The sequence below is a fragment of the Dipodomys spectabilis genome, unplaced genomic scaffold (assembly GCF_019054845.1).
Source record: "Dipodomys spectabilis isolate Male_0828 unplaced genomic scaffold, ASM1905484v1 ptg000018l, whole genome shotgun sequence".
In the NCBI taxonomy this organism is placed as follows: Eukaryota; Metazoa; Chordata; class Mammalia; order Rodentia; family Heteromyidae; genus Dipodomys; species Dipodomys spectabilis.
The window spans coordinates 7,789,791-7,929,674 of NW_024870695.1; the positions used below are offsets into that span (position 1 = coordinate 7,789,791).

Consider the following 139,884-nt stretch of genomic DNA (forward strand, 5'->3'; position numbering starts at 1 on the left):
GGCTTCGAACTGAGATTCTCAGATCTCAGCCACCTGAGTAGCTAAGATTATAGGCGTGAGCCACCAGTGCCCAGAGTGGTGAACGGTGAGGTGAGATTTTTAAGTAAGGCTCAGGCTCGCCTTAAGAAAGCCCTGGTACTTTATACTTCATAGAAAATGCTTTTAGGTGGAAGAGATTTGTGTGATGTGAGACTTCCTTCCCTGTAATTGAGGGTTTTTTTTTTCCTTCAGTCATTGCAGCACTTAATTTTTCAAAAATTCAGTACCATTTTAAGGAGTTCACTGTCCTATTTCAAGATTCTAGCAAAATGCCTCAGCTATGATACAGTGAGATGCACTTTGGTATGGTGTCGGCTCCTTCTATGATGCAGAGCCAAGCTTCTTAACGCTGATGATTAAAACCAGAAATTCCCATTGAAAATGCAGCTTATGTTTAATAGCTGGGGGTAGGATCCAAAATATGTCACAAGTTGTTTCTAAGGCATGCCGTGAGTAGACCACACCTGAATAGCCAGGATAAGAGCTTTTGTTTTGTTTTTCCACCATAAAGATCCTCTGTTTTATGTTTTGATCCCCGGCCAAGTATTTATCTCCTTACTTGAACATGGCAACATGGATCCTACTTGTAGTGCAGTCCTCCAACCATTTTTATTTTTCACCTGTTCCTCTTTGTATCTTTAGTGATAAACCTTGCTGTTAATAACTAATAAAATAGGGGCTGGGAAGGTGGCTCAGTGGTAAAGTGCTTGCCTCACATGCCTGAGTCCCTGGGTTCGATTCCTCAGCACCACACAAACAGAAAAAGCCAGAAGTGGCGCTGTGGCTCAAGTGGTAGAGCGCTAGCCTTGAGATGAAGAGCTGAAGGACAACACCCAGGCCCAGAGTTCAAGCCCCACGGCCAACCAAAAAAAAAATGCATAAAAGATCATTTTCTCATTTTTAGTTTAGATTTTTTATTTTTTTCAGAAGGGCAGTGTTTTTACCATTGGAGCTATATCCTAACCCCTTTTGCTTTAGTTATTTTCCTGATAGGACTTCACATTTTTGCTCAAGACTAGCTTTGGGTAGTAATCTATCTACGTATTTAAGGCATCTGAATAACTGGCATCACAGGTACTGACCACCATGCCTGCCTTATTGGTTGAGATGAGATCTTGGTAACTGTTGCTCAGGCCTGTCTCAAATTACAGTCGTTCCAATCTCCACTTCTTGAATAGTTAGGATTACAAGTGTTCACATCATGCCCCTATAGTTTGGATTTTAAAAGTTCCTGTGTTAAAGGCTTAGTCTCAGGGTGTTACTGTTAGGAAATGGTGGAGTTTTTAAGAGTTGAGGCCTTAGCTGGGTGCCAGTGCCTCTTGCCTGTAATCCTAGCTACTCAGGAGGCTGAGATCTGAGGAATATGGTTCAAAGCCAGCCCAGGCAGGAAAAGCTGTGAAACTCTTATCTCCAGTAAAACACCAGAAAACCGGAAGTGGCGCTGTGGCTCAAATGGTAGAGCGCTAGCCTTGAGCTGAAGAGCTGAGGGACAGTGGCCAGGTCCAGAGTTCAAGCCCCATGACCAGGAAAAAAAAAAAAAGTTGAGGACTAGTAGGAAGGGAGATCCTTAGGTCATTGAGAACATGTCCTCAAAGGGCATTGTGGGACCTCCTAACCCCCACTTATTCTTTCATCCCTTGATTCTTATGTAAGTGCTTTACTCTGTTATATACTCCCACCATGATGTCCTGCCTTATCACAGATTCAAAACAATAAGGCCAATTCACCATGGACTAAACCTATAAAACTGTGATCCAAAATAGACCTTTTCTTGTTATAAACTGACTGAAGTATTTTGTTGTAGTGGTAGAAATCTGACTGATACATTATGTTCTATCTGTTCAGGTAATGGTATTTGCAAGGAACCACAGGAAAGTAGAGAAGCCCTTTAATTGGAAAAGGAGATTAATGATGACTTCTTAGAGGAGATTCTGAGTTAGGCAAAGAGAACAGTTTAAGCAGTTCAAGGTGAGGAGAGTTAGAATCAGTGATGCTGGATCACCAAGTAGAAGTTCTTTGCATTTATAAGTATATAATATTTTTTTCATAGTCAACAGTCTAGCAGGTAAAACATGAAGCATAGAGACTTCTGGGGGTTAAAGCAGATGCTGGTGTACAAAAAGTAAGCTTCAGCCCTGGGAGCCCAACCTCTTAACCAAGAACAAACACCCCAAGAAACTGGAATGGTTTTATTTGCTTCTGCTGCTGCTATGACAAGAAGTTGGCAAAGAGAACCCTACAAAATTTGGGAAGGCTCCTTTGGAAGGAAAAATTGACACATGATGTTTACAGCTTTGCTTTGGTTCTTCAGTCTGAGTGAATGCCAGATGTTTTCTTCTGGTTTCTAAGCTAGCAGATCAAACTTAAAAAGCTTCCTTCACCCAGAGAAAAATGAAAGGTAGGTTACATAACCAAGAATGAGCACACGGGCAAGTGAATCCTGTACCAGGTCAGCAGTTTGGCTTATTGTATAAAGCCAAGGGTTGGTGTTACCATTCTAGTCTTTTCAAGTCATATAACAGCATCAGATAATGCAGATGAGTCAGTGTTACACAGCTATCAGAACAATGCTATACAGAGCAAAATTAAGCTGGGAATAATGGTTCATGCTCATGATCCCAGCAACTTCGGAGGTAGAGATGGGGAGATTCATTGTTCAAGGCCAGCCAAGGGAAAAAAGTAACCAAGACTCTATCCATATCTGACCAACAAGCCAGGTATGGTGGTGGGTGTTTGTGATTCCAGCTAGGCAGGATGCTGTAGATGAGAGCACTGGTCCAAGGCCAAAGCTACTGATAAAATGAATAAACAGACTACTACTCTAGGGAACAACAAAAGAAGGACCTCCACTTGAACCTCTGATGTATCTTTACCCTATTCTTGTTCCTAAATATCTTTGTCCTCTGGGCTTCTATCTTTAGCCATTTTCTCTGTGCCTCATCTATGCAGACTTACTCATCTCCCATCCCTTCAATTCCTGTCTATTTTCTGATGGCCCTAAATCTTTTTATCTCCATCCCCCCACCTCTCTCCTGAGCTTCAGATCCATATTTCCAGCTCTCTGCTGGATGCTCTGCAAGTCATTTAAACCCATCTGCTCAAAATCAATGCCTGTTGTCCTTCCAGTCCGTCACTCTGCAGGATCTAGCTTGGTGAAGGGCACAAAGACATGGCAAGGGGCCAAGCATGCTTTGCTGAGACATTCACATTGGTCTTTTGGGCATCCGAAAGTCAAGGAACATGGAGTAACACAGCCAGATGGCCCCAAAGCAAAGAAAACTGAGAACTTTCTGCTCTCATTTGAAATCATCTTTCACTCCTCTCTCTTCCTCTAAGTTACCCTTTTTTCTTGGATACATTCTTGGATACATGTCAGGTCTTCAGCATGTCTTTCCAATCCACCCAGCTGGCTTCCTTGTTAGCTGGACTATTCTGTTCTATCTTCCCCAGCAATTCTGTCCCAAGACAGCCAATCAGAACACTTTTCTCCTTCTCTATTATCCATCCTCATGTACCCTCCATTGTGTTCAATGGTGGGCTTTGAACCATGATCCTTTTATTTTCTTAGAAGTTCCTCAGAAGATTGGTGGAGAATTAACAATTGAGCTTGAAAAGAGCAACTCCTCACCAGCCTACCCCCCATCCTTCCTTCAGACAGCTCAGCTTTGTTTTTTATGTATTGAGTAACTGTAGTTCTTGTGAAGAAAGAGTTCTACAGCTCTAACATGTTATAAACCACTGGCTCACAGAAGAGTGTATGTCTAAACATCTTAGCAAGGCACACTCTGATGGTACCAAGTGTTTCAATTCAGGGTCTACTGCTTGCTCCACTTTCTTGCTTGCTCTGTTGGTTCTTTGCCACTTGAGTCATGTCCCAGCCTGGCTTTTTGCTGGTTAATTTAGAAATGGAGTCTCACTTTGCTGCTTGGGATGGGCTTCAGCTGATCCTCTCAATCTCAAGCTGCCTGAGTAGTTAGGATAACAGATGTAAGCTATGGGTACTTGGCTCCATATTGGCTCTTTACTATCTTTCCTCACCTTATTTGCTAGCTTTAATCTTCCACCAACTACCCATATGTCTACCATCAAGACTTATGGAGCTTATCTTCCCCAAACATGCCAGGTACTTTAATAGCTGTAGTCTCCTTCACCGATCGTGTAGGTAGGAAGGCAACTCCTCAGAGGCAGGGGCTTTGCCTTAGGACTCAATGCACTTTTTTTTTTTTTTGGCCTGTCTTGGGGCTTAAACTCAGGGCCTGTGCACTGTCTCTGAGCTTCTTCTCCTTTTTTTTTTTTGCTCAAGGCTAGCATTCTACCACTTGAGTCACAGTGCCACTTTCAGCTTTTTCTGCTTATGTGGTACTGAGGGATCAAACCTAGGGCTTCGTGTATGCTAGGCAAGCACTCTGCCACTAAGCTACATTCCTAGCCAGCATATTTCTTAAACAAATACTTGTTCTTCCATTTCTCTGCCAGGCTACCATCAGGAGCATTCTGATCCAGTGAATGCTCACCATACTGTGTTGTGGGTTTTATTAGGGGCCCTAGCTCCATCCACAACCCCCCCCACCCCTGCCCCACTCCCAAACATGAATTCCAGAGGGCCTTTCTGAATCCTGTCTGCTTAGGAAGTAACTGATAGGAGATAACTCCACTTCCAGCCCAAAACTGCATTCAAAGCCATTCCTAATGACAGTTAAAGCAAGCTTACCACCAGCACTTAGCTTGGGCTTCCAAATCCTTCCTCATTAAGCTCACTCTCTTGGACTGATTGATGTGTGACTTTCCACCTGGATGTCTAGTGTTTTCTGTTTATTCCCTTAGCTCAGACTTGATGTCTACCTCGACAATAAGGGCTGGCCAACATTGGTTCTTTTAGCAGTAGCACCTGATTTTAACCCTTAATCTGTCTGTTTTTCTAATGCTGGTTAAGACTGTCTATACAAACAAGTGGCCACTGAATCAGGTGCTAACAACACTAAGTATAGAGAAGAGTAAGAAAAGAACAGAGTCTCTCTAGACAACAAGCAAACAGGTAAAGAAAAGATGCAACTTCAGGAAAGAAGAGATTTCTAGCTCAGTTTTTGTTACTTTCAACAGGTTTATACCAGATGCTTCTATGACCAGTGACTAATAACTTTACCAGAACAATTCTCTGTCAGAAGAAATGACTGCTCCACTTCCTTAGGAAAGTACCTGGCACTAAAGAAATGGATAAGCCAAAGCAATCCCATTTCCCAAAATGCACTCAACTAACTGACCAATTTATAAAATTACCAGAACCTTTCTCCCTTTTGGAGAGGGTGGGATGGGGAGAGGAGAGTCTTGGTTTCCCTATGTAGACCAAACCAGACAGAAATTCATAATCCTCTTGCATCAGTTCCTACGTGCTAGGATTATAAGTATGTACCACCATGCCTGGCCCAGAACTTCACAAAAAAAACCCACCAAAACACAAAAACCAACTACTACTGCCAGGCACCCATGGCTCACGCATATAATCCTAGCTAGTCAGGAAGCTGAGATCTGAGGATTGTGGTTCAAAGCCAGCCTGGGCAGGACAGCTCGTGAGACTCTTATCTCCAATTAACCCCCCAAAACTGGAAGTGGATCAGATGGTAGAGCACTAGCCTTGAGCTGAAGAGCTGAGAGACGTGCCCAGGCCCAGAGGTCAAGCCACATGACTGACCTCCCCCCCACCGAAAAAAAAAAACCCATAAAAACAACCAACTACCTTTACATGACATGGTTATATAATTATTTTTATGAGAGCAATTTTTATAGTCTTAAAGGTCTTGACATTTAATTTTTTTCATATAAAAATGGAAGTTGGTATACTATCAAGGAAGTCCAAGAAAGATGATAACATAAGCATATGACAAAATTTTAAAAATGACATCAAAAGTAGCTGAAAACTTCTGCCAAAGGTAGAGGTAAATATAGAAATTTGTTTAAGTTTCTAACAAGGTGTAGTTAGTATGTCTTGCCGCAGAACCATAAGGTGTACAGCACAGAGGAGGACAACCTCTTGTTTTTGTGTTTTGTAGATTGGCTGCAACTGTTACTTCCCTTTGGTTTTCTTTTTGTTTTACACAGTGGTAATTATCTAAAATCAAATCTGTCCTATCCTTTCCTTATCTTCCTTGAGCACCCCTTCTGTCATTTAAGCTTCTGCTCACCTCACTTGTCTCAGCCATGTGGGGACAGGGACATTACCAGTTTTCTTGGAAGATCATGAAAATCCTCCCACTCAGCAGAGTGCCAAAGTGTGCCCCATCAGACCTGTATGACCCCCAAGTGTGGAGGCTTACATGGACTTTGACCACCTAAGTGGATATGTATATCTTCCATTCGGGCATGGTTGTACACACCTTTTATCCCAACACTTGGGAGGCTGAGGCAGGAGGATCGAAAGTACAAGGTCTGCCTGGGCTGTGGAGTTAGAAGAGGAGGAAAAAAAGAAAAAGAAGAGAGTAGTTCTTTTCACTGAGGTCTTAAGGAGGTGAGGGGAAGAGGAGGAGGGAGGAAGAGAAGGAGGAAAAAGAATGAAAAAATAAAGAGATGGATTGTTCTAGAGAGATTTTGCTGTGCTCCTAAGAGATAGGCCTGTTATAACATTTCTTCCTTACATCAGGAACAAGACTCTAGTGACCATGTTCTCTAGATTCTGGGTCACCTTGTGACCCAGTGCTGAACAGTGCCAGATAAATACTGCCAAATTTCATCTCTTTAAACTCTGTTTTCGATGTTTACGTGGAGACATCCTTCTGTGGACTTCATCTAATAAGTGGAAGCAAACTAGTAAGAGGGTAAGTACCATATAAGCATATGCAGGAATCTTCTCAATCACCAGTCACATCATTCTTTCTTATATTTTCCTGATGGGCATGAGCCTAACTGAAATCAATAGATTCAAAAAGTTGTTTTTTAAAAAAGTAAATCCATACAGCTAATTGTTCTTGCTGAAATTTTTCTAGATCTCATTAGGTTACAAAAAAGGGGTTGGCTTAACTATATCAAAGAAAGAATTACAGTTTTTTTTTAATTTCTTTGTTCCTCTCTCTATCCTTATGGTCTCCTCTTTCCACCTTTTTTTATTTTTTGTTGGTTGCGGGGGCCTGGGTACTGCCCCTTAGTTTTTCACTCAAGGCTAGTACTCCTCTACTATATGAACCACAGCTCTACTCCTGGTTTTTTGTGGTTAATTGGAGATAAGATCCTTACAGAAGCCGGGCATCAGTGGCTCACGCCTGAAATCCTAGCTACTCAGGAGGCTGAGATCTGAGGATTGAAGTTCAAAGCCAGCCCAGGCAGAAAAGTCTGTGAGACTCTTTTTTTTTTTTTTGGGGGGGGGGGGGCCGGTCGTGGGGCCTGAACTGTGAGCCTGGGTGCTGTCCCTCAGCTCTTCAGCTCAAGGCTAGTGCTCTACCACTTGAGCCACAGTGCCACTTCCGTCTTTTTTCTTTTTGCTTATGTGGTGCTGAGGAATCGAACTCAGGGCTTCAGGCGTGCAAGGCAAGCGCTCTACCACTGAACCACCTTCCCAGCCCCTCTGCGAGACTCTTATCTCCAATAAACCACCAGAAAACTGGAAGTGGCACTGTGGCTCAAGTGGTAGAGTGCTTGCCTTGAGCTGAAGAGTGCAGGGACAGTGCCCAAGCCCAGAGTTCAAGCCCCACGACTGGAAAAAAAAAGAAAAAAAAGATCCTTACAGATCCTGCCTCAGCTGGCTTCCAACCACAATCCTCAGATCTTAGCCTCCTGTATAACTAGGATTAAAGGCGTGAGCCCCCAGCACCCAACTCTCTCCACCTTCTGACATTTAGTCCAAGGATGAAAATACTTGTTTGATGGAAATACTCCTGCTGTCCTGGGTCCTTTGCCCAGGTAAAGCTACTCTGAGAAAGTTTCTTTATCTAGGATGCCAGGACACAGAGGTTGGTCGGTAGGGCAGGGGATATGAAGTCCTAAGTATAGTAATACTTCAATATTTGTTCATCTGGACCCTTGAGAGAGATTCCTGATTCTTGGGTCAAGAGGACACAGTATCGTTAGGTGTCTCTGGCTGGTAATTGGAACATCCCAAACAAACAGACCATCAGAAAGAATGTTCCTTAGGAATTATTATTCTCTGCTTGATTCTCTGGTGTCCCATGGCTGCCCTTTTTCTTCTCAAAAATACCTTCCATTACTTTGTTACCACTCTTTGGGACATGACAAGCTACAATAGGACCTGTATAGGATGTCGTAGAATCTCAAGCTTAAAAAGGAGTGAGTTATTTCAATGGCAAGAAAGAAATTCTGGAGCTTTAGCAGATAACTTTGCTACAAAAGTTATGTGCTCCCCAAAGGGAGTGGTATTTGGTCGATACAGTAGGTGGTGGATATGAGTCATTTCAGGCAATGTAGAGTTATACCCCTATATGCACCAAATAAAATCTACCTAATTCTTCCCTCTCACTGAGATTTCCCTAAGTGGGTTAGCCTTTGTCACTGGAACAAACTACACAAGAAAACCAACTTAAAGGCTTCATTTGATTCATGATTTCAGAGATTTCAATCCAGCATTGTTTTTAGGCCTGTGGTAAGGCAGAACATCATGGTGGGAAACTGAGATTCTCATTTCATGGTGTCTAGGAAGAAGGAAAAATCCTTTTAAGGCTATGCCCCCAGTCACCTAACTTCCCTCTACCGTCTCCCACCAATATCACATACTGGCAACCAGAGTTTTAGTATTTTGGACCTTTGAGTATCACTTAAGATCAAAACCATGGAGCTGGGAATGTGGCTTAGTGGTAGAGTGCTTGTCTATCACACATGAAGCCCTGGGTTCGATTCCTCGGTACCACATAAACAGAAAAAGCCAGATGTGGAGCTGTGGCTCAAATAGTAGAGTGCTAGCTTTGAGCAAAAGAAGTTCAGGGACAGTATCCAGGCCCTGAGTTCAAGCCCTAGAACTGAAAAAAAAATCAAAACCAAAGTAGACCAAATGCGTGTACTCACAAATATCCTTTGCCTTAACATGCATCAAAACAAAATGAACAGTCTCACTCTGAGAAGGAGGTAGAAAGTTCCATGGGAAATATGTGACCATGAGAGCCTCCTTTAGGCCCATGGCTGTCACGGTTTGATGTGTACATAAGTTCCTAGGACATTCATTCTGTTCCCTGGCGTACTTCCAGATCTTCCCCAAGTTAATATCACTCAATCTGAAGGGGAGTTGACATCTGCAGGTTTTTTTCTATTTTCATGCATGCAAACAAACTATTTCAACCATATTCTTACTCATTCATCCTCCTTCTAGTACTTTCCCCCCAACAGAGCCTATTTACATTCCTATCATTGATGCATTCATTTTTTAGTGTGTATTAGTTGCACCAAGGGGTCTCACTGTGGTATTTCAGATGGGTATGCATTATATGCACTTTCCCCATCCCCCAACCTCTTATTGATCAACAGCTTTCATTGTGCTATCTTCATACATAGTTACAATGTATTTCAAAATGATTAACCTCCATCTTTTTTTGCCTTTCACCTTCCTCTCATTCCCCTAAATAGTTCCATAGTTAGAATCATATTCTCTCTCTATAGCTATATATATATGTATATTCATGAATATGAATATATGTCTTTTTTTGTCGGTTATGGGGTCTGAACTCTGGACCTGGGTGCTGTCCCTCAGCTCTTCAGCTCAAGGCTAGCACTCTACCACTTGAGCCATAGTGCCACTTCCAGCTTTTTCCGCTTATGTGGTACTGAGGAATCAAACCCAGGGCTCGTGCATGCAAGGCAAGCACTCTACCACTGAGCCACCATCCCAGCCCTATATATGTCTTTTAGATCTAGTTTTCCACAGAGTGAAAATAATATTTAGCTTTTTCCCCCCAGATCCTAGGGTTTGAGCTTAAAGCCTTGTGCTTGCTTGACTTGCTTGCTCAGCTAGTATCTACCACTTCAGCCATGCCTCCAGCCCAACTTTTTGCTGGTTATTTTGGAGATAGTCAAAAAGATTTTCTGCCCTGGCTGGATCTGTATTTTGGTATTCCAGATTTTAGCCTCTTGAATAGCTAGGATTATAGACATGAGTCACCCACACCCACCTCAGTATTGGGCTTTTTGAGCTTGATTTATTTCACTCAAAATGATGTTCTTCAATTACATCAATTTTCCTGAAAGTGACATAATTTCCTTTTTTTTCTTTATAGATGAGTAATATTAATGGTATATATGTACCATAACTTCTTTATCTGTTCATGTGTTATTGGTTACCTTGGCTGATTCCATCATTTAGTTATTGTGATGAACAGAACTGCAATAAGCCTGAGGATGCAGGTATCTTTCTTGTATATTTTGCAGTGCTGGTTTAGTAGTAATGAATTCTTTTAGTATTTGTTTATCATGGAAGATTTTTGTTTCTCCTTTAACCACAAATGATAGCTTTGTTGGGTGCACTAATCCAGGTTGACAACTGCTATCTTTTAGGGTTTCTGTTAGGTCCTTCCATGTGCTCCTTCATTTTGTTGTTGCTGGTGGGGTAGTTGTGGGGCTTGAACTCAGGGCCTGGGCTCTGTCCCTGAGCTCTTTTAATCAAGGTAAGTGCTCTACCCCTTGAGCCACAATGTCATTTCCAGTTTTTGAGTGATTAATTGGAGATAAGAGTCTCAAGGGGACTTTTCTGCCCAGTCTGGCTTTGAAGTCTGATCCTCAGATCTTAGCCTCCTGAGTAGCTAGGATTACAGACATAAGCTACTGGCACCTGGTACACTCCTTGCATTTTTAGAGTTGAGAAAACTGCTGTCATTGAATAAACTTGCCACAATAACTAGTCTCTTCTTTGCAACTTTCAGTATTTTTTATTTTTTGTCAGTTTTGGGACTTGAACCTAAGGATTGGGTGTTGTCTCTGAGCTTATTTTGCTCATGGCTAGCACGCTATCATTTTGAGCCACAGCTCTACTTCCAGTTTTCTGGTAGTTAATTGGAAATAAGATTTCATAGACTTTACTGCTGGGCTGCCTTTGAACGGTGATCCTTAGAGCTCAGCCTCCTGAGTAGCTAGGATTACAGGCATGAGCCACTAGCTCCTGGCTCCGTATTCTTTTTTATTCTGTGGATTTAGTGTTTTAATTATAATGTGTCTATTAGTATTTCCTCTCTGATCTTGCTTGTGTGGTGTTCTCATGGATAATCCCACTAGGTACTACTACCTATTTGAAGGTTTCACCACCTCTCACAGCACCACAGGCTAGAAGGCCCTTTAGGTACATTGGCCTTTAGCTGGCCTTTAGAGGGCTCATGCCTGTAATCCTAATTACTCAGGAATCTGAAATCTGAGGATTTCAGCCTGGGAAGGAAAATAAGTGAGACTCTTTTTTTTTTTTGGTCGTGGGGCTTGAATTCTGGGCCTGGGCACTGTCCCTCAGCTCTTCAGCTCAAGGTAAGCACTCTACCATTTGAGCCACAGCACCACTTCTGGTTTTCTGATGGTTCATTGGAGATAAGTCTTACGGACTTTCCTGCCTGGGCTGGCTTTGAACTGCGATCTCAGATCTTAACCTCCTGAGTTGCTAGGATTACAGGCCTGAGCCACCTGTGCCCGGCTCCATGAGACTCTTTATCTCCAATTAATCACCAAAAAGCTGGAAGTAAAACTTTGTCTCTAGTGGTAAAGTGCTAGCCTTGAGCAAAAAAGCTCATGAACAATGCCTGGCCCCCCTGAGTTCAAGCTTCAGGAACAGCACATAATCACATAGAGACATGGATACAAACACAGACGCACGTGTGTGCGCACACATGCACACACACACATACCCATACAAGTACAAGCTAGAAGTGGAGCTATAGCCCAAGTGGTAGAGTTGAAAATGCGCTCAGGCCCTAAGTTCAAGCCCCAGTACCAGCAAAAAAGAAAAAGAAAACCAACAACAAAAGAAAACATAGGCCTTTGAAGGACCTTTATCCAACTGTAGCAGAGCAATTGGGGCAAACAAAGAGATTATATTTTCACATTAAGTCCTATGGTAAGAAAAGTATAGATTGCTAAAAGAAAGACTAACTCAAGATCAAGAAAGGATTCCTGGAAAGAGCTGGAAATATTTCAAGTTTACAAAAGAGGAAATTTTTTTTTCTCAAAATTACCTTCTAAATTTCAATTTTCCTGCTAAATTTAGTGTGTTACTCATCTGAATTTAATCTAAATTTGTCATCTTCTCAAGTTCAGCGCTTGGAGAAATAGGAAGCAGATTCAAGGAAGTTATGTAGAACAGCTTAATCCAATGATTTATTTATTTATTTTTGTCGGTTGTGGGGCCTGAACTCTGGGCCTGGGCGCTGTCCCTCAGCTCTTCAGCTCAAGGCTAGTGCTCTACCACTTGAGCCATAGCGCCACTTCCAGCTTTTTCTGCTTATGTGGTGCTGAGGAATTGAACCCAGGGCCTCATGCATGCAAGGCAAGCACTTTACCACTGAGCCACCTTCCCCCAATGATTCATTTAAATGTCTGGATCACTGCATTAGCCTCATAGCTGTCCCATATCTATCCCATATCTATAAATGCTACCTTGTGACTCCAGAGTCCTGAAACACAGTGATTCCATGAAGGAGGAAAGAATGATCATTAGGACTTCCTAGTTCCAGTAGGGAGAGCCTGAGACCTAGCCTACTCTGTCTTTGCTTCTCATTGCCACAAGGTGTCACTGTTGATGGATGATTCTCTACAGTCCTGTGAAACCAAATGGTTCTGAAGATTCCCGTCTCTGAGTTGACTATCAGGCTTCTCTGAAAGAGGGAAGTCTGCTTCCAAGGGGCTTGGTCTAGCTGCAGGTGGTTCCTTGGTTGGGTGTCCAGGCATCCATGTCTCAGAGATCAACCTACTGGGTCAAATCCAGGGCCTTGTACGTGCTAGGCAAATTGTCCCCCACATAGCTACACCCCTACAGCCAGTGCTTTGGATTAGCCATTCCCAAAGTCTCTTTGAAGTTGGCCTAGTTTCCCTTGTAGGCTTGGATCTTCCTTTCCCCTTCATTATTCCCACTGTGGGTCAACACATCCAATGTCTAGATAGTTCTTCCTTAGTAATTCTTGAAGTGAAAAAACTGTTATTGAGTCTTTAATATATAGTGTCCTGTTTACCACCCAGGCGTGCCCTGAGTTGTAATCTACCTAGTTTTAGGTTTCTCATAGTTGCTGGGGTGACAGCTGTGCACTACCACATCCAGATTCCTTCCCTAGACACAGAGTCTTGTGGACATTTTCATGCCTGGGCTGGCCTGGAACTATGATCTCCAATCCAGCATCCCACCTAGCTTGGGACGATGAGTACATGATACTGTGCACAGCTATGGGTTGAGAAAGGGTCTCACAGCTTTTCTGCCTGGGCTGGCCTTCAATCCTTAGCCTTCCTAGTAGCTAGGTTTATAGGCCTGAGACACCAGTATCCAACTTTACATCTTTTTTTTTTTTTTCCAGCACAGTAGAGCTTCTAGGGGCTGCTGCCTTCACTGTCTCCAGGAGGCTCCATATGCTAAAGATTTCAATCATTTTCTTTCTCTAAACAGTAGAACAACATGCTTATACTATTTTTTTTCTCCCCATCCTGAGACTTGAATTTAGGACCTGGGTGCTATCTCTGAGCAATTCTTGCTCATGGCTAGTGCTCTACCACTTGTGCCAAAACATCACTTCTGGCTTTTTCTGAGATAAGAGTCTTATGGACTTTTCTGCCTAGGCTGGTTTCAAACTATGATCCTCAGATCTTAGCCTCCAAAGTAGCTAGGATTAGAGGCATGGGCCATGGGCACCTGGTAGCCAGCTCAAACTTAATCCACAGCTACCCTGACTATCTACAGAAGGACAGTGACTGTTTGTACTCTAAATGTTTATCCTCTTAGGGATATTGAAGGTGACCTTTTGTCGTCCTTATGATCTGAGGAAACAAGTTAAATCTAAAGTGGGGCGTCTTACTAAAGGGGTAATAATAGTATTTATTTTTTTTAACTTTTTAAAAGCATTTAATTTACTGAAACACTCCTGTTTACATAGTTCTGCTTGTATTGTTTTGCTCTGTACTGACACATAAATAAAGTTTTCTACATTATTTTCAGGCAGGGGTTGTGGTAAGATTTTCTTTTGTGTTTGTAGTCATATTATCATTTAGCGTTTGTCTCCTCACCATGGAAAAGAGATTTTGGGTATTGTCAGTGGTTATTTTAAGAGTGAGCACATTTAGGAGCTACTAGGCCTAGAGCAGGATATAAATAAGGTCCATTTACTTTAGGTTCAAGGAGCTTCTTTCTCAAGTTCACAAAACGAGTCCTCCACCACTGAACTCCATTCTCTCTGGAGGCTCGATGAAGGCTAACCAATCTGACGCGTGTGTAGGTAACAGCCCCATGGACTGGCACTTGTAAACAGCCAGTGCCAAGCCCATCAGGTTCCCAATGAGATAAACCAGACCCTGAAGAAGCTTCTGACTTGAACTCTCTAGCATCTTGAAAGTGGCTGAAATGGCCACGAGGGCCTGGACCGGCCGCCAGGCCATCATGCACACCATCATGGTAGGGAAGATGGAGATGGTGTTGCTGGCCATGTACATGATGAAGAGGTTCATGGGGATCTGTTTGAGGGGGCCCAGGGCGATGTCCCAGCAGCGCTTCTCCACCAGGATCCGGTCCGTCTCCTGCACACTGGTGTCCGGCACCTGCTTGTCCAAGTACCTACCCGACGGGGTACAGTGAGTCTCCCTGGCCGCTGCCCCGGTCACTTCGGCCCCTGCTGCCTCCGCTGGGCCCGCTCAGCTCAATGGCCCACTTGAACCGCTGGCCGCAGGTGGCGACCAGGCCGCCCGGAGCCATCATGATGGCCTCCGCTTCCAGAGCCCGCGCGCCCCCGGGGACCCCCGGCGCGCCGCACTTCCGGCGCGCGGACATAGACGTCACCGTCGCCCCGGAAGTGCGGTCGGATCAATAATAGTATTTAGATGATAGGATTATAGTTAGAAAAAGATGGCATAGTACTCAAAAAGCACTAGCACACATGTGTTCACAGGTGCTGAGTTTTGCTGTTACTTACACTAACTCTCCCAGTGGTAACCATATCCTTCATTACAATCCCAAACTAAAGAGTTGAAATTATGACAACCACTGAGGTTCATCAAAAATCATACACCCAATACAAACCTCTCTCTTTCCAATATGCTCTCTCTCTATGTGTCTTTCTTTTTCTCTCTCCCTCCCCCTCTCTCTCTTTGCATTGGTACTGGGGCTTGAACTGAAGCCTTCATGATCTTGCTCAAGTTCCGTGCTCCACCACTTGAGTCACACCTCAACTTCTGGCTTTTTGTTGGTTAATTGGAAATAAGAATCTCTTGTATTTGTCTGCCTGGGCTAGCTTTGAACCATAATCCTCAGATCTCAGCCCCCTGAGTAGCTACCCAACTACTTTCCTAGTATTGATGTCAAAATACCAACTCTGCTTTAAGGAAATTAAAAAAAAAAAATAGGTTATTCTGTATTGCAGACTGCCACAAGAACCTTAACCTATCGTGGCTGGGAGCAAGGCAGTGATGGAAACTGGACCATAAAACTGGTTTTGGGATACCAGGGGGCCTGTGCCTCTTTCCAGCAACAGACACCCCAGGTCCTGTTAGCAGGGTCTTTATTGATTATCAGACAGGGGAGTACAGTGCAGAAAGTAAGGCAGCAATCTCTTTGAAGTTACAGACACCGGCATGTGAAACAATCCTAAGATGAGTAACTTTCTTTTTATTTGGGGGGGGGGGTCCGGTCATGGGGCCTGAACTCTGGGCCTGGACGCTGTCCCTCAGCTCTTCAGCTCAAGGCTAGCACTCTACCACTTGAGCCACAGCGCCACTTCTGGCTTTTTTCTTTTTTCTTATGTGGTACTGAGGAATCAAACCCAGAGCCTCATGCATGCAAGGCAAGCGCTCTACCACTGAGCCACCTTCCCAGCCCCAGATGAGTAACTTTCTTACCTTAGAAGTGGAGGCAAGTAGCAAACAACCACAATTTGTATAAACCTTTATCTAAGTCCAGGGTCTAAGGAAGTTAACTCACATTTAGGGTAGAATCCTGACTCTCTGTAATGCTAGGAGCGATTGATCTTTCTTGGGCCACTCACAGCTTGCTGAGAGTCAGAGGATGGCATTCCAGTTCTCTTTATTAGATCTCATGGCTCAGCATTCACAGATTCCCACAATTCTGAGTCAAATCTGAGTGATCACAGTCTGGAAACATGAGCTATCCTGAATGACATGCCTTCAACAAGGAATGAGTCCCCCAAATTTAATTGTTCATCCTACCTGTTTCTGAGGAGGGAGATAGTTAATCCCTTCTCATCAATCAATATCAGTTCTGTTCCTGCTCTGTCTTTGTATGAAGTGGCAAAATTGAGTCATTGTGCTTCCACTTGTACATTGATGCTCACTCTTGGGCTTCCATTCCTTCATTACCAAGTATTTGACAATTGGATAGTCCCAAAAGAGCACCCTCCCTCCCTCCAGTCCCTGATCTGAATCCCTGATAAGGCAGTAGTGTGACTCCCTGCCCATTGATGTATAAGCACTGATCCTTGGCACTGAGCATGCCTGGACACCAAAGTAACCAGCCCTTGGAAAGGGATGTCACATCCCAGGAGAAGATTGTAAAGTGTCCTTTGGAGCACCTGTTTCTTTCTCTTCTTCTCCTCTAGGTTGCTGAGATGTTTGATTCTGTCCTCAAAACTGGACTCTTAAGCCAGGTCATTCACAAACTAACATCTTTTTTCTATAATGTAGATTGGACAAGTTAGCAGATAGAGGAAAATGTCCAGAAAACAGGACTGTAAAACTACCATACTGTTTACTACCTGGGTTTCATTTGTAAAAATCAACATAAGTGGCACTAGATGAAAGTGCTTCTGTCCTTCTATCAGAACCCAGATCTTCACATCTAAGTATTGATTTATAGGTCACTAGTTAGTTAGTGAGCCAAAATGTTTGAGGAGCTAAAACCAATAGGCATTAACCACCACTCTTCAAGCTCATTGGAAATAAAAAAACATATGAAAACATTGTGATTATTGACAAGTGTTAGACACTCCATCAGAAAACACGAGGCACCCCCAAATTTGATGCAAGCATAACACAATAAGTTGACTTCAGTAATACGTCAATCATTTCAGAAACATCATTTCACTTAATCCTCACATAAGCCTTATAAAAAGCATATTGTTATCTTTTTGTTCAAGAGCATAAATTATATGCAGCACATGTCTTTCTGACTCTCTTCTTTATTCACTGCTCTTAGGTTTCCAAATGTGTTTGGGTTAATTTTTTCCCTTAAACTATTTTCCATACCTATTAGTTGCCAGTGTTTAAATTTTAGATTCATGTAAAAGTCTGAATGTCTTAAAGAATCAGAAGGCATGCAGACCTGCTCCTCCAGTCGTGAAGGGCGTAGGCTGGATGAGCCCTATGTTAGTTGACCCTACTCCTCAACACTGTAGCTCCCACAGAAGCCAGCGTATCAGCACTTCTGTAGTTATCTCAACACTTCTATAGTTATCTACCTGCCCCATGTTGGCATTGCGTTAGCACTCCCTAATTCAGATTCCAGATGCTGGTTCTGTTTGTCCCCAACCAATCATTGGACTGGTTTTATCTCCCAAGCTGTAATGGGAACAAATGGATATTCGTCTTAAAATTTAGGTGCATCTGATATTAATTACATGCTTCTTACATAGATAAAAGGCCGGGCAAAGAAAACAACTTATGAGTTCATCTGTGCTATCTCACTTCCAGGTACTTTTCTTCTGTATTTGATAGCTTGTGTTGTTTTCATTTCTTCCCAAGTTTGGAATTGCTGATGTTGGCAGGGGAGAAAGTGTCTTCAAGTACTTTATGGGAGTAACCTATGACCTTACTGACCTATGAGACTCTTCAGAAAGCTAGGACACCCACCTGGAGGAAATAGACTTAGCGTGTTATGGAGAGGGTGATGTGCCCAGTTCATTCTGATTCAGGAAAACCAAGTATGAGATCAGGATCCCTGCAGGTTGGCTTCCCCATTCTACCCTTTCCCCATACTGTCTCCCTCCCCAGTAGAGAGACACATAGTCAGAGAATATGATGCAACTTAATTTTATTAGGTCAAGGATGATGGGCACTGGAGAGGCCCTTTCCAGGGAAAGGGGAGGGTAATAGAGACACTGTGTGATTAGAAGCCACAGCCATTCTCCACAAAGCGACGACACCTCATGAGTCGCAGGTAGGTCTCCGTCTTGTGCAGGTCCTTCTTGAAGCAAGAGAGCAGCCCATAGTTCTTGATGAGTGCATCATCACTGCGCAGATTGGCTTCAAATTTTTCATAGGTTTGTTTGAGGATCTGTCCAGTCCGGGGGCTTCCATCTTCCAGTTCCTTAAAGAGGAAAGAAAGGTAAGAGAGGCAGAGGAATCCTGAGAACTTTGTCCTCCTTCCCTGTTTATGTCATTCACTCTCCCCCTCGCACCCCTCCCCCTCCCCCCAGGGCCAGAGATAGGCTGAGATGATTTAGAAGAGGAAATAGGGACTAAGCTACATTCTTTTAAATTAAGACCTAACTGGAAAAAAGAGAGTAGCAGCTCTAGCTCCCAGGTAGACCAGTATGACTTCCAAACCTAATCAGAGTGGTATGACCCCCACTGCTGGAGACCCTGGCACCATCCTCACCCGCATCAGAGCCTGGATGCCTTCCTCTAGGTCCTTCAGTTTCTCATAGACACGGTCGGAGCTGCCAAACACCAGGCTGTTGGTTAAGACTCTGCTAAGGAACTGTGCAGGCACCAGCCAGGACTGAATGAGCAGCAGTGAGAAGTTGAGCAGCTCCAAGTCCTGTGGGCAAAGGCTAGGTGGTGGTATGTGGCCCTGTGGCTTCTGCCTGGGCCTCCTACCCTTCCCCATCCTTAAGAGAGAAAACGTCCCCCAGCCTGGGGTGTGGGCAAGGCTGCCTGGAGAGAAGGGAGAACAGCAGGCAACGAGAGCCTGGTACCACTCACGGATTTCTGCTGGGCCTCGTTTTTGCCTAAGGGAGCTGGGATGGTCTCTGAGAAGCAGAAGAACGCCTGGACATTCTGGATGGAATATCGTTGTCCCTCGGAGATGTAGGTACGTTCCTGGGAAAGCATTGCTACTTTATTGGAAACCCCCTCCGCTGATAGCACTGTTTGCACAAGACAACCCTGAGACCTTAGATTTCTCCCATGACTTCCCAAAGGGGAAATTGCCCCATCCTGCCACCCCAGCTGGGTGCCCATCCCTGGAGAGCTTACAAACTCTTTGTAGGAGTTGGCAGCCAGCTGATGCAGGTGCTGGGCTCGGAGCACAGCATTGGCAAACAGGCTGGACAGAGACATGGCTGGGAAGGCACCAGCCTCCTGAGACCAGGGCAGGTTGAGTAGGGTAAAGGCCAGGAGCCAGGTACTACGAAAGCCTGGAGGGAAGGACAGGAGGAATAGACAAGGCTGAAGAGCAATGACCAGTTTCTCCCTGCCCCCAGACTACTTCCCCACCTTCTGAGAGTCTTCCTCTCAGGATGGCCACTGTTGGGCTTAGATGGCTCCCATCCCATTTGCAGGGCCCCCATACATGGGTCCACATTGTGCCCTCCCACATGAATTTTACAAGTGCTTACCTGCAGCCATTGCAGTGTGGTGAGCTGACCACAGGACCCTAAGCAGTTTGGGAAGCTGGGTCCTGGGATCCTGGAGTTGTTCCCTTACGGGCCCTTTTTATATACTGGCCCTCTTTCCCCCACCTCAGGGCCCTCACTTGTTGTCCCTATAAATTTATGAATGGACCCACAGATGCCTTATGCTGATGGATAATTCAGAAGCTCCTCCCACTCATCCTGTTCCCAATCCTATCCTCTTCCCTTCAAGGGGACTACTGGGACCCTGGGGGCTGCTCTGTAGCCAGATGGGGGAAGGGGGGAGCAGTCAGAGAGAAAATTGCCAAAGGGACAGTCTCGGGAGCCACAGAGACAGCAAGGACATCTTTCCAGTTCCACCAAAGAAAGGGGGAACCAGGTGGGAAGAAGAGGAGAGTCCCTGAACCCATGTCTCCTTCTACCTCCCCTGACATCTTCCTCCTGTATCCCCTGGGGCACCGACATGGTGTTTCCATAACAGAGGGAGAAACTTCTGACCCTTTTACTCCCTCCTGAGGAGTGAGGACAGCAGAAGTGAGAGTTGGGGACTGTCTCATAGCCAAATAAGATGGGCACAAAGTAGGTGTGGCTTGGCTCCCCATCAGACAGGTTACTTACAGAACAAGTAGAAACAGCCTGGGGAGGAGAGCATTTTTTTCTCACTTCTCAGAACTAAGGTGATTCCTCTGGTTGACCCAGAGGACTTTGGAGACTCCCAGGAATGCATTTTATGGAAGGTTCCTATAGGAACCACTGGACCCAGGGAGACAAACTGCAGAAATATATATGGTAGTAGAAGTTGGTGACCTGTCCTCTATTCTGGGCCTTCTCAGGAGCAAAGACTACATCTATGATTCATTGGGAGTACAGACCACATCTATGATTCATTGGGAATAAAAACTAAACTTTGAACTAGTCTTAGGATTTTTTTTCTCTAATTACAGAAAATAGTCCAGTCTTGGGTCATTGCTGAGATATCGGACTTTTCTAATTTGGAGACTGCCCAAGAGCTGTCTTTGTGGCACATGGTTCCTCCGGTGTTAGCCTCCATAGGCTCAGGATGAATCTTTCAACCATCTTTATGAAATAGTTTTTTTCTAATTTGAAATCCATGGATTTCTATCAGTGGATTTGGATGTCCAGTGGATTTGGCCATCTTTTGGATTCTCTGTACTTACCATGAAAGGTTACAGATATGCTCTTGATTCTAAAGTGCTTCTTTAAGGCTTAAAGAGCCCCTCTTAGGTTCAAGTTCATGGGCTGGTGATCCATATTTCTCATCCAAGTTGTGGCCTCAGGATTGGCAGAAGCTCTTTCTATTCCTCGTTGGTTGTGTGTATGTGTGGGTGTGGTATGGTGTGTGTGTGTGTGTGTGTGTGTATTGTGTGTACTGATCCTGGGGCTTGAACCCAGGGCCTGAGCACTATTCTTGAGCTTTTTGTTCAAAGCTAGGGCTCTTATCACCTGAAGGACAGTCGCACTTTCAGCTTTTTGGTGTTTAATTAAGAGTCTCATGGACTTTCCTGTCTAGGTTGATTTTGAACCATGATCCTTTCAGATCTCAGCCTCCTGAGTAGTAGGATTACAGGCGTGAACCACTTGGCTGGTTCTTTAGAGCCTACTTTTAACTCTGCTCTTCTTCCCTGGAGATCAGAGGCTGGTTATTGCACTCAAGTAATGATCATCTGCCTTCTTTTAGCTTCTAGCATCCTAAGTATTTTGATTTTTTAATTTTTTAGCCAGGATCTTTCCTTGTAGTGTAGGCTGGCCTCCAACTTACAGTCCTTCTGCTCAGCCTCCCAAGTGTTGGGATTGCAAGTGTATTCCTGGCTAGTATATGTGTCTTAGCATTGATAGTCATTTAGCCAACTGGGCAAAAGTCCTTGGAGAGTGTTTTGTGGGTATTTCCACAAGCTTTCACAGGATAGGTATATTTCTGAAGGCCCAACATGTGCCAGGTAATGTACTGGGTGATTAAGTATGTGAATATCTGTCTCAACCAATTGCTGGGCAAGGTGGCACATGCCTGTCATCCCCTAATTCCAGGAGCATAAAGCAAAATAACGCAGAAAGGAACTGGCAGAGTGGGTCAAGCAGTAAAGCATCTTTCTGATAGGCACAAGGCTTCAAGTTCCAACCTCAGTAAACTCCCTCTCCCACCCCCCAAGCCAGATCTGTGGTGCTCTCTGGTGTAAACAGAACTTTTCTTAGTGAACAGCTTAGGAGGACAAGATAAAGCCCCTGCACAGATGTTTATTGAAGGCAGGGGAATTGAGTACAAAAACATCAGCCCCAGAATGAGGTGTCCATACGCACTAAGAAAAGTGGTAGGAGGGATGGGAAGGTGGCTCAGTGGTAGAGTGCTTGCCTTGCATGCATGAGGCCCTGGGTTCAATTCCTCAGCACCACATAAATAGATAAAGCCGGAAGTGGCGCTGTGCCTCAAGAGGTAGAGAGCTACTAGCCTTGAACTGAAGAGCACAGGGAGAGCTCACCCAGGCCCAGAGTTCAAGACCCACAATCAAAAAAAAAAAAGAAAGAAAAGAAAAGTGGTAGGGGGAAAAAAACCCCAAACAACCTAATGTAGCCTGATTCAGTGAACCAAATCGCATCGTCCTTTATATTTGTATTGCACGTTTCAGTGTACATTGTTTTCACTTCCTGTATCTCGCTGGACCCTTGAATTCACCCCCCTGTGCAGCAGAGGATTCAAGCATGGAGGAACAACCTTGGAGGACAGCAAGGAAGGCAGGTACTCCTGTGTATTGGTAGGACTGTTGTTTATACTAAGAGTACATCTCTGAGTGATCTAGCAGTCTAAATAAATAGATTTGCTAAGTGATCTCTACTTGGGGCCTCATTCCCCAGAGAAAAAGTTACATTGACAAAGAAGTATTCCGTTCTGAAATATATCCCAGTAGCTGTAGCAAGTCTAGGTGCTTTTCCTAATGGGTGCCCACAGCTGGAAATAACCACTTCCTTCCTCTAGCTTGTCCTGTGACTGTTTGTAGTCATCATATTCCCATTACTGCACTGGAAGCTGTTATCCATCCATCCATCCATCCATCCATCCATCCATCCGTCCATGCATTCATTCATGCATTTCCATACATACACACCTGATTTAGAGACAGAGTCCCAGTATTTAGTCATACATGGACCTTGAACTTGAGGTCCTCTTGTCTCAGCCTCCTGGTCACTAGGATTCCACAGGTACACTACCACACTTGACTTGTTTATTCTCTTATTCAGATATTAACAAGTAATTGTGGTCCATACTTTGTACCAAATATTAGACCAGAGAAATGAGCATAATCCTCTTCTGGAGCTTATAGTCTACTAGGAAGAGAGAAAATAGCAGACAAGTAAATATGTAATAGCAAACGATAGACATTTCAAGTTGGGACAACTACCATAAAGGAAATAACTGAGAGAGAGGTGAGCGAGTAAGCCAGGGGATGGAAGCAGCGAGCAAGATAACACAACCCCAGGCCTGAGAATTTAGGTGAATGTGCTGAGGAAAGCAAAAGTATGGAAGGAAGAATACAGAGGTCTGGCTGGGATGACAAGGTTAGACATATTGTCTCTTGATGTCCTCCTATTAGCATATTTGTTTAAAAATAACAAGGACAAGAACTTGAATGATAGCTGTATATTTGTGAAAACATTAAATGAAGGAGTAGACAACAAGGCCATGAGCATTTGTGTCAATATTCTAAACATACTGAACTTGGGGGACCTGGGTCTTAGTGTTGTCTCCTTTCCCCATCTTACCATGTGGAGAAAACAAGCTTAGTTCCCTAGGAAAGGTGTATTTTATTTTTAACTTGTATTAGGATCAGTCAAATGCATCTTAACAAACTCTGAATGAATTTAGGATTTAATATGTTTGTTTATTAATAGTTATTTTTAGTTCAAACCAGGGTTTGAATTCAGGGACTCATGCTTGCTAGGCAGTCATTCCATCATTTAATCCACGTCCCTAGTCTTTTCTTCTTCTTTTTTTTTTTTTAATTTTTTCTGTCTTTTTTTTTTCCCCCAGATAGGGTCTCATGCTTTTGACGGATCCAGTGTGCACCATAATCTTATTGCCTCTTTCATAGCTGGAATAACAGGTGTGATTTACCACATCCAACTTATTGGTTGAGATAGTCTCTTGCTAACTTTTTGCCTGGCTTGGCCTTGATGCATGATTCTGTCAATCTCAATTTCCCAAGTAGCTGGGATTATAGGTATGAAAGACCATGCTCTACACTTGATGACAAGTGTTCAATCAAGCTAGACACCTACGAGGCATGCACACTGCCTGCTGCTGCCATTCAAACAGTGGTGGGTTTTTTTTTTTTCTGCGTTGTTTTTATTTTATTTCTGATTCTGCTGGAAAAACACCCAAAATCTTGGGCCAGATTACCCTACCCCAGGCAGCACCTGCAATGAGAAGGCCGGAAGTCAAGCTAGAGCAGAGGAGGAACCTTAAACCAGAGTCCCAAGGGACCCAGGTGGATTCCCCCAGTGAGCGGTGGTGCATGTGTCTACCAAGGCTCTCAGTGCTTCTTTCTGGAGAGGGGGAGGCTCAGAGGAGCTGGGCTTCTACAAGGATGGTTCAGCAGCATCTCTGGAGGGTTCTGGGAGACTGATTGAGGCCTTGCTCACAAGGGTGGAGTCTGTAGGACGTTGGGCCTTGTGATACACATGGAGAAAACTTCTTCAAAGCAGACTTTTTTTTTTTGCCAGTCCTGGGGTTTGAACTCAGAGTCTGAGCACTGACCCTGAGCTTCTTTTTGTTCAAGGCTAATGCTCTACCACTTGAGCCACAGTGCCACTTCTGGTTTTTTCTGTGTATGTGGTACTGAGGAATCGAATCCAGGGCTTCATGCATGCTAGGCAAGCATAGACTTTTAGAAGACGGTTAAAGTTGTCCCAGTGTTCCTTGCCCCTAATCTTCTTCCCATGGCTCAGACTTAAAGCTGTAAAGCCATTCAAGGAAGGCTGCTGGTTTGGGAAGAATTTTGCATTTGCATTGGAAAAGTCTTTCTTGACAGAAAATCATTTGGGTGGGAGGTTTCATCCTCCAGCAGTCACCCTGAAAGGGCTCTAGTCTTTCTGGGTCATAATGGACCGTCTTGCTGTTTTAGGAGCTTGCATTTTGAGTATTGTTGTTATTGATGAGCATTAAAAAGTGATCAATTTATGTTTGTTGGGACCCCCAACAAACTCTGTTTTCCTGATTGTGGGGGAGATTTAAGAGTCTATACATGTTTTAGAATCCATAAAGCTGTACAAACTTCTTGTGTACATAGAAAAGTAATCAAACTTAATTTTATACAGTAAATTTTTTAAAACCATCATCTAGAGCCAGGGGTGGTGCCACCTATCTGCCATTTTAGCACTGAGGAAGCTGAGGCAGGAGGATGAGTTTCAGAATGGCATAAAAGTCCAGATACTCCTGCCTCAGACTCCTGAGTCACTGAAATTACATTCTATCATACCTGGCTCCAGATAGATTTACAGATAACGCAACCAAGACCTGGGATGCTCATCATCCCTATCCTTATGCCCCAGCTAGGTTTCTACTGCCTCAGTGAGTTCTAGGGACCAAAGCCCCACAAAACAGACACAGCATTACTCAAAATGCAAGCTCTTATAACACCTAGACAGTCTATTATGACCCAGAAAGACTTCTTAGAGCCCTGTTAGGGTGACTGCTAAGGATGAAATCTCCCACCCAAATGAGTATCTGTCAACAAGTATTTCAAAGCCTCAGGGAATCCCAGCTATTGAAAGATGTTCGTCTTTCAGTAAATCCAAGGCTCCCCCCCTCCTCCCTGCCCCAACTCAGGGAAGCCCCAATCAGGGGGAGACCCTGCTTGGGGGAGAAGTGAAGAGTCTCTCCTCACCCTCCACTGGCTGCCTAGGTCCCTGGTGAAGGCAGAGGACAAAATTAGTGCCATTATGCAAAATAACAGGAAAGCGAGGGCTCAGCTCAGTGGAGAAAAATGCCAAAACAAGCCAGTTTCCCCTAGGAGCCCAGACCAGGGAGGGAACAAACAGCTCCCCTCACTCAGCCCTCCTGGCCCAGAGCAGTCCTGTTCAGTAACAAACCGGCCTGACACTCTAGGTGTGTGTGCCTTACCCATCTTGCCCATCCAGAACTCCAGGGGATATCTGCTACAAATTGGGTTTTTCTCTCTAGCTCTCACACACTGTCTATGGTTCTCCAGGTAAACTAGTGGTTTCCTCTAAGTAGAGATTCCCCTGCCTGAATCTGGAGCATGAACAGCAGAGGAATGTTTCTGAATCCCCTCCAGGTAAACAGGAAGTGGGGCACAATCTGGCTTGGGAGGGAGGCCTTGCACATACAGGTTAGCTGCACTTGACCCCACCCCTACCCCCTAGCTATGAGTTGACTCAAGTTATGCTCACAGCTGATAGCTTGAGGCCTAATTTGTAGAGAGACCAAGGGAGCATATAATGAGGACAGTGGGGGTGGGATGGAGGAGGGGGTGGGGATATGACACTGAGAAAGTTTACCACACAAAGCCTCCTCTCTCTCTCTCTCTCTTTCTCTCTCTCTCTCCCTCTCTCCTTCTTTCTCTCTCCCTTTCTCTCTGGTGATATTGGGGCTTGCTAGGTAGATGCCCTACCACTTGAGCTACATCCCCAGTTCAAGAATCTTTTCATGGCTCTGGGTCAGATTTAAAAGTCACAGGTAGGCTGGGCACTGGGTGGTTCATGCCTGCATTCCTAATTTCTCAGGAGGCTGAGATCTGAGGGATGCAGTTTGAAGCCAATTCAGGCAGGAAAATCCATGAGACTCTTTATCTCCAATTAACTACCAAAAGTGGAGCCTCGGCTCATGCTGGCCTTAAGCAAAAATGCTCAGGGACAGCACCAAGGCCCTGAGCTCAAGCCCCAAGACACCCCCAACCCACCCCCCACCACACACACAAAGTCATAGGTAGGCAGTGAGAGGTGCTGCAAAGGTAGGAAATCCCTGCGCTCTGGAGAGAAAGCCATCTAAGGGGCCTAGACCCAGGGCCACAGCTGCACAGGCTGGTCTGAGCAGGTTGAGACCTGCAGCGCTTTGGAAGAGCTTTGTTGAAACAGGTGAAATGAGCATTGGGATAGGTGGAGGAGAGCAAAGCCCCCTAAGGCTGAGCCCCTGGCTCTGTGAAGCAGCTAGGACTCAATTGCTGCTGGTTGGCTCAGTGGATCCCAGGGCATCCCTGTCTATCACCTCTTAGGTTCCTTTTCTCCAGCTGCTCTAGGCCTAGTCAGAACTAAGGGCAGAAAACTGGGCAATGTGACCACAGGCCCCATCTGAGCCTTCATAGAGAAAGGGAGGGCGATCAGGACAGTTATCTCCTCCCACAACCCAGAGGCCCACAAGTACCACATTTAGATGCCACACCTGCATACAGGGCCACTATGTCCACCTGCCCTGTGAACCATAATTCTGTGGGGTAGTTGTCAGACATGTTTATTCCATGGGAGAATGGGTTCCAGGCTAAGTGCCCTCAGTGATGGGAGGGGATGGACATGAGGAGCAAAGTCTCACTAACCACTTGGCTTGTGGCCCTTCCCAGCATTGTAGGTAGCCCATCAGCTCTGAGTTCATCTGCAGGTTCTGACAAGTCTCTCTTGCTTTTCCTGTCCCAAACATGGGGATAGATCCCACACCGTACTCCCAGAAGGCTGGGTCCAGTCTATCACCAGAGAATTTCTTGTTCCAGGTCACTTCCCTGTTGTCCTGCTACCCCAGGCCCTTTGGCAAGAGCTGGGAACTAGGAATTTAGCCGGGAGGCAGCTCCAGCAGGTCAGCTTCAGAGGCCAACTGGAGGTTCCATAGGAGGGGATGGGCATGAGCCGGGCAGTTCTGAAGCAGTCAGTGAGGCCCGGGAGCTGTGCGGGGTGTGGGGCCTGATTCCTCACTCCTGACCTGGATGCTCTCCAACAGACCACTTCACCTCCCCTGTCCGCAGAGTCACTATGTCCTCATAGGTGGCGGTTTGGTCAACATTCAGGCCCTGAAGACAGGAAATGGAGTTCAGGCTTGGGCCACACCCTGATCACAGCAACAGTGGGGCTTACTGATGATTCACTTCCAGGTTACCCTAGTCCTTACCTCATAGGTGTGATCTTCCTCCATCCCAGACTTGCTGTCATCCTGTGGGACAGGTGGGGGAGAGATCCATATTAATATCCCTCCCCCCACATCTCTGTCCCCTAATGGGTTAGAATGGGAAGACCAGGAACAAAGGGATAGGTACAAAGTATCTCCAAAAACAACTAAATAAATTACTAAATGAATGAATGTTTGAAGGGTAAGTCAATGGACAGGCTCTGAGGCCAAGAAAGCAACTTCAAGGACCAGGGAGATGGAAGGCTTGCCCATGTCTGATCTGAGGCCACCTCCCACCCCTACCCTCTGCCCCAGTTCCACCAAAGCTCCCTCACCTTGTCCAGCAACAGGAAGATGGGCACAATGATGAAGAGGATGATGAGCAGAGTCTGGATCATGATGATTCCATCCTTCAGTGTGTTGCGCCGCTTCAACTGTGCCAAGGTGCTGAACCCTGGGGAAGATAAAGTGGAGAATGAGGCTAGGGTGGGGGAGATGGCTGGATCAGAGCCCATCTATAAGCTTCTAGTGGTAACTTTCTGTGTGCCCCTCAGGGATTGCTGCCCAGCAGCTCTGTTGGGAGTTGCAGGGCTGTGGCTACCTCCCTTGGAATCTGGAATGGGGGGATGGCAGGCCTGCACACACCCATGACTCGCAGCTCTGTGCCACAGCTCTGGACATTTGGAGAGCTCCTCCCTGTGCACTCCAGCTGGCAGAAGTAGATGCCGTTGTCTTCAAACTGGACCTCTTTAATGGTGAGAGTGTAGATGGAGCCGTTCTGGGATGGCAAGATTCGGCTCTGATCTGGGAGCACCATCTGGAGGTCCGCATTCATCTCCGGCTTCCGGAACCACGTCACCATGCCAGAGCTGTCTGCATAGCAGTGTATGTTCACCTTGGAGCCCCGTTTCCTGGCCACAAACCGTGGATTCTGCCAGATTCCGGAACAAGCACTTCCTGTGGGCACCAAGGCCAAACCCCAAATCCCTCTTGGCATCTTCCTGCCAGCTAGCCTCACCCAAAGGCTCCAGCTCTGGGTGGGGCCTCAGGCTGCCTTTTTGTCTTTGTGTGGGTTGGTCAGGAGACAGGGGTATGGAGGAGCTGCTTTTTGCTGACCTTCCCCTGAGCTGCCCTGCACCTGCCTGAAATCCCCTAGGGCTCCCCACAGTCCCCAGGGGAGAAAGACAAATTCTAAGGCTTCCAATGAAGGCCCTCCCCATCTCCCCTTCTACCTACTCCTTTTTGTACTCTTGCTCAGAGACTCAAGTACTCATTCATCACTAGACAGCCAGGCCTGAGGCCTCTGTGGAATCCCCATGACTCCCCTGCTTGAGACCTGGGTTAGCCTATCTCCCAGTGTCCAGGAGCACAAAAAAAAAAAAAAGACAGCTAGCTGGAAGTGGGGCTTCAGTGGAAGACCCTAAGGAGGCCTGGGGATGAAGGCCTGGGAAGGGAGACCCATGGCAGGACAGGACACAGGTGTTCTGGGACAAAGACCAATGTTCCAGTGTTGAGCAGACATACTTGCCCTCAGGTAGGGTTGACAAGTGACTGACCTGGAGGATTCTGTGCTGGGTCCTTTGTTGACATTGTTGGCACTGGCCCATCTGTGGGGTGGGAGGAAGTGGGTGGGGCCAGTCAGGCTTCTCCACCCTCTGCTGGCCACCTTAGCCCTGCACACTTTACATTCCCAAGGCCACTTCCTCCTTCCAGGACTTAAGCTCAATGACCCCTCAACCCTCCATGTTCTGGAGAGGCAGGAAGCCCTCCCTCCAGCTCCCCTTCTCCCCTTGACCCTTTGGGTGGCCTTGAACAGGCATTTAAATGAGACAGGAAGGAAGTCACAGCTGGGAAGGCTATACTGCCTTCCAGATGAGGAGGGGTCTCTTTATGGAATATCTTCCTTCCAGGGACTGGCTGGCGCCACCTTTCCCCAGTCCACTCCCATGTGGTATCCTGAAGGGCCTTAGGGACAAGCCACATGTAGCTAGTTCCTCCTCCAACATTAATGGCTGCCCACCAGGCATGCCCCTGTGCCCAGCAAAACCCCACATACTCTAGTCAATGCAGACCCTGAGCCCAACACTAAGGCTGTGACCCAGGGCAGGCAGAGAGACATGGGACATGAGAGGCAGAAAGAGATGCAGAAGGAGGTGGAGAGAGCAGGAGTCCTAAGCACAGAGTCAAGCCCGCAGGCCCATCACAGCCATACCGGAGAAGAGCAGCACCGCCATCAGCCAGCAGTGGAGCATGGGAGATGGACCCAGCTTTGCCATGGTCGCCAATCTGTCTGTCTCTGATATCTCCAACGTCCAAGCCTGTCACCAGGTCCTCAGTCTGAGCTTTTTGGGGGAAAATAACATATAACTGCCTGGTGTGTAGCCTGTCCCTCCCTGCTTCTCCCCCACCCTCCAGGCCCCTTCCTGCCATGCAAATTGGAACCCAGGGGAGGTACCAACTCTCTAAGCACCCTGGGGACTCTGGGAGAGGGCGGGCTCTTGTCCACCAGGCCTCTAAGGCTGGCAGGTTGCTGGTCTAGACAACAAAGCCGGAGTCCTCAGTAGAAGTCCTGGGAGAGAGGCTTCGGACTCTTCATCTTCAGGAACAGCATGTGTTTTACAGCCTGCGTCCTCATCCTGCTGGTGATGGACTGCTAGCTTTCCATCTGAGCCTGCTAGCTCCTTTCCTTCTAGGCACTTAGCAAGACATATACCAGTCCTATGACTAAATCTAACTTGGCCTAACCCACTGAGGAAGGGACACTAAGGAGGAAGGCCAGTTCAGAGTCAAGGGTCAGCCACGAGCCAAGCCAGACATCTGGAAGGGTCCCCAGCAGAGTTTCTTGTCTAGGGCATAGACAGCTATGTCAGAAGTTGGCCTAGTGGAGGAAGGGAGCCACAGTGGTTCTTGAGCAAGAGCAAGCATAGGCCAAAAGTGGCCACCACTTAAGAAAAGTGTTCTAGGTCTTAGGGCAACCCAAGAGGCTAAACTTAGGTAGAGATGGCTTAGCAAAAACAAAGCAAAGAACCAATCAGAGGGTTCTAGGGAGATCTGTTGAACTGTGAGGGCACTGAAGTGTGGTTCAAAGCCTTAGGAGTCCAAGGGCTAGTGTTGGGGAGCCTTCAGGTACTGAAACTAAAAGGCTCTCTGCCCCGTGCCTACAATCCTAACTACTTAAGAGACTGAGATCTGCAGACTGAAGGTCAAAGCAGCCTGGGCAGACAAATCCCTTGAGACTCTTTATCTCCAATGAACCAGCAAAAAGCCAGAATTAGAGGTGCTGCAAGACAGGGAAGAATGCAAGGGCCTGAGTTCAAGCCCCAGTACTGGCACTCCCACCCTCCACAAAAAATCCCAACTTTTCAGTCAGCAGATGGAATTGTAACACTTGAGTTCATCTAATATCAAGTTGTGCCCCTGTCCACCCCCACCTCAGTTCTATACAACCTTTTCCCTTGGGGTTGCAGGATGCAACCTGCACAGCTGGGCAGAGTAAAGCTTGCACACCACAGCCTATAACAGGACTCTGAGCCATATCTTCAGGCAGTTCCTTTTTCTTTGTTGTCCTCTGACCTACCCCCAGGAGAAGAAGATAAAGTTTAAATCTTCAGTGTCTCTATCCTCATCTCAATCTTTATGACCCTGAGTCACAGCCTGTGTGACTGGTAGAGTTGCCTGGGTTTAGGGAAGTGAGAACTCTCCTCCCATGGGGAAGGGTCTGGGCCCCTCACCTTACCCCATCTCAGGTCCATACTTCACCTGACAGAGTGCGGGGGTGGGGGGGGGGGTGGGGGGGGGGTGGGGGGGGTGGGGGGCGCGGTGGCAGCTCCTGAGAATTGCAGGCCAGGACCTGAACTGTGGAAACTGGGGCCAAGGGGGTTTTCATCCATAGAACAGCTTGTTCTGGGCCTTCCCAGATGTTTTCCATCATTTCCAGATGTTCAGATGAAAAAAACATTTCTCTGAAAAGGTGTCAGATGTTCAGCTCATGGAACAAACAGCCTAGGAATAAGAACATCACCTGAGGTCATCATGGGGATCCTGGGCCCCATTTCTGATATTGGGGTAGCTGCAGAGAGACAAGCCAAGGGAGCGGGACAAAGTCCAGATGTCTCCTGTGCCCCTCCTGAGTCAGTTAGCTTTGGGGCTCGTGTCCCCAAGAATGGGGGATACCAAGGAAGGCTTAGTGCACACATGTGTGGGAGTATACACTTCCGTGTGTTGTCTGGGCTATGTGGAGCTGGTTCTGGGGTTCAGATGATGGTGGGCAGCGGCAAGGACATTGGCAGGGGGCAGTTGGCATCCTTCACACTCACTGCATTAGCATGCCCTGTGGGAGGGATGCAGATGTGCCCTTTGGACTTCATTCCCATTCATGGCAGGCCAAAGCTTTCAAGAGAGGTGAGCAGTGGGGCCCCATGACTTTGGGATTATTTGTCACAGTTGGGGCCAGGCTGTTCTCTTACTGGTGACAACAGTGCTGACCCCTGTCCTTGGTTTGTGATGCCCTTTTCCTTTCCAACACAGAAGGACTTATCACCACTCCTGCCCTGTCCCCAGCTGTCCTGGGCTACATCTGGTGGCTTCACCACCTTTTCAGGAAGATAACACCAAAATAAGGGTGGGAGGGCAGGGAAGGAATGAAGGGCTCAGAGTTAGGGAAGCAAGAAGGCAGGGATTCCAGGAAGGATGAGAATAGAAGGAAAAGAGTCTCAAACCTCTCCCTTCCTCTGTCTAGGTCTTCTGGGCCTCCAGGTACCTTTACCAGGAGGAGCCATTGGCTAAGAAGGACCAGGTTTCAATCCTAACCCATGTGTACCAGCTAGAGCCTGGGATAGTTCAGGTGTCCTTTGCTTGGGAGCATATGGTAATGTGCTAGGGCAAGGGAGAGGGTCATACTCTATAACTCTGGCATTCAAGGGCCAAGGGCTAATGACCCTGGTGGGACAGCAGCCCACAAAGCAGAGTTTCTCTGCCTTTGTTCCAGTAGTAGCCAGGAAGACAGCTCTCATGTCCCTGAGCTCTTCAGCTCAAGGCGAGTGCTCTACCATTTGAGCCACAGCACCACTTCCAGTTTTCTGTTGGTTTGTTGGAAATAATAGTCTCTCAGACTTTCCTGCCCAGGCTGGCTTTGAACTGTGATCCTCAGATCTCAGCCTCCTGAGTAGCTAGGATTACAGGCATGAGCCATTGGCACCCAGCAAATAAAAGTAATTTCAATAATATGTTCATGTGTGTGCATTCACATGTTTTTGTTTCTTGGTAGGGGGCGGTGTGCACTGGTAGTGGGGCTTGAACTCAGGGCCTGGGGCTCCCCTTTAGCCTTAGTTGTCAAGTCTGGTACTTTAACATTTGAACAATGCTTCCACTTATAGCTTTTTGCTGGTTAATTGGTGATATTCAATTACCATGATCCTCAGATCTCAGCTTCCTGAGTAGCTAGGGTTATAGGTGTGAGCCACCAGCACCCAGACCAATAACTTGTTCTTCATAGGGCTCTATGACCCAAGGCCATCTTGGGTCCTTGGAGAAGTGGAAGGGGAGCTCTGTGTGTGTGTGTGTGTGTGTGTGTGTGTGTGTGTGTGTGTGTGTGTGTGTGTGTGTGTGTGTGATTTTGAGATAGGATCTTATGATACTTGTGTCCTACCCAGTGTTTTGTCTTTTTCCTCTGCCATTCAGGGATGCAGCAGCACTAGGCCAGAGAAGAAAAGCCCAGATAAGGTCAGGAGAAACAAAGTGAGAAGAATTGATTTCCAGATGGAGGTTGGAACCTTAGCCGGCTCAGAAAATCCTAGAGCTACGGAACACCCTCCTCAACAGGCAGAGAACTTGGGAGTAGAACAATCAAGCAGGGACAATTGAAGGACATCTTGGGGGTAGTCTGTCTCATGAGTGCCCCTCATCTCTGTGTCTTGGAACCTTAGGCAAAGGGGTACAGAAACCCTGGAAAGGAGGAAGCCTTCACAAGCTTAGCGGAAGTCAGCCAATCTTGGGAGTCAGAAGTTGTTAAGCCACATGTCATCCGGTGGACCTGTGACCATGTTTGCTATATGAGAATGTTCTCTTACACTCAGTTCTCTGTGGCTCTGAGCTCTCTGGGGTCAGGGCAACCCTCTGAGCCTCACAGGTGCCTTAAGGTCTCTGAAGAGGCCTAGGGGAAGAGAGCTTCTGAGGGCAGGGTTTGGGACCAGTGTATTTCCTGGACACAGCCTGTTGGTGAAAGGAGGAGTATGATAATGGGCAGGCCTTCTCCTCTTCCTTTTGCATCACCCTGTGGGCACAGCCTGTTTGCCAAGGCCCATGGGCCAACGCTTGTGGCCCTTTCTTCTTGCTGCTCTCAGCCCTTACCCAAAAGCACACAGGGAGTCCCAGAAAGGAGAAATCCACACATCAGAAGGACCTAGGGAAGGTTTATTGTAAGAACTGTACAAAGAAGCTTGTCTGCCAGCCTGGTGTGGGGCTGGTTCCCCCTGGGACCAATTGGGAACAGGTGTCAGTCTACATGGGAGGGGACCAAACCCTGCTCATTACTTCTCTGCAGTTGGTTCCCAGTGTGTGAACACCCACCCGGTAGATTCCTGAGGCTGTGGGGTGTTGTGGGTTGGGGCCTAAGCAGGGAAGGCAGAGAAGCAAGGTAGTGAGCAGGGGGAGCCTGGCCCTCGCTGGAGGAACTTCTGAAAGAGTCCACAAGGAAGGACCTGACATCTTCCACAGAAAAGGCTCATCAGGGAAAAAGAGATGGGACTGAAGCCATGGGTGTGAGGACAAGAAGCAGGATCGAAGGATGCATGAGAAGGGAGGGAGATGGAAGGGAGGGGACAGCAGGGCAGACAGTAAGGGAGATGCCTATAGGCACACACAGATGTGAACACACACACACACACACACACACACACACACACGTACACATTCATCTCAATTTCAAGGTTTTGCTGCTTCCTGAGTTTTAATCAAACTGCTTATGTAGAACAAGAAGAAAAAGAAGAGGAACTTAGTCCAATGGGGGACTCTGTGCAAACCTTACCACGTGTTTACATTCACTCCAACTCTCATAGCACACTCTTCCCTATTCAGGCACATTTACACGAACAGAGTTATACAGAAGACCAAGGACAACACTCCAGGGCACACTTGACACACACAGAAACAAAGATACTCAGACATAGCATGTATCTTTAGGCACCTCTACACAGTGGCTCACTCCCAGCTATCCACTAGACACACAGTTGCACAGGTATGCATACAGTGACTGAATCCAGAGACCCCTGAGCAGAACTTTCACATCCTCCTTTAAACCTAACCTCCATCCTCTGGGAGCCAACAAAGCCTACTGTAGCCATGTCCAGATGAGCAGAGCCAACAGAACTAGCTTTCCAGGCAGTAGGAAGTTGGAAGGCTGAGCCCAAGCCAGCGGAGCCTCCTCTACTACCTGCCCCAGTGTCAACACATGAGTCCACGTGAGTTCAACTCTAACATTCTTCGGTCATATTTTGAGGAGGTGGAGAAGGATGACGAGGGAGGAAGAGTTGGGCAAGGGGTGAGATAAGAAGGGAGACATCTCTGCAGCTTGCTGGGGCTACAAGAAACCCTGGTGGTCTAATGAAGGTGTGAGGAGGGAAGAGTGGAAATGAACAGAATCTTCTGCACCCCTGACCCCACTGGCATCTTGCTGCCAAGTGTTTCAGCAGAGCTGGCAGGACGCAGCCTGTTCTACCCATCCATGATTCCTAAAAAAGGGCAGTTCCTGGAATCCCGTCTTCTGCTCTTCCCCTGAAGGCCAGCCAGGGGAGTTCTCCATGGCCTGGATATGGCCACAGGCAAAAGGTTTCAGAAGTCACAATCCAGCCAGATGCCTCAGGAGCCTGTGGCCAATCAGGTTCCTGTAGTAATTTCTGGACCAGTAATATTTCCAGGGTAAAACCAGGGAATTCCTGAACTGGCAGGGGAAATGTGCGCCCCAGAATCAGGAAGGGAGAGCTGGCCGAGCCCTGGGGAAGGGCATCTCCACTCCTGAGGTTAAGACTTGTTTCTATCCAGGCTGGAGCTGAGGGACCGCTTCCTGGGAAGAAGCCAGTAGTCCTTATGACACTGGGGCAGGCGAGACAGCCATTTCCTCCGTCGTAGGCTGTTTCCTCCCAACTCATGGGTATTCATTTTGCCATCCCTCAGGCAAGAGAAGTGGCAACAGAGCCCCACGGAGGTAAGATGAGGTCCTCAAAGATGGAATCAAGGCGGACCCCATCTGCAGTTCCGTTGGCCTAGGTATCAGCCCCAGCCTGACCAACTCCTGACCCCCACAAAGAAGCTGGACGCATCCCCAAACTCAAAACCCCACTCCCTTGTTCTGCACACAGGCCCCTCTGGGGGGAGCTCTGGGCCCCGTGCTTAGGCTCAGCTGGCGGCTTTCATGCTGCCTGCTAGACAAGAGACTCTTTGACCCCTGGGCGCACTGTCTGTCCTGGTGGAGGGGCAGGGGGTGGGGCAGGATCTGAGGGGCTGACAGGTGTGAGCCCCGCGGGGGGTCCCTCAGCCCCTGTAGAGCCTTCCTCCTCCCCCTGACTGTGGACGCTGCAGTGGCCTCCGTTCTCACGGCCATACATCTTGTTCATGGCACTGGCGATGAGTCCTTCCTTCTCTGGGGCCTCATCCGCGCTGCCATCCTGGCTGTGGCGGTACAGGTAGGATGCCTGCTTCACAGAGCGCTGCAGCAGATGCCGGCGGTAAGCCCTCTGGATCTTGATGGCACACACCTCCTCCTGCTTCCTCTTGAGGGTGGTGGTGATGGGCTCGTAGGAGACCTTGGAAGGATTGGCTGCCATGAATTTCTCCTCCATTGTCTGCTTGAGGGCATCCATTTCCCCAGAGTCGCCCAGCACCTCTTTGGTGAGGGCAAAGAGGATGTCCAGGCAGTGGATCTTGTCCCCTGGCACCATGGGCAGGTCCAGTGTGATGAGCTTGATCTTGTTGGGCTTGGCAATCTTCAGCGGCTCCTGCAGGGTGTCCACGAAGTCGGAGAGTCGGTTGTAATCAATGAACTGTGTGGCATCCGGGTCAAACTTCTCCCACGTCTCATAAAACATCTCAAAGTCATCCTCACACAGGGGCTCGCTGCTCTCCTCCGTGGCCACATTGAAGTTCTCCAGGATGATGGCAATGTACATGTTGACCACGATGAGGAAGGAGATGATGATGTAGCTGCAGAAGAAGCAGATGCCGATGGATGGATTGCCACAGTCACCCTTGATATGGGTGCCTGGGTTCTCCAGGGTGGGGTCACAGTCTGGGGGCCCACTGTTGAGGATGGGGTTCAGAAGCCCATCCCAGCCAGCCGACGTGGTGATCTCAAAAAGACAGATGATGCTGTTGCCGAAGGTCTCGAAGTTGAACATGTCGTCGATGCCCGACTCTTTCTTGACATAGGCGAAGTTGGACATGCCAAAGATAGAGTAGATGAACATGACAAGGAAGAGGAGGAGGCCAATGTTGAAGAGGGCAGGCAGAGACATCATGAGGGCGAAGAGCAGCGTCCGGATGCCCTTAGCCCCACGGATCAGTCGCAGGACTCGTCCAATACGAGCCAGACGGATCACACGGAACAGCGTGGGAGACACGAAGTATTTCTGTATCAGATCGGAGAGCGCGAGGCCTACAGGGAGGAGGGGTAGAGTCAAGGGGTGGGGCACATGTTGCTCTGGGAGCCCAGCCTGTTGTGTTCTGCCTCACAGTGGGGCAGGTAGAGCCCAATCACACTGGGTTCTCCTGGAGGTCTTAAGGGGTCCCCAACGGTGACTTTGTCTTGTCAGCTGGAAGTGGGATATACTCAGGGCCTGGGTTCTTGTCCTATAGCTTTTGTGCTCAAAGCAAGTGCTCTACCAATTGAGCCACAGCGACACATCTGGTTAACTAGAGATAAAGTCTCACAGACTTCCCTGCCCTGGCTAGCTTTGAACTGCGATCCTCAGATCTCAGCCTCTTGAGTTGCTAGGCGGTAGCTCACAGGCTTAAACTACCAGCACTGGGCTCTGAGGAGGGGTGGTTGTTAAGGCTGTTTACAGATGACATTAGTGAGAGGAGATGAGGTACAGAATAGCCATGTGACTCCAGGCATGCCATTTGTCACTCAGTTTCCTCATCTGAAAAATGGGGGTAATACAGTAGCCATGTCATCACATTATTCTGCATAACAAGTAGGACTACAGAGTATGTAGTACAGTGCCAGGCATGTGGAAAATGCTCAATATATGATGCTCAGTTACATCATGGCCCCTGCTCTTCTTGGGGGGTACAGATCCTGTGATATAGATCCTGGATATGGGCACTAACATGCATCTATTGGTCAGGCCAATACATTTCTTGACATGTACTCACGTGTACACAGGTGACAGGTTGCCTGTGAGTATCGTGTACTTTCGTGTATAAAGAATGAAGGAAGCCAGGTGCCAGTGGCTCACACCTGTAATCCTAGCTACTTAGGAGGCTGAGATCTGAGGACAGTGGTTCAAAGCCAGCCCAGGCAGGAAAGTCCATGAGACTCTTATCTCCAAATAGCCACCAGAAAACTGGAAGCGGTGTGGTGGCTCAAAGTGGTAGAGTGCTAGCCTTGAGCATAAAAGCTCAGGGACAGCACCCAAGTCCTGAGTTCAAGCCCCACAACTAACAAAAAAAAATGAAGCATGTTATCTGTGATCCTAGTTACTTGGGAAGCTAAGAATAGAAGGATTGCCATTCAAAGTCAGCCAAGCTTTTTTTAAAAAAAGGCCACAAGACTCTTCAATGGAGGTAAACTGGAACATGGTGGATATGTCTGTGATCCCAGCAATTATTTTAGGGAAACCTAAAATAGTCAGATCCAGGCTTAGATACATGTCTAGATAGGAAGTGAATCCCTGTCCTAAAAATAACTGGTGAAGAACAGGGCTAGGGGCATGGCTCAGCAGTCCAGAGTACCTGCCTAGTAAGAAAGAGGGAGGTAGAAGTAGGAGGATCAAGAGTTCAAGGCTAACTTGGGCCAAGTGAAACCCTATCTCAAAAACAAAAGATAAAACAAAAGGCATAGCTCAAGCCAGTAATCCTAGCTACTCAGGGGTGGAGATTGAGGGATCACAGTTGAACATAACGGGACTCCACCTCAACCAGTGGCAGACAGAATGGCAAGCCCTTGCTCTCCCACATTACTGGGGAAACACAATAGCTGAGCACAGTGTGTGCACCTGTCATCCCAGCAACAAAGGGAAATGTGAACAGGGGGACTGCAGTCCAGGACATCCTGGGCATCAAGCCAGACCCTATCTTGAAAACCATCAGTGCAGAAAGAGAAAGTGTGGCAGGGACACCCATGAGAGTCTGTGTAGCTGAGTGTGCCAGGTGCATGCATAATGTGTGCTTGCACAGGGCCAACCTTCCTAGGGGATGAAGGGTTCATCCCAGGGCTGCCTTTCCAGCTCACCCACGATGGACAGGATGACCACCACAAAGTCGAAGATGTTCCAGCCGACAGTGAAGTAGTAGTGGCGCAGCGCGAACATCTTGAGCACGCACTCCCCGGTGAAGATGATGATGAAGACCATGTTGATATTGTACAGGATGTCCACCTTGAGCTGGCTCTGGTCGTCTGTCTCGACCATCATGGTGACCATGTTGAGGCAGATGAGGATCATGATGGTGATGTCGAATACCTGCTTCGTCACAAAGTCGTACACCATGCCCTGGATTTTGTTCTGCACACGCGTCAGAGTGCCGGCACACACATGAGTGAACATGAGGGTGGAGAGGAGAGGAGAGGGGAGGGGAGAGGGGAGGTGGGGAGGGGAGGGGAGGGGAAAGGATGTGGGAGGAGAGGGGAAAGGAGGTGGGAGAGGAGGGGAGGAGGAAGAAGAGAAATGAAAGAGGGAGGGAGGGAGAGAGAGAAAGAGAGAGAGAGAGAGAGAGGCATCAGGGCTAGTGGTGGGATCGGCCATGCAAGGGAAGGAGCATTTCATTCTGTGGGTCTGTGGGCATTCCTTCCTCATTCTAGAACCTTCCTTCAAGGTCCTCTAGTCCCCCTTCTCTCGAAGTCACTGCTCACTGGACATCCTCCTCCACCCCCTGTCAGGGGCCCTGCCCTAGGAACCACCAAAAATCACACATGAAGATGTGGATGGCCACCAGGGGCTGTGCAGGGCCAGTGAGGGGACTCTAGCAGCAGGTGCTATGTGTGCCAGCAGCGCTGAGGGGCCTCACCACAGGCCACGTTCCACTCCCATCAGCCTCTTAAGGCAGAAGCCTACCAGGCATAGAGCAGAAGGGAACCATAGAGCTGGTACCTGGGGCCGGGGGATTGGCTTCTGGGGCTTCTTGGAGCCAAGCTTCTTCATGGCATTATAGTATTTCTTCTGTTCTTCTGTCATGAAGATGTCTTTTCCTCCAAAGTATAGTGGGAGAGGGTCTGTAAGGCTGGGGAGAGGGTCCCATTCTCTATCTCCAGGACCCTTTTCCTCTGGCACCATAAACCAGCCCCCACCCCCAAAGGAACTTGGTGAGAAATGGTTCCTAGAGAGAGGCAAGAGATGGAGGGATGAGGAAGGAAAGAGAAAATAGCTGAGAGGGGTGAAGAGTCCTGAGAAGGGAAAGGGGAATGGCAGGAGGAAGGGGACCTATTTCCCATTTCAGGTCCATTTCCATCAGTGTCTCATTGGATCCTTAGAATAATTTAGTTTGTTGTTATTTTTGAGACAGAGTCTCATTGTATAGCCAGGACTGGCTCCTCGGCCTCCCAAGTGCTGGGATTATAGATGTATACCACCACACCTGGCTCATATCCATTTCACTTTATAGACCAGCAAACCAAGTTTCAGGAAGATCAAGTCATATGTAATGTCCCTGGGTGGATTTGCATCCAGGCTCACCGTCTCAGTGACCCTTGACACAGGGCTGCTAAGAGCTGGGGGCTACAGGAAGGAATGAGGGGACAAGGGGGGAGCAAGGCAGCGGGATGGGGGGAGGCTGGAGGCGCAGGGAGGGTGGGCCAGATACTCATCTTCTTCTTCTGCTGGTTAAAGTTGTCGATGATGACACCGATGAAGAGGTTGAGCGTGAAGAAGGACCCGAAGATGATGAAGATGACGAAGTAGAGGTACATGTAGAGGTTCACCTCATACTGCGGCTGCTCTTCCTTCTGCAGGGGCCGGACGATGGGTCAGAGTGGGGGAGAGTCACACAGCTTTCTCCCTGTTCCCCAAAGTACTGTAAAGCCAGAGCCCCCTGCCTGACCCCAGGCTGTTGGGGCTCCTGAGATGACATGGTGTGGTGGAGACAGTAGAAGGTGTGGCGGGCCTCTCCTGCCCCTCCCCAGCAGGGGCTCAGTGAGCCGGACTCACCTCTCGAGAGTCCACAGCTGCATACATGATGTCCATCCAGCCCTTGAAGGTGGCCTGAGAGTGCAGTGGGGGGGGGGTGAGAAGAGAGCAGAGGGCTGCCCCTCCCCATGCACATGTCCCTCCCCTCCCCAGCCCTCCCTCCTCAGAGGCGAACTGCTCCAGCCCCATGAGGCAGGTGTCAAATGGGGACCAGAGAGATCGAGACACCATCTCAGGGTCCCACAGCCATTGCAAGCAGGATGGGACACTTCACAAAGCCGCAGCGGTAGAATGAGGCACAATGAGGCACTCACCACCTGCAGGAGCGAGAGGTAGCCCAGACCCACGTTGTCGTAGTTGACCTTGACGTTGAGCCAGCGGACCTGGCCTGTGTGCATGAGGCTTTCACACTGCGACTTGTTGTTGACCTCCGAGATGTCAAACCTCTCTGAGGTGGTGGTGTTGATGCAGTAGTAGAACTTTCCAGCAAACAGGTTGACGCCCATGATGCTGAAGATAAGCCAGAAGATGAGGCACACCAGCAGCACGTTCATGATGGAGGGGATGGCTCCCAAGAGGGCGTTCACGACCACCTGGGGGCCAAGGTGGGATGTCAGAGTCCTTCCCATGCCCCTGAGCCCATCCCCCCTTGGGGGAGGGGTGGATTAGAAGAGCCTTCAGGAAGGAGGGCCCCTCTGAGCCCAGGGGGAGAAGCCATCTGCTGGAGTGTATGTGTGTGGGGTCAGGGGCAGGGCTGGGGTGCTGCTGGTCTGGGGGTGGGGGAGGGCTCTCTGCTTGGCTGGAGCTACCAGGTAAAGTGGGGGACTCCAGGCTTCTTTGGAAATAGCCGTGTCATGGGCCACTAAGCATGACACAAACACTTCCCTCCATAGGAAACTCTGCTCACATGAGCTGTCCCCTGATGATGGGCTCATGCCCTTAGCGACAGAGAAACAGAAACGATAGAGCAAAAAAGGCCATCACAGTGCGCCAAGCATCATGACCCCAAGCGCTGGAGCTTTGTTCTCTATGATCCCCAGCCACGTGACTCGCCAAACTGTTCTAGCCAATTGTCCTTTTTTCTTTTAAGGAGGAGTCAGATCATGACCTTCAGACAGAGCTAGTTGCTGGGGTTAGTCTCAGGTACCCAGGGGAGCTCCACTCCTGCAAGTACGTGGTTGTGAACAGGTTTTTGTTTCCCCCCTCAGTGGGGATGGGTCCCCCACTTCAGGCCTGGGCCTGGTCTTGGCGGGCTTCTTGCATGAACAGGAGGTCCCTGTGGAGGAGGTCTTGCTCCTGACAGACCTCCCTTGGCTGGGGACATCCAGTTGTTGGTCTTATCCCCGACCCTGTGTTCACCTGTCACTTCTGCCTCCAAGAACTTCAAGGGATCTTCTCTAAATTGACACCCCCAAGCTCAAGGGGAGTCTCTCATCACAAACCTGAACTTGAGGAGGGGGGCGGGGCAGGATTCTTCATGCCTGCTAATGTTTCAGGACCCTGGGGGACCCCAGTCTGAGGTGAAACCCATAACCCACAGGTCTGCGGGCCTTCTCTCAGCCTTGAAGCCTTCTGGCCTCTCAGGCAGCCTCTGCTGCCTCCCAGTGGTAGAAGAGACAAACTACTCTGCTTCCCCGCTGTGGTACCAGAATGTGCACCTCTCCTCCACTCTGTCCTAGGGACCCTTGCTCCCCAATCCAAAGCCCTTCTCAGGAGCCCTTCAGTACACACCCTCATGCCTTCAAATCGAGACAGCGCTCTCAGGGGACGCAGGGCCCTCAGTGTGCGCAGAGATTTGATGGGTCCCAGCTCCGAATAGCCCAGCCAGTTGGCTACCAGGCTGATGATGGAGACCTGTAAAAGAAGGGATGCATGATCAGAGAGTTTGGAGTCCTGGCCTCTCTACCCACGCTCAGGACACAGGTAGACAGCCCCATTCAGGAGGGGGCCCTCATGAGTTCACAACTCCTGGTTATCTCCTTTGGACCCTCCCTCCTTTATTTTTCTTTTTAGCAGTGGCCCTGGATAGTGGGAAGAGCAGCCCTGTGCCCAATCTTAGCACCCCCTAGAGCATGGGCCCACCTCAGTGAGGTCACCAGTTAATTGGAGATGATGGTAAACAAGAGGGACAGTGCCCACCTCCTTCACTAACGTGTGTGCCCATCTAGGAGAATGTGAGCCGGTACCAACTGCCCACACCTATAATCCTCTCTACTCAGGGGGCTGAGACCTGCAGCTCCTGGTTTGGAGCTGGTCTGGACAAGAAAATCCATGAGACTCTTATCTCCAATTGACCACCAAAAAGTCAGAAGTGGAGTTGTGTTTCAAGTGGTAGAGCAAAAAAGCAAAGGGACAGTGTCCAGGCCGAGTTCAATCCTAGTACCAGTACAAAAAGAAAAAAATGGGTTGGAGGCATGGTTCACTTGATAGAACTAGCCAATGAGCAAAAGTATCAAGTGCTGAGTTTGAGTCCTGATCTCAGACCAAAAAAAAAATTTTTTTTAAAGATGTGAAAAATCCTCCCCACATCTTGGCAAGGTCATAAGGACCCCAGGCCGGCCGGCATACCCCACAGGAAAAAGGCAGGCCTCCCCCTGCCCCCCTCTGCTGTATCTGATATATGTAAGAGGCTGTTTTTTTTTGTGAAGGGCAGCACTGATTGGAGGTAGCGGTAGGGTTGTCTTTCTCTCCATGTGTTCTTGGACAGGTCCTACCTCTCAGGGCCTGGGCTCTTTAAGGTTCTTAGCCATAACCAGCCTGGAGGTCTGGAGGTGGCCAGGCAGACTCACATCCACGATGAGGAAGTCAAGCCAGCACCAGGCGTTGGTGAAGTACACCTTGAAGCCGTACGCCACCCACTTGAGCAGCATCTCCACAATGAAGATGTAGGTGAAGACCTTGTCCGCATATTCCAGGATGGTGCGGATGACACGCCGCTGCTCGATATAGATGTCCTCGAAGGCCTGGGGGGTACCAGCATGACTCTGCAGGTAGCCCTGGACCCAGGTGCTGGGGCAGCAGTTGCATCCCCTTTTCCCGCCTACAGCTGCTGGTTCCCAGGGCTCTGAGGTGGGAGCCAGATGGGGGGCCTAGGAGATGGCTGCGTATCTCTCCCAGCCCCAGCCCCATCATAGAAGCTATTAGCTTCACAGTGGAGCCTTGATTCTTGAGTATCTGCTTGGGTTGCACAATGATACCCTTCTGTCCCAACCTAAACCCCAAATTTCCAGGGGTCACCCACCTCCCCACTGACCAGGGGTGCATACAATGGCAGTCTAGAGAATAAGGGGTGGGGACATCTGTACTTCTAGGATCCGGTGGGTTCAGGGTTGTCCAGGAAGCATCCATGGCTGGCGTGGGAGGCAGAGATCCTTAGGGGGAGCTTGGCCTTTGCCCTTCCCACCCTCCCCGCCCCCCCCCCCCCGGGTGTCACTTACTAGAGCCCCACTGCTGAGCAGAATCATGAAGACAATGAAGGTCTCAAACCAGTTGTGCTCAACAATCTTGAAGCAGGCCCTGCGAAGGGTCCACCACATCTTCCCACGGCCCTGGGAGATGTCCACATAGAGGCAGGGACATCGCTGCACACAAGCTGCAGGGCAGGGCATGCACCATGGTCACGGGCCTGGGGCTGCTTCAGGATGCCCTCAGACCCGGGCCTTGCCTCTTCCCCACCCCTGGCTACACCTGGCTCACGTTGGAGGCTCAAGTCCACAGTCTACCCTACCCATGTGTCAGCTGTGACCAGGGATGGACACTCAGAAGAAAGGCAACTCTGAGCCAGGCACTGGTGACTTATGCCTGTCATCCTAGCTATGCAGGGAGCTGAGATACGAAGATTGAAGTTTGAAGCCAGCCTGGACAGATACACTGGAGAGACTCTTATCTCCAATTCACCTCCAAAAGGCCAGAAGTGGAGCTATGGCTCAAGTGGTAGAGCACCAGCCTTGAGTGAAAAAGCTAACGGATGGTGCTCAGGCTTTGAGTTCAAGCCCCAGTACCAGAACAAAGAGAAAAAAAAGGGGGGAATACCTGCAAGTAGGGACTCAGGACACCAGCTGCCCCCATCCTCTCCCACCTCCCTAAGCCAGCCTTACTCTGGGCCAGCGAGGCACCAGGCCCCGGTGGAGGCTCCAGCCTGGCAGTGCGCTCACCTTCGGTGAAGCACTCCTCAGGCTGCTCTCCCTCGGGGTTCTCCTCGGCCTGCTCCTCAGGGTCTTCCTCGGGGGGCTTGTAGTCAGCTGTGCTGCAGACGGAGGAGTTCCCATCATAGAGGGGTGGAGGCGGCTTCTGCAGGGGCCACAGAGGCATGTAAAATCCCAAGACCCAAGACTCCCTCATCTTCCTGCCAGGTGGGGCGGATGTGAGACCAGAGAGAAAGCATTCATTCACTCATTCATTCATTCATTCGCTTAGTCCTGTGCAGAACCCACTGTGCCCTGGCCGATACACCAATGACAAAGATGGCCTCGGTCCTGCCCTCCTGGCACTTGTAGCCCGGAAAAGGGCAGTGAGGGCCTGAGGAGACAGACAAGGACTTCCGGTAGAGGAGGAGGCTGGGACAGGAGCTGGGGTAGGGAGGACTCATGGGGGGCTCAGCCAGCTGAGGTCCTAGGAGTCAAGGGGACAAACAGGAAAAGCTACCAGAAGGTTCTAAGGCAGGGGCAGGGGCAAGTAGAGGGTCAGGATGGAGCTGGGCTACTGTAGCCCACAGGAAACAGGTATGTGGCACCCTCCGCATCTGCACCTTCCACCCCCAGGGTCCGTTTGGCTGAGGGATCCAAAAAGGATGGAAAAATTTCCCCAGCCAAGGCCCTAGCTGGGCGCCAAGGGAACTTGATCAGGGTGGGGGTGGGGTGGGCACTGCCGCTCCAGGCTGACCAGGCCTCCTCCCACTGACCAGTGCTGTCCCAGGACAGCTTTCCTATGCTGACCTCCACTCCCCAAGGCGTGTGTGTGTGTGTGTGTGTGTGTGTGTGTGTGTGTCTTTCATGGCTGGGGATGGGGGCCCTGAAGAGGAAGAGGAAGCAGGCAGCCTAGAGAGGTAGGAAATGGGGGTGCAGCTCTGCCTCCAGTACCACTGACCAGAAAATAGGGTGGGCGACTCTTGTTCCCAGTTGATAGAAATGGAAACTGAGGCACTCCGACTAGGTCAGCTAGGGCATCTGCTGAACTGTTTGTCCCACTGTGTACTGGTCACCCATGATCACCCTTGGAGCTGTGTTCATCCCCCAGGGGCTCCCCTGCACTTCCTTCTGGGGCCTGGTCCTCTAGCTGAACCCCTCCCCCACCAAGTTCTTCATACCGAGGTGCAGACTGGTGCCATATTTCCAGGGGGTATTTATAGCACGGCAGGCACTTGGCCCCCTGGTAAGCCAGCTTGCTACATATTTGGGGAGAATAAGGAGTCAAGAGATTTCAGGACAAAGGTCATTAGGCTCCAGTCCTCAGCAAGGGCCACAGTTGGCATGGTGGAATGGGCAGGGCCCTGTCCTGGCTCATGCCAGGGCTGCAAGCTGGGGAAGGGGGCTCCATATCAGCTCCCCCAGGAGCCCCAGGAAGTGTCCCAGTCTCAGTTCTAGTCTCTGGGGGTGACCACTATCTGCATCTCAGTCCCCACTTACCCTGAAAAGGAAGGGGGACAAGGACAGGACATCAGCCCAGCAGCAAGGGCCCTGTGTGGGCTGGGCAGGTGAGGGCTCCTGCCTGAGTTCGCTAAGCCTCTCATCCCCAGTGTCAAAGGTCCTCTAGCTCCTGTCCCAAGTTCCTGGCTGATCCTGGGAGGTTGAGATCAGCCTTGGGTGGGGTGCAAATGTAGCTGACTATAACAGCTTGACAGGGGCTTCAAGCCCAGAGCCGGCATTTAAGAGAAAACCTCTGGGGTTCCAATCCTAGAGTGAGGAGCCACAGGTCAGGGCATCTTGTTCACAAGTGCCCCCTGCTGGTGAGAGCAGGCCAGGTGGAGTTTTGGTATGGCACATCCCTGAGATCATGTTAATTACAGAACACTTCTTATGTACTTTGCACGTAGTATGTCATAGAATGCTCACTACACCCTGGGGCAGATATCATGAGTCCCATTTTATAGATGGAAGAGGGGAGTGTTGGATAGCATTTGTGCTGGTCCTAGATCCCAACTGGAAGCCAGGTCTCTCTGGCCGCTGTCCCTCTAGGCTGGGTTCTAAGGAGAGACTCACCTTGATGTCCTCAGGCTCTGAGAATGTGTCAGTCTCCTCCTCAGTGGGCATCTCCAGATCTGACTCCTCGGAGGCAATGGGCACCTGGATAGTCAGATAAGGGTTATTGATGAAGTTGAGGTGGTCCAGCTCGATGCTGGTAGGTGTGCCGTTAGCCAGGCCCACGTGGTTGAGGATGTGATTGTTCTTCTTCAGGTCCTTGTCCCCCTCATCAGGTGGCAGCTCCTTCTTCTCATCCTCAGGGGCACTGTCCCCAGCTTCTCCAGCCTCTCCAGTGCCCCCAGGCTCCCCAAGGCTCAGCATTATGTCCTTGGGGCTCAGGACCTTGCCATGTAGCAGCCCCAGGAGGAAGGCCTTGGCGAAGCCAATACCCCACTTGATGCGCCCGATGGCGATCTGTAGGTTGTTCATCTCGCCATCTTCATCCGAGGCTGCTAGGCTATCAGCGCTGAAGGAGCTCAGCAGGAGAGCCAGGAAGAGGTTCAGGACCTGGGAAGCAAGAGTTGGGAGACCCTTAGGCCAACCTCTGGCCCCTTCTGCCAGTGCAAGGGGCCTCACGTATATACATCAGACCTGCTGTGTGTTGGGCATTTAAGATGCTACCTAGCCCAATGTTTATAACTGTGTCAAGAGGGCAGGACTATTGTTATACCCACCTGGCAGATAGGGACACTGAGGCTTGAGCCTCAGGGAGAGGGCTCTACAGGGGCAGGGTTTAGAGAGTTGCCCTGGGAAAATGAGACTCTTGGCTCTGTCTTCTACTTCCTCTGAAAGGAAATAGAAAATGGGACTCAAGTCTCTACATTTCTTGAATTCATTGGGAAGCTTCATCTTTTTTTTTTTTTTTTTTGGTCATTTGCGGGGCTTGAACTGTGGGCCTGGGCACTGTCCCTCAGCTCTTCAGCTCAAGGCTAGTGCTCTACCACTTGAGCCACAGTGCTACTTCTGTTTTTTTGGTGGTTAATTGGAGATAAAAGTCTCACTGACTTTCCTGCCTGGGCTGACTTTGAACCACAATCCTCAGATCTCAGCTTCCTGAATAGCTAGGATTACAGGAGTGAGCCACCAGTAGCCGTCAAGGGAATCTTCCAGTCTTCCCTTCCTCATTTGTTAGGAGGAGCCAGGGGTCCCCTGTGCTCAGCCGCCTGTCCCCTGTGGCTCTGGGGTTTCCTACCCTACCTATTCCGAGTTCCCTGCTGCCATCCCCACTCCAGGCATTTAAGAGGCTACTGGTCACCCCCCGTGTCCTGCTTCATTCTCCAGGGGGAAGTTACTAAGCCCTGGCCATTGTTGGTGAGAAAGTTGTTGTCTCTAGGCCTAGAGGCAGACTCTGTATCAAATATCATACTATGGATTTAGTTGGCAATAGAGACGGAAGTGCACAATTTTGAAAATATTTTTGTGGTATTGGGGTTTTGAACTTGGGTCTTGGTGCCTGTTAGGCAAGTGCTCTTACCACTGAGCCATGCCTCCAACCTTGATTTTTTTGGTCAATCATGGAGCTTGAACTCAAGGGCCTGGGCGCTGTCCTTGAGCTTTAGCACTCAAGGCTAGTACTCTAGCACTTTGAGCCACAGTGCCACTTCTGGGTTTTCTGGTGGCTAGTTGGAGATAAGAGTCTCACAGACTTTCCTGCTCAGGCTGGCTTTGAACCACAATTCTCAGATCTCAGCCTCCTAAGTAACTAGGATTGCAGGCATGAGCCACTGGCACCTAGCCTTTTTTTTAATTTTCAAATTTAAAAAATTATCCTCCTCCTCCTCCTCCTCCTCTCCCTCTTCCTCCTCCTCCTTCTTTTTCTTTTGTCAGTGGCAGGGCTTGAACTCTGGGCCTGGGCTCTGTCCCTCAGCTCTTCAGCTCAAGGCTAGCACTCTACCATTGAGCCACAGTACCACTTCCAGTTTTCTGGTAGTTTCTTGGAGATAAGAGTCTCACGGGCTTTCCTGTCCAGGCTGACATTGAGCCATGATCCTCAGATCTGAGAGTAGCTAGGATTACAGGTGTGAGCCACTAGCGCCTGGCTAAAAAATTATCTTTAAGTAGTTGTATGAAGGGGTTTTAATTTAACATGTCAGCTTGTGAGTACAGTACACCTTGATTAATTTCACCCCTTCCATCATTCTCCCCTATCTCTCCCAATACCACACACTCTCAAGTTTATGTTAGGCTTTTGTGGTAGCTAGGATAATAGGTATGTACCACCATTTCATTGAGAAGGTCTTACAAACTTTTTCTGCCCCTCAAATCATGATCTCAACAATCTCAGCTCCCCAGTCCCCCACCCCCAGGCCCAAGTAGCTAAGATTACAGGCAGGAGCCACTGGGCACCCAGCTTTATCTCAGCTTATCTGATATATATCCCAGGGCAAGTTACTTCCCTGTGCTATGCCTCGTGTTCTCACTTGTAAAGTGGGGATGGTTATATTATTCACGCTGTCACGACTTAAAAAGATCAATGTAAAAAAAGAAAGAAAAAAAGATCAATGTATTAGGTGCTTAAAAGATATTGGCTGCTGGGCGCCGGTGGCTCACTCTTATAATCCTAGTTACTCAGGAAGCTGAAATCTGAGGATCACAGTTCAAAGCCAGCCCTGGCAAGAAAGTCTGTGAGACTCTTATCTCTTATCTTCCAGAAAACCAGAAGTGGCACTGTGGCTCAAGTGGTAGTGCACTTGCCTTGAGCTGAAGAGCTGAGGGATGGCGCCCAGGCCCAGAGTTCAAGCCCCATGACCACAACAAAGTCAACAAAAAGATATTGCCTGTTCTTACATTAGCAAGACTAGAAAATTGCACAGAGTACATGAAAGAGCCTGATTAGCAATGAGACCACCTCGGTATTTAATAGATAAAGAAACAGTAGGAAGCATTGTTCCCCTTAGGACAAGACAACATAGTCAGAACTAGAAGCCAGATTCTCCCAATTTTAGAGACTACCATTTACTTAAACTACAATGTGAATGATCATCCCAGAGATATGCCGTGGCTCTTCCATCCAGACCCACATATCGCTGGCTGGTGGTGGGACGCAGGTGAGGCTGGCTGAGGTGAGAGGTCCTGTCTCCTGTCAGCCAGAAGAATAGCCAGGTTTGTACTTGGAGTCCTGACAGGCATACCTGTGCGAGGAGCTTATAGCTGTGACTGTATCGCCCTTGACTGTCCTCAGCCTCTGGCTTAACCAGTGCCTCCAAGGTCTTCTTGTCATGACCTTCGCAACCGTGTTATCTCAGTACTTTTAAAGAAATATTAAACTCCTCTTGGGGAGGATTTCCACCCACCCTGCTGAGTGTGTTCTCTAGCTCCCTCTCTGTCTCGGCCCCCCATCCACATTTACTGGTCTTTCTTCTCCCTGTCTGGGAGGGGGAGGGGGAGGCATCCAGTTGCCAGAAGCACATCTGAGATGGGAATTAGCTGCTCTCTGGGTCAGCAGGGTTTGCACACGGCTCCTGCTGAGGACAGAAATAGCCTTTCAGGCAAAGGAGGGGGTGGGGGTGGGGGGGAAGAAGAGGTCATGTTCCTCCACAAGGTGGGGTACCTATGCCCTAGTCACTTCCTCTTCTTTGCAGTAACCCAGAGGAAGTGACCAAGTGCATGGCTGCAGAGGGCCCGGGTCCTTAGCCCCCTGGCAGCGTGCCCTGTGCCCTCGGGCAGACACCTGCTTCTCCAAGGCCTTGTGGGGGTGACTGTAATCAGGGCACTTCCTGGTCTCTTCCTAGCTTCCTCAGATGTTCCCTCTCAGGACCCACAGGCCAGGGTAGGCCTATGGAGCGGTCCCACTGAGTGCTCCTGGGGGGGGGGGGGGACAGTGCTGAGATGATACCCCTCCCCCACTTGTCCCATCCCCCAGCCGGAGCTCAGCGATATCTGAGAAGCACTGACCCAGCCGCCCAAAGATCCCTCAGGCCTTTGAAGAACGTGGAGACGTGCATGCGTCTTCCACCCTGTTGACCAGGGTAGTGCCGGCCACCACAGGGGACAGCTGGGCACAGTACCATGGAGCCCTGACAAGAGTGAGTCTACTCCCCTCCTCAAGAAGGGGAGGAGCTTGTGGGCAAGGGAGGAGAGCCACTTGTACAGAAATGCTCAGCTGGACTGTAGCCCCACCCCCTCCTCCTGAGTCTTACACCCTGCACTGTCTCACATGCTCAGCCCTGGGCCACAGAAAAAGGCCAGAGGGGTGCAGTTTATGTCATTGCTGGATTCTCTCAGTGCCAAGTCTCCTGCATTTTTCCAGAGGTTGGGTTTACAGGCGGGAGAGGGTATGTGCAAAACAGTTTTGGTTGTCCACCCATAGAGACAGAAAACTCCTACACTCTTTCAGTCACTTGCCAGTTCTTACACTTACACTTAGAAACTTGACCTTGACCCTAAGGCCAAAAAGCTAAGGCCCCTGGCACCAGCTCACACTGAGCCTTTCTGTACACTGGCCAAACAATTTTCCCATGACCCGGGGAAGTTCCTATTCTTTTTCTCCCACATGACAGAGAACTAGCCTGACTAGTCATCTGTTCAAAATAACACAGACAATAATGAGGGAGCTGGTACTGAAATGTAGGATTGTCTGAATCCTTATCACTTTGTTCAAAATGCCAGCCTGGAGCAGAAGCAGCAGTGTCACTTTGCAGGTGTCTGAAATACAGATTCCCAGGGTTTGACTCAGCACCAACCTCAGATTCTCTAGAGGTGGAATTAAGAATCTGTTTTTAAGAAACTCTTAGTGGGGCTGGGAATGTGGCTTAGTGGTAGAGTGATAGCCTAGCATTCATGAAGCCCTGGGTTTGATTCTTCAGTACCACATATACAGAAAAAGCCAGAAGTAGCACTGTGGCTCAAGTGGTAGAGTGCTAGCGTTGAGCAAAAGAAGCTCAGGGACAGTGCCCAACCCCTGAGTTGAAGCCTCAGGGCTGCCCCCACCTCCAAATAAACTCAATAATTCTTTTTTTTTAAATGGAGGTTTGAACTCAGGTCCTTGTCCTTGTTAGGAAAGAGTTCTACTATTTGAACTATGATTCCCATACCTTTTTAATTTAGTTGCTTTGCAAACAGGGTCTCATTTTTTGCTAAACTGGCCTGATATACTTAAGCTCTTCACTGTGGCTGGATTCACAGGTATCATACCCAGCTTTTTTTTTTTTTTTTGCTTTGTTTTTTTTTTATTAGTTAGAGATAACAGCCTCATAGACTTTCCTGGCTTTGAACCTCAACCCTAAAATCTCAGCTTCCTGAATAGCTAGGATTACAGGTATGAGTCACTGAACCCAGCTCTCTGATTCTTAACAGGGTTAAGATTTGAGAATCACTAGGTAAAGTCCTATAAAATTCCATATTAGGGGGTGGCAGGTTAGAAGACAGAAAACTTCAAAATACCAACAATTCCGTACAGTTTGCCCTCCTAGGAACAAGGCCCTCCGATGACAAGACTGACATCAAGAGAAACAGAAAGAGACATGGGAAGCCACCCAGCCAGTGTCACTCACCACCAGGTTGCCGATGACCATGACCATGAGGAAGACTGTGAGACACATGGCCTGGCCGGCCACCTCCATGCAGTCCCACATGGTCTCGATCCATTCCCCACACAGGATGCGGAAGACAATGAGGAAGGAGTGGAAAAAGTCATGCATATGCCAGCGGGGCAGGTTGCAGTCTGAGGCGATCTTGCACACACACTCCTTGTAGCTCTTGCCAAACAGCTGCATGCCCACCACAGCAAAGATGAACACGATGATGGCCAGCACCAATGTCAGGTTGCCCAGCGCCCCCACCGAGTTGCCGATGATCTTGATGAGCATGTTGAGCGTTGGCCATGACTTGGCCAGCTTGAAGACCCGCAGCTGCCAGACAGAGAAAGGGCAAGGGGGAATGAAGCTGGAGAATCACCCCTCCCCCCCCCCCCCCCCCCCCCGCCCCAGGGAGACCTAGAATCAGGAGACAGAATGATTTTGCGTAGCCTGAAGCCACCATTTGTCTCCCTATTAAATGGAATTCATGTGTGTTAAAAAGGGGGGGGGGGGGAGGAACTATTGAAATGAACTCCAGGAAATGGAAACAAGAGGTGTTTTTTTTTCCTCTCTTTTTTTATTTTTTATTTTTTTGGCTGTGTTTTTCTTCTCTTTTTTGTTATGTTTGTTCATTTATTTGTCTTTGGGATTGTAAAGGGAAGCACAGAAATGGTGGGACAAAAGTGGAAAAAATACAGCAGTTGCATTCACTGGACACTATGTTGAAAATGAACTATACAACTTGTGGGTGGGGGTCGGGAGGGAAAAACTTGGAGAGAGAGTGGGAAGGGGTGATATTGTCCAAAAGGAATGTAGTCATTACCTGACTTATGTAACTGTAATCCCTCTGTAAATCACCTTTACAATAACAATTAAAACATTAATAAAGGGGTGGGAAGGTAGCTCAGTGGTAGAGTGCTTGCCTTGCATGCATGAGGCACTGGGTTCTATTCCTAGAAAAAGCCTGAAGTGGCGCTGTGGCTCAAATGGTAGAGCACTAGCCTTGAGCTGAAGAGCTGAGGGACAGTGCCCAGGCCCAGAGTTCGGGCTTTATGACCACCACCACCACCAACAACAACAACAATAATAATAAAGAAAAAGAGAAAAAAAATGTTGGGCTCGTGCCTATAATCCTTGCTACTCAGGAGGCAAAGATCTGAAGATCATGGTTCAAAAACAGCCTGGGCAGAAAAGTCTGTGAGACTTTTAGCATCAATTAACCAGCAAAAAGCTAGAAATGGAGCCGTAGCTCAAGTAGTAGAGTGCCAGTCTTGAGCAGAAAAAAACTAAAGGAAAGCACAAGGCCATGAGTTCAAGCTTCAGTACTGGCGCAGGGCAGGGAGGAGGGGTGGGGGAGAGAGACTCTTAAGTATTCACATGTGAAAAAATAATTTAACAGCCCCTACACCCCCTGATATCAGATTGGTCTTCCCAGCCCTGTGGGCTGAGGAAGGAGGGTTCTTTCTCTCTTTCTCCTGGTTTATGGGCAAGGGAAGTTCTGTTAGGCCCAGTGGCATGCACAGGGCAGTGGCACTTCTGGAGGCATTTCCTCCTACCCCTTGCTCAGCCTCTGGCTTTGTGGGTATGGCGTACCAGACGGAAGGAGCGAAGCACCGACAGCCCCTGCACATTGGCCAGGCCCAGCTCCACCAGGCTGAGGGTGACAATGATGCTGTCAAAGATGTTCCAGCCCTGCTGGAAATACTCATAGGGATCCATGGCGATCAGCTTCAGCACCATCTCTGCAGTGAAGATGCCAGTGAAGACCTGCAGAGTGGACAGGTCTGGTCACAGAGCCTCCAAGGACACAGGGCCTTGGGAGCCTCCCAGACTACTCCCAACCAAGAGAGAGCTCTGAGAGAGACAAAGAACTCACATGTGAGTGGCAGGTGCAAAGACCCTGTCATAGGCAGGGATGGGTACAGCTCAGAACCATTCCCATCCATTGCTGGCCTTGTGGTGCTGGGCAAGTTACTTAGCTTCTTAGGTCCAGCCTTCACCAAGTGCTGTGTTCACTGTGACCTCATTGATGCCCCTCACCCCCGATTTAGCTGGGAGGTACAATCACACTCATTTCACAGATGGGAAATTGAAGCTCAGAGGTGAGTACCGAGGCCTCAGTTATGCCACCCAGTTTCACGTGCTCAATTCAGGCTTTCTGCAAATGTGCCCAAAACCTCTCTTCTCAGTCCGCCTCCAGGACCTAGCAAATTCTGTCAGACTCAATGTGTAGAGGAGGCGAGGAAGGGGCTAGTTTAATGAGCAGAAGACTGATGCTGCCTTCCCATTCCTGAACAGGATTCCAAGGGCTGCAGTGCCTCTGACAGCTCCCTGGGCCTGGCCCCTCTCCTGCCTGGCACCAGCTGCCCTGGATCCCCAGCCTGCCTGGGCACATACTGAGCCCCTCCCAGGAGCTGTCTCTGGCCATAGCAGGTGCCCAGACAGCAGCTCAGAGTGGGCAGGCATCGGGCAGACAGGCAAACCCTTCCCATGGTGCATACCATGGCAGCTGTGTCATGAATCTAGAGCACGCTCTTGCCCATCCAGACAGCCTAGCCATAGCTGCTGTGGGCACCTCCATGGACAGAAGTTCCTGTTTGATGACCAGGGAGTCCAGGGCCTGATTCTCATTCTATCTACCTAGTCTTGGTCCTGCTTCAGGCCTTTCATCTCAGTTTCCCTGCGCTTGCTTCCCCTGGGGTGGGGAGTTTCTTGCTCATTTGCCATCCAGAAAAAAATTGAGAAGGGGATTGGCCAGGGTGGGGCTGAGCTGGAGGAGGAGGGGGAAGAGGAGAAGGCGGCTTTTCCTTTTGTTAGGCTCCACTGGGGCTGGCAACGAGGTGATAATGCTTCTAATGGGCAGGGATAAGCGGGAGGATCAGAGTATGTCAACAATAGCAGAGCAGCAAAAGCTGCAAAAGGGAGTGGCCTGGCCAGGCTGGAGGAATGGGGGGACACACTCTTCATCCAGGGCATCCAAGGTGAAGGGAGACCTCTTGCGCCGCCCCCCCCCCCCATATCTATAGCCATATACTCTCAGTCCCAGCTTCCTTGGTCAGTTTCAGACCCATGACAACCTATGGAAGCAGAGAAACTTCTCACCTGTAGGGTGTGGCCCCAGACCCCTTAGAATTCTGATCTGAAGAAGTCCAGGGCCTCACTCTGCCTGCATTATCCCCAAACACCCTGAACTCCCCAACTCCATATACTATGGATCACCCCATGTTCCTTCCTAGTATAATTCAGACCCCTATATTCTGGGAAAATTCTGGTGTCCCCAAATGCTCTCCAATAGTGCCCCAGATTTCCAGATAGCCCCATTGAGCTCTGCTGACCCTCTCCTATCCTGCTTTCTAGGGACCACCCTTCCCTCTGGTCCCGTTCCTACCAGGTTGCCAACAGAGAGCACGTTGTCAAAGTGCTCTGTCATGGGATAATGCTCCATGGCCATGAAGAGGGTGTTGAGCACGATGCAGATGGTGATGCCCAGGTCCACGAAGGGGTCCATGACAATCAGGTGGATTATGTGCTTGAACTTTACCCACGGGGCACAGCAGTTCCATATGAGCACTTTGTGTGAGCACTTGTACCACCAAGGTGGGCACTTCTGGTGGGCCTCTTCCAGCTCTGAGGGTGGAGTTATAACAAATGTCTGATGAGGTCATCCCCTTTCCTTCATCTAGAGTACTCCAACACCCGCCCCCTAGCATTCTACATCTCAACAATCCAACCACTGGCAAGCCCTACTCCAAGCTTCACTGCCTCTTAGAGTGAGATTACTTCTTACTGTAATCTCCCCTTCACCCCTCAAGGTTCCACCACTTAAAGTATCATTCCTAAAAGCTCGTACTCTCAAAATCCCATCTGTCAACGATGCTTTTTTCCCAGCCCCGCCACATTGCCCTACCCTTGAATCTCCACCCCCTCAGAATTCCACATCCTACAAAGCCCCTCCCTGAGAATTTGGGCTAACTCAGGCTCTGCAGCCTCACAGGGCTAGATCCTGGCAGAGAGAGATGCCCTGGTCTCTGGCTGGGTCCCAGAGTCTTCAAGGAGAGGCAGGAGTCCACTACAAGAAGTTGTGTCCCAGTTTCACATGCTGCTGGCTAGAGTCTGGGGAGAAGATTGAGTTGTCCCCTGAAGGATCTTCTGGGATCACTGTCAGTAGTGTCAGCACCTCCAAACTGTCCCCAGCCAGATTCTCCTTTCCCTCCAGGCAGGTTTTCTGGAAACACCTCCTGTTCCTACTACACTAGAGCTCTGTAAGCACCATGAGATGAAGCTGCTCCTCCATTTGGCCTCTGTGGTTTATGGGCGTGGCCTTGGCCTAGGCAAATACTATTAGTGCCACCTGTTTTGCAGATGAAGGACAGGGACTAGAGTGGTGGCAGCTCCATGGTGACCCTGGGTAGGATCTTAGCCCTGCCTATGAATTAGAAAAACGAAATCTCTTGTAGGATGCCACTGCTGTTAGTCTGTGAGCACCTTTCATCTCTACCCTAGGCTATTGTGGATGCGCCAGTTTCTGAGGCCCCAAACTTCTCAGCAAGGCAGGGGTGAGAAGCTCCCTGAGCTAACCCTGCCCAGCATTCCCTAAACCATTCTCTGTGAGAGCAGTCACCAGGGTGCATCTAACGAGGTCACGTGGGACAGTGCACTCCCGGGATTTGCAAAGTCCCGTAGAAGCCCAGACTTCTTGCTTTCAGCATTAGGCAAACTGGCCTGGGAGGCACAGATCTCTTCTTTGGATCAGAGTTCCTTTTCTTATATCCTCTCTCTCCCCAGATTTGTTTCTTCCTTTTCCCTGCTTTCCATCTATTCTTCCCTCTATCTCCTTTCTTTCCTTTTCTTCCTCTGTCTTTCCTTCTCTCTTTCTCATCCATCCATACATGTATCTCTCCCCGTTCACAGTAATCTTTCAAACCATCTATCCACCTTCCATCCATCCATCATCCACCTACCTTTCTCTCAGTATCTTTAGTCTCCTCCTGAGACTTGGAGATAGCCCAGGGCTGGGAGTCTGTGACTCTTCCTGTGTAGTTCAACCTTTAACCTTTGAACCTTTACCCAAAGAATGCTGGAGAAGCAGGCTACCCTGTTTCTGGAACATTTGGCCTTCCTGCTTAGTATTATTAGCCTGTCCTTCCCCGATTGCCTTGGCAACTCTCAAGGCCCTCCCGGAAGCATCTCCTTCCCAAATTGACCTGGCCTTGCAGCTAGAACTGGGCCAGGTGGAGACAGGACTATATTTATCACAACCCTTGGCCCTCCCAAAGCTGGATCTAGCCAGGCCTGCCTGTCAAAAGGTTGAACAGTCTGGTGGTTAGACTAGGCAGAGTGGGAGGAAGGGGATGGGGTGTAGGGTACTTACCTTCCATAGCATCAGAGATGGCACTGTCTGCACTGCAGCTAGGCCTCGGGGGCCCCTTCTCCCCTGCTGATGTGTCCAGGCTGCCATTGCAGTCTTTGCTGTGGGCCTGGTCCCCATTTCCCTCTCCACTTTCCAGAGCCTGGGCAGCCTTGGCCTGTAGAACAGCAAAGAGGATGAGCAATTAGCCCAGCTCTGAAACAGGCGGATTGCTTCACTGACTCTCAGAGCTTCTTACTGAGTCCTTAGGATAACAGCCCTTCCTAGCTGTGCCAAAGCTAGGTGTGGAAAGGCTAATCTCGATGAGAGTGGGGATGATAGGCAGGACCATCTGATGTTCTTCAACTCTAAAATCCACATGGAAGCTGGGTGCTGGTGGCTCACACCTATAATCTGTACTACTAAGGAGGCTGAGATCTGAGGTTTACAATTGGAAGCCAACCTGGGCAGGAAAGTTCATGAAACTCTTATCCCCAATTAAGCAGTAAAAAGCTGGAAGTGGAGCTGTGGCTCAAGTGGTAGAATACAAGCCTTGAGCAATTAAGCTAAAGGAGAACATGAGGAGCTGAGCTACCAGCACACACACAAAATATCTAGATGGATTCCATTCTTTATGAAATGAGGCAGTGGCTCACACTTGTAATCTTAGCTACTCAGGAGGCTGAGATCTGAGGATCATAGTTAGAAACCAGCTTGGGTAGGAAAGTTTGTGAGACTCTTTTTTCTTTTTTTTTGGGTCCGGTCATGGGGCCTGAACTCTGGGCCTAGGCACTGTCCCTCAGCTCTTCAGCTCAAGGCTAGCACTCTACTCCTTGAGCCACAGAGCCACTTCCGGCTTTTTTTTTTTTAATGTGGTGTTGAGGAATCGAACCCAGGGCCTCAGGCATGCAAGGCAAGCGCTCTACCACTGAGCCACCTTCCCAGCCCTGTGAGACTCTTATCTCCAATAAATTACTCAGAAAAGGCCAGAAGTGGTGCTGTGGCACAAGTGGTTGAGTACTAGCTTTGAGCACAAAGAGGCTCAGGGACAGCACTCAGGTCCTGAGTTCAAGCCTCAGTACCAGCAAGAAGAAGAAGAATAGGAGGGGGAGATGAAGGGGAGGGGAGAGGGAGGGAAAAATGGGTAACTGTTCCTTGTTTCAAATGGAATTTTTTTTTTTTTTTTTTTTTTTTTTGCCAGTCTTAGAGCTTGAACTCAAGGCCTGGGCTGTGTCCCTGAGCTTCTTTTGCTCAAGGCTAGCACTCTACCACTTGAGCCACAGTGCAACTTCAGGCTTTTTCTGTTTATGTGGTACTGAGAAATCAAACCCAAAGCTTCATGCATGCTAGGCTAGCATTCTACCACTAAGCCAAATTCCCAGCTCTCAAATGGGAATCTTTCTGTACCTCAGCACAGACTCCAAAAGGAGCTTTCTGCTCTATCTTTCAGTTGGAGGAAGCTTCGGATTTTATTACTCCAGATTCCTTGTCGTAAGTGGAGAAACTGAGGCAAGGAACAGAAAAATATGCATGCTATTGTCTGGCTGGCACCCATTCCACTAAAGCTCCCAGACTGGTTCTGCTCCTCTTGTTTTGGAACCCTTCCCTCTTGCCCCATCTTTGAGTCAAAAGCCAAGTTGCTTTTGCTGAGGACAGGGGGACCTCTGGATCCTTATGACTGCATGCACACCTTCTCCAGCTCTTCCTGGTGCTTTTTGAATTTCTCAAGCATCTGCTGAAACTCTTCCTCTTTCTCCTGGTCCTCCGCCAGGGTGGCCTCATTCTGCTCTGCATAGGCCATGGCCACCACTGCCAGGATCAGATTGATGAGGTAGAAGGAGCCGAGAAAGATGATAACCACAAAGAAGATCATGTAGGTCTTGCCAGCTGCTCGAAGGGTCTGAAGGTGGGAGAGAAAGAGAGATGGGGGTCTTCTCCCCACACCCATTGCCCAGCCAGGTAAGCCAAACAGGTCCCTCATAGAACCTAGGAATTTGAGGGCCTTTGAGACAGGAAACGGCCATCCTCAGACACATTCTGAGGAACTTCAAAATATACTGGGGGATCCAGGCATCCCTGATTTGATTGAGAACTTGGAGGTCCCCAGGCAGGCATCCAGGACAGACAAATGGTAAACATTGGGCTTTGGGGCCACTTAAATCCTAGGTTTGTTTTGTCCCACTCTGCAGCCCGGGCTGGTCTTAAACTTTGATTCTTCTCTGTCAAACTCCCAAGTGCTGAGAATTTTAAGCATACCCTTGAATCCTCACTTTGCCAGAGTTGGGTACCTAGTATGCACACAACAAATTGTAGCCATTAATAGCATTGTTATTGCTAAATCAATGTGTGTGTGGTGTGTGTGGTGTGTGTGGTGTGTGTGGTGTGTGTGTGTATATATGTGTGTGTGTGTGTGTGTGTGTGTGTGGTACTGGGGCTTGAACTCAGAGCCTCACACTCTCCCTTAGCTATTTTACTCAAGGCTATCACTTTACCTCTTGAGCCACACCTCCACTTCACCTATTTGCTGTTTAATTGGAGCTAAGTCTCTCAAGTTTGTCTGCCTGGACTGACTTTGAACCATGATCCTCAGATCTCAGTCTCCTGAGTTGCTAGGATTACAGGTGTGAGCCACCAGCATCAAGCACAACATCAACGTTAAAACATCACCAAAGAACAGAAGATACCATTATTCAAACTTGATCTTCCTACCCTGCAAACAGTAGACATTAAATAGAGGCATTCCTTGGCATCCATAGAGATTGATTCCCAAATCCCTAGGCATGCCAAAATCTGCTGATGTTTAACTTCCTTATATGGTACGATGTGATATTTGCATCTAACCTAAGCACATCCTTCCTATGCCTTAAACCAGCTCAAGATGATTTACAATATCTAACACAATGTAGGTAATGCGGAAATGTTATTATACTCTGTTCCTTAAGGAACAATGACCCTGTAAAATGTTTGTTTAGGTTCAGTACAGGCATGTTTTAATATGTATGTAAATAAATATTTATGCATCTATGGTTGGTTGAGTCTACAGAGGTGAAGGGAACCTAATAAGATGCAGGTGCAGAAGGCTGACGTACAGTAATTGTGTAGGGGCAGAGTTGAATTTCTATGCTGTCCTCCTGGGCTTGGAGAAGCCTGGCAGCATCTAACCTGAGGATCCACCATGCCCAGATCACAGCTCATAAAGCAGAGGTTAGGGAGAGAGAAAAGCTGTGGCTTGGCTCTAGACAAGTGCCCAATGTTGGAGACTCCAAGAGTCCCATGGACACTGAAGGAATCTCATGAGGAGGTAGCCACGGTGAGGACTTGACCGCCCTGGGGTAGGCCCTGTGAGGCCCTGGAAGAAAGTATCACCCTGGAGGGGTGAGGTGGTAGGGCTGGGGGAGAGGATGTGGGCAGTGGTACCAGCTGGAAGAGGTTCTCCCAGTAGTCCTGGGTCATGAGGCGGAAGAGAGCCAGGAAGGCCCAGCTGAAGGTGTCGTAGCTGGTGTAGCCATAGTTGGGGTTCCGGCCAGCCTTCATGCATTCATACCCCTCAGGGCAGTGCCTAGGGGCAGGATGAAGAACCAGCTTTAGGGAGGAGGGCTCTAGTGAAGGACAGATGGGAGACCCCAAGGGAAAATGATCCTTTAGTCCTGACTGCCTTCCCTAAACAAGAAGGTCTGACATCCATGGCCCTGGAGTTTCCTATGCCCCTGTTCACCCCAGATCACTGTGTTCCCCTCTCCCAGGACCCCTGGGGCTCCCTCTCCAGCATCACTCACCCAGCATCACTGCTGTTCCCACAGAGCAGGGCATCATTGGAACCCTCCAGGAAATAGAAGTTATCTTTGGGAGAGGTCACAAAGAAGAGACATCACCCACATGGACACACTTTGAGCACATGAACCCACTGTGCCCCTGTGGACAGGCCTATGCACATCACACACACACACACACACACACACACACACACACACACACACACACACACACACACACACACACACACACACACACACACACACACACCATGTACAGGCTTCCAGGAGCAGGCTGCCTTATAAGGATGTTTCTAAGCCTCACAACCTCTGGGTGGGTAAAGTGCAGGGGTTAGGCAACAAGTAGTCTGATGCCTAGTTATGAAGTTAAGACTTAGCCAGGGCCCAGAGAAAGCCAGATGGGTCATGTATACATTGTCTGGGGCTACCATGTATCTCCTTAGATCCCTGATGGAGGGGCAAGTGGGTGTTAGAATCCAGGGACCATGATGAATGGGTACTTTTCCTAATTTGCAAGTTGATCCTGTATGGACTATTAGTAGTTGTCTCAATGTGTGTGTGTGTGTGTGTGTGTGAGAGAGAGAGAGAGAGAGAGAGAGAGAGAGAGAGACAGACAGACAGACAGACAGACAGACAGACAGACAGACACTTGGCTGTGTGAAAGACAAACAGGTGAGCCAGATCTGGGTGTGTAGTGACCCTTCCAGAGAGGAACATAGGTGTGGCAAAGAAGAGGATGCTCAGGTGGGGGACAGAGATTCAGGACTGTTGCTTTATATTTTGAGAACCTCTGGATTTTTTTTTAAATCAGTCATAAGGCTTGAACTCTGGGCCTGGGCGCTGTCCCTCAGCTCTTTAGCTCAAGGCGATTGCTCTACCACTTGAGCTACAGTGCCCCTTCCAGTTTTCTGGTAGTCAATTGGAGATAAGAGTCTCATGGACATTCCTACCCAGGCTGGCTTTAAACAGTGATCCTCAGATCTCAGCCTCCTGAGTAGCATGAGCCACTGATGCCTGGCTGAACCTCCAGATTTTTAAAGCAATTCATCATTTATTGTCACATTGATCCTTTGAGAAAGGTATTCATCTATTGATTTTATAGGTTGGGATTCTGAGGGCCAGGATGGTCAAGTGACTGACTTGTCAGAGGATACATGGCTGGTCAGTGATGAAATTTTTTTTTTTGGTCGGTCGTGGGGCTTGAACTCTGGGCTTGGGCGCTGTCCCTGCGCTCTTCAGCTCAGGGTGAGTGCTCTACTGCTTGAGCCACAGTGCCACTTCCGGTTTTCTAGTGGTTTATTGGAGATAAGAGTCTCATGGACTTTCCTGCCCGGGCTGGCTTTGAACTGCCATCCTCGGATCTCAGACTCCTGAGTAGCTAGGATTACAGGCGTGAGCCACCAGTGTCCGGCTCGGTGATGAAATTTAAGCTTGTTATTGCTACAGTCTGAGATGGGAGCTGTGTATGGGACTAAATGGGCCTCCCCTTCTCTCTCTCTCTCTCTCTCTCTCTCTCTCTCTCTCTCTCTTTCTCTCTTTCTGTCAGTTGTGGGTCTTGAATTCAGGGCCTGGGTATCGTCCCTAAGCTCTTTTGCTCAAGGATAATGCTCCACCACTGTGAGTCACAGCACTACTTCTGCTTTTCTGATGGTTAATTGGAGAGAAGAGTCTCACAGACTTCCCAGGCTGGTTTTGACCCATGATCCTCAGAGACCAACCTAATGTGTAGCTAGGATTACAGGCATGAGGCACAGGTGCTCAGCTGGGCCTCCCCTGCCTTCTTACCTTCGTCACTGATGTAGGCATCCCAGTCAAAAGTGGAGTTGCTGGCCCAGCTCTCGTGGCTGTTGTACCACGTGTCATTGCCGTACCACGTGTCATTGCCGTACCATGTGGTGGTGTTGGTGTCGTTGAAGGGTGGGGGCCAGCGCACACACTTCTGACGGAGGTTCCCCATGAACAGCTGCAGTCCCACGAGGGCAAAGACACTTAGGCAAAAGACGGTGAGGATCATCACGTCGGACAGCTTTTTCACTGACTGGATCAGGGCCCCCACAATGGTCTTCAGCCCTGACCACAGAGAGAAGATGGAGGCACCACAGTGGATCCCCACCCGAAGGCCTCTCCCAAGCCTTTGCCTACCCCCTCTCCAACACTTGGCCTACTAGGTACCACTTCTTCCCCAAAGCCTTCCCCAGTTAACCCTACCCTTCTCTGAGCACATCCTCCGTGCAGAACCTTGGCATTGCCACAAGGCAAATGAACTCGAGGACTCGCTGAGCTGCTGCCTGGCCTAGGATACTACAGAAAAGTATACAGAGGAGTCTAATAAATGTCTCTAGGTTAGCACTCCCAAACTGTGTTCCACAGGACACACTTCTTTCAAACTGTGCTCTTCAGAGGGTGAAGGGAAGTCCGTAATGTTTGGGAAAGGCTGTGTCCTATAGTCTAACTCTCAGTCATTATAGAATAAGCCTTTCAAAGGTTCGTAGAAGTCCTGCAGTGTTAAGCAAAAACTTTAATACTGTCTTTCCTCAACAATGACCACAATATCATTTTCCTATATAAGCCTATTAATGCCTAAAGACCAGGAGGGCTTACTCTGAGTTCTAGACTGATTGTGTGTGTGTGTGTGTGTGTGTGTGTGTGTGTGTGTGTGTGTGTGTGTGTGTGTGTGTGACAGTAGTAGGTTTTAAACTCAAGCCTTCACATTCTCACTTTTTTTTTTTTTGTTTTTGCTCAAGGATGGTGCTCTACCACTTGAGCCACATTTACTTCTGGATCTTTTGTGCTTACTTGGCGATAGATAAGAGTCTCATGTATTTTCCTACCTGGGCTGACTTTGAACTGCCATTCTTACATCTCAGCCTCCTGAGTAACTAGGATTTCGGGGGTAAGCCACTGGTGCTCAGGTTATGCTGTGCTTCTTGCTGCATGACGTTGGAATCGCCCTGCCTCTTGTGGCTGGAGGCTGAAGGAGGTGGGTCTTCCTCACTGTGCCCTCAAGCCTGGGTCTTCCCCTCATTAGTTCCTTTGGGTCTGTCTTTCAGGTGGAGTCCTCTGCTCTGCCCGATCTGTTTATCTTTTTTTATTATTATTATTGCCAGTCTTGGGCCTGGGCACTGTCCCTGAGCTTCTTTTTGCTCAAGGCTAGTACTCTACCACTTGAGCCACAGCACCACTTCTGCCCTTTTCTGTACTGAGGAATTGAACCCAGGGCTTCATGCATGTTAGGCAAGCACTCTACCACTAAGCCACATTGTCAGCCTTGTTTATTTTTTTATCTTAACACACAACTTTTGTACCATACCCAGTGGGCCAGGAGCTATTCACAGTCCTATAACAACCCAACCAATCTCATAACAACCCAATGTTTACTGTTAAAGAAACTGAGGCACAAGCAGGCTAAACCATTTGTCTAAGCCAATATTAGGAAGTGGTAAAGGAGAGAACTGAACCCACACTGTGTGGCTCCAGAGCTCACACTTGCCACCTTTGCCATCCTGCCTCTTACTTGCTCAGCCTCCTACCATGGATACCTTCAGCTCTCTGGCCCTGTGGACCCCATGGTGTGCATTTTACACAAACAGAAGCCTCTGAGCCAGGCTCCCAAAACTTGAATGTCAAGGTCTCAACCTGGGCCTAGTGGGAGGGCTAATGTCCAAGACAGTGTCCCTGCAGCTCCTGGATACCTGGGATGACAGTGATGGTTTTCAGGGCCCGCAGTACCCGGAAGGTTCTCAGGGCTGAGATGTTTCCCAGGTCCACGAACTCTGTCAGATACCTGTGTGAGGAGCGGGGGTGGGGCAGTGTCAGCGTCAGGTGGGTACTGGGGCTTCCAGAAGGAAACCCAGAATGAGGGTTCCAAGAAGTCCTTGTCATCGAGGTTAGCACAGGAAGGCAAGGGGGAGGTCAGACACAGAAAGCCCCACACAGTGGTGATCACAAGGACATCCTAGCTTGCCCAGTGGCACTGTGGTGTATGTGGACATCAACAGAGCCTCTGAGACAGAACTTGGGCATCACGCACTTTGCATTTGGCCAGGGCTCTTGATTGACATCCACCCTCAAGAGGAGCTGCCCTCTTTCTTTCTTTCTTTCTTTTTTCCTTCCTTCCTTCCTTCCTCTCTTTCCTTCTTCCTTCCTTCCTTCCTTCCTTCCTTCCTTCCTTCCTCTCTTTCCTTCCTCCTTCCTTCCTTCCTTCCTTCCTTTCTTTCTTTCTTTCTTTCTTTCTTCCTCTCTTTCCTTCTTCCTCTCTTTGCTTCTTTCTTTCCTTCCTTCCTTCCTCTCTTTCCTTCCTCCTTCCTTCCTTCCTTCCATCCTTTCTTTCTTTCTTTCCTTCTTTCTTTCTTTCTTTCCTTCTTTCCTTCTTTCCTTCCTTCTTTCTCTTTCTTTCTTTTTCTTTTTGTTGGTTGTGGAGCTTGAACCCAGGGCCTGGGCACTGTCCCTGAGCCTCTTTGTGCTCATGGCTAGTGCTTTACCACTTGAGCCACAGCGCCACTTCCAGTTTTTGAGTGGTTAATTGGAGATAAGAGTCTCATGGGGACTTTTCTGCCCAGGCTGGCTTCAAACTGAGATCCTCAGATCTTAGCCTCCTGAGTAGCTAGGATTATAGGCGTGAGCCACTGGCACTGGACTCAGCTGCCTTCTTTGACCTCCTTCTCCCACCCACCTGAGGGCACAGGATGCCCACCGGCCCCTGCTCACGCCATCATGATGACACTGAAGTCCAGCCAGTTCCAGGGGTCCCTCAGGAATGTGAAGTCATCGATGCAGAAGCCCCGGGCTAGCATCTTGATGAGGGACTCAAACGTGTAGATCCCTGTGAAGGTGTACCTGGCGAGGAGAAGGCCAGCCAGGCATGTCACCGGGGCTGGGGCCTGTGTGCAGTGCCAGTCATCATGGATGGTCACAAATGAAACACACCATTCAGGAACTTAGGGCACTGGTGGGAAGGACAGGGTGACAGTGGGCCTTGCCCTCCCCCAGGGAGTTAAAGTGTGATCACATAGAACTGGATCAGGCTGTGTCCCAGGGCTGGGGCAGGGTTTGGGGCGGGGACACTTACTCCACATCCTTGGACCAGGGCGGCGGGTCACTCATGGTCATGAACACACAGTTGGTCAAGATGGTGATCATGATGAACATGCTGAACAGCGTAGGGGTGGGTCAAGGAAAAGTGAGGGAGACGCAGGGGAGGGGAGGAGGACAGGGTCTCCAGGCCGAGAACATTCAGCTTTGCCTCCCAAACCTTCCCTCTCTCCCACTCTGGCAGGATATGAGTGGATAAGCACCTTGATGGCACCACGCCTGATGATGCTGAAGGGGCTCAGGATGTAGAGAGCAGGCGTGGCAGAGAAGCGAAAGATGGACTTGCCCTTGTTGAGCACGATGAAGGTCTGAGAGAAGGAGAGGGCCCATGAGGCCCAAGGACAGACACACAGGTGGACGATAGACAGACAAGAGGGAGCCCTCCAGGTCCCAGACCTTTTTGTCACTGTAGTAGGGGTCCAAGTCCTCCAGGGGGATGCCAATGACTTCCGGTGGGGGGTCCCCATAGATGAGAGGCAGATTCTTGCCAGCTTCTAGGTCACTGCGTGGCTTCCGCTCTGGCTCCACTATTTCCATCTGCTTGTTCCGCTGCAGCCGGGCCTCCTCCTCCACTGCCCGCTGTTCTATGGCTGCCAGGGACTCCCGGGTGAAGGGGCGCAAGCAATCTGGGCCAATGGGCACCAGGTTGGGCAGGGATGTGCTAGCCATTCTTGCATTCTGGACTCAGGGACCAGGAGGTTGGTGGGCAGCTGAATAGCTGCAGCTGGCAGTGCTAGGGTCCTGAGTGGCCACTCTGGCCTGGGCCTGCTGTCCACTCCTCACCTCCTACCTGCCCAGGGGCAGGGCCAGGGAGGTGGGTGAGTGGACTCTGTCAGGACCAGAAGATGCACCTGCAGGGTGGTGGTGAGTCTGCTGCTGTAAGGGAGCTGGGTGCAGAGCATCACCCCACCCCCACCCTCAGCCACACACTGTACTCTCCCAGCAGTGGGGTGGGTTGCCCTGAAAAATGACAGCAAACCAATCAGATCCTCTTCAGCCTTGGGGATTGGGGGTAAAACCCCTGGACTCAAGCTCTGGAATCCATGGCTGGCCTATGGGAACAAGATAGAGAACCAAGTTGGCTGAATCCATGAGACACTCTGGATGAGTGGGCCAGGTTAAGAAGCCTGGTGAGATCGGCCTGAAGCACCACTGGGAAATGGACTCCTTGGATGCAGCCATGCGAATCCACGGATCCTGGCTTCCTGGAGATGTGAGTGAAGACCATTGAGGTCTTAGCTAGATTTAACACATGCACACGCATACACACACACCCACACAGAGTGGGTTGTGATTGACTGGTGCGGACTGTTAGATCCGGAATAGACACATGTGGCACATCTGCTTGTATTTACTCTCTCTGGTCTGAAGAGAAGGGAAAAGGAGGAGCTGGGGTAAGGAGTTCTTTGCCTCATCTTCAGTTTTTGATATTGGGTTAAGAGGGAATATCCAGAAAAGATCCCAAAGTCTTGCACATGATCCCAACAGCTTCCCTCCTCCCCTTCCCAGATCCCATGGGATTCAAACCCTTGGTCCATGAAGCTGGAGCAGGAAGAGCAGGAATGTATGCGCATGGGGCAATACCAGAAGAGCTGTGGGTGCTAGTGAGGAAGAAGAGGAAGATGCATAGGCAAGCTCGTAGGGATGAGGGGACAGACAGCTCCAGTGGGGACAGGGATAGAGCTCCTGGGGACTAACTGCTTTAGTGGTGGTCCGTGCATGAACAGGGGAAACACTGGGGCCTGTGAGCACTAGGTGGACTCCCCCCTGGACCTGGGTTTCTTCTGGTCTCTGGAAGGACAATGCTGGGGAACCATTAAAACCAGAACCACATACCTGACCACATCAGGAGACAGGCATACAAAGAATACCCCAGGCTCACATGGAAGAACACTCCCTCCAACATAAGGTACAATCAGAGACCCCCGGAGCTACATGCTGGGCAGCTCTCTCCCAGGCCCAGGCCCTGCAGCCGTGTCCTTGCCCCAGCCAGCAGGCATACTCCTCAGCCTTGATCAACAAATGGGGAAGATGCCAGGGAGAGGCCAGGGCCATTGGGCAGAGCTGGCTACGCCCTGTGGCTGGCTCTCCAGCTGCTCCTTGCCAGCCTCCAGGGAGTTGTGTTTCCAAGGGATGACTCTGCTAGTTCCTGCCCACTGCATTCCCCAGCTGCTACTCCACCCCATCCTGTGTATGGGGGGGGGGGGTGCGTGTGCACATGGGTGCCCCCTTACTCAGATCCTCACCACCTTGCTCGCTAACACCCCCACCCATCCCTGCACATTTACCTCTACTTGTCATCACACAGGGTCACTGGCCTGCCAAATGGCCTTGGTGGGACCCATCCACTTCACAGTCTCCACTTGGCAATAGATTCCCTAGATCTTCCCGCTCAAGCTCCATATGAGATGTTGGTACTACTTTGGCTCTTCCCACCAGCCCAAGGACACCATCACCAAAAACCCAGAGCCACAGCCTGGCTCCAGTCCAGCCCCCCCTGAGGAAACTGATTTCACTTCAGGCACAAGACCCCAAGGCACAAGGCTCAGGGTTTCTTCTCAGCAGAGCCCTTGAGCATACCATACTGAACCTGACTTCCTTCTTAAGAGCAACGTGGCCCAACCCTCTGTTCCCTCTTCTGGTCTCTGCTCTGGAAACCCTCTGCTTCCCTTGCTGGAAGATATTCCTTGAACATCACGTGCCATCCTATCTTCATTTGTTAATCTTGCAGCCCCTTTATGTCTAGAAGTCTTGTTCCATGATGGAGAAAGGTATCTTCATTGGTTTAGCTGGTTGAAGGCCAGCGTGGCTGGTGGCTGCCAAAAGCCTGGTGGTTCCCATACCCTGAGGATGTCTCTCTCCAGCATATCTTGTCCTTTACATTCTCCAAGGCTACAGGTAAGAGCACACACCCCTCATCTGCTCTATTCATATAACCTCTACCCATCCCTTTGTCCCTCTGTCCTCTGTCCCTCCCTCCCCACCATCTGCATCACAAGTCTGATCATCCATCTCCCCTTTGTCTGTCTGTCTGTCGGGTATCCTTCAAGATATCCCTACACACCTCCACGTGGCTACTCCTTTATCTGATTCCTACCTTAGCATTTGACCCTTCTCCACTGGCTATGAACGACTTGCATTTTCACAAATCAGCCAAACAGTTTCCAACTCCAGTCCCTGTGGGGCCTTTGCTTGTGGTCTGCTCACCTCCCCAATACCCATCCTCTGTCTTCCTTGAGAGCTCCAGCTTTTCCTTCCAGATTCAACCTATGTGAGAGCTACATCCTCCAGAAAGCCCTCCTTCCCAAGCCTTCTAGCTGGGTGGATCCTGTCTAAATTTATTGAATGAATGAATGAATCAGAGGATCTCTCTACCTCAGCCCCCCAATCGGACCTGTTGCTGTGATTCTCAGGCTTGCTCAGGCCTTTGTGGGCCCTGCACCTCCCACCAGACCCCATCCACTTCCCTTCCCACTCAGACTGAGTGGCCAACCCCTTCCCAGGCCCACACTCTAACCCTTGCTTCTTCTCTCCCTCCACTGCCCCCCCTTGAGAAACCCCATCCTGAACCTCTGCTGTGCTTTTCCTGAGTCTCCCCAGCAGCTGGAGGTTGCCAGACAAAGATAGTGGGCTGTGCTCACACTGTGTGGGAATATGCCCTCAATCCTGCTAGCCCTGTAAGTACAGAAATTTCTGGTAGGCTGATTTTTTTCACGTTTTGAGAATAAGTATTTCATGTTCTTATGTGTCGTCAAAGCCCCACTTTCTTCCCTAACATTTCCAGCTGATGAGCCTGCTTCTCCTTCATTGACAAAGTCGGTGCCATCACTGTCAAGTTCACAGAGCCATCTCTGCTGTCATTCCTCTTCCTCCTGTCTCCTGTCAGGCTATAATCATCATCATCATCATCATCAAAGGCCAGGCCATGTACCTCGGCCCAGGAACCTGACTCCTCTTCCCAGGGTCTTATTCTTTTTTTTTTTTTTTGGTCTGGTTGTGGGGCCTGAACTCTGGGCCTGGGCGCTGTCCCTCAGCTCTTCAGCTCAAGGCTAGCGCTCTACCACTCGAGCCACAGTGCCACTTCCGGCTTTTTTCTTTTTGCTTGTGTGGTGCTGAGGAACCGAACCCAGGGCCTCAGGCATGCAAGGCAAGCACTCTACCACTGAGCCACCTTCCCAGTCCCAGGGTCTTATTCTTTAGTTATCCTTTTTTTTCCTTCTGCTCATTGACATTGTCCTGTCTGTGAGCAAATACCTTAAACTTAATAGCAGCTATGATAAAATGATGTTCCCAGCCTCACACCTCCCTTTATCCACTTCCCTATTTTTCTGTTCCTAGTCACACACACACACACACACACACACACACACACACACTCTCTCTCTCTCTCTCTCTCTCTCTCTCTCACACACACACACAAGAAAACAAAAAAACACCACATTCTTGGAAAGTGTCTACATCAGCTGACTCTACTTCCTTACCTTGCATTCATTCCACAATCCAGGCCAACTGGCTGTCATCTCCTCCACTCAGCGGAAGTAGCTTTTGTCAAGTCGCTCACACCGGCTGCCAAAACCTGTGCACACGTTTCTGTCTTCACCTCCCTTGACCTCTCAGACACATTCAACTGAGTTGGCCATAGCCCCCTTCTAGAACATTCTATCCTCTCAGCCTCCATGAAATCACATTTAGGGTTTCTCTTCTTCCTCCCTGGCTGTTCCTCACCAATTTCCCTTGAGTGACCCTATTTTTCTCTATCCAATCTCTAGAGCACTTCTAGGCTCATGCTCACAGGATGACAGTAAATAGTAACATAGGAACAAGGTCAACCTCTCTCTTAACTCCATGCTGGAATAGCCCCACTGCCTTCTAGACAGCTCCATTGGGACAAAAGGCTTGTGCTCTTCCTCTAGCCAGGAAATGGTGATTCCTCTATCCAGTTGCTCAAGTCCAAAACCAAGGCATCTCTCTGAATTCTCCTTTTCCTCTCCTTGTCGACATTCTGCCTGTTCAAAGATCTAGCAATGTCATCTCTAAACTGCACCTAAATTCCACTGTGCATTTTTCCTAACCCTTTCTCCCCAAACTACAAGGATCTTTGGCAGTGGTCAATTTCCTGCTGCTGGGTTTGCCAGTCCCTCTCAAATCACTCCTGCAAAGTAGCCATTAAGCTTTTACAGACAAAAAACCCAAGGTAGAGCTATAGCTCACTGGTAAAGCCTTTACATAGCAAACACAAAGCCCTGAGTTCAAACTCCAGTATACCCAAAAAACAAATGTTGTTTCTCTTCTTCAATGATCTAGTATGAGTAACTTCCTATTGCTCTTAGGATACAACCTGAACTTCCCGAGGTGGTCTTCTAGACCCTCCGGACCCAGTCCTGCTGCCTCCCACCTTTGTCTCCTGATCTGTCCACCTGGTCACTCTGCTCTAGTCCTACTGGCCTCCTAGAGTCTTTACCTAGCTCCCTACTGAACTTGGCACTCGCATGTCTCTCTTGTCTTCACATGCTGTTCCTTCTCTTCACCCTGATTTAAACTCAAATGTCCCTTCCTCCAAGAAATTCTCTTCCTTTACTCTCTTCCACTGTCCTTGGTATTTTTTTTACATCATTCATTTATCACTTTTTTTTTTTTTTTGGCCGGGCCTAGGGCTCAAACTCTTGGCTTGGGCGCTGTCCCTGAGTTTCTTTTTTGCTCAAGGCTAGCACTCTATCACTTGAACCATCTGGCTACTTCTAGTTTTTCTGAGATTAATTGGAGATAAGAGTCTCACCTACTTTCTTGGCTGGGCTAGCTTTGAATGGCAATCCTCAGATCAAAGACTCCTGAATAGGCATGAACCATGGGTGCCCAGCCACAATTTTTCATTACTTGTTTGCCTAATTGATTCTTCTCTCCCACTAGATTGATATGCCAGTAGAGCAGCAGCTGTATCTGTCTAGGTTACGATGGTTGGTCCTTGCCCTAGACACACAGTAGGTACTCAAGTGTTAGTTGAATGAATGGATGAGGCCTTAAACATAGACCTTCCAGAGATCTCACAGATTCTTCTGTCTGTGTTTCATTTGTCTATCTATTCATCTATCAACTGATCCATCCTGTTTATAGGCCAGAACTGTGCTGGCTGTGACCAGGACACAAAGATGTACAGCTTCATGTCCTGCCTGCAGAGGACTGGAGGTAGGTGGACGTGGGCACACAGGACTATGATAAGAGAAGAAGGTGTCTCAAGAGGAGGGTTCATGAAGCTGAGATCTGAGGATCATGGTTCAAAGCTAACGTGGGCAGAAAAGTCCCTGTGAGACTCTTCTTTCCAATTAACAACTCAAAAACCAGAAGTGGAGCTGTGGCTCAAAGTGGTAGAGGGCTAGCCTTGAGCACAAGAGCTCAGGGATAGCACCCAGACCCTGAGTTCAAGCCCCACAAACAACAAGGAAAAAAAACAAAAGAGGAGGGTTGATGGTGCTATGGGAGTTTAGGTGTGTGAGTGGTTACTTCCAAATGGGAGGAGGAAGGAGGCGATCTTTTAGTCTCAAAGGATGGATAGGTTAAGAGCACAGGGAAATGAGGGAAAAGATGTCTCCAGGAGAGGAAACAGCCAGAGCAAAGGCAGAGGCAGGGTATCGGTTCAATGCAATGGTGAAATGGCAGCGAGGCTGGGGCTTGATGGCAGCAGGCCTGAGGGTCTGGCTTCATCCTACAGCCTTAACAGTCTTTCCCAGGGGTGAAAGGTCGGCGGGACCACGATTGGCCAGCATGTAAGCTGGGAGTCTAGAATAGATGGGACAAGTTGTGTGGTTTTCAGTAGGCAGGCAGCAGAGGTGGGACAGGACATCTGGGAGTATGGACAGCGACTTCCTAGTGGGAGCACTGACGATCTGTATAACCTGAGGTAGGCAATGTGCCGGCAAATATCCATGTGGCTCCTGGGGCCACAATGAGGAGTGAACAGAGCTTTCCACCCATCTCTACCCCAGCCTGGTCCCTGGGATGTGGCAGATAAGGGCCTGGGGTCACCAGGTAATCTCTTCCCAGTACACTGGAGGATGTTGAAGTTACAAGGGGGTTGGGGGGCTGAGAAAGCGAAGAATCCAATCTCCTTGTTTCATGAAGGGGAACTGAAGCTCAGGGAAAGGCAGATGCTCCCGCAGATCCCATATTTATTCATTCAACAAATGCTTCCTGAGCCTCTGCTTCATCCTGGGCTCTGATCAGACCACACCAGTAACAGAGTCCCTGAGCTCCCTGAGCTTGCATTCCAGAGGAAGGAGGCAGACAGTAAATAGGGAAGTAAATAAGATAATTTTAGAGAGTGATAAGTGAGAAGCTGAGCCAAGACCAAAAAAACAAAAACAAAAACAAAAACCACAGCTCTTCAGGAGCCAGGTCTGGAGCCCATTTAGCTAGTGAAAAGTCCCATTGGAACCTCCCTGGAAAAGGAAGTTTGGGAGGAAGTGGTGGGTAAAGTTAGGCTGTGCTGGAGGACTAGATGGTGAGTGGACAGGGACGAGGGTGGGGGAGGAAGGGACAAGAATGGTGAGCCTGGCTGAGGCCAGCTGTCTGCAGGCAGGGAGCCCAGGGTAAGGACACTAAGGGCAAGGCATCTCTTCCTGGATCGGGTCCAGCCCAGCATTGTCTCTCCCTGTGGAGCAGCCAGATCGGGACACCCAATTCCAGATATAGTTTGACCACAGAGGCCTTTTCTCCCTGGTCTTGGACACCCTTTGTGTTCATTCATCCCAAGAAGGCATTACTTCTTCAGCGGTCCAATCCCAACATGGAGTTTGCTATTACTCAAAATCTTTCCCTTAAGTGATGCAACTGATTTTTCTTTCTTCAATTTACAAGTACCTCAAAAATATTAACAAATACGCATACTTCAAAAATTGAACAAGCCAGGTGCCTGTGGCTCACGCCTATAATCCTAGCTACTCAGGAGGCTGAGATCTAAGGATTGCAGTTTGAAGCCAGTCCTGGCAGGAAAGTCCATGAGACTCTTATGTCCAATAAATGACTCAGTGGCTCAAGTGGCAGAGTACTAGCCTTGAGCAAAAGAAGCTCAAGGACCGCGCCAGGCCCAGAGTTCAAACCCCAGGATTGAAAAAAATCCAACAATATATTAAAAGAATTATATGACATGGCTAAGTAAGATTTATCTCAGGTTCAAAAATGTTAAACTTGCTTTGCATACCTTCAAAACTAAGTAATACAAGCCATCATATCAATAGGCTAAGGAAAATTACATAGTCATATAAACAGATTCAGGAAAAGCATTTGAAAAATATCTCATACTATTTCCTGATGAAGACTTTCTGTGAAGCAGGGACAGAGGACCACTTCCCGAGTTGGTATGGAAAATTCATCCAAAGTTCCACAGCTAACATTGATTTTAATTGTTAAAAACCGAGAAGCTTTCCTACTATAATTGGGAATAAGATAAGGGTATCTCATCTCATCAATGCTTTTCAACCCTGGACTGGAAGCCCTAGCTAATGCAATAAGACAAGAAAAAGAAATAAAGGGTATACTGATTGGGAAGGAAGAAATGTCTTAGTTTTCAGAAGCTATGACTACCTATATTTAAAGTCAGAATTGACTAAAGATTCCGATAGAGTTGCAGGGTATATACCTAAGTTCAAGAGTAGGAGTTTACACTGATTTCTACCTGCATTCTCCTTTCCCTTTGTATTTGTTCACCCCAGTCTTTTGTAAAGGCCTGTTGGATCTTGATTTTCCCTCAGTTCAAGTCCATCCCTCACAACAGGTTATCCATTGTCCAAGCCAAACTCAAGCTAGAACTCCTTCCTACCCTACCTGCTGTATTATATACTTCTAGAAACTTCCCTCTTGTGAAGCCGATTTTAAGGAGGGTTTTTCAGATATTAGAAACACTACATCGTACTGAATCTCCCAGTGGTCTCAGCCATGCCCTGCCAGCCTAGGATATAAAAGCTACTGTGAGATACTCTGTGTGTGTGCGTGTGCATGCGTGCGTTGTGCATCTTTCAGTACTGGAGCTTAAACTCAGAGACTCATACTTCCTAGCCATTTTCACTATAGCTAGTGCTGTACTGAGCCATACCTCTATTGCCGGCTTTTTGTTAGTTAATTGGAGATAAGAATCTCAGATTTTTCTACTTGGACTGGTTCTAAACTGTGATCCTCAGATCTCAGACTCCTGAGTAGCAAGGATTATAGACTTGAGCCACCAGCACTTACTTGGCTGAAATATTCTTTTGAAGATTGAGAATGGATGTGCCCTGCCCGTCACAGTCTTCCCTGTTCACTTTAAGGCTCATCTCTGCAGGTGCAGAGATGGCAGGAAGCCTTCTGGCCTTGCTCAGGGCCCAGCCCCTGACCCTCTTGCCAACCTGTCATGCCTTTCATCACCAGCACCTTTCATCACCAACAAAGTTACTGGTCACCCATCACTGTCTAGCGGAGCAAAATTACCTAGAGCTACATGTGGCCACCTCTAGTGTCACCAGTAGTGGGGGTTGTAGGCATAGAACTTTCTAGGAGAACAGAATGTCTAGGAAAACAAACATTTCCATCCTGAGCAAAGACAATGTTGGGCATACAACTACTTCCCAAATCCAAGAGTGAGGCACTGACCCCACATTCCCCCTAGCTGTCAGTTTCAAGTCCCAGCTTTTACTGGTGTAGGGATGGGAAGGGGGTAGCCATGTAATTTCTCTGCCCATATTTGGCCTGGAAAGGAGGGAGAGCAGAGTGGCCGCAGCCTTGGCATGCTAGGGCCTAGAGGAAGTCACCCTGGGTGGCCTTCCCCTCTTGGCCTAACACTCTCTGCAAAGGAAATTCTTTCCAAGGGACCTTTGAGGGCAGCCTGGAGCCAGGAACCTAGAGCGGAAACTCCTGGACACTCAGAGGCCCCAAGAATTCTGGAAACCAACTGGGGTCACGTGATAGGGGGCCTCTAGGAGAGGGTCTCATGCTGATTGCATTTTCTATGTGGAGACTAGAGAGTCAAAACAAGCTTCTTTTTTCAAGGTACTAGACTCAAGCAACCTGCTAATTTGTTCTACCCAAAAGGTAAGAATGACCATGGTGGCCACATTTGTTTTAGCCTAACTGTATTCCAAGGTTGGATGGCTGTTTAGGATGTATTTGCAGCCCTTCCCTTCAGAATCCATCGGTTCCATTTCCTGCTAATCCCTGAGGGTTCCAAGAACACTGAGTACTCTTCTCACTCTTCTCTCAACTTTCTGCCCATCCTCAGCTCGACCCTTTCCTTCTACGCACAGTGCTGCTAGTTGACTCAGAACCCAATGGAATAAGTGCCTACAAATGAGCTGTTTGGTTTTTGTGCACTGACTCCCTTCCTGCTTACCTTCTTCCAGCTCATGTGGAAGAAGCCTTTCTCACCAGGAACAGCAGAGCTCCATAGTGTTTTCTCTCCCAGGTCTGAGCAGTATGTGTTGGTTGGTACTGGGGCTTGAACTCAGCCTTCATGCTCTTGCTTGGCTTTTTCCCTACAGGCTGGGCAACCTGTAGAGAAACTTGACCCTCAAATCTCAGCCACTGGTGCTCAGGCAGATCTGAACTTTAAGTCAAAGATAGTTATTTTAGTCAGGCACTGATGGCTCACACTTGTAATCCTGGCTACTAAGGAGGCTGAGATCTGGGAATCTTGGTTCAAAGCCAGCCAGTCTGTGAGATTCTTACCTCCAATCAACCACCAAAAATCCAGAAGTGAAGCTGTGGCTCAAAGTGGTGGAGCAGTAGTCTTGAGAACAAAAGCTCAGGGACAGTGCCCAGGCCTTGAGTTCAAATCCCATGTTTAACAGCAAGAATAACAAAGATACTTGTCTCAAGATATGGATATCCAGGCTTCTGTTAGCTTGGGAAAGCATCCTTGAAGTTGGAGGGTTTGTGTTTCAACTCCCAAATTTTAGAGCATTCATCTGCACTTCTGATGAGTGCATGTGCACAAGGTGAAGGCTGAAAACTATTCGGGACAAACACTGATATGATGGTGATATTTGTGTCTGGTGTTCACTAGAAGAAGCCTGGTCCTGTGCTAAGTACTGCACTTTTGTCATCTCAGCTACGAAGTAGTAGAGCCAGGATTTGATTGCACTCTGTTGTAGGCCAAATCAACATGCTGGCTACAACCAACACAACCTCAACCAACATGACCTGGCCCTCATCCATCTACCCTCTTCAAAGGACTGGATAAAATCCATGGGCCAAGCCCATGAAAGCTGTGGGCAGTGGTGGGCACTGGCAGGCTTGGCAGGATGGCGCCTGAGCACAAGCCTCCTTGGGCTTCCTGTTGGGAGCTGGGGTGGTGGGAGATAGAAGACCACTCAATCGTTTGGTAAAGAACCTTCCTTTGTATTGGCACCAATTAGCAGTTAGATGCTCTCTCAGCCCCTACTGTAGTCCACTCCTGTGTGTACATGTGTGCATTCATCAACTCTGAGTCATATCCCAGCTGTTGGAAGGGGTGGGGAGACTGATTTGTCTCATGCAGGCCCGGGGCTTTCTGTCTTCTCTTGGCTCACATCATCTTTCTTCCTTCTTATTTACTTACTGTGGCACTGACTGGGGTTTGAGCTCAAGGCCTAGGTAAGCACTCTACCACTTGAGCCATGTGTACAGCCCTTTTCTGCTTTAGATATTTTTTTGTTTGGATAGAGTCTTTTTGTGTGTGTGTGTGTGGGGGGGTCCGGTCATGGTACCTGAACTCTGGGCCTGGGCGCTGTCCCTCAGCTCTTCAGCTCAAGGCTAGCACTCTACCACTTGAGCCACAGCGCCACTTCCAGCTTTTTTCTTTTTGCTTATGTGGTGCTGAGGAATCGAACCCAGGGCCTCATGCGTGCAAGGCAAGTGCTCTACCACTGAGCCACCTTCCCAGCCCCTGGATAGAGTCTTGTATTTTGTTTGGTTTCGCCCCCAGCATCAGTCTCAGACCTCCTTCCTTTCTTTGCTTCCAAAGTCATTGCGATCACAGGCCTGTGCCACCACACCCAGCCCTGGCTCAGATCTTTCTAAAGAGCCTCCAACATGGAGATGTGGATACCATAGGTATCCCTTCTCCAAATTGGGGTGTGCACAAATCTTCTGCAGTTGGGCCTGACCGCACCCCCCTCCATGCCTCTGGACAGGTCCACACTGCACAAATAGCTGCTTCTCTCACCCCAGCGGCCCTGATTATCTTTTCTGTCTGCAGCACTCCCCACCCCCACCCCAGCCAACCTGCCTGTCCCAAGCTGGTACCCAATTCTCTCTATTAACTTCCCCAGGACCAGGAAGAGAGGGCTGAGAGATCACCAAGCTGAGTTGCTGAAGCCAGGATCATACCCCCAGCCCTCTAATTACACCTGCAATCAAGGAGGGCTGCCTGGAGAAGTGCATGCCTACCTATCCATCCAAACCTTGAGAACTTTGCCCTCGCAGAAACTACTCCAGACAGTTTGTTTCCCCCCTCCTCTTTGGAGATCCTTCTCCAATATTATGCTGCCCAAGAACTCACCCACAAACCTAGAAAAAGATGAGAGGCTGGGAAGTTGGCTTAGTAGTGGTAGAGTGCTTGCCTAGCATGCATGAAGCCCTGGGTTCAATTCCTCAGTACCCATATACAGAAACAGCCGGAAGTGGTGCTGTGGCTCAAGTGGTAGAGTACTAGCCTTGAGCAAAAAGAAGCTCAGGGACAGTGCCCAGGCCCGGAGTTCAAGCCCCAGGACTGGCAAACAAACAAACAAAAAACAAAAACAAGATGAGAGTTAAAAACAAAACAAAGCAAAACAACAACAAAGATAAGAGGCACAGTCAGATCTTCCTACGAGGGAGCAGAAGTTCCGTGTGTTGCTGGCTTTCAACCTTTACCACAATCTCTACAAAACCTTTACCACAGCTCTGTGGACCTCAGGCCTCTCAGGAAGACACAGCAGCCCATTTTCTTAAAGGACCCTTGCACCTAAATGGGAGGATTAGGAAGAAAACACATCTCTCAACCTACTCCCAGCTCTGAAGGGAGACCAGATCTATGTCAGATCATTCCTATAGTCCCTTCCTTCCCACCTCACCTCAGGATCAGAGATTTCATTTCAGGACGGCAGCCTGGTGGTAGTGACAATGATATTTGTGAACATTTACCACAAAAATACTAGACACCATTCTGGACACTGTAAGGTCATGAGCTTGTTAGCACAATCACCCCATTTGACAGACAAGGAAACAGAGGCACAGCGAAGGTGAGTGATACTCATGTAGTGCACTTAGAGATCCTGGCCGGCTCATAACCACCAGGTTTATACATAAATCAGTTCAAAGTGGAGCGGGGTCCAGTGACTATTGGGGTTTTGTCTTTTCCTCCTCTTCTGTGACCCACCAGTAAGGAGAACAGTGGCTTCTTTGCCCCCTATCATGCGAGCTCTGAGCCCCTCACTCCTCCCGCCACCTGCCCCCAACCCCAACACAGGCTGTTGACTGAAAACAGAGAAGAATAAAAATAGCCATTGCTGACGCGGCAGAATGGGACGGTACACATGAGAGCAGGCAGGGTGGTGGAGGTGAAGGGATCCCGGTCCCCCAGCCCGGTGAGCACCTACAGAAAGAGTCACCCTGGATAGCTAGCTGGCCTATCTATCTCCACCATTCTAGGGCTGGGGGCCCTTGCCAGCATGACCGGAACTGCCAGAACCTCAGCAATGGTCCCAGCCCAGTATGGGACCTCCTGTAAGCCTGAATGTACTTCCCCCCCCCCCCCCCCCCCCCCGCCAGAAATGGGTGCAGGAACTGACAGTGGCCTAACCTAAGTTAGATCACTGATCCTCCTCTGTCCCATCCCCCACCCACGTGGAGGCCTCAAGGCCAGACTTGCCACCTGGAGAGGCCTCTTACTGCTCCATGAGTTCTAGTCCTTTCCCAGATCCTTTTATACCTCCTTCTGGAGTCTTCTCTGATGCACCTATTCTGCCTGCATTATTCCTGCCTATTCCATGCTACCATCACACTTCCTTTCTGTTCCAGTGGCCAGAAAACACCAGTATCTGGGGAGATCCAGTGCCTTCCGTGTCCCATTTGAGGGCCTCCCTGGCCTTGTCTGGGGGCAAGAGAAATCCTGGGGAGCAGGCAGCTGAGCAGGCTTCACACTGGGCCAGCCAGGTCCTGAGCCACCATCCCATGCATGTTTCTACCCAGAAATTCTCAGCAGGGCCAGGTGCTGCCTATAACAAGCCCTCCTGTACCTTCCCTAAACTCCCTAATATCCCAACACAATCTTGTGTGTGTGTGTGTGTGTGTGTGTGTGTGTGTGTGTGTATGTGTGTGCCAGTCCTGGGGCTTTGAACTCAGGGTCTGGGCACTGTCTCTAGGCTTCTTTAGCTCAAGATTAGCACTCTACCACTTAAGCTGCAGTGTCATTTCTGGTCTTTTCTGAGTAGTTTGTTGGAGATAAGAATCTTATGGAGCCGGGTGCCGGTGGCTCACACCTGTAATCCTAGCTACTCAGGAGGCTGAGATCTGAGGATCGAGGTTCAAAGCCAGCCCGGGCAGGAAAGTCCTTGAGACTCTTATCTCCAATAAACCACTAGAAAACTGAAAGTGGCGCTGTGGCTCAAGTGGTAGAGCGCTCACCTTGAGCTAAAGAGTGCAGAGACAGTGCCCAGACCCCGAGTTCAAGCCCCATGACCGACCAAAAAAAAAAAAAAGAATCTTATGGCCTCTCTTGCCCAGGCTGGCTTCAAACCATGATCTTCAGATCTCAGCCTCCCGAGTAGCTAGGATTATAGGTGTGAGCCACCAGCGTCTGGCTTCCAGCACAATCCTTGAGGGGTGCCTGAGGTAGAGATGGGGGTGAGCTGCTAAGGCACCCAGAGGCAGGGCCTAAAGCCTGTGACCCGCATGGCCTGGTAGCTGCGCAGGCCCTTGGATGACCTGGCTTTTCCTCACCTGAATGACCTGTCTGACCTAGCAGGTTCAAAGGCCCTTGGGTATGCCTAGCCAATAGATGATGCGACTCTAAATACTAGAGTGGTGACCCTAGGTCACACAGGTGGCCAGGGGCAGAGAATTTGAGGGTGAATGATGCTAGAAGAATCTAGAAGATCCCAGAAGAACTAGCTTTCTCTGGCCTCCTTCCCTTCCCCTAAATACCTGGCTCCAGTCTCTGCTTCTGCTTAGCCAAGCCCAGCCCTAGGAGAGAGCCATGGCCTCCACCACAGATGGAGGCAGCCTGCCTCAGCCCTTCCTCCTCTCCACACCAGCACCTGCCCAGTCTGTGCATGGGCCACCAAGATTAATTTGGTCCCTAACCTTCCCCAGCCTCTGCTACCAGAGGTGTGGGCAGGTGGGGACATAGCTAAGGTCCTTGCCTGGAGGGCATACTCCTGAGTACTCAGACATGGCCAGTCCCTCTGCCCTGACCTCACGCCCCAGCAGGAGGAGAGATAGTTGGATTCAGGGCATGCATGGGTCAGGCTTATGGAGTGGGAAGAGAACTGGGGTCTCCCACAAATTTGTGAGCATTCTTAGGAGGCTTTTGATAGCCCTGCCCCACCGCAGGACCCTCTTGACTGGGCTTTCTCAACCCTTTAAACAAGTGGCCCCTTTGATAGGCAACAACATGTCTGCCCCACCCAACCACACTTCTGTTCCAGCACTGCGGTCCCCCAACTCTACTCACTCTACTCTGCTTTCTGTAGCAGCCAGCACCTCCCAGTGTCTTGCCTCCACCCCTGCCAGCAGGGAGGTTAGAGGGGTGTTCTTCTGGTCCTATACTTGGGCCCCCATGTGTTATTCTGAGTCCCCTCAGGGACCTCCTAGAAGCCTTGAGTTCTGTGGTCTCATTTACTTCCCCTCAAGATCAGCCCTCTGGTTCTAGGTCCCCTCATCTTCCTCTTTTAAGTGAGGGGTCACTCCTGTGGCCCCCCCTCCCCTTCCCAGGCTGGAGGAGAGAGGGGCACTGGGCAGAGCCTGGGCCAGTGGTAGCCTGGGATGTCCTTAGCTGGGATCTCACAGCCTCCTGTTTCAGGAGCGCAAAGGAGGCACCGCCACCCCCCACCAGCCACCTCCACCCTGCCTCTGAGCCACACACAGGCTGGCCAGGGAGTATCTTTCTTGTTCCCCCACCGTCCCCCCTCCTGAAGCAACAACAGCCTGATCCCTGTCCCTTGGGTCACAGTGTGCCTGTTCAGAGCCAAGCTTTCGTCTTGAGGCCATTTGTGACCAGAGTGAGGACAGTTACTAAAGGTAAAAACAGCCAACCAACCAACCAACCAGGGGCAGAGGGGACCGAGGACAGGACAGAAAGGCAAGTATGGGAACAAGAAAGGGAGAGAGCAGAAGGAGACCCAACAGGGCAGCCAGGCAGAGCGAAGCCCTGGGCACAGGCAGCCTGGTGTGGGCAAGAGGTCAGTGGTGCCAGAGCAAAGTGGTGACTTCCTCAGAGCCAAGCCAGCTTGGCTTGGCCTTGGGGGTGCCCTGTGGGGCAGAGGGGCACAGTACTCACCCTCAGACAGAAGCAGAGCGGTGGCTGAGGAGCCTGGAGCGCTGTGCCCACCTCAGGCTGGGGCTGGAGCTCGAGCTCTGGGGGACTTGGCCAGGGGGGCCGGGCCAGGCCGGCAGGGACAGCTGCCTGCTGATGTCATGAGTGAAACCTGAGGACTGGGCCAATCTTCAGGTGGGAGCCTCGGCCACACTGCCCTGGCCTGGGAATACCAGGGCTCCTGGCCCACAAGTGACTGACTGTGCACACTTGCCTGTTCACATGCACTTGTTCACACTTACCCATCCACACCATTCACACTCATCACACATACATACACAACTTCCCCCTCCCCCATCCTCTTCCCACTCTAACACACAGGCTCATTTTCACACACTTGAATCCATCTACACACTCAATTCTTATGCCCATAGCCCAGGTTGGATCACAAATTCACACAGTCAACTCTGGTGCACATTCTTGTGTGAGTTTTCCACACACCAACAGTTCTACAAGCTCAGCTACATACATATATCACCCCATCCACACACATTTCCACCGTCACACGCATCCACATACATACCTTCAACTCAGACATATAGGACATGCTCCCAGCTCGCATTGAGGTAAGTGTGTACAAGTGTGGCTTGTGTATATACCCTACGGCCAGAGGCTCCCTACACACTCATGCTCAGATGGACACAAATGCCACGTCATGGACACAGGTGTGTGTGTGTGTGTGTGTGTGTGTGTGTGTGTGTGTGTGTGTGTGTGGTACCAGTTCTGGGGCTTGAACTCAGGGCCTCATACTCTAACTTGACTTTTTCACTCAAGGCTGGTTCTCTACCACTTGAGCCATACCTCCATTTCCAGCTTTTTGGTAGTTAATTGGAGATGAGTCTTATGGACTTTTCTGCCCAGGCTGGCTCCGAAACTCAATCCTCAGATCTTGGCCTTCTAAGTAGGTAGGATGATGGATGTGAGCTCCCTGGGCCTGTCACATGTGTTTCCACGTGACACTCGTGCAGATGTACTTTTATATTCTCATACACATGAGCCACTGTACCCATATACATGGTCCTGTTTGGGTGAACCCAGGGCTGCCTATGGAAATTAATAGATTTGTTTGAAGTGAATGCCTGTCTGCACACCTCCCCATACACCCAGCTGGGCTAGACCACTTAGCTGTCTCAAGGGAGCATTTCTCCACCCCCTTCTCTACCATCCCCCATTGCCAAGAGAGACATCTGTCCCTCAGAGCTAGGCTTGGTTTAGCCACTCCCCCCCCCCCCCCCCCCACTTCCCCACTTCTAGTCTCGGAGTATGGCGACCCCTAGTGGAGCAGTTGTATAATGTCCCATCTCACCGGTCATCCTCAGGCATGGGTTCAAGGGTCCGCAGGAGGTAAGGCTTTGAGAACCTGGTACTTCTCCCTCCCCACATCTCTCCTTTTCTCCCGACTCCTCTCTTTTTCCCGTTGATAGTGGGGCTTAAACTCAGGACCTGGGAGCTTTCCTGGAACTTCTTTGCTCAAGGTTAGTGTTCTACCACTTGGAGCCACAGCTCCACTTTCAATTTTCTGGTAGTTAATTAGAGATAAGTCTCATGGATTTTCCTGCTCTGGAAGTTTCCAACTGCAATCCTCAGATCTCAGCCTCCTAAGTAGCTATGATTACAGGCATGAGACACCAGTGCCTGACATACTTTTCCATTTTCCTCAAAGCAGTCAGCCTTACTCATGTGGGACTAGCTTTGCCATCATCTTTTTTATTTTTTTTGGCAGCTCAGATCCTGGTGTTCCCACAAGCTAAGTTCTGAGCGGAGCTTCCTTTGTGGCTCAGGGACTTGGTGAATAGTTGCCCTCAACCCTGGGCCCTGTGTTCCCAGCACACTGCCCAGTTTTTTGTAGTCAAGTCTGTTTCCATGGAGCCCTTCCTGAAGGATCAGATGGTTCATACTTTTTGGACAAAATTTTTGTTCCCTACTTCATGTGGATGACCATAATTTGTCGCAATACTGTAGAGCTTCTAGCAGGCAGATAGAATTCCTTCTCCAGAATATGTCTAACATAGCTGGGTGCTGGTGGCTCACACCTGAAATCTTGGCTACTCAGGAGACTGAGATCTGAGAGTGATGGTTTGAAGCCAGCCTGGGAAAGGAAAATCCATGAGACTCTTATCTCCAATTAACCACCAGAAAATGAAACCAGAAGTAGAGCTGTGGCCCGAAGCAGTAGAATGTTAGTCTTGAGCACAAAAGCTCAGGGACAGTGCCAGGTCTTGAGTTTAAGCCCCCATGACTAACAAAAAAATAGGAAAGAAAGAAGGAAGGAAGGGGCTAGAAAGGTGGCTCAGTGGTAGACTGCTTGCCTTGCATGCATGAGGCCCTGAGTTCGATTCCTCAGCCCCACATAAACAGAAAAAGCTGGAAGTAGCGCTGTGGCTCAAGTGGTAGAGTGCTAACCTTGAGCTGAAGAGCTGAGGGACAGTACCCAGGCCCAGAGTTCAGGCTCTACAGCAGACAAAAAAAAAAAGGAGGAAGGAAAAAATAAGCAAAGCCTAAAGGTTTCTTCTTTCCCACACAGCATTTGTCAGTCACAGAATTCTGAAGAGCAGTATTTAATTCCTTTTCTTCCACCTTCATAGTCTAACTCCTTCCAGTTTTGCCTCTTTAGGAACTGTGCCTAAGAAAAGGACTAATGGCTTGATTACTCTCTCAATGATATTTCCTACTCCGTGCCAAAAATGAAGCATTGAAATCGCCACCCAGATTCATAGAAAGGGGCTTTTCTTCTCCATGGAGGTAGCTAATCTTCCCAGTCCCGTGGTATTTAATGACCATATAACCTTTCTTTGAGTGAATTACCTTCTTTTACTCAATCATTCCCCTATTATTGGACATTGGGTAGTGTTCAGTTTTCACTCTTAAAAATAACACCGTGAGGAACACATTTGAGTAGAAATTGTTTCCATTTTTAGCTTATTCCCAGAAATAGGCAATAGGGAGCACAAGATGTCTTGGGATACTGAATTTCAGTACAAATTGTCTGGGACACACACACACACACACACACACACACACACACAAACACACACACATACACCAAACAAAGCAAAATAAAAAGATGCAAGCAAGACTTCCTGCTGAGTGGGAGGGGGAAAAAAGTAAAGGAAGTAGGTGGAGTGTCCAATGTCTGAAAGAACATAATACTATGCAAGAAGTAAGCAGCAAGTTGCCTGCTCTGCTCTGCTGGTCTGCTGTTAGCTCTACAAATGAAAGAACATGGATAGCTGGGAGCTGGTGGCTCATGCCTATAATCCTAGCAACTCAGGAAGCTAAGATCTGAGGATTAGGGTTCAAAGCCAGCCTCACAGGAAAGTCTGTGAGACTCTTATTTCCAATTAGCTTCCAAAAAAGCCACACATAGAGGGGCTGGGAAGGTGGCTCAGTGGTAGAGTGTTTGCCTTGCATGTATGAGGCCCTGGGTTTGATTCCTTAGCACCATATAAGCAGAAAAAGCCAGACGTGGCTCTGTGGCTCAAGTGGTAGAGTGCTAGCCTTGAACTGAAGAGCTGAGGGACAGTGTCCAGGCCCAGAGCTCAGGCCCCACGACCGACCAAGAAAAAGCCAGATGTAGAGCTGTGGCTCAAGTGGTAGAGCACCATACTTGAGCAAAAAAGCTAAGGAAGAACACCTAGGCCCTGAGTTCAAGCTCCAATATTGGCACCAAAAGGGAGAAGAATAAGCAAGAACTCAGATAGACTTTAATGTGTGCTTTCCTTCTTCAAATGGTTGATTTCCTTGAAGAAAGAATTCCAATTGGACATGGCTACTCAGATCATTTTTACCTCAGCCTTATACCCGAAGTACAAGTTTTGCATAGTGCGCATATGCAGAGTTTTTGTTTTGTTTTGTTTTGTTTGAGACAAGGTCTTGCTATGCAGCTCAGGTTGGACTAAAAATCCCTGTGAAGCCAAAGGTGGCCTCAAACTTGAGATGCTCCTGCCTTTGCCTCCTGAGTGCTGGAATGGCAGATGCGTACCACTACACTTGGTCTTAATGTGTGTGTGTGTGTGTGTGTGTGTGTGTGTGTGTCCCACCTTCTTGCTGACTTCCCTGCCTCCAGCTTTGCTTTGGTTGAATCTGTTGGCTATATTGTGCCCAGATGAATTTTCTTCAGTCTATTTCAGTATTTAATTTCTCTGAATCAAATATATCTTTTTATTCATGAGGTTATACTTTTTTGGGGGAGGGAGGGGCAGAAAGTAGAGAAAGTTGGACTATATCTTTGTAGAAAAAACTTCCAAAGCAGATCCTGAGGAAAGGGTTAGGGAGCACATGATTTTGTGTGGAAAGAGATCCAGGGAGCACTGTGTGAGAGTGAGGAAGAGGAAAGAGAAGGAGACGGCCAACCAGGTGTGAGTTCAGGAGTGAGCAACTTCCATTCAGAGTGACTAAAGCATAAGCCCATGGCGTGCACCTGAGAATCTGTATAAAAGACACTTCAATGTTGTTCCACTGGGAAGAACAGTCATCCTGGGCCTTCTGACCTGTCTCATCTGTAGGCAGAAAATGTGGAGTCAGGTAAGTGTGGAGACCAACTGCAGAAGACTATGGGGGGGAGCGGGGGAGGAGTTAACAGCTTCTCTGCAGTTGGATCTCTCCCCTCCCCCTCCCTCCCTTCCTCTTTTTCTCTTTCTCTCCCCCCATCCCCATCTCCATCTCTCTGATGCTGGACAATGGGCTAAGGGTTTCTTCTCGCTTGCTAAGCACATGCAGCTTCACTAAACTACATTCTCTATACATGTGAATTAAAAATTAAAATCTTACCAATCAGATTGATCTTTAGAAAAGATTGATCAGGGCTGAGAATGTGGCTTAGTGGTAGAGTGCTTGCCTTGCATGCATGAAGCCCTGGGTTCGATTCCTCAGTACTACATAAACAGAAAAAGCCAGAAGTGGTGCTGTGGCTCAAGTGGTAGAGTGCTAGCTTTCAGCACAAGCAGCTCAGGGACAGTGCCCAGGCCCTGAGTTCAAGCCCCAGGACTGGCAAAAAAAAAAAAAAAGCTGTCCAAGTGAGTCTGTAGTTAGAAGGATTTTAAATAGAGATAGTCAAAGGAAAAGGAAATCACTAAAAGAAATTTAAAAAGCAAGAACTAACTATGCCTACAGATTTTTCCATTCAATCCTTTAGATACCTTTCCACATAGATAAAGTTATTTTTATAGATATTCTATACCAGCTGGGTGTCAGTGGCTCATGCTTATAATCCTAGCTACTCAAGAAGCTGAGATCTGAGGATTACAGTTTGAAGCTAGTCTGAGCAAATAAATCCAAAAGACTCTTTTATCCCCATTTAACCAGCAAAAAGCCAGAAGTGAGATAAGAAAAAGAAAAAGAAAGCCAGAAATGGAGTTATGGCTCAGGCTTGAGAGAAAAAGCTAAGTGAGAGTACAAGGCCATAAGTTCAAGTCCCAGAATCAGTATACACACAAAAAAGATATTCTATGTCAAAATGACTATTCCAGTGGGAAGCTGTGTCCCTAGGAGACATTATTTCCAATTGTGGTTGATATAAGTAAATATATGCCCATTTCCTAAATATGCCCATCCCCCCCCTTATTTCTCTCTTGCTCAAAACCACCCATGGCTCTTCATCATCCACCTGGTGATACCTATGGTCCATATTGGCATTCTAGTCTGACCTGGGTTGGCTCTGCCAGCATTGTGGAGAAGACAGGTATATCTACCAGGTCATCAAAGGCCTTGTTCACTCCTGTACTGTGCCTCTGCCTAGATGTAAACAGCCCGGACTGTCTCCACTCCTGTGCTGCTTGGTATTGTTCAAGGACCACCTTTCTTGTATCTTTACCTGCTTCCCCATGATAGAGATATTCTTCCTTCCTTCTTTCCCTCCCTCCCTCCCTCTTTTGGTTGAATTTGTTGGCTGTATTATGCCCAGATGAATTTTCTTCAGTGTCTATTTCAGTATTTCATTTCTCGGAACCAAATGTATCTTTATTCATTCATTCATATCCTTATTTCTTCCTTCCTCCCTCCCTTCCTTCTTCCTTGCTTTCCTTTTTATTCCTTCCTTCTTTCCTTCCACTATGCTCCCTTGAGCTACACCTCCGGCCCCATTATCCCTCCCTGTCTCACCTCCTGGAGACTGCATGCTCTGTACTTCTTCTCTCTGTGTTTTCACAACGTCTCAGTGCTGGAATCCAGAAGGATGCTGTCCAGTATTCCGATGGACCTTTGCATGCACGGGGCCTTTCCTGCTCAAGGTTTGTCTATGGCAATCTCCATGGCTGGTTTTTTTCTCTCTCTCTCTCTCTGGCATGAGAGGGGGAGGGGGGATGTTCCACTCAGCCAGGGCCTGTGACCATAGAATCCATATCTTAGCTTGTGTTGAAGTGATTTGGCTAAAGCATTGCTCACAGCTTTCTCTCCTGGAGGCAGAACTAGAGAGCCAAGGGGGGAGATGGCAATGGTCCTTCTGGGTCTGGATTCCAACTGTGCTGAAAAGAAGTTAAGTGAAAGGTAGGGGCCAGGCGACTCCCTGGGTGCTAATCCCAGCTTCCTGTCAGGATTTTCCTTGACTGCTGCTCTCAGCCGATGGTTGCAGCTGCCGAAATAGATCTCCCCTCTCACCTGTTCTTTAGCAAAGGAGACCTTGCTAACTTCCTGTCAGAAGAATGCATGCCTCGGTAACCTAGGGGAGATCTGGGGACACTAATGATCAGCTGCCTTGGTGGGGGTGGGGTTTCAAGGCTCACGTTGGCCTGGAAGCAGGGAATAAAGAGCCATAGGGAGGAAGATACTGTGTTTGGGCCAAAGTCCCTCCCTTTCCTGTGAATTTGGCCAGTGTTTGTTTTCTGGTCTTGCCCAGAAACCACCCTGTCCTCAGGATGCCTCTCTCCTGAATGACAGAGTGACGGGGAGCAGATGCTGGGTCTTCCTCAGTCACCTGCCCAGCACCCCCAGCCTGCTCCTATAAACATTCTCTGTTGCTACTGAACTCAACCGCTGAGTTTGGGCTCTGGGACCTGGAAATGAAGCCTACTCGCCTACTCACTCACTTGTTTACTCAAGGAAAAGTTCCCACAGGTGCAGTACTGGGGGTGTGCAAGGGCTCCAGGTACAGGGAGGAATACAGTAAAGCGGGAAGCCTAGAGAGCCCCAGTTCAGGGGAGGTGCATGGAAGAGGAGCTGGGGGAGGGGTGGAGTCAGATCTTGGGTTCCGGTGGGAATTTGGGTTGTGGCCCAGGCACCTGGACAGGCCCAGGCACGCTGGGAGGAGCTCTGTCACTTGTGTTACCCGGGTAACCAGGACTCACAGGAACAGACCATGGCGTCTGGGGACAGCAGAAACTATAGCACCCTGCCACAGAGTGCAGCCCCGACGGTAAGTGCACTGAGCCAGGAAGCAGAGGCTGCCTTTACTGGGGTACCTTGGAGCGGAGGGGCTGGATTCTGAACAGCATGTAGGAAGAGGATGAGAAAAGAGATTCCTTCAATCCCTGAATTGAAAGAAAGAAGCTGGAACAGGAAAAGAGGAGGCCCTGGGGAAGGAGAGGCGCCGGAAGGGTGTGTTGGGGTTTGCACAATGTACTCCAGGCTTTTCCCATGTGGCTGGGCTAAGTTTCTTGGCTCATGATCCCCAGCCCTGGGTGACCATCCTGCAGCCCCTCCCGTGGGTTCCACCCATGCCCCCGCAGCCCAGCCGTGTGAAGGAAGGTGAGATTTGGGGGGTCACCCTTCCTTTCCCTCTCTGCCCTGTGCACTGTCTCATATACTCCTCCTCCCACTTTTGGGGCCTGGGAGCTCTGCATGGGAGTGACTGGGGTGCAGGGGTGGGGGCAGGCAGTTGTGGCTGGCTGGAGAAACACAGGTCAACATGCTGAATCCCGGACATGCTTGCTGAACCCCGGGTCTGTAGACCTGCTGGAGCTGATGATGCTGCAGAACGCACAAATGCACCAGCTGCTGCTGAGTCGCCTGGTAGCGGAGGCACTGAGCCCAAAGCCAGACTTGCCTGGCCCACAGGTGCGTAGGGGTGTGGGCCCCGAGTGGAGATCTTACTAGGGTCCCCTACTAGTGGAAAAGTTCTGGGCATCGAGGAACAGGAAGCCAGTGTCTACCTCTCTGGGTAAATCCCTTTGCTATGGCCTTCAGGAAAGGAGGGATCTTCAACCCCCAAAGTTCCCTTCAAGATTTCTGGACCCCAGGAGAGCAGCTACCATTGGACCTTAGGCACCAGAGACTTCAATGATACTTGTTGAGCAAGTGAATGAATACATGAATAAGTATGACAGGCACAAGGGAGGACGTAGTGTTCATGCCCACAGGAGGGATGGGGAAGGGTCCTTGGAAGAGAGCTCCTGGTGGCCTTCCAAGCAGCCCTTGCGAACTAGGTGGAATTTTAATCCTGGGTTGAGGGTTTGAAGGATGCTTCTGATAGACAGTGGTAACAGTCAGGAGTGCGAATAGAGGAAAGCACTAGAAGGAGGCCACAGGAAGGCCCAGCCTCTTTTGCCACCAATGGGTGTCCTGAGAGGTTGGGAAGAGTGAGGGCTGGATGGAGAAGGAAGGTTCAAGGGGTCAGTGGAAGACCAAACAGAAGGAGACCCTGAGGAACTGCTGGGGCTCCTCCTCCCAGGTCCCAGGAGACCCCGGGGTGAGGACCCCCATCACTGAAGGGCAGGGGCATCTCAGAAGATTCCCTATCCCAGCTCTTAGGTCACACTTGCTCTACCACTTATTTATTTATGACAGTCCTGGGGTTTGAACTCAGGGCCTTAGCACTTGCTTGGCAAGTGCTCTACCATTCACCATATCCCCCAGCCTAGGCTCTGCTGCTTATTAGCTGCAAGGTCTTAAGCAAGTTGTTCAACTTCTTGGAGCCCCAGTTTTCCCACCTACAAAGTAAGGAATAAGCATCTCCAAAGTGCCTTGCTCATGTATAGTGAATGCACATTTGCTTGTGTATAGTGATAACACATATCTGAGCTGGGAGATGGAGGAATGGGGCAGGGAGAGTCACCATCTTCCTCTCAGCCTTTGCTCATGCTCAGGTCTACCAGGAGGGACAATGCGAAGAATGGGAGGAGCAGATGGACACCCAAGAGGAAGGGCCTTTGGTGTTCCACCACCACTACCTGCCTTGGCTCATGTCTCCCCTGAGCCCCCCGTCACCCTGGCCAGCCCCTCCCCTGTCCCCTCCTCCAAGCCGTCCTCACAGGCAGGATGCAGCTAGGATTCAGCACCTGCCTCCTGGCTCTGGGCAAAGAAGGATGTAAGTAAGGCTGGGAGGAATCTGGGCACTGCCTGCTTCTTCCCGCTCTGGGGCCAGGGCTGGGCTAAAAGAACTGGCAGGGGCTTGTGGCTAAAACCCTTGAGGGTACCCCAGGGCCTCTAAAGGGGTCTTTCTTCTCCTTCTCCCACCTCAGGAGAGATGTGCCCCCACCTCCTCCTCCCAGTGCCACAGAGACTGTGGGTGCAGATGTACTCCCAGCTTCAGGTAGGGTGCCTGGTGGGAAGGCAGTGGAGCCAGACCTGGGAGTAGAGCAGGAGGCAGGAGGGCCATGGGCCCTGCGGGGAGGTGGGAAGGGAATGTGTTCTGTTGCTGCTGTGGGCACTGTCCTGTACCCTTCAGCAGGGTCCATGGGAGTTCGAGGTGGCTCCTGAGGCAGGAGGGAGGGTAGATGAGATGCTGTCTCCTTAGACTACTATGATGCCGAGAGCCTGCCATGAAGAGGATGCTCACCAGGTCCTTATCGGCCTCAATAATCCTGGAGTCCTCCACAGCTCTCTCTGTCTGCTAACTCTGTACCTACACCTCAGTCCTTCTTCCCTGCTGAGCCCTCTCCCAGTGGATCAGGCCCCTTCCATCCATCCCACTGCCATCTTGACCCAGTGTCTGCTCCTGCAAGCCCTGTCTAGGGCCAAGAAGCTGTGTGAGACCCATGTGGTCCCACTGTTGTCTGCCTGGACCAGAGCCCCGGCCTACCTCTGCCCTCCACTTCTGTCTCTGAGACAATAAAGGCTGTAGAGTCACCTTTTGGCTTAATAATGGAGTATGAAATGAAGGGACTCCTCCTTTCTCCCAGGAGGTTAAGGCTTCTTTAATGGCTGGCTAAACAGAGTCCTTCTGGACCCTTGAGCTGGACTTAGAGTGATGCCTTCACCCCAGGGAGCCAACTGCTAACAGAAAGGGAGTCAGGGCTCTGTAGTGCTCCTAGGAATGGCTTGAGGTCCCTGAGTGCCCTCTGGACCAAAGCCCACTGGGGATGGTCCCCCCATAGTAGGAATCAGTCACTCCTAGTGAAGTGGTCCTCCGGGGCCTGGACTGGTCAGTGAGGGGCTGCTCAGGGCAGACTTGGGCTCTGGAAACCATTGTGAAGGAGCAGGAAGGAGACCGAGGGAGATACTGAGGGAGAGAAGGCCACATCTGGTGCCTTCTACATGCCAGGAACAGACATGGAGAACACAGGGTTATGTCCACGGGTCTGTATTTAGGCTAGAAAAGAGTGTCCCCAAAGTCATGTGCTGCTGTCACAGTCCTTCAACCAGGGCTGAAGTCATGCTGAGTTCCAGTATTACCGTGCTAGTGGCTAAGCGGGTCATACAGGGTGTGCCCGGAAGGCCCGGGGCAGCCGCCTCCAGGCAGCTAGCACCCCATAGGTACCTGTCCGCTGCTGATGCAAATGCTGGCCCAAAACAAAGCAGAGCAGGACAGATGTCACAAACAAAAACAACAGAACTGACACGACGGTGATGATGATGACCATCTGGTTGTCCTGCACAGGCCCTGGGAAAGAACACAAGTCATCAGGTGCCAAGATCCTGGGTGTCCACCTGTCACCCCCTGATCATTCTGGCATTGTAGAAGACCACCTCGCTAGAAGAAAAGTGACCCCACCAACCAGGCCTGGCAGATGTCCCTCTGCCAGCATCCCCAAAGACTAATATATAGTGGCTGGCCACCATGGAATGGATTTGGCACAATCCAGGTGAAGCCCATCCTCAGGCAGATCCCAGTGAGCTTCAGGGAAACTCCCAGCTGACACAGAACATTTTGGTCCACACAGTCATGAACAGCAGAGCCCTGGGGATGTCAGAGAGCAGGCAGGCCAACCTTATTAAGAGAGGCGCCAAGGCCAAAAACAGCAGGCGGCCTTGATCAACACCATGTGGCTCAAGAATGTTGAGAACTTAGCCAGGTGCTAGTGGCTCACGCCTGTAATCCTAGCTACTCAGGAGTCTGAGATCTGAGGATCACAGTTCAAAGCTAGCCTGGGAAGGAAAGCCCATGAGACTCTCACCTCCAATAAACCACCAGAAAACCTTAAGTGGCACTGTGGTTCCAAGTGGTACAGCGCTAGCTCTGAGCTAATGAGCTCAGGGACAGTGCCCAGGCCCAGAGTTCAAGCCCCACAACTGATTAAAAAAAAGAAAAGGTCGAGAACTAGTGGAGTTCTCTTGACTTCTAGAACAATGGGTCCTAAAGAACTGAAGATGAAGGGGAATAAGGTCTTAAGATTGAGTGTATACTCCCCGCCCATGTGAAAATGAGAATTTGGATTTGTCTGCCTCCCGAAGGTGGCCATGGTGGCTCTTACCATAGACCTCAAGGGTCTGTGGCTCCGAGATACTCTGGAAGAGGCTCCCACCAAGAGACCTCAGATCCAGCTCAGCCTGGCAGGAGAAGTTCAGGAGGCCATCCTCTCTCTGAGCTGTGCTGTTGAAGGTGGTGGTGGCCTCTTGGGAGGCAGGCACTGCACCACTGAAGGTCTGGTTCTGAAGGATATCCTTGCCATGGAACAGGGTGAGGGTGAGGCTCTGGAGGGGCTTCACCTCTGGCACCGTGCACTCGATGGTGAAGTTTTTGCCCACCCCTACCCTCGAGGGCTTCAGCTTCAGCGTGACCTGTGTGGGACGCTCTGCAAGAGACAAAGGAGAGAGGTGTGGTCTGGCCAGGGCCATCTCTTAATATTTCAAGTCCCTAGATAGACTTAAGGGTGAGGGGCCTAATCTGCTGTCGTGTAGAGAGAAGTAGGAAGGATTTCAGTATGCAGTACCACACAGTGTATTATGTGGTAGTGTTTTGTTGTTGTTGTTTGGTGGTTGCGGAGCTTGAATTCTGGGCCTGAGCGCTGTCCTTCAGCTCTTCAATTCAAGGCTAGTGCTCTACCACTTGAGCTGCACTTCCAGTTTTCTGGTGGACTTTCCTGCCCAGGCTGGCTTTGAACCTCGATCCTCAGATCTCAGCCTCCTGAGTAGCTAGGATTACAGGCAGGAGCCACTGGTGCCCAGCTATGTGGTAGTTTTATGGATGAAATTTGGAGATTAGGCAAGAATGAGGTAATTAAGAGTTGACAAAGAGGACGTTCAGAAATTGTACAGCCAATTGGAAAGATATAAAAGTTTGAATCTGCCTCCTTCCTCTCTGGATATTAAATACAGATGTCAAACATTAAAGCTATTATTATTATGTTGAGAGAGACTTGGAAGGGAGAGCTCATTGAAATGAGATCCTTAAGGAATTGATTGTGAAATTTCTTACTTAGAAGTTGGGAGCTGTGCACTGGTGGCTCATGCCTATAATCCTAGCTACACAGGAGATCTGAGGATCACGGTTCAAAGCCACCCCAGGCATGAAAGTCCGTGAGACTCTTATGTCCAATTAAGCACCAGAAAACCGGAAGTGGCACTGAGAGCGCTCGCTTTGAACTGAAGAGCTCAGGGACAGCACCCAGGCCCAGAAATCAAGCCCCATGACTGACAAAAGCAAAGGAGGAGGAGGAGGAGGAGGAGGAGGAGGAGGAGGAGGAGGAGGAGGAGGAGGAGAAGGTAGGGACTAGAGTCAGACCTGTCTTGCTTCTCCAAGGTCAAGTTCATGACCATCATGTTCCTTTTTTTTTTTTTTTTTTGTCCATCATGGGGCTTGAACTCTGGGCCTGGGCACTGTCCCTCAGCATTTCAGCTCAAGACTAGTGCTCTACCACTTAAGCCACTGCACCACTTCCAGCTTTTTCTGTTTATGTGGTGCCAAGGAATTGAACCCAGAGCCTCTTGCATGCAAGGCAAGCACTCTACCACTGAGCCACCTTCCCAACCCCATGTTTCCTTACCTACCAAACAGGGCCTGTGCTGGTACTCTAGATTTTCCCTTCCCCACACCTACCCCATATAATAATCAGCACATCTTTCTAGACATTTGAGCCCTTGATGTTGATGATGGGGAGGGCCTCAGCCTTGGAGCCAAAGTGTTGAGAGAATTGTGTCATAGGAGCGTGTGTGTGTGTGTGTGTGTGTGTGTGTGTGTGTGTGTGTTCACCATGTGTTTTCAGGAGAAGATAAGAACACCATATGACACCTCAGCTTTTCCCCTCGTAAAATAAAAAGCTCTAGAGAAAGCCCAGTTCTCATGATGTCCCCCCACCGCTTGTCATAGATGTAAGGTATTTGGCAGCTGAGCTGTGCAAGGAGCACTAGCAACCCTGTGTTGGGAAAGGACTTTTGGATCTGTATAAACCTTGGTTCCAGTGACTTCAAAACTTGAGTGGAGTGCTTCTGAGATGCCAGCGCATTCAAAGAGTCCAATCAAGGAGGTGGGCAGATTCTGAGCTCACTGGCCTATTCTCATACCCAGGATCCCAGGGAGCCATAACAGAGCAGTTTCTGGAACATTCTGTAGACCCAGGAAAGGAAGGCCCCCGCACCCAGCCACTCACGGTACACGCTGACGCTGAGATTCCTGAACTTCTGCTTTCCAGCACAGGTGAAATGGCAGTAGAGCACTGTGTCCTGGGAGACGTCGGAGATCAAGAACCGCTGCCACTGAGGGTGGTGGTCCTCTATGGCACTCTTTTTCAGGAACGTCTCCAGCCCTCCCCTATCAGGCTGGGGGCAGCTGGTGCTGCAGTTGACTTCCGTAGACCCTTTGATCTCAACTGCCAGCTTCTCTGGCCACATGTATACCTCAAATGCCTGTCCACCGGACCCTGGAAGACAGAAATGCCAGGAAGCAGCTCACTGCCTGCCAGCACAGTTCTCTCCCACCAGCAGTTGGAATCAAGGGCCATGGGCCCGAGAAGAAAGGCCATGGCCTGACCCTCTGCACCTTTCCCTGTGTCAGACCTAGGCCTCAGGGCTACACCCACGAGGCTGCCCCGAAACCTCTCCCTGTCCCTGGCTGTGCCTTCCTCCAGCCCCTCTACCTATCAGCTCTAGAACCAAATCCCTCAAACTCACCTTCCACCTCTCTCAAGGCCCAGCCAAACATGCCCTCCTCTTTGAAGAAGGCCCCTCTGAGAATGGACGTGAGCTCTGGGCTATGGTTCTAGGTTAGTCCTTCTTCCCCTCCTTTCCTTTCTTCCATAAATGCATTTTAAGCATTTGTCAGATTCTGGCACTATGCCAGGCCAGGAAGAGAGACAATGACAAAGATCAAGCAGAACATCTGGCATGTTGGGAGGACATGAACCTCAGGAAAGGGAAATGCTGGAGAAGTGGGTAGGGAGGGGACACCACTTTAAACTGTGGTCAGAGAAGGCCTCACTGAGAGATGGTGCATTTGGACAATGACAAAGGTGTTGGGTGAGGCCTTCCAGGTGAAGGATAGAGCCAATGCAAAGAGCCTCCATTGGAAGCATGCTTGGTATGTTGGGAGCAACAGGATCAAGGTGAGTAATGGTAAGCAATGAGGAGGAAAGCAGGGGAAATGGGGACAGAAAGGTAATGAACTACTTTCAGAACATCCTGTTGTATGTTCATGCTCCTTTAGACATTTTGGAACTTCTAGAAGGCAAGGCCCAGGTTTCATACCACAAAGTCCCAGACAAAACAGACATTCAGAGGGTGTCTGAGTCCTCAGTGTCCACCTCCACTATCTGAAGACCGGGAAGGGGCTGGGTCCCCAACCAGCTAGGCTCAGCTGGTGTCCTAGGCTCCTCCCCCCCACACTTCCCTCAGCATGGCCTGTTCAGCCTTCAGACAGTGGTCTATAGGAGGGAAGTAGCAAGAGAGCATCGTGGTGCACAACCGGAATCCCAGTTACTTGAGAGGTGAAGGTTAGAGAATCAGAAGCATAAGACCAATCTGAAAACAAATTAAGAAGCAAAAAGGGCTGGGGAAAGGGTAGGAAGGTCAAGTGGTAGAATGCTTGTCTACAAAGGTGAGGCTCTGAGTTCAATCCCCAGTCCCTCTCCCCTGACCCCAGCAACAAAAAGCAGGTAGAAGGTTTAGTAAGTAGACAGATCTGGATTTGAATCCAGAGTTCCCGGGTGTATGGTGAGTTCACCAAGGCTGCAAAGCCTGGGGCTATGTGCTTCTCTATGTGAGCCTCAGTTTCCTTACCCATCAAGGAGTCTAGTCTCCCTTTTGATTGAGAAGCCATGAATAGTCAGTAAAAAAGTCCTGAAAGCATGTGGCAGACTGCTCAAAGCTCATGATGGCCTTTTCTCCCCAATCCCTTTTACCCACTAAAAGGGATTTCATTTTCGTTTTGACCAAGCAATATCCTCTGCTATCCCCTAGGCCTTTTCTAAATGGCACACCCTCTCATCTTCCCTTAGGCCCTTGTGTCCCTTTACCTTTTGAGTTTCCTCCTACCCCTTACCATTCATTCTGATACACCACTATTCTCTGAAGCTCTGGGGCATGTCCTGCCTGGTGTCCAACAGACAGGACCACACCTAGATGGCCACATGCGGGGATCTGAGCATCTGGCTTACCTAGGCAGCAGAGCAGGATGAGAAGAGCTGTGAGCAGGCTCCAGAAGCCAAAAACAGACATCTCGGGTGGGCTCCACTGGGTCCTGGGGAACAGCCAGGGGCTCCTGGAGGGGGATGATCAGCAGCACAAGTTAGGGAGCAGTGGCTGGAATCACAGCCTGAAATCCCTCCTGTGAGCTGATGACTGCATTTCCTCTCATTATGTGAGGTCGGGAAGCCACGTGCACAGGCCTTCATGCCCCCAAGAATCCAGGCAGAGGAAACTGGGAAGCAGCTGATAAGAAGGAGCACAGCCCAGGCAGGGGCCAGACTAGCCATGGGCGCACATGTGTGGGCAAGCTCACTCATGAATGAGTGTAATGAAGCATGTGTATGCGAGATCCCTGTGTGCTATGTGTACACAGGACACAATGACACTTCCAAGGTATCAATATGGGGAACCCCAAACCCCACAGGACACAAGTTGGGGATCCCGCTGGGAAGATAATAGGCCATGGAGTCACCATAGAGTCACAAGATCCAAGCTTGTCTAAGGGATCCTGGGCAGAAACTCGACTCTTCTGGTATAGCCTAGCATACATCTTCATATACCATAATGTCCTGCTTGGTTCCCAGCCAAAACTTGGCCCTGCCTTACAGCTAAGGCAGTGAGTCTCTAAGGCCCAGGGCCTTAGGTAGCGATATCCACTGAAATGCCCAAGCCCCAGGCCCAGGAAAGCAGAGGCCAGCCTGGCTTTAATCTATCCCTAGACCCAGGCCCACTGCGAGGGACTAGCCATCAGTGTTCTCACTCTTGCCCTCTGATCTGGAAGGGTGAAAGCCTGAGGGCCTGCATCTGTTTCTAAGAAGAATTCCTAGCCAGTTCAGGAATCTATAGAAGCAGCTCACCGGCAAGAGAATGGACTTTGATGGGCAGGAAAGCCTTTAGCACATGTCTTGTCTTGACTCTTCCTAGTCTGCCCCAGATCCCTTGAGTCTGGGTGGCACAGGAGCTGACCCCTTGTGCTTCCTCAAGGAGATCTCAGCAGGAGCTTGTCCAAAGGGAGGCTCCAGTTTTGGCGGGTGAGAGCCAGCTCTGTTCCTGGGTTGGGAGGATGCAGGGAGGTCTTGCCCTTCCCTCTCTGCTTAAGGCTGTGCACAAATGTCCAGTGCTGTCATTGTCAGCCTGGATCCAGGGAAGTCCCTGGAGGGGACTGCTGGCTTTGAAATGATTCAGAGAGGAAGGAGTAAGGCTGGGGTTCAGCAGACAGGAGGCCAAAGTGGAGGAGTTTATGGAGACTGATCTCACCTGGGGCTGGCAAAGGGCCACAGGCTGGCAGCTAAGGGGGTGGCCCTAGGTCTAGAAAGCTGAGGAGAGGGATAGGAACTGTGGCTTGGAGACTTGGTGGCAAAGGGAAGTGACAATAGTAAAACAGCAATGTGTGTTCTACTCTGCTTAATGTGGGGAGACATTCTAAGGACCTTTGTCATTAGGTGATTCATGGTTATACACCCACACAGGATGAGTGTTGAATTCACTTAAGGTGTGCAGTACAGCTTTATGACCTCTTCTTTTTCTTTTTCTTTTCTTTTTTCTTTCTTTCTTTTTTTTTTTTTGGTTTATTATGGGACTTGAACTCAGGACTTACATGCTATTCCTAAGGATTTTTTGCTCAAGGCTAGTGCTCTTCCACTTTGAGCCACAACTCCATTTCCAGTTTTCTGGTGGTTAACTGGAGTTAGAGTTTCATGAACTTTCCTGCCCCAGCTGGCTTCGAACCATGATCCTCAGATCTCAGCCTCCTGAGTAGCTTAGATTACAGTATGAGCCACAGACACCTGGCTGTGCTCTACTTCTATATAACTGGCAGCACTGTGGGTTTGTTTACACCAACACCACAACAAATGTGAGGAATGCACTGGGTGACATAGAACTTTCTAGGTCCACTGTCATCTTAGAGGACGACTATAGTATACTATTACAGTATAGTATACTACTTTAGTATATATATGTATATATATATAATAGTATATATTGACAGATATGGACCTGTGTACACCTGGCTATGCTTAGTACAGGCTGGCCATCCTTATCAGCACTACAAATAGTAACAGCACTCTGACTGTATTGTTGCTATTCTTATCTTACAGATGGGGAAATCAAGGCATACAAAGGTTAAGTAACATGCCCAAGGTCACATCTCTAGGGAAGAATGAAGTCACTCTGAGTAATTGGCTCAAAACCCATCAGAATAGGGGTGAGGATGGTTTATTAGGAGCTTGAGCCCCTAGAGAGCCTCAGGAAGAAAAGACAGGATAGCAGAGGCTAGAGGAAAATTCTGGACAAGTCTCTAGTATGACCTATTTATAAATAACAACAAAGAAGGTACAAGCCTGGTGCTGGTAGCTCATGCCTATAATCTAGCTACTCAGGAAGCTGAAATTGGAAGGTCAAAATTTGAAGCCAGCCTGGACAAACAATTCCATGAGACTCTATTCTCTAATTAATCAGTGAAAAGCTGGAAGTGGAGGCATGGTTCAAATGACAGAGCTCCAGCCTTGGGCAAAAATGCCAAGCAAAGTGTGAGGTCCTGAGTTCAAGCCTCAGTATTGGCATAAACAAAAAGAAGAGAAAAATAAACCAGTGGAAACAAAAATGGAATCAAACTACAATATTAAAAGGAAAATCAGGGCTGGGAATATGGCTTAGTGGTAGAGTGCTTGCCTCACATACATGAAGCCCTGGGTTCAATTCCTCAGTACCACATAAACACAAAAGCCAGAAGTGGTACTGTGGCTAAAGTGGTAGAGTGCTAGCCCTGAGCAAAAGAAGCTCAGGGATGTGCATAGGCCCTGAGTTCAAGCCCCAGGACTGGCAAAAAGAAAAAGGAAAAAAGAAAAGAAAATCAGCCAGGCACTGGTGGCTCATATCTGTAATCCTAGCTACTCAGAAGGCTGAGATCTGAGGATTGTGGTTCAAGGCAGCCCAGGCAGGAAAATCCATGAAACTCTTTATATCAAAGCACACACACACACAAAAAGCCAGAAGTGGAGCTGTGGCTCAAATGGTAGAGCACTATGTTTGAGTAAAAGTAGCTCAGGGACAGTGCCCAGGCCCTAAGTTCAAGCCCCAGGAGACACACACACACACACACACACACACACATGAAAACAAGAAAAAAGAAAGAAAGAATAGAAACAGAAAGTAGTGTGATGATGGCTGTCAAGGGAAATGGGAAATCCAAATGGGTGGCTAAAGAAGGAAATGGGAGTTGTTACTTAATGTGTACATTCAATTTTGTGAGACTGGTTCTGGAGATTGGTTACAAAACAATGTGAACATGTTTTATTTAAAAAGTAATAAATAGAATTTTTACATATGTTACTATAATTAAAAATAAAAACAAAGAAATACCATAAATAATGTATGCCATGAAATATGGAACAGAGTAGAACAAAGTTCAGAAAGCCTAACTTATCAGACTTAGGAACTAAAAATGCCTGAATGGTTCTTAGACATTGAGTTGGTAATCTAAAATCCTCCCACAAAGAATATGCCAGATTTAGGTAGCTGAACAAAAGTTTCAGTAGCAATAAATCTAATTTTAATAAAGCTCTTTCTCCTAATGGAAAAAAAAAAGCACCAGGAAAGGTACTCCTAATAAGACAAGTACAGGATAAACGAGGGCACTAAAGCCAATCTCATGAAATGCAAAAATTATAAGTAAAATACTAGCAAATCAAATCTGTCAGTATATAAAATATGAAACATAAATAACTTGGACATGGCTGGGTACTGGTGACTCATGCCTACTCAGGAGGTGAAGATCTGAGGATTAGGGTTTGAAGCCAGTCTAGGCAGGATGGTCCATGAGACTTTTACCTCCAATTTAACACCAAAAAAGCCAAAAGTAGAGCTGTGGTTCAAGTGGTAGAGAGCTAGCCTTGAGCAAAAAAGCTCGCAGGCCCTGAGTTTGAGCCCAGGACCAGCACCAAACAAACAAACAAAAAAAACTTACAAACAAACAAACCAAATTGGACATGGTTGGAAATACCTAGATACTGTCATTCAGGAGGCAGAGGTAAGAGGATGGCAAATTTGAAGTCAGATTGTGTTACATATTTGGATCTTGCCTCAACAAACACATGAACTATATAAGACACCACATCTAAGTTGTGATCCAAACAGTGAAAGTAAAGTCTATGAATGGAAATACAGACACAGGGTTCTAAATCACAGTGCCCTTCTCTCATACCAGCTGAACAGATAAAGGATGGCTTTGCTGTGTATAAGCTTAGATTCTAATCCCAGAATTCTCTGAACTCTTGACTCAGGGTCACTGTGATGCTTTAGGAGCTAATTATCTGCCTGTGTCTCCCAGATGTGTGGAAGAAGTAAGATGAAAAGAGAGGATTGAAGCCAAGCACCGGTGGCTCACACCTGTAATCCTAGCTACTCAGGAGGCTGAGATCTGAGGATCACGGTTCAAAGACAGCCCGGGCAGGAAAATACTCCGTGAAACTCTTATTTCCAATTAACCACCAGAAAACTGGAAGTGGTGCTGTGGCTCAAGTGGTAGAGCATTTGCTTTGAGCTGAAGAGCTCAGGGACAGCACCCAGGCTCAGAGTTCAAACCCTAAAACAACAACAACAACAAAATAAAAACAAAAACAAAAAACAGAGGACCGCATCTAGTGGACCTGTTCCAGCCACCTTCTTCCCAGTGAGCAGCTTTGAGAGGCATCCTACAGGCCTGCCAGAGACCCCAGCACTACTGACACCCTTTACTTACAGTGACAATTCGGACCCATTCCTTTTAGCAGCCTTCTCCTTCTTCCCTGCCTTCTTCTCCTTGTCCTTCACCATCTGCTTCCCAGAAGCATCAGTCCATTAACCTAAGTCTTGTTCCAGGCTCTGCCTTTTGAAGAAGTCCTGACTAAAATTTTATATTGAGTTAAAATGAAAAAAAACATACAGGGCTGGGAAGGTGGCTCAGTGGTAGAGCGCTTGCCTTGCATGCATGAGGCCCTGGGTTCGATTCCTCAGCACCACATAAGCAGAAAGAAAAAAGCCGGAAGTGGTGCTGTGACTCAAGTGGTAGAGCACTAGCCTTGAGCTGAAGAGCTGAGGGACAGCGCCCAGGCCCAGAGTTCAGAGCCCACGACCGGACCCAAAAAAAAAAAAAAGAAAGAAAAGAACATACAATCATCTCAACAAATCAGAACACACACATGCAAACATTGATGACATTCAACATCCTTTCATGATAAAGAGCTCTTAGCAAGGGAGAGGAAAAATTATTGAACTCAGAAAGAAAACTTAGGTACAACTTATATATTACTTTTAATGAGTACATCTTAGAATTTCCTTCAAAGTCAGGATCCCTGCCTCTATTGAACAGTGCACCAAAGGTCCTAAACAGTACAGTAAGATAAAAATCAATCATTGAGTTAGTTGAAAACCTAAGGATTAAGCCTAGTGCTGATAGCTTACATCTATAATTTTAGCTGATCAGGAAGCTAAGAGCTGAGGATTGAGGTTTAAGGCCAGCTCAGGCAGACCAATCTATGAGACTTTTAACTCCAGTTAATCAGAACTGGAGGCATGGCTCCAGTTGTGAGTAAAAAAGACAAGTAAGAGCATGAAGTTCTGAGTTCAAGTACCAGTGCCCGTGAGTGCGCTCACGCAAGCATGCACGTGTACACACACACACACACACACACACACACATAAAAAAAAGCCCCAAACATAAGGATTAGAACACAGCAAAACCATTAGTATCTTGCACATAGAATATTGACTAGGTAGAAAATTCAAAAGAATCATCAGATAAATTGATCAAAAATAGGAAGATACTTTAACAAGGAGAGTATTTTGTTTTGTTTTGTTTCATTTTTGTTTTTGTTTTTGGTTAGAAACTGGAACTCAAACTTGGTACCTGATGTTTTTTGCTCACTGACTAGTGCTCTACCAAATGAACCATGCCTTCAGCCCCCGGGGAGAGTATTTTTATGTCACTGGGATATGACCTTACATAAGACCTCAAAATTTTAAATCATAAAATAATAAAGAGTTGATCATTTGAATTATATTGAAGACAACAAGAAAATTTCAAGGAAAAGAAAATTAAAAGATACTTAACTCAATAATAATCAGGCAAGTTAAGACTGAAATTACAATGGGATACCATTGTGTAGCTTCTGGACTGACATGTTTAGAAGGGTTGCAGGTCAATAGTAGCTCTTATAATTGCTGAAGAGAATGTATATTGGTCCTCTAGAAATAACGAGGCATTTTCTTAAAAAACTGCATAGTTTCCTGTCCTACAATTCACAATTCCTCTCTTAGGTACATCCCTTAGACAAACTTTTAAATTAAGATGAAGGAGACTTGTCTCATGTTTACCTTTTTATTACCTTTCTTACCTTGGGCAAGTTACTCATTCTCTTCATGCTTCAGTTTTCTTATCTGTAAAGTGAGATTAGTAATAATACCACAGGCTGGGGAATGACTCAAGTGGTAGAGTGCCTGCTTAGCAAGCATTTAAATTCAAGGCTTTGATTTCAAATCACATTATCATCAAATTAAAAAAAAAGAAGCCCTGAGTTCAATCCCCACAAAAACAACATCAACAAATTCCAGCTGAGAAATAATGCCTCTGGCCTAGAGGAGTGGCTCAAGTGGTAGAGTACCTTCCTTGCAAGGGGATAATCCTTGAGTTCAAATCTCAGTACTACTGAATAAAAAAAGAAACAAAAAACGCCTCAAAAGTATCTGAAATTGTATCCAGGCCATAGATAGAGACCTCGAGCCTAAGAAAGTAGTTCCACTTTCAACATGATACTGAAGAAAAGGTCACAATGGCAAAGGAGGTATAGTGTAGATGTGTCTTTGAACAGTTTTGAAACTTTACATAATTATATAGAGAGGAAACAGTAAAGAACTCCCAAGTCCATAAATACTTAGAAGTTCTGGAAATAAAAATGAGAATCCTGATACCAGATTGCCCTAACAGACCACGGTTGTGTTATCCAAGAAGAGAGTAAAGAACAAAAACTCCAAGACCTGGGAAAAACTCCAAGACCTGGGGCTAGGAAGGTGCCTCAGTGGTAGAGTGCTTGCCTTGTATGCATGAGGCCCTGGGTTCGATTCCTCAGCCCTACATAAGCAGAAAAAGCTGGAAGTGGCACTGTGGCTCAAGTGGTAGAGCACTAACCTTCAGCTGAAAAGCTGAGGGACAGCACCCAGGCCCAGAGTTCAGGCCCCACGACCAGCAAAAATAAAAATAAAATCCAAGACCTCCTTCTACAATGCCAGGATGAGTATGCATTTAATATTGGGAAGGATACTCAGGAAACTGAGATCTGAGGATAGCCGTTCAAAGCCAGCCTGGGCAGAAAAGTCCAGGAAACTCTTATCTCCAATTAACCACCAGAAAACTGGAAGTGGCACTGTGGCTCAAGTGGTAGAGTGCTCACCTTGAGCTGAAGAGGCTAGGGACAGCACCCAGGCCCAGAGTTCAAGCCCCATGACCCACACACAGACACAAAAAATCTTGGGAAGGAGTTGGATCAAAGACATGACTAGCTTCCATTATAAATGAATACTTTCACATTGTGATTAAAACTGACTATTCCTGATTGAACTCTTCCCCCTCTTTTAGTTTAAGATAACATCTTTCTAAGTCACCCAAGATGGTCTTGAACTTACGGTTCTTCTACCTCACCCTTCTAGGTAGACATGTGCCGCCACTCCTGGACTGATTTTTTGTGTGTGTGGCAGTTCTGGGATTACACTCAAACACTTTCTAAGCAGGAGCTCTTCCACTTGAACCACACCTCAGCCCATTTTTGTATTGGGTTGTATGTGTGTTGGTACTAGGGCTTGAACTCAGGACCTAGCACTGTCCTTTAACTTTTTTGCTCAAGGATAGCACTCAGCTATTGGACACACACCTCTACTTCTGTATTTTTAGAGACTAAGTGGATATAAGAATCTCACAGACTTTCCTGCCAAGGCTGGCTATAAACTTTCAATCATATCTCAGCCTCCTGAATAGTTAGTATTACAGGCATGAGCCATTAGTGTCTGTGCCTCATGTTCTTGTTTGTTTGTTTGTTTTTGGCCATGGCTGGTGCACTACTACTTCAGCGATCCCTCTTGTCCAGCATTTTGCTGGTTAATTGGAAATGGAATCTCTTTTCTATCAATATTGGCTGAGATCTAAGGAGCTCAGTCTCTCAAGCAACTAGGATTGATTACAATTGTGAGCCCCTGATACTCAATTTGCTCAGATTGTTCTTTGAGATAGAGTCTCACTAAGTCTTTGGCTGTGCCAGCTTTGAACTATGATTCTCCTATCTCTGCCTCCCAAGTAGCTGAAATTATATGTTTTTACTTCAAAATTTTTATTGTGATGAAGTGGTTACATAATTTCCCAAATTTCACAGTATTGTGGGGTAGTGAAGCTTAAAGTCACACATTCCAACTTTCATAGGACAAATTGTCTATCATGGTCTATAACATTTATGAGTTCTATGAGCTTTGCAATACAGTTACTTCTTCCACATTGGGTGATATCTACATTTCTTTTGTTTTGCATAGCATCAGCTGTTCCCTCTTTCCCACTTGTTCCCTCCCTCCCATCGCTGCCATTGAGTTGCTTAGTTCATTTTGGTCAACGTCCAGTGCAGTTCATGGGTCCTGCTGTTGGTATGTTTTTCCCTGATTCCCTCTAGTTCTATGTTGTTTTCCTGCTTTCCTTCTGGTGTGCACATATATACCATACATGTGATCAGGAGCATGGGGGTTATTTAGTAGTGATTCGACCAGATGAGTGGAAGTCCCTTGTTTCTTAAGTCCTGTTAATTTTGTTGTATCACCTAGCATTTTGGATTTAACATCCACTTATCAGGGAGACCATGTGCCGTTTGTCTCTTTGCACTTCGCTTACCTCGCTCAACATGATTTCTTCTAGCTCCATCCATTTCCCTGCAAATGCCATCATTTTGTCGTTTCTAATGGCTGCATAATATTCCATTGTGTATAGATACCACAATTTTTGGATCCATTCATCTGTGGTGGGGCATCTAGGTTGTTTCCATATCTTGGCTATTGTGAACAGTGCTGCAATAAACATGGAGGTGCATGTGTCCTTTTATACTGGTTCCTGTTCTTCAGGATAGATGCCTAGAAGTGGTATGACTGGGTCATAAAGGAGGTCAATATTTAGCTTTCTGAGGACCCTCCAGACTACTTTCCAAAGTGGTTGTATAAGTGTACATTTCCACCAGCAGTGTAATAGGGTTCCTCTTTCTCCACATCTCCTCCAGCATTTGTGGTTGGCTGACTTGAGGATGTGGGCCATTCTGACTGGGGTAAGGTGGTATCTCAGGGTTTGTCTTTATTTGCATTTTCTTCCCATCCAGGGATGGTGAACATTTCCTCATCTGTTTCTTTGCCATTTTTATATCTTCTTCTGAGAAGTCCCTCGTTAGTTCCCTTGCCCATTTAGTAATTGGTTTGTTAGGTTTGGGAGGGATTAGTTTCTTGAGTTCCCTGTATATACTGGATATTAACCCCTTGTCTGATATATTGCTGGTAAATATTTTTCCCAATTAGTTGGTTGTCTTTCTAGCTTGGTTGCAATAGCTTTAGCTGTGCAGAAGCTTTTTATTTTAAGGTAATCCCATCTGTCGAGTCTCTCTCCAATTTGTTGTGACCCTGGGACTCTGTTCAGGAAGTTCCTGCCTGTGTCTATAAGTTCAAGTGTCTCTCCTACTCTGTCCTGCAGTAGTTTCAGAGATTCAGGTTTGATGTTAAGGTCTTTAGTTCATTTTGAGTTGATGTTGGTGCATGGTGATAGGCTGGGGTCCACTTTTAGTCTTCTGCATGTGGCCGCCCAGTTTTCCCAGCACCAGTGGTTGAAGAAGCTGTGTTTCTTCCACTGTATTTCTTTGCCTCCTGTGTCAAATATCAGCTGACTGTAGGTATGTGGTTTTATTTCTGGATCTTCTATTCTATTCCATTGGTCTTCGGGTCTGTTTTTGTGCCAGTACCATGCTGTTTTTGTTATTATGGCTCTATAGTAGAGTTTGAAGTCCGGCATCGAGATCCCTCCCATGTTGTCTTTTTTTCCTAGAATTGTTTTGGCTATTCTAGGTCTTCGTTGTTCTATATGAATTTTTGGACTGTTTTCTGTATTTCAGAAATGTACATCATTGGGATTTTAATAGGAATTGCATTGAATTTGTATATTAATTTTGGCAGTATTGCCATTTTCACTATATGAAGTCTGCCTGTCCAAGAGCATGGAAGGTCTTTCCATTTCCTAGTGTCTTCAGTAATTTCTTTCTTTAACGTTTTTTTTTTTTTTTTTTGGTCCGGTCATGGGGCCTGAACTCTGGGCCTGGGCGCTGTCCATCAGCTCTTCAGCTCAAGGCCAGCACTCTACCACATGAGCCACAGCACCACTTTTGGCTTTTTTTTTTCTGCTTATGTGGTGCTGAGGAATTGAACCCAGGGCCTCATGCATACAAGGCAAGCACTCTACCACTGAGCCACCTTCCCAGCCCCTTTCTTTAACTTTTTATAGTTTTCATTAAATAGTTTTTTATATCTTTAGTTAGGTTAATTCCTGAATATTTTATTTTGGGGGAGGTTATTGTGAATGGGGTAGCTTCCTTTATTTCCCTCTCTGCTTGTATATTGCCAGTGGACAGAAAGGTGACTGATTTTTGTGGGTTGATTTTGTATCCTGCTACTTTGCTGAAGTGATTTATAATTTCTAAGAGTTTGGGGATGGAGTTTTTGGGATCATGAAGGTATAATATCATGTTGTCTGCAAAAAGGGATAGTTTGACTTCTTTCCCTATGTGGATCCCTTTAAGGTCTTTTTCTTGCCTTATTGCCCTGGCTAAGGGTTCCAGGACTATATTGAAGAGGAGTGGAGACATTGGGCATCCTTGCCTTGTTCCTGATTTTAGGAGAATTGTTTGTAGTTTTTCCCCATTAAGTATAATATTGGCTATGGTCTGTCATATATGGCTTTTATTGTTTTAAGGAATGTTCCTTCTATTCCTATTTTCTCCAGAGCTTTTAGTATGAATGAATGTTATATTTTATCAAAAGCCTTTTCTGCATCTGTGGAGATACTTATGTGATTCTTGACCTTGGCTCTGTTGATGTGTTGGACAACATTTATTGATTTACGTATGTTAAACCATCCCTGCATCTCTGGGATGAAGCCTACCTGGTCATAGTGTATGCTTTTTTTTTTATGTGTTTCTGAATTCTGTTAGCTAGAATTTTGTTTCGTTTTGTTTTTTGTTTTTGGGTCTGGTCGTGGGGCCTGAACTCTGGGCCTGGGCACTGTTCCTCAGCTCTTCAGCTCAAGGCTAGCGCTCTACCACTTGAGCCATAGAGCCACTTCAGGCTTTTTTCTTTTTGCTGAGGAATTGAACCCAGGGCCTCATGCATGCAAGGCAAACACTCTACCACTGAGCCACCTTCCCAGCCCAGCTAGAATTTTGTTAAGGATCTTTGCATTTGTGTTCATCAAGGGAATTGGTCTGCAATTCTCTTTTTTGGTTGGGTCTTTGCCTGGTTTGGGGATGAGTGTGATATTGGCATCGTAGAATGAGTTTGGGATGGCTTCCTCCTTCTCTGTTTCTCTGAAGAGCTTGAGGAATATGGGTATTAGTTCTTCTTTAAAGGTCTTATAAATTCTGTTGTGAATCCATCTGGTACTGGGCTTTTCCTTGTTGGAAGACTTCTGATTGCTTCCTGTATCTCGTTGTAAGATATTGGCTTATTTAGTTTATTTAATTCTTCTTTGCTCAATTTGGGCAACTTGTATTTCTCTAGAAATGCATCCATTTCTGCCAGGTTTTCTTTCTTTAGAGAGTATAACTTTTGAAAATAGTCCTTTATAATTGTTTGGATATCTTGGGTTCTTGTTGTCATTTTTCCTGTGGCATCCCTGATCTTATTAATTTGGGTTTCCTCTTTTCTTTTTTTTTAATTAATCTTGCCAATGGTCTGTCAATTTTATTTATTTTTTCAAAGAACCAGCTTTTTGTTTTATTAATTTTACCTATGATTTCCTATTCTCTATTTCATTAATTTCCTCTCTTAGTTTGACTATCTGGCTCCATCTAGTAACTTTAGGTTCCATTTTTCATGTTTTTCTAGTTGTTTTAATTGCAACATGAAATTATTTACTTGGTCTGTCTCTATTTTCTTGATGTGAGCACTGAAGACAATAAATTTGCCCCTCAGGACTGCTTTTGCTGTGTCCCACAAGTTTCTTTATGATGTATCTTCATTTTCATTGAATAGTAGGAACTTTTTAATTTCTTCTTTGATTTCTTCTGTTACCCAGGCATTGCTAAGGAGTGTGCTGTTCAATTTCCATGTATTAGAGAAATTTCTGCGGGATGCTTTGTTATTGAGAGCTAGCTTGATTCCACTGTGGTCAGAAAGGATACCGGTGATTATGTCAATCCCCTTGTATTTGCTTAAGTTCCTTGCATGAACTATGATATGGTCTATTTTGGAGAAAGTTCCATGAGCTGCTGAGAAGAATGTGTACTGTGTTGTTTTAGGGTGAAAAACTCGGGAGATGTCAGTTAGTTCCGTTTGAAGTATGGCCTCACTGAATTCGGTAGCTTCTTTGCCAATCTTCTGGTTGGTAGACCTGTCCTTTGGTGAGAGTGGTGTGTTAAAGTCTCCTAGTATTATCATATTGGGATCTATTTTATTCTGTAAGTTTGAGAGCATTTGTTTGACATATCTGGGTGCACCAATATTTGGGGCATATACGTTGATAATGGTAGGGCTGGGAAGGTGGCTCAGTGGTAGAGCGCTTGCCTTGCATCCTCGAGGCCCTGGGTTCGATTCCTCAGCACCACATAAGCCAAAAGAAAAAAGCCGAAAGTGGCACTGTGGCTCAAGTGGTAGAGCGCTAGCCTTGAGCTGAAGAGCTGAGGGTCAGTGCCCAGGCCCAGAGTTCAGGCCCCACGACCGGACCCCAAAAAAAAAAATTTGATAATGGTAATATCCTCCTCTTGGATTGTTCCCTGTATTAATATGTAGTGTCCTTCCTTGTCTTTTTGTATTGATTTTAATGAAAAGTTTATTTTGTCAGATATCAGGATTGCTACTCCTACTTTCTTACTGGGGGAATTTGATAGGTAGATCCTTTTCCAACCCTTCACTCTGAGTTTGTTTGTATGTTTGGCTGAGAGGTGTGTCTCCTGAAGGCAACAGATGGATGGGTCATGTTTTCTGATCCAATCTGCAGTTCTTTTTCTTCTGATTGGTGAATTAAGGCCATTAATATTAAGAGATAGTATAGAGAGATGCATTGTGGTCCCTGTCATTCCTTGTTTTCCTACGTTTTTCTTCTTTCCTTTCCTCCTGTGCTTGCTCAGTTAGACTTTGATTAATGCCTGTCTGGTGCAGGTCCCCGTTCCTGGTTACTTTCTTCAGGTTGGGTTCCCCCTCTTAGTATTCTTTGTAATGTTGGCTTAATGTTTATGTATTCATTTAGTTTTTCTTTACTATTAAAAATTTTCAGTTCTCCATCGAATGTGAATGCTAGCTTTGCCGGGTATATCAGTCTGGGTTGGCAGTTATTGGTTCCCAGGCCTTTCTTGCATTCAGTGTCTGTGTGGAAAGATCTGCAGTGATTCTATTTTTTTTCCCGTTGTAATATAGCTCCTTCTTCATTTTTGCTGCATGCAAGATTGTTTCCTTATTATTCAGATCTATCATTTTTACAATAATGTGTCTAGAAGTGTTTCTCCTGGGATCCTGCTTGTTAGGTGTTCTATATGCTTCTGTTATGTATGTAAGATGATCTTTTTTAAGATGGGGGAAATTTTCACTGATAATCTTGTTGAATAAGTGTTGCTTGCCCCTGCTTTGATATTTCTCACCTTCATCCACTCCAATTATACGAAGGTTAAATTTCTTGGCACTATCTGCTTGCTCTTGGATTTCCCTTTGGCATAATTTAAATGATTTTTCCATATCTGTGATTTTTTTGGTCCAGTTGGTGTATTCTGTCTTCTGTATCTGACACCCTACATTCCATTTTGTTCACTCTGTTAACTGTGGCTTCCATTGTGGTTTGTATGGAGGAAATGGACTCCTTTATGGATTCGATTTTGGTTCTCGAAGTACTAATCTCATCTCTTAGTGAGGTGTGTACTGCCTCTATTTTTGTACTAAGCTCAGCTCTTAGTGAAGTGTGTGCTGCCTCTATTTTTGTACTAATTTCACCTCTTAGTGAGGTGTGTGCTGCCTCTATTTTGCATGCACCTCCTGTTTGATACCCTGCATCTCTTTCGATATTTTGTCCCTGTGTTCTTTACATTTCTGGTCTATTTCTCACTTTAATTCTTGAGTCATTGCCTCCAGCATCTCTTGGATGTAGCTTTTGTCTTCCATTCTTGCTTTGTTCCCACTGGGGCTCTCCCTGGGTGGCTGCTGGCTTTTGAGGGTAGTTTGTTATCCTGAGTATTGACAAACCTTGTAATTTTTCTCTGTGATTTTTGCATGGCGATTCAAAGATTATTAGAGACTAATCTGAGATTTTGTTTTGGTCAATTGGTCTGTCTTTGCTTGGTTGCTGTTTCTGTGCTGGCGGAGAGAGTCTGTACCTGGTCTCGGTTCTGTTGGGGGCCAACCTCCAGCTGCTGGTTTGACCCAGGTAGGGTTCTTGGCTCTCTGCCTTAGATCACTGGCAATTCCCGCCTTTAGAAGGGTTGAGCAGCCTAGCTTGCTCCTGTTTACTCCTACAGGTGCTCTTGGCGAGATCGAATGTGCTGGATGTAATCTCCCAGTTGCTGGAGTCTGCTATGGGCTCCTGATGGTTTTTGTTTGTTTGTTTGTTGTGGTTTTTTTTTTGCTAGTTGTGGGTCTGAACTCTGGGCCTGGGTGCTGTCCCTCAGCTCTTCAGCTCAAGGCTGGCGCCCTACCTTTGAGCCACAGCACCACTTCTGGCCCTTTTGCTTATGTGGTGCTGATGAATCAGATCCAGGGCCTCATGCACACAAGACAAGCACTCTACCGCTGAGCCACCTTGCCAGCCTGAGCTCCTGATTATTATCAGGTGCTAGGGGCCTGAATTGTCCAATTCCCAGCCCAGGATATATGGGTCGGGTTCTGGTGGGGTTTGGGCTTCTGGTTCTCTTGCCCTGGACACCCAGGTCTTTTGCTGTCACAGGCATGATTCCCCAGGGGGTGCAGTTCCCTGTTTTCCCCCCTCTGCTGAGGTTATGCTCAGCTTCTGACTTCAGCTGGGAGGAGTAGGCTGTGTTGCTCAGGCACTGGGTCCCCAGGCTTGGTCCCGGCCCCCAGCCTGGGGCATGTCAGTTGGACCTGTGCTGCTGTGTATCCCGCCTGGGTTACACAACCTGGAGTACACAGTTCAAGTTGGCTGTTGTGACCCAGGGGCACTGTTCCTGGCTTGGGTGTTTAAGCTCCCTTCCAGGGGCGCTCTTGCTCTAGCCTGGCTGGCTGGGTGTGCTCCACGGGCTGGTGGAGCTCTCAAACAGTTCCCAGTTTCAGTGGGTCCTGTAGTCCGGGTGTTGGGGTAGGGGTCTGGGTCAGGGTCTGGGGGTTCCCACCAGCTCTGGTCTCCCTTGAGGGATACACTGTCCCCTGAGGGGTACTCACTCTGGAGCTAGTTGCTGTGTCTGTGTGATGTAGGTTACCGGTTGCTTCTGCAATCTGAAATTATATGTGTTAACCATCACACCTAATCTGCACTGAAATTCAGTCTCCCTTCCCAGTGTCTGGAGTAAGAAACTGCCCAAGACTTCAAAACAGATCTGCATTTCCACAATGACTAAGTGCTGTCTCTGAGCTTTTGTACTCAAGGCCAGTCCTCTACCACTTGAGTTACAGCCCACTTTGGGCTTTGTGATAGTTGATTGGAGATAAAAGTCCCATGAACTTTCCTGCCCAGGCTGGCTTTGAACCATCATCCAAAGATCTTGGCCTCCTGAGTTGCTAGGATTGCAGGTGGCCAGCATGTGCAAATTCTTACTTTAAATGGGGGATCAGCCAGGTGCCGGTGGCTGCTACTAGCCTAGCTACTCAGAAGGCTGAGATCTGAGGATCATGGTTCAAAGCCAGCCGGGGCAGGAAAGTCCGTGAAACTCTTTTCTCCAATAAACCACCAGAAAACCAGAAGTGGTGCTGTGGCTCAAGTGGTAGAGCCCTAGCATTGAGCTGAAGAGCTCAGGGACTGTGCCCAGGCCCAGAGTTTAAGCCCCATGACCAGCCAAAAAAAAAAAAAAATGGGGGGGCTGGGAAGGTGGCTCAGTGGTAGAGTGCTTGTCTAGCATGCCTAAGGCCCTGGGTTCAATTCCTCAGCACCACATAAGCAAAAAGAAAAAATCTGGAAGTGGTGCTGTGGCTCAAGTGGTAGAGCGCTAACCTTGAGCTGAAGAGCTGAGGGACAGCGCCCAGGCCCAGAGTACAGGCCCCATGACCAGACCCAAAGAAAAACAAAACAAAAAAAAATAAATGGGGACAAAAGCAAGTCAAAATGTTTCAGTAAACAAGTTTCAGCAGTTCAACCGTGTAACAATTGTAAATCAAGCTGCAACTTTCCTGTCCTATGTCTATAGTACATTTCTGAGGGCCACCAGAAGGTGTTTGTAGCATTTTTTATCATGCATATTCAACACACTCACTGGACTTTCCTTAGTTGTCCTACCTGCTTGATAATGTACTTTGCTTTTCTTGTAAGTTTGATATTAAAATTCAGTAAACTTTTAAGAGAAGTATGAAGAGGGAAGAAGAAATAAAAAAGAGGGGAAAACCTTGCTCATGTAACTGCAACCCTTCCTCTGTACAGTATTCTCACAATAAAAAACTTACTTTAAAAGAGGGGGGGAGGGAGAAAGGAATGAGGGAAGGAAAGGGAGGAAAGGAGGAAAGAGGATGGGGACATGTCAAAAGGACAGATGAGCCAGCCTAAAAGAGTTTATAATGGCCAAAGCTGAAATACTTCCAAACAACATAATGATTTTCTGTCAGGTGCCTGTGGCTCTAGTACTCCTAGCTACAGGAGGCTGAGATCTGAGAATCATAACGCAAAGCCATCCCTGGCAAGAAAGTCCATGAAACTCATCTCTAGTTAACTACCAAAAAGCTGAAGCTGTAGCATGAGTGGAAGAACGCTAGCTTTGAATAAAATAGCCTTGAGTAAAATAACTCAGCACCCAGGTCCTGAGTTAAAGCCCTATGAAGGGCACCAAACTTTTTTTTCTATCAAACATTATGTATGAAAATGTACTCATTATCTTGCCCATGTAATTGTAACCCCTCTGTACAGTATTTTCACAATAAAAAAAAAAACATGTATGAGTCTGTACTGATATAAAGAAGGGAAAAAAATATCTCATGTAAGTAAAGTACAATCATCCCTCGCTAGGTTGAGGTTCACTTATTGCAGCTTCAGTGTACCATGGGTTTGGGTTTTTTAAATACATGAATAGTTATCCCTCACTTATAGCATGAATTACATCCCGGAAACTCCCCATAATAGGTGAAAATCCACAAAGTAGCAATAAATGAACCACAATATAGTGAGGGTCAACTATCTAATGTGCTACCTCGTGAATTTTCAACCTATGGGGGGCGCGGGGCCGGGAGTTGTAACTCCCACCATAGGTGAGGGATGACTGTACAAAGAAAAACCAGCTTCTTCTTATAAAATTGCAATGTAGAAAAAAAAGATGAATGTAGGAAAAAAAGTCACCATTAATTCAAACAGCACAGTAATAATTGTTGCAGTCAAGATGGATGCTAAACTCAGTGGTTACAAGTTCGAAAAGAGAATATTTGCACAGTCTAATAGCATTTACTATGAAGTATTTATTATAAATAATAGCTTTACAGTGTAGAAATTCAGCTGACACTTGTTAGCTAGGTGATCTACTTAATCTCATCAGTAATAAGGCAGACATGTTGGTGCCCTGCACCTCTCAGTAGCACTGCCTGAGAAGTGCAGGCTATCCATGGAGGAAAGAAAAAAGAAGGAAGATGAGAGGAAAAGGAAGATGGTTGTTAACCTCTAGCAGATTAAAAGTGGCATAAAGATGGGTGTGGTAGTACAGGCTTATAGTCCCAGAACTCTGGAGACTGAGGCAGGAAGATCATGAGCTCAATGCCACCTGGGCAACATAATGAAAATCCATATAAAAAAAAATACAGGATCATGCCTGTAATCCTAGCTACTCAGGAGGCTGAGATCTGAGGATTGCAGTTTAAAGCCAGCTTGGACAGGAAAATCCATGGGTTTTTTTTTTTTACTATTTTATTTTATATTATTACAAGGGTGAGATACGAGGGGTTACAGTTATGTAAGTAAGGTAATGAGTACATTTCTTGCCGAACATTGTTACCCCCTCCCTTGTTTTCTCCCATTTTCCCTTCCTCCCACTTCTTTTCCCCCCAAGTTGTAAAGTTCATTTCCAATATAGTGTCTTGTATCACTGTTGCATTGGTTTACCCTTTGTCCTTTGTCTCACTGTTTTTATATTCGTTCCCTTCCCCAAATTGGATAAATATATATACAAGACACAGGGCACCCAAATCAAAATCAGTGGCAATGGGGGATAAACCAAAGGAGGAAAAAAAAAAGAAGGAAAAAGGAAATCACTTCATATGGTACATTTAAAAAACCCTTTTGTTTCCATATCTTGGAGTTCATTTCAATTAGCATCATTTTACATGGCCATATGTACATACATAGCTATTGAGCTATTGTGATCCTCTGCTGTCCATCAGACCCTTATCTCCAATTAGCCACCAGAGAACTAGGAGCTGTGGCTCAAAGTGGTAGAGTACTAGCCTTGAGCAGAAAAGCTCAAGGACAGTCAGTGCCCAGGCCCTGAGTTCAAGCCCTATGACCAAAAAAAAAACAAAAGGAGGGAAGGAGGGAAGGAGAGGGGGAGGGTTGTTCCTTGTGGTAATTCATTAGGCTATATTTTGTTTTTTCTGTAACTGCCACATTCTAACTATAAACGGCTTTGTAAACATAGATAGGCATTTGGGAGGGCATTGGAAGGAAATCTACAAAGTACATGAAAGTGCTAACATGGGTAGTGGAATCATTGTCATCTTTATTACAGTTTCATTTCATGTCCAGGGTTTTTTGTTTGTTTGTTTGTTTGTTTTAATGAACATAAGATTTATAACTCAGATAAAATGCTCAGAGCATTATTTCCTGCTATGCTACAAAGTCATTTTCTAGCTGCATCCTCAGAGTGGTTTCTCTGTCATTGTTTGGGAGGAGACAGCTCTGGGAGCAGGGGTTCCCTCCCCAACCTCCTCTCCACTACCACACACACACACACACACACACACACACACACACACACACACACACACACCTCAAAGTTTTCATGCAGCATTCTTCCTATAGTAACTATTGTAGGATTTTTGGCCCCGAAGATTTCTAGCTGGAGTTGGACAGGGGTTTGCTCTGGGACTGCAGAAACCCACCTCCAGCTCTGCTCTGCAGGTACTACTCATCTGCACTCCCCCTCTCAGATTGCAGAGATGCAATCTGCTCTGCGGCACTGAATGTGCCCTCATTGATGCCAAGTATACAAAAACTCAGGGGAGTTGAGCAGGAAACAGCAGAAATGCAGGACATGAGAATGTTAAAGGTTCAAAAGTCACCCCACTCTCACGGCCTCGTAGCGCAATGGTAGCGCGTCTGACTCCAGATCAGAAGGTTGCGTGTTCAAGTCACGTCGGGGTCAAAGAGAGCTGTTTTCCCCCAGCTGATGAATGGCAAGGTCCACATTTTAATCGATTCTGTGTGATAATAGCTAGAATGTCACTTTCAAATATGCAGGAGTCATTATGCAGTACTGGCAGGTATTGCTTTCAAGCCTGGAAAACTGTAGAAATGGATGAATGACAAATCAGTCTACAAAAAATGAACTGAGCTATATTAAACACTTGGAATTTTTTTTTGGCCTGGTACCATCTAAGCGAACCCAATTAACCACCAAGAAGCCAGAAGTGGAGCTGTGGCTCAAGTAGTAGAGCACTAGACTTGAGCAAAAGCAGCTCAGGGGTAGCACCAAGTCCCCAGTTCATAACCCAATACAAGCACCAAAGAAAAAGATTTTTTTTTCATAATAAGAGAAGCATAAATACTAAACTCCCCATTTTTTTCCAGTGTTGAGGCTAGAATCCCCAGCTTCCCATATGTACTGTTCAATCTATGTATATATGGTCATGACAAAATAAACCCCCACCCCACTTTGCCACACAGGTGACTCACCCAAGTAATCCTAGCTCCTCAGGAAGCTGAGATCCAGAGGATCATACTAATCATGAGATCCCCAGTTCTGCCAATCACCTGTCTCACACCTTGCAATTTCATTTACACTGTGACTGTCATGAGAAGCCAACCACTTGGGACCAAAGATTCATATCACAAAGGAGCAACACAATTGGAAAGATTTATAAGTACTCAAGAAATCCACCTGAAAAAAACAAAAAAAAATTAGATCATGAAGAATAGCTAAGGCAAGAAGAGCTGTCTGAGTGGCTCAAGTGGTAAAACACATGTCTAGCAAGCTTGAAGCCCTGAGTTCAAACCCCATTATTGCCAAAGAAAAAAGTTCTCAAAGGTTACGAAGTACTTTTTTCCCCCCAGTGTATGTACTGGGGCTTGAATTCAAGATCTAAGTGCTGCCCCTCTTTCCACTCAGGCAGGAGCTCTACCACTTGAGCCACAGCTCCACTTCTGGTTTCTTGTGTGTGTGTTGTGTGTGTGGTGTGTGTGTGGTGTTAATTGAAGAGTCTCACAAACTTTTCCTGCCCTAACTGGCTTCAAACCATGAGTAGCTATGATTGTAGGCGTGACCCTCTGGCTAAATCATTTTCTGGAACCTTTTGAAGTGGGCAAATCCGCGGTGACAGTCATCCACTGCCCTCTGGTGACCACATGAGAAAATCACATGAATTCGGATCTCCATGATGAGGTCCCCAAAGCAAGCCAGACTTTGGTCTTTCCAATTTTCCCAGGCCTCCTACATGCTACCGGAATTCTCCAAGACCCGGTGTTTTGCGGGTGCCTTCTAGAGGAAGTCTGTTTTGTTTCCTTTCACATGATGAAAAACGGGATCACCACACACACACACACACACACACACACACACTTTTTCTCTCCTAGCGCTCCGCTGGACACTGTCCCGGGTGAGTCGGACAGCTCCCCACTGAGCTCCAGGCATGTGTGGAGCCAAGTCCCCTGCAGCCATCGCTGCAGCTCCCTGGGCAGCCACCTGGGTTCTGATCCCGCCCCACCAGGATGCTCCTGGAGCATGTTGGAGCCTGTTGTACCCGCATTTGACAAGTTGCTCCCCCACCCCCACCCCTCCACCTGCCTCTCCCCCCACCAACTGCTAGGCCAACGGGAACACAGAAAGCCCTGGTATCTGCAATAAACAGCCTCCAGACTTTCTCCTAGGCCAAGCTGGCCCTCCCTATCACACTCATCCAAAAGTGTCCCCCACACCCCCACCTCCTGAACACCTGGGGAAGGGGGTGGGAACGGCTCCGCAGTAGGCAGAGCCAGCTGCCACCTCACTTTTGAGCTGCAGCTGGATTTCATGCATCACCAACAGCAGGGCCTGGTGGTCGTCAAAGGAGGGGTTGTGGAGGCTGGACAGGTAGATTTCCCAGAGGCCTTGGCATGGAGACCTGGAGGCCATCTCACTCCTTTCTCTCTTTCTTTCTTTTTTTTTGGTCGGTCGTGGGGCTTGAACTCTGGGCTTGGGCAGTGTCCCTGTGCTCTTCAGCTCAAGGCGAATGCTCTACCACTTAAGCCACAGTGTCACTTCTGGTTTTATTGGAGGTAAGAGACCAATGGACTTTCATGCCCTGGCTGGCTTTGAACCATGATCCTCAAAACTCAGCCTCCTGAGTAGCTACGATTACAGCATGGGCCTTGGGGGAGGGGGGCAGCACACTCCTTTCTCGAAAAGGCATACTGCCAAGATAACCTGCCCAAAAGCCGCCTGAGGTACCAGTGTCAGACCTGCCCATTGTGATAAATGGAGAAACCCCCGAGCCCAGAACTCAGCCCCACAACAGGAGCCCAAGAGCTACACAGAACGCCCAAAGAACACCAAAGCAAAAGACCTACAAGGAACTGGTGCTGATCCGGAGAGTGCAAACCCCAGCGCTCAGAACCTGTACGGAGGCCCAGCCCCCACCCTTCGGCAGCGGCATGGACACTGTGGACCCGACAGCGTCCACAGAGGCAGAGACAGAAGAGAATCACACAGAGCCACCACCGCCCAGCCCAGCCCGCAACCACCCTAACTGAACTCGGATTGCAAGAGCAACTGACAACCTACATCACACAGAAACAACTAGCTCCAGGGTGAGTACCCCACAGGGGAGAGTGTTTCCCTCAAGGGAGACCAGAGCTGGAGGGAATACCCAGACCCGGACTCCCTACCCCAACACCTGGACCACAGGACCCACTAAAACTGGAAACTATTCGAGAGCTCCACCAGCCCATGGAGCACACTCCGCTGGACAGGCTAAAGCAAGAGCGCCCCTGGAAGGGAGCTTAAATGCCCAAGCCAGGAACAGCGCCCCTGGGTAAAGACAACCAACTGTAGAAGAAATTTGAACTGTGTACCCAAGGCTGCATAACCTAGGTGGTATACACAGCACAGGCCCAACTGGCGTGCCCAGACAGGGGCCGGGACCAGGCCTGGGGATCCGGCGCCTGAACAACACAACCAATTACTCCCAACTGAAGTCAAAAGCTGGGCATATGCCTCAGCAGAGGGGAGAAAAACAGGGAACTGCACCCCCTAGGAAGCACGCCTGTGACAACAAAAGACCTGGAGGCTCAGGACAAGAGAAGCCCAAACCCCACCAAAACCCGACCCATATACTCTAGGGCTGGGAATTGGGCAACGCAGGCCGCCAGCACCTGATAGTAGGCAGGAGCTCAGGCTGGTAAGGTGGCTCAGCAGTAGAGTGCTAGTCTTGGGTGCATGAGGCCCTGGATCTGATTCCTCAGCATCACATAAGCAGAAAAGGTCAGAAGTGGTGCTGTGGCTCAAATGGTAGGGTGCCAGCCTTGAGCTGAAGAGCTGAGGGACAGCACCCAAACCCAGAGTTCAAGACCACAACAGGCAAAAAAAAACCCAAAAAACAAAAAACAAAACATCAGGAGCCTATAACAGACTCCAGCATCTGGGAGCGTGCATCCAGAACATCCGATCTTTCCAAGAGCACCCGTAGGAGCAAACAGGAGCAGTCTAGGCTGCTCAACCCTTCCAAAGGCGGGAATTGCCAGCGATCTACAGCAGAGCCAAGAATCATATGTTGGTCAGACCAGCAGCTGGAGGTAGGCGCCCAACAGAACCCAGATCAGGCACAGACTCTCTCTACCAATACAGAATCAGCAACCAAGAAAAGACAAACACGCCAAAACAAAATTGCAGATTAGTCTCCAATAATCCCCGAACCCCCATGCGAAAATCACAGAGAAAAATTACAAGGTTTATCAACACCCAGGATAGTAAGCTATCCTCAATAGCCAGCAGCCACGCAGGGGAGAGCCCCAGTGGGAGCAAAGCAGGTATGGAAGACAAAAGCTACATCCAAAGGGATGCTGGAGGCAATGACTCAAGAAATAAAGCGAGAAATAGACCAGAAATTCAAAGAGCACAAGGATGAACTATCAAAAGAGATACAGGATATCAAACAGGAGATGCATGCAAAAATAGAGGCAGCACAAACCTCAGTAAGAAGTGAGATAAATGCCAAAATAGAGGCAGTACATACCTCATTAAGAGGTGAGATCAGTACTTTGAGAACCAACATCGAATCCATAAAGGAGTCCATTTCCTCCATGCAAACCACAATAGAAGCCACAGTTAACAGAGTGAAGGAAATGGAATGTAGAGTGTCAGATACAGAAGACAGAATACACCAACTGGACCAAAAAGTGACAGATATGGAAAAATCACTCAAATTAAGCCAAAGGAAAATTCAAGAGCAAGCAGATAGTGACAAGAAATTTAACCTTCGTATAATTGGAATGGACGAAGGTGAGAAATATCAAAGCAAGGAAATGCAACACCTATTCAACAAGATAATTGGTGAAAATTTTCCCCACCTCAAAAAAGAACATCTTACCTACATAACAGAAGCATACAGAACACCCAACAAGCAAGATCCCAGGAGAAACACTTCTAGACACATTATTGTAAAAATGATAGATCTGAATAATAAGGAAACAATCTTGCATGCAGCAAAAATGAAGAAGGAGCTATACTACAATGGGAAAAAAATTAGAATCACTGCAGATCTCTCCACACAAACACTGAATGCAAGAAAAGCCTGGGAAAGCACCATACGAGCCCTGAGAGCCAATAACTGCCAACCCAGACTGATATACCCGGCAAAGCTAGCATTCACATTCGATGGAGAGCTGAAAAATTTTAATAGCAAAGAATAACTAAATGAATACATAAATATTAAGCCAGCACTACAAAGAATACTAAGAGAGGGAATACAACCTGAAGAAAGCAACCAGGAACTGGGACCTGCACCCAAACAGGCATTAATCAAAGTCTAACTGAGCAAGCACAGGAGGAAAGGAAAGAAGAAAAACTGAGGAAAACAAGGAATGACAGGGACCACAATGCAGCTCTCTATACTATCTCTTAATGTTAATGGGCTTAATTCACCAATCAGAAGAAAAAGAACTGCAGATTGGATCAGAAAACATGACCCATCCATCTGTTGCTTTCAGGAGACACACCTCTCAGCCAAACATACAAAGAAATTCAGAGTAAAGGTTTGGAAAAGTGTCTACCAATCAAATTCCCCCAGTAAGAAAGCAGATGTAGCTATCCTGATATCTGACAAAATAAACTTTTCATTAAAATCAGTACAGAAAGACAAGGACTACATAGTAATACAGGAAACAATCCAGGAGGAGGATATTACCATCATCAACTTATATTCCCCAAATATTGGTGCATCCAGGTATGTTAAACAAATACTCTCAAAATTACAGCATAAAATAGATCCCAATACGATAATACTAGGAGACTTTAACACACCACTCTCACCAAAGGACAGGTCTACCAACCAGAGGATTGGCAAAGAAGCTACCGAATTAAGTGAGGCCATACTTGAAGTGGAATTAACTGACATCTACCGAGTATTTCACCCTAGAACAACACAGTACACATTCTTCTCAGCAGCTCATGGAAGTTATTCCAAAATAGACCATATCATTGCAAGGAACTTTAGCAAATACAAAGGGATCGACATAATCCCCTGTATCCTATCTGACCACAGTGGAATCAAGCTAGTTCTCAATAACAAAGCATACCACAGAAATTTCTCTAATACATAGAAATTGAACAGCACACTTCTTAGCAATGCCTGGGTAATGGAAGAGATCAGAGAAGAAATAAAACATTTCCTACAACTCAATGAAAATGAAAACAGCTCGCAAAGAAACTTGTGGGACACAGCAAAAGCAGTCCTGAGGGGCAAATTTATTGCCCTCAGTGCCCACATCAAGAAAATGGAAACAGACCAAGTAAATAATCTCGTTACAATTGAAACAGCTAGAAAAACATGAAAAAAATGGAACCTAAAGTTACTAGACGGAGCCAGATAACCAAATTAAAAGCAGAGATTAACCAATTAGAAAATCAGAAAATTATAGCCAAAATTAACCAAACAAAAAGCTGGTTCTGGGGCTGAGAAGGTGGCTCAGTGGTACAGCGCTTGTCTTGCATGCCTGAGGCCCTGGGTTCGATTCCTCAGCACCACATAAGCAAAAAGAAAAAAGCCAGAAGTGGCACTGTGGCTCAAGTGGTAGAGCTCTAGCCTTGAGCTGAAGAACTGAGGGACAGCGGCCAGGCCCAGAGTTCAGGCCCCACGACTGGACCCAAAAACAAAAACAAAAAAACAAAACAAAAAGCTGGTTCTTTGAAAAAATAAATAAAAGTGATGGACCGTTGGCAAGATTAATTAAAAAAAGAAGAGAGGAAACCCATATTAACAGGATTAGGGATGCCACGGGAAAAATCACAACACATACACAAGATTTCCAAACAACCTAACAGACTACTTTCAAAAGTTATACTCTCTAAAGGAAGAAAACCTGGCAGAAATGGATGCATTTTTAGAGAAATACAAGTTGCCCAAACTGAGCAGAGAAGAAGTAAACCAATTAAATAAGCCAATATCCTACAAGAAGATACAGGAAGCTATCAAAAGTCTTCCAACAAAAAAAAAAACCCAGGACCAGATGGATTCACAGCAGAATTCTATAAGACCTTTAAAGAAGAACTAATACCCAAGCTCTTCAGAGAAAGACAACATGGGAGGGATATCCATGCCGAACTTCAAACTCTACTACAGAGCTGTAATAACAAAGACAGCATGGTACTGGCACAAAAACAGACCCGAAGACCAATGGAATAGAATAGAAGATCCAGAAATAAATCCACAGGCCTACAGCCAGCTGATATTCCACAAAGGAGCCAAAGACATACAATGGAAGAAACACAGCCTCTTCAACCACTGGGAAAACTGGGTGGCCACATGCAGAAAACTAAAAGTGGACCCAGCCAACCACCATGCACCAACATCAACTCAAAATAGATTAAAGACCTTAACATTAAACCCGAATCTCTGAAACTACTGCAGGACAGAGTAGGAGAGACACTTGAACTAATAGGCACAGGAAGGAACTTCCTGAACAGAGTCCCAGGGTCACAACAAATTGGAGAGAGACTCAACAAATGGGACTACCTTAAAATAAAAAGCTTCTGCACAGCTAAATCTATCACAACCAAGCTAGAAAGACAACCAACTAATTGGGAAAAAATATTTACCAGCAATATATCAGACAAAGGGTTAACATCCAGTATATACAGGGAACTCAAGAAACTAATCCCTCCCAAACCTAACAAACCAATTACTAAATGGGCAAGGGAACTAACGAGGGACTTCTCAGATGAAGAAATAAAAATGGCAAAGAAACACATGAGGAAATGTTCATCATCCCTGATGGTGAAGGAAATGCAAATAAAGACAACCCTGAGATACCACCTTACCCCAGTCAGAATGTCCCACATCCACAAATCAGCCAACGACAAATGCTGGATGGGATGTGGAGAAAGAGGAACCCTATTACACTGCTGGTGGGAATTTACACTTATACAACCACTTTGGAAAGCAGTCTGGAGGGTCCTTAGAAAGCTAAAGATTGACCTCCCTTATGACCCAGTCATACCACTTCTAGGCATCTACCCTGAACAACAGGAACCAATATACAAGGACACATGCACCTCCATGTTTATTGCAGCACTGTTCACATTAGCTAGGATATGGAAAAACCCAGATGCTCCACCACAGATGAATGGATCCAAAAATTGTGGTATCTATACACAACGGAATATTATGCAGCCATTAGAAATGACAAAATAATGGCATTTGCCGGGAAATGGATGGAGCTAGAAGAAATCATGTTGAGCAAGGTAAGCCAAGAGCAAAGAGACAAATGGTACATAGTCTCCCTGATAAGTGGATGTTAAATCCAAAATGTTAGGTGGTACGACAAAATTAACAGGACTTAAGAAACAAAGAACTTCCACTCATCTGGTCGAACCACTACTAAATATCCCCATGCTGCTGATCACATGTATGGTGTATATGTGTACACCGTTATATGTTATAGACCATGATAGACAATTTGCTCCAGGAAAGTTAGAATGAGCTTGTGACTTTAAATGAGCATCATTATTCCACAATACTGTGAAATTTGGGAAATTATGTAATCACTTAATCACAATTTTTAAAAAAAAAGAACCTTGGGGAAGGTAGGGAGGGAAGGGATAGTAGGGGGAAAACAATGGAGGGGGTAACAATGCTCAATAGGAAGTGTACTCATTACCTTACTCATGTAACTGTAACCCTCTGTATAGTATCTTTACAATAAAAAAATTTTTAAAAATCTATTTTGGTGTTGGAAATGCAACCGGTTTTGGCATGACTTGCTATTCACTGGATTATGCAATGACAAACAAGCCCAAATAAACCTCCAAAGAATCAACAACTCAATAAATGAGCAAAGAAGCTAACTTCTCAAAGAAGTAAAAACAAATCCAACAAATACATGAAGAAATGCTCAAGTTCCCTGGTCATAAATAAAATGAAAAAAAATTGAGGGTACATTTCACTCCAGTCATAATGGCAATCATAAAGAAGACAAACTATGCCAAGGCTACAGCAGGAAAAGGAACCCAAATACACCATTTGGTGAGAATTCAAACTAGTACAACCACTATAGAAGACATTATGGAGATTAAAAAAAAAAAAGGCCTAAAAATAGAATTACCCTGTGATCCACTAATGCTACTCTTGGGCGTTTATCTGAAAGATCACAAGTCGGAATACAATAAAGTCACCTGCAAACCTATGGTCATGACAGCCCTGCTCACAATAGCCAAGTCATAGAAATAGCCTAAATGCCCTACAACTGACAAATGGATCAAGAAAATGTGAAAGAGTAATCCTATGTCATTTGCAGGGAAATGAATGGTTGTGGAAAAATTCATACTGAGTGAAATAAGCCAGAATCAAAAAGAGAAAAATTACATGATCAGATGTGGACCTAATATATAAATACTTGAAAACAAATAAATGGCTATATACATATGCTGTGGGCCAAACTAACTAAAGGACATTCTATATAAAGGTGAGATCATATGGTGTAAACTGTTTTAACAAGTCTAAATATTACGTAGCTGATTGGGTATGTGGGGATTAAATGGAGAGAGACCAATGAAAAGAGTAATGGTGAGGGAAAACAGCCATAATATTCAATGGACATATGTGAAAAATGAACCAGAAAAGCTAAGAGGATGGATGAGATAGATGGAGTGGGGGAGGATGGAAGAAATGGCATCAAGATGCACTATAGTTAGGTTCTGGTAGCTGACATCTTAATTATAGCTACTCAGGAGGCTGAAATCTGAGGAGCAAGTTCAGAAGCCAGCCTGAGCAGACAAATCCTCAAGAATCTTAACCAGCAAAAAACTGAAACTGGAGCTGTGGCTCAAATGGTCAAACACCAGTGAAAAAAGCTGAGCACAGACCCTGAATTCAGACCCCAGTACCAAACACACACACATACACTGCCCTGGCATGTAAAGTAATGGATGTCAGGCTTCTCTTCCCTCCAATTGATTCTGTGCAGGCCTGTCACTATTTTAACCAAATGTACGGCAGAATTGGAGCTAGGCAACTTCCAAGTGATGTCACAGGGCTTCTTCCTTGTTCACTAAATAATCACACTTTCAGCCCAAAGCCCCCATGTAACATATCCAACTAGCCTGCATCCTTTATATTGGGGAGTTTACATTTAGGCTCCCTGGTCAAATCCAAGTTGAGCTCATCTTATAGCATCTAGACATATGGGCACAAAAAGCCATCTTGGAATTGGAACCTTTCAGCATCAAATTTTCAACTGAGGCCACAGACACAATGGTGCAGAAGAGACACTCGACCTTCTTCCAATTTTCTGACCCTTAGGAACCAAAAACAAATTACTACATTTTTTGGGTGGTCTGTTGATAGAGCAGTAGATAACAGGAATGCATGTTTCTCTTTTTATTTTCCATAACTTCAAGTATGTATGTCATAACACATTGTAGAATGTGGTTCTTTATTTCCTATCTGAGTTTCAGATTGGAAAATTCCAAATAGCGTTTTAGGGTTTTCTTGCCTTAGACCTACATCTTCCAGCCTGCAGTTTTCTCTGGGTAATTTTCTCAGGGCTTCAACCTCCAACCATTCTCCAAGCTGCTGATACCTCTCTAATGTCCAAGTTGTCATCCAGGCCTGTCTCTACCTAGAGAAAACTTTAAAGTTCCTTTGGAAACCTTTCAGGTTAGTAAGCAAGTCATAGTGACGGGTGGAGGAGGTTGCCATGGAGACAGGTCCAGGGCCTGGGACTTGGGGGCAGGGAAAGGCCCGAACTCGAGTTTTGATTGGCTGTGCGGGAGCTCGCGTTCTCCGGAGGCACATGCGCACTGGCGCCAAGGCGAGGTCGCGGCCAAGCCTCGCCGCTGAATATACTCAGGGCTGGAGTTGTCAGGGCCGGGCTGTAAGACGGACGGTTCCCAGCGGCTCCCTGCTGCGTCTGGGAAAGAGAGTGGCGACGCCGGAGGCGGCACTGCAGCACGGGACCTCTCCCGCCACGGAGGCTCCCGCGACCCCGCCGCCATTATTACTCGTGTGGCCTTTGGGGCCGCTCGGGCTGCGCGGCGGCCGGGCCCCAGCGACAGGTAATGATGTCCCGACGCCGGGTCCGCGCGCCGCGGGACCGGAGCCCGAGCCTGGGCCTGAAGCTGGAAGCGAGCGGGCGTGGGGCGTGCGCAGGCCGGTGCTCACAGCCAGAAGAGAAGCTGAGACCGGGTGGTGGAGGCTGCCGTGTGGGGCCCGGACCCGCGCTGTGCGGCGCGGCGTCCCGCTACTCCCGGTGCCCGCACCGGAGGGGGCGTAGAGGGCGGGCCGGGAGGAGGAGCGCCCGGGCGCCGGGTGAGGCCGCACGCACTTGGCACGACCCTGGTCGAGCCCGACTTGGAGCTGGAGCTGGGGGCCAGGTGGGTGTGGGGTGCCGGAATCCTCATTTCGAGGAACTGTCTCCCGTAGAAGGCGCTAAACCGCTTCCAATCTCTCTGGAAGACGTCAGGGCCTTTCACTGCTTTCCAGTCCAACCGGCTGGGCATCCCAGCCTCAGTGAACCGCTACCGCGGGACGGTGTTAACCATCATGCCAAGTGAGTGAATGGCTCGCTTCCCCCCCCCCCCCCCCCCCCCGTCCTCTTTCTTCCTCCCCTTGGGAACCTTGAACACTTTTAAAAGAAGAAATTTGACACCTAGTTTGTTCCCAGAAACTCTTAGTTAGCTCTGTTGTTTAGAACGAGTTCACAAGTCAATAGAGCTTCTGGGACATCGGTGACTAAAATGTGTAGGCTCTTCTCCAAGTTGGATCAGATTTTTTTTTTTTGGCTATAAAAATAGTTTTTTTTTTGGCTATAAAAATGTTTTAATTTTTTTTTTTTACACACACACACACACACACACACATGTGCCAATACTGGGGCTTGAACTCAGGGACTGGGCACTGTCTTTTAGGGATTTTTGTTTTTTGTTTTTTTGTCAGTCGTGGGGCTTGAACTCTGGGACTGGGGGCTGTTCCTCAGGGCTTCAGCTCAAGGCTAGCACTCTACCACTTGAGCCACACCACCACTTCCAGCTTTTTCTGCTTATGTGATACTGAGGAATTGAATCCAGGGCCTCATTCATGCAAGACAAGCACTCTACCACTGAGCCACCTTCCCAGCCCTCCTTTAGCTTTTTGCTCAAGACTGTCTTTCTAACATTTGAGCCACAATTCTACTTCCAGATTTTTTGGTAGAGGTAAGAATCTCATGGACTTTACTGTCTAGGCTTGGCTGTGAACTGTGATCCTCAGATCTCAGCCTTCTGAGTAGTTAGGATTACAGGCATGAGTCACTGGCACCCAACTTAAACAATTGCTCTGTCACATCAGAGCATGGGCACTGTCCCTGAGCTGCTTTTACTTAAGGCTAGTGCTCTATCACTTGAACCACAGTGCCACTTCTGGCTTTTTCTGTTTATGTGGTAATGAGGAGTCAAACCTAGGACTTCATGCATGCTAGACAAGCACTCTAACACTAAACTACATTCCCAGCCCCTGTCACATCTTTTTATGGTCACTTCTCCCACCAGCTACCCCTTCTCTTACAATTCTAAGGATATAGGAGAGAAGTTGAAGATAAATCCTTCATCTTTTATGGGTTTATGCACACTGAGCAGTCAGTTTCTGTATATGTGTGTGTGTGTGTGTGTGTGTGTGTGTGTGTATTGCAGAATACATTAGAAATTCTTGACCTTGTGATTCATTCTTGTATTTCAGGGTCTCTTTCTTGTTCCTGCAAGTTCTAAGCTCAGATTTACAACTAAAGGTACTAATTTTACCTCAGTTTTGTTTTGCCTCTGATTGCTGAAGCCCTTGATATAATGTTATGTCTGTAGCATGAAACTTCAAGCAATTGCCTCATTACTGGAGAAATAAAAGATATTGCCAGATTGACTCTCCTGTCTGTAGCAATGTTAGCCTCAAGGAAAAGGATGACCAGTTCTTCACGCTCTCAATTCCTTCTAATGTGGAAATCAGACAAGGCTCAAAGTGGACCCCACAATGTTGAGAAGCAAGCCCTTACTTCAAGACTCTTGCATGACACTGAGACTTGTCGACAGAATTTTAGGAATTTTCCATACTCAGACCTAGCTGGTCCTCGAAAAGCATTAAGTCAACTCCGGGAGCTCTGTCTTAAGTGGCTGAGACCTGAGATTCACTCCAAGGAACAAATCCTGGAGCTGCTGGTGCTAGAGCAGTTTCTGACTATCCTGCCTGGTGAGGTTAGGACTTGGGTAAAGTCCCAGTATCCAGAAAGCAGCGAGGAAGTGGTGACTCTGGTGGAGGATTTGACTCAGCTTCTAGAAGAAGAAGGTGAGCATTGCGGAACAGAGAGGGGAGGAATCCCAGGGTGGTTAGAGAAGACAAGCAGCACATCTAACAGCATTCTCAAGAAATTGGGAGAACCAAGATCACTGAGTGTGTAAGAACATGGCTTTAACATGAGCTCCATTCTGCATTGTGTTTCCCTTACACATTGCTTGGAACCAAATACATTATCTCAGCCCAGAGGAGAAATGTCATGAAAGAATGACTAGGCATAAATAAATGAATCCCTGAATTAGTCCTCAGTTATATGCAGAAGTTTATACCAAGCTACTGATAGACATACCTTTGCCTTTGTAGATTGAATTTTATGCTTCCAAAAGAGTAGAAAAAGTCCAGTGAGTAATCGCTATTAAGGAAAGATTCAACTCATAAAATTTACATCAGAAAAGGATTTAATAGAAAATTGTGAATTTCTTTTTTTTTTTTTTGCCAGTCATGGAGCCTGAACTCTGGGTCTGAGTGCTGTTCCTCAGCTCTTCAGCTCAAGACTAGCGCTCTACCTCTTGAGCCACAGCGCCACTTCTGGCTTTTTCTGCTTATGTGGTGCTGAGGAATCAAACCCAGGGCCTCATGCATGCAAGGCAAGCACTCTACCACTGAGCCACCTTCCCAGCCCAAAATTGTGAATTTTGTAATATGCTTAAGTCCACAAGCAAACTTGTTTTTGAATTCTCAGGACAAGTCATTAGCCCTCCCTCTGACTCTGGAGTATTGTGCTGTTTTCTATTCTCTTTTGACTGCTCGCTTTAAGAAAGTATCGGTAGCCGGGCACTGGTGGCTCATGCCTGTAATCCTAGCTACTCAGGAGGCTGAGATCCGAGGATCTCAGTTCAAAGCCAGCCCGGGTGGGAAAGACCGTGAGACTCCTATTTCCAATTAACCACTAGAAAACCAGAAGTGGTGCTGTAGCTCAAGTGGTAGAGCACTCGCCTTGAGCTGAAGAGCTGAGGGACAACGCCCAAGCCCAGAGTTCAAGCCCCACGACCACCAAAAAAAAAAAAAAAGTATAGGTATCTATTTGATGAAGGGTTTCCTAGGCTATACAAAGAGAACTAATCTCCATCATGATCTCTTTCTCTTTCCTAGCTCCTCAGAACTCTGTCCTTTGCCAAGAGACCCCAGAAGAAGACCCCAGACATGCTTTCCAGGCAGGGTGGTTCAATGACTTGGTGACCAAAGTGAGTTTGTATCTTTATAGTACCTTCTTAGTGTATGAGGATATTTTCTGTCCTGGACCTGTAACATCTGAACTCTTGAAAACCCTACCTGGGACCTCATTAGTTTCCCTTCTTAGTTCCTTTGGCACATGTGCTTTCATTGTTTTCCTTGGATATGTCTTTCATATTCTCCTTGACTTGAAGTTAGCAAGATTGCATAAAGGGAAAGAGGTGGACTAACAAAGACAAAGGAATTTGATTCCTGGCTATGCCTTTGAACTTGTGATTTGGGACAAGATGCCAAACCTCTCTTAGCCTGAGTTATTCAACTCCAATAAGTAAAATTTAGTTCTCAGATTGTGAATAAATATTGTAAGATTTGTGGCTAGCCTATATTCTAGGAAGTGATAGGTAAATATTAATCTAAATGTTATTTTTCCTCATTAATGAGTAATAAATACCATATATTATTTGATATTGCTTGATTGAGTCCATGAATCAGTCAGTGTCTCTGTCTCCCCTCCCCCCCTCCACCTCTCTCCTTATTCTTTTGGCTGATAGTGGGGCTTGAACTAAGGGCTTCACTTTCACTTGGATTTTTCACTCAAAGTACTCTACCACTTGAGTTTCTTTGCTGGTTAATTAGAGAATGAGTCCCATAGATTTTTCTGCCCAGACTGGGTTCAAACCTTGATTCTCAGACCTCAGCCTCCTGAAAAACTAGGATTATAGGTTTAAGCCACCAGCATCCAGTATGAGTCTTATAATTTAAAGAATATCAATTTGAGCCACCTTAAGAGAAAAGATACAAGACTAATGTAACTTATGTGGTAGAGCACCTGTCTAGCTAGTACAAGTCCCGAGTTCAAGCCATAGTATTCAAAAAAGAACAAGTAAGAAAGAGAGAAAGAGAAAAGTTATGTATGTCTGTTTATGAACTAAAAGAGATTAATTGGAAAAATATACATCCTGAAGTTGGAAAGCCTTTGGCAACCAAATTACAATTATTTAAAGAGAATATGAACATATTTACCTAGAAAAAAAATCTAAGAAAGGCAATGGAAATACTGTTAAAAAAAAAAAAACCCAGTAATGGAAAATTTGATTAAAATGACATGAAGAAATCCCTTTTTTACATATATGTAAAAATTACAAAGATGTTAAAATGAAAGATTATGTACAATGGTTGTACACCTATGGCTGTAATCCTACCTACCTGAATGGGATTGAAAGATAGTGGTTTGAAGCCAACCAGGGCAGAAAAGTTTATGAGAGCCTCTCTGTGGAGAGTTGGATACAATGACGTATGCCTGTCGTCCTACTTACAACAAGAAACCTAACCAATCATACACCTTTGTGGGAAGCCCAGTCTTAACCCAAAAATAACCAGCAAAAAAAAGCTGGGTTGGAAGCATGACTCAAGCGGTAGAGTACCAGCCCTGAGTAAAAAAGCTGAGCAAGAGTGTGAGGCTCTAAGTTCAAGACCTGGTATACACATTAAAAAACAAATTAGGGGCTGGGAAGGTGGCTCAGTGGTAGAGCATTTGCCTTGCATGCATGAGGCCCTGGGTTCGATTCCTCAGCACCACATAAGCAAAAAGAAAAAAGCCGGAAGTGGCGCTGTGGCTCAAGTGGTAGAGTGCTAGCCTTGAGCTGAAGAGCTGAGGGACAGCACCCAGGCCCAGAGTTCAGGCCCCACGACCGGACCCCAAAAATTATACTTCATTATTGAATTTCCCTTTAGCACCACTGAAGGATGCCATGTAGTCAGGCTGATTCAAACTCACTATGAGGCTAAGCTAGCCTCAAATACATGGTCTTCCAACCTCAGCCTTCTGAGTGCTGGGATTACAGGAACATAAGCCATGCCTAGTAGGGTGAGGCTTTTGACCAGACAACTTTTAAGGTTTCTAGCGCCTAAGATTCTATGATCCCCTACTACCATATACACACCCAGTGTTACCACTATCCCGTTCCCACTAGTTCTTAAACCAAATTAAGTTACATTTGATATTTTAGGAATCAATGACATTCAAAGATGTAGCTGTGGACATCACCCAAGAGGACTGGGAACTAATGCGTCCTGTACAGAAGGAATTGTACAAGACCGTGACATTACAGAACTATTGGAACATGGTTTCTCTAGGTAACCATTGTTTACCCTTCTCCTTCCATCATGCCCACAGAATATCTTTTGGCCCCTACTTGTTAAGAATAGGTTAAGCCTAGAAGTCGTTGGGTAAAAATAAGAGCTAGAGATTAGTGTTCTCATCCCATTCAGGCACAAAAAATGGCCATATTAATACTCTCTTTTTCCAAGTGAAAGGCTTTTAAATGAAAGATCATTGAAATGACATACAGCTTCACAGTGCTGCCCATTTGATGCTGTGCAATTCTGACTTACCCATTTCCTGCTGCTGCAAAGGAAAAATTCTTTCCCAGGATTCTCTTAGGTAGCAAGAAATTTTTATCCTACTTCTAAATAAGACCTCATATTAGATCATGTCCATGGTTTCCTATGGAGGTTTAGATATCATAATAAACTTTCATGGCTGTTTTATTTCCAGGATAAAATTCATCATATTTTCCCTGAACAGGACTGACTGTGTACAGACCAACTGTGATTCCCATATTGGAAGAACCATGGATGGTGATAAAAGAAATTTTAGAAGGCCCTAGTCAAGGTGAGAGAAAAATCAGCGCATGAATTTCTTTGTATTAGGAGTTTATACAAGAGTATGTTGATAATGCTTTTCAGTATGGCCAAATCAATCTCAGCAGACGTATCCCATGCTATTAAGAACTCTGATGTAGCCAGGTGCCAGTGGCTAACGCCTGTAATCCTAGCTACTCAGAAGGCTGAGATCTGAATTGAGGTTGAAAGCCAGCTCAGATAGGAAAGTCCCTGAGACTCTTACCTCCAATAAACCACCAGAAGTGGTACAGTGGCTCAAGTAGTAGAGTGCTAGCCTTGAGCTGAAGAGCTCAGGGACAGCGTTCAGGCCCAGAGGTCAAGCCCCATGACCACCACCAACAACAACAAAAAAAAAGAATTCTGATGTGTTTGGTATTGCTACCTTACAGAGACCATCTTCAGAGTTTACACATTTTTCTTCTTTTCCCTGGGTCTCTTCTCATTTTATCCTCTACATGACTCTGAAGGCCAGGCTCAGAGCTTGTCTGCAGCCATTTTCCTTCTCTCTATATGTAAACAGCATAAAAGTCACCTAAAAACCCAAACTATCTTCTTTCTGAATTTTTTTCAGTACTGGGGTTTTGAATTCAAGGCCTTGCACTGGCGAGGCCGGTGCTCTACCTCTGATCACACACCTCCAGCACTGGTCATTTTTAGGATAGGATCTCATTCCCCACCTGAGCATTCATGTGAGCTTTTATCTGTCTACTTTTAGGGACCACCATGTCCAGTTTCCTTCCTTATGGACTTTTCTGTCCGGGCTGGCCTTGAACCTTGATCTTGAACCTTAATCCCAGCCTCTCAAGTAGCTAGATTACATGTGTGAGCCACCTACACCCAGCCTGAATTCCTTTTGTCTGTTTTCCTGCATCTACTTTTCTGACTCATTCCCTTTTTTTTTCTTTTGGTTGTGGGAGCTGAACTTTAGGCCTGGGCACTGTCCCTCAGCTCTTCAGCTCAAAGCTCGCACCCTATCACTTGGGCCAGAACGCTACTTCTGGCTTTTTTCTGTTTATGTGGTGCTGAAGAATCAAACCCAGCGCCTCATGCATGCGATGCAAGCACTCTTACCACTGAGCCAACTTCCCAGCCCCAACTCATTACCTTTTAATTTTTTCTAATTATTTTTTAAAATGCATTCATAAGATTCAAAAATTTTAAATAAGCCAGGCACCAGTAGTTCATATCTATATTCCTAGCTACTCAGGAGGCGGAAATCTTGAGTATGGAGGTTCTAAGCCAGTCTACCAAGAAGTTTATGAGACTGACCTCCAGTTAGCCAACAAATAGCCAGAAGTGGAGCTGTTGTTCAAGTACTAGAGTGCCATCCTAGAGAAAAAGCAAGGTATAGCATCCAAGCATCCATAGGACAAGCAAAAAAAAAAAAAAATCCAACTAAGGGTGGTATTTTCTTAGTTTTTTATTCTTTTTATTATGCCTTATTGAGTATGTAGTAACATTAACATGGTTCAGAAGTCAAAATTATATAATAAAAAAGAATACATTCCTAAACCCTCTATCTTATCCCTTCCACTCTCTGAAGCTAACCATATTCATTTGTTGCTGGAGAAACCCTTCCTGGGTTTCTCTTCTCATTAACGTATCCTTCCTTTTGAACACAAAAGAACATTTTGAATACTTTTGCATCTTGCTTTTGTATCTTTTTACTTAAGGCACTGACTTGTATTTGTACTAATATTTGTACTGGAATACAGCATTAATAATGAATTAACAGAATGTTCTATGCTACCTTGTATAGTTTCACTTTCTTTAAAAAGCTAATTTGCCAGGCACCAGTGGCTCATGCCTGTGATCCTTGCTACTTAGGAGGCTGAGATCTTAGGATACAGACTCAAAGCCAGCCTGAGCAGAGAAGTCTGTGATACTCAGCAAGATTGGGGAGTTATCTCAGGCAACCAAGATTATTCTTCCTATCTTCCTGTCTTACCTTTTTACTTGAATTTTGGCCTCTGAGGATTTTTACTATCCATCTCAGAGCTATGAGACTTGGTTTATTTATTTTATCTAATTAGTTGTACTACAGGAAATGTAAGTCTTGATGATTTATAAGGAGAATAACAGTAGGATCAATTACCATCTCAACTGGTTCTTTATGTTTGTACAGTACCTGGCCATTGTTCTAGGCCAGACTCAAACTGAAATCTTTCCTTGAGGCTTTCCATAGTTATCTAAACCAGCATTTCTCTCTGTTAGAAATATTAGACTGCTATGTGGCTTTATTAACTAACAAGATACTTTCACTTCTAACCAGCTTTTCTGGTTACTTAGACACATATTTAAGCGCTGCATCATGACTTCAGTTTCTGAATTTCTAATAAACTGATTTTTAAATGTATTGTAGTAGCGATATTTGTGGTCATCATTTAGACTTACTGCTTTAGGCTGGTATAGATCAATGGCAGTGCACTTGTTTAGCATATATGAAGTCTTGATTCCAACCCCTAACACAAATCACATACACAAACACACACACACACACACACACACACACACACACTTCTGTAGAACTTCCTTTTTAGGTGTGTGTAGACTGCCATAGACTGTTTCTTATTTCTTAGAAGTTAAAGTGAGGGGCTGGGCCGGGTGCTGGTGGCTCACGCCTATAATTCTAGCTACCCAGGAGGCTGAGATCTGAGAATCATGGTTCAAAGCCAGCCCAGGCAGGAAAATCCGTGAGACTCTTATCTCCAATAATCTAGAAAACCGGAAGTGGCTCTGTAGCTCAAGCAGTGGAGCTCTTGCCTTGAGCTGAAGGGCCCAAGAACAGCGCCCAAGACCAGAGTTCAAGGTCTAAGACCGACAATAAATAAGTAAATAAATAAATAAATAAAGTGAGGGGCTGGGAATATGGCTTAGTGGTAGAGTGCTTACCTAGCATGCATGAAGCCCTGGGTTCAATTCTTCAGTACTACTACAAACAGAAAAAGCCAGATGTAGTGCTGTGGCTCAAGTGGTAGAGTGCTATCCTTGAGCAAAAGAATCTCAGGGACAGTGCCTAGGCCCTGAGTTCAATGCCAGGACCAGAAAAAAAAAAGTAGTGAGCTTCTAGAACTAGTTCATTGTGTGTGTGTACCTATTTAGTCCATTTGTTTCTTTGGAGCAGGGTAACAAATCTTGCTTAAGAAAGGGTTTGTTGGATTAAAGCAGTATAACTATATTTCTAGTATTAAATGCAGTAAAACTGGCAGACACCAATGGCTTATACCTGTAATCCTTGCTACTCAGGAGACTGAGACCTGAGGATTATTGTTTAAAGCCAGCACAGGCAGAAAAGTCCAAGAGACTCTTATCTCCAATTTACCACCAAAAAAAGCCAGAAGTAGAACTGTAGCTCAAGTGGTAGAGCACTAGCCTTGAGCAAAAAAGTTTAGGAATAGGGGCTGGGAAGTTAGCTCAGTGGTAGAGTGCTTGCCTTGCATGCATGAGGCCCTGGGTTTGATTCCTCAGCACCACATAAACAGAAAAAGGTGGAAGTGGTGCTGTGGCTCAAGTGGTAGAGTGCTGGCCTTGAGCTGAAGAGCTGAGGGACAGCGCACAGGCCGAGTTCAGGCCCCATGACCGACAAAAAAAAAAAAAAGTTTAGGAATAGCACTCAGGCTTAAATTCAAGCCCGACCCTAGGGCTGGCATGTATTCACACATGCACGTGCACACACATACACACACATACACACACACACACACACACAGAGGCAATAAAACTATCTGGGTACCAGTGGTTCATACCTGTAATCCTAGCTACTCAAGAAGCTGATATCTGAGGCTTATAGTTCAGAGCCAGCCCAAGCCAGAAAGTCTGAAAATCTTGTCTCCACTTAGCCAGAAGTGGAACTATGGCTCAAGTGTTAGAGTGCTAACCTTGAGCAAAAAAGCTCAGGGACAGTACCCAGTCCTGAGATCAAGCCCCCCAGGACCAGCATAAAAATCAATAAAAGCAAGGAAAGTAATAACCACTTTACTAAAAATTTGAAACTTATTCTTTCCACTTCATCTAATGTATTTTCTTTTCTTTCCTTTTTCTTTTTTTGGACAGTCCAGGGGGCTTGAACTAAGGGCCTGGGCACTGTCCCTGAGCTTCTTTTGCTCCAGGGTAGCACT

General features: G+C 47.5%; 6 protein-coding genes, 1 non-coding gene and 1 pseudogene across 11 annotated transcripts in view; 3 read left to right on the forward strand and 5 right to left on the reverse strand.

The window, feature by feature from the left end:
* Positions 1-14,069: 14,069 nt before the first annotated feature.
* On the reverse strand, positions 14,070-14,893 carry LOC122103360 (annotated as a pseudogene).
* Positions 14,894-18,207: 3,314 nt separating this feature from the next.
* On the reverse strand, positions 18,208-19,771 carry LOC122103287 (somatotropin). Its single transcript, XM_042673820.1, has 5 exons — positions 19,704-19,771; positions 19,342-19,502; positions 19,069-19,185; positions 18,743-18,904; positions 18,208-18,451 (listed from the first exon to the last, which is right to left on the reverse strand). The coding sequence occupies exons 1-5, from the start codon at positions 19,711-19,713 to the stop codon at positions 18,251-18,253; spliced, it is 651 nt and encodes a 216-aa protein (XP_042529754.1). The 5' UTR covers positions 19,714-19,771; the 3' UTR covers positions 18,208-18,250.
* A 7,411-nt stretch (positions 19,772-27,182) lies between these two features.
* Positions 27,183-30,241, reverse strand: Cd79b (CD79b molecule). 3 transcript variants are annotated; one of them, XM_042674025.1, is made up of 6 exons: positions 30,053-30,241; positions 29,397-29,447; positions 28,486-28,713; positions 28,176-28,294; positions 27,844-27,885; positions 27,183-27,745 (listed from the first exon to the last, which is right to left on the reverse strand). In XM_042674025.1, exons 1-6 carry the CDS (start codon positions 30,114-30,116, stop codon positions 27,647-27,649), a joined length of 603 nt encoding a protein of 200 aa, XP_042529959.1. In that variant the 5' UTR covers positions 30,117-30,241; the 3' UTR covers positions 27,183-27,646. The 3 variants fall into 3 exon arrangements, with proteins under 3 accessions (XP_042529959.1, XP_042529958.1, XP_042529960.1); XM_042674024.1 differs by having other exon boundaries at positions 28,486-28,797; XM_042674026.1 differs by lacking the exon at positions 28,486-28,713.
* A 3,989-nt stretch (positions 30,242-34,230) lies between these two features.
* Positions 34,231-67,920, reverse strand: Scn4a (sodium voltage-gated channel alpha subunit 4). Of its 2 annotated transcripts, XM_042673986.1 has the most exons (24): positions 67,477-67,920; positions 67,270-67,388; positions 67,058-67,147; positions 66,697-66,825; positions 65,682-65,773; positions 63,775-64,059; positions 61,993-62,056; positions 61,634-61,775; positions 59,907-60,116; positions 58,241-58,394; positions 56,258-56,496; positions 54,463-54,636; positions 52,846-53,202; positions 47,372-47,860; positions 45,329-45,464; positions 44,612-44,766; positions 43,964-44,137; positions 42,906-43,028; positions 41,489-41,767; positions 41,196-41,249; positions 40,856-40,993; positions 40,143-40,247; positions 39,287-39,557; positions 34,231-37,486 (listed from the first exon to the last, which is right to left on the reverse strand). In XM_042673986.1, the coding sequence occupies exons 1-24, from the start codon at positions 67,747-67,749 to the stop codon at positions 36,258-36,260; spliced, it is 5,481 nt and encodes a 1,826-aa protein (XP_042529920.1). In that variant the 5' UTR covers positions 67,750-67,920; the 3' UTR covers positions 34,231-36,257. The 2 variants fall into 2 exon arrangements, 1 of the variants encoding a protein (XP_042529920.1); XR_006146746.1 differs by lacking the exons at positions 63,775-64,059; positions 65,682-65,773; positions 66,697-66,825; ... (1 more) ...; positions 67,270-67,388; positions 67,477-67,920 and having other exon boundaries at positions 34,231-35,265; positions 35,309-37,486; positions 61,993-62,048.
* A 22,957-nt stretch (positions 67,921-90,877) lies between these two features.
* LOC122103472 (proline-rich protein 29-like) lies at positions 90,878-93,351 on the forward strand. Its single transcript, XM_042674071.1, has 6 exons — positions 90,878-90,944; positions 91,204-91,276; positions 91,479-91,585; positions 92,614-92,834; positions 92,989-93,059; positions 93,264-93,351. Exons 1-6 carry the CDS (start codon positions 90,888-90,890, stop codon positions 93,290-93,292), a joined length of 558 nt encoding a protein of 185 aa, XP_042530005.1. The 5' UTR covers positions 90,878-90,887; the 3' UTR covers positions 93,293-93,351.
* Positions 93,352-94,037: 686 nt separating this feature from the next.
* On the reverse strand, positions 94,038-99,599 carry LOC122103509 (intercellular adhesion molecule 2-like). Its single transcript, XM_042674120.1, has 4 exons — positions 99,277-99,599; positions 97,276-97,545; positions 95,161-95,481; positions 94,038-94,349 (listed from the first exon to the last, which is right to left on the reverse strand). Exons 1-4 carry the CDS (start codon positions 99,335-99,337, stop codon positions 94,162-94,164), a joined length of 840 nt encoding a protein of 279 aa, XP_042530054.1. The 5' UTR covers positions 99,338-99,599; the 3' UTR covers positions 94,038-94,161.
* Positions 99,600-118,974: 19,375 nt separating this feature from the next.
* Trnaw-cca lies at positions 118,975-119,046 on the forward strand. Its single transcript has one exon. It is a non-coding gene; the product is annotated as a tRNA-Trp (tRNA).
* Positions 119,047-129,431: 10,385 nt separating this feature from the next.
* Positions 129,432-139,884, forward strand: part of Znf287 (zinc finger protein 287) — a 24,892-nt gene continuing 14,439 nt past the window's right edge. For both annotated transcript variants that reach the window (XM_042674170.1, XM_042674171.1), the window contains exons 1-5: positions 129,432-129,645; positions 131,303-131,899; positions 133,001-133,092; positions 135,091-135,217; positions 135,669-135,755. In XM_042674170.1, coding sequence (XP_042530104.1) covers positions 131,497-131,899; positions 133,001-133,092; positions 135,091-135,217; positions 135,669-135,755 — 709 coding nt within the window. In that variant the 5' untranslated portion in view covers positions 129,432-129,645; positions 131,303-131,496. The remainder of the gene's footprint in view (positions 129,646-131,302; positions 131,900-133,000; positions 133,093-135,090; positions 135,218-135,668; positions 135,756-139,884) is intronic.

Bases quoted from the DNA above. Each gene is read 5' to 3' on its own strand.
- LOC122103509 (XM_042674120.1), bottom strand. From the start codon at position 99,337: ATGTCTGTTTTTGGCTTCTGGAGCCTGCTCACAGCTCTTCTCATCCTG. The intron at 97,546-99,276 runs GTAAGCCAGATG...TCTGTCTTCCAG, and splicing joins CATCCTGCTCTGCTGCCTAG to GGTCCGGTGGACAGGCATTT. The intron at 95,482-97,275 runs GTGAGTGGCTGG...TGTCTCTTGCAG, and splicing joins TCTCAGCGTCAGCGTGTACC to AGCGTCCCACACAGGTCACG.
- Cd79b (XM_042674024.1), bottom strand. From the start codon at position 30,116: ATGGCAAAGCTGGGTCCATCTCCCATGCTCCACTGCTGGCTGATGGCG. The intron at 28,798-29,396 runs GTCAGTCACTTG...TGGTGCCCACAG, and splicing joins CCCAGCACAGAATCCTCCAG to GAAGTGCTTGTTCCGGAATC. The intron at 27,886-28,175 runs GTGAGGGAGCTT...CCTGTCCCACAG, and splicing joins TCTTCCTGTTGCTGGACAAG to GATGACAGCAAGTCTGGGAT.
- Scn4a (XM_042673986.1), bottom strand. From the start codon at position 67,749: ATGGCTAGCACATCCCTGCCCAACCTGGTGCCCATTGGCCCAGATTGC. The intron at 67,148-67,269 runs ATATCCTGCCAG...ACCCACCCCTAC, and splicing joins ATCAAGGTGCTTATCCACTC to GCTGTTCAGCATGTTCATCA. The intron at 41,250-41,488 runs GTGAGTGCCTCA...CTGCACTCTCAG, and splicing joins ACCTCTCGCTCCTGCAGGTG to GCCACCTTCAAGGGCTGGAT.
- LOC122103287 (XM_042673820.1), bottom strand. The intron at 18,905-19,068 runs GTGAGTGGTACC...CTTTGCCCACAG, and splicing joins ACGAGGCCCAGCAGAAATCC to GACTTGGAGCTGCTCAACTT. The intron at 18,452-18,742 runs GTGAGGATGGTG...TTCCTCTTTAAG, and splicing joins GCATCCAGGCTCTGATGCGG to GAACTGGAAGATGGAAGCCC.
- LOC122103472 (XM_042674071.1), top strand. From the start codon at position 90,888: ATGGCGTCTGGGGACAGCAGAAACTATAGCACCCTGCCACAGAGTGCA. The intron at 90,945-91,203 runs GTAAGTGCACTG...CATGATCCCCAG, and splicing joins CACAGAGTGCAGCCCCGACG to CCCTGGGTGACCATCCTGCA. The intron at 93,060-93,263 runs GTAGGGTGCCTG...CTGTCTCCTTAG, and splicing joins AGATGTACTCCCAGCTTCAG to ACTACTATGATGCCGAGAGC.